Consider the following 121,423-nt stretch of genomic DNA (forward strand, 5'->3'; position numbering starts at 1 on the left):
ATTCACCTTTCTGGAGATGGGGAGGGAGTAGCCTACCTTGAACACATGAGTGAGCAAAGAGTGAACTCACATCTTTAAAAAGTTGGGACCAAACTAGCTTCTTATCTTGCAGAAACAAATAAGAAGTCATTCCATAATTCAAACTTTCTTTCAAGTTTTCTCTTTGATAACCGTCATATCTTAGCATGCAATACTAGGTGTTTATGATCAACTTCCATAATAATTATCATAATAAAGAAAATAATTTCTCATAACATTTACGTAATTCATGATTTTTGCTACATCAATGTATTAGAGTTTTCCAGAGAAATAGCAAATAGGATATGTGTGTGTGCGTGTGTGTAGACAGAAGGAGAGAGAGACCGAGAGAGGAAAAAAAAGAAATAGAGACAGAGAGGGATGTATTTATTTATCATTTAAGACACAGTCTCACTCTGTCACCCAGACTGGAGTGCAATAGCATGTTCTCAGCTCTCTGCAACCTCCACCTCACAGGTTCAAACAATTCTCCTGTCTCAGCCTCCTGAGTAGCTGGAATTACAGTTGCGCACTACCACACCTGGCTAATTTTTGTATTTTTAGTAGAGACGGGGTTTCACCATGTTGGCCAGGCTGGTCTTGAACTCCTGACCTCAAGTGATCTGCCTGCCTTGGCCTCCCAAAGTGCTGCAATTACAGGCGTGAGCCACTGCGCCCAGCCAGAGAGGGATTTCTCATGTCATTATGGAGGCTGACAAGTCCCAAGATGTGCAGCCAACCTGGAGGCACAGATGACTGAAGATGTCCTTCCAGTTCAAAGCCATGCAGGCTCAAAACAGGAAGAGCCACTGTTTCAGTTCTAGTTCAAAGGCAGAAAATAAACTGCTATCCTAGCTCTAGACAGTCATGCAGGAGGAGCATTCCTCTTATTCACGGGAGGGTCAGCTTTTCTGTCCCATTCAGGCATTCAACTGATTGGATGGGGCCTTGCCATATTAGGGAGGGGAATCTGCTTGATACATCTGCCAGTTTAAATGTTCATTTTGGCCAGTTGCAGTAGCTCACGCCTGTAATCTCAGCACTTTGGGAGGCTGAAGCGGGTGGATCACCTGAGGTCAGGAGTTCGAGATCAGCCTGGTCAACATGGTGAAACCCCATCTCTACTAATAATGCAAAAATTAGCTGGCTGTGGTGGTGGGTACCTATACTCCCAGCTGCTCAGGTGGCTGAGGCAGGAGAATCACTTGAACCCAGGAGGCAGAGGTTGCAGTGAGCCGAGATTGCACCACTGCACTCCAGCCTGGGTGACAGAGTGAAACTGAGTCTCAAAAAATAAATTAAATAAATAAATGTTCATTTCATCCAGAAACACCCGCACAGACACACCAAGAATACTGCTTGACCAACTGTCTGGGAACCCTGTGGCTCAGTCAAGTTGACAAGTAAACTTAACCATGGCAACTTGGCACCCAGACACATCTCCTTAAACCATACTTAATAACCAAATAAAGACAATAACACGGTCATAATTCCACCTACCATGATACCACTATCCTGCATACAAACAAAAACACACTAACCCCTTTCCCAGAAGAGAAGGTAAAGTCCTTGGGTCATGTTTTCTCTTTGATATGCCATAACTTTTTTTTACTTGTATAAATTTGAGGGGTACAGCCGGGCGCGGTGGCTCATGCCTGTAGTCCCAGCACTTTGGGGAGGCTGAGGTGGGCAGATGACAAGGTCAGGAGATCGAGACCATCCTGGCTAACACGGTGAAACCCCGTCTCTACTAAAAATACAAGAAATTAGCCAGGTGTGGTGGCGGGCACCTGTAGTCCCAGCTACTCAGGAGGCTAAGGCAGGAGAATGGCGTGAACCCCGGAGGCGGAGCTTGCAGTGAGCCGAGATCGCGCCACTGCACTCCATCCTGGGCGACAGAGCAAGACTCCGTCTCAAAAAAAAAAGTAAGGGGTACAAATACAGTTTTGTCACATGGATATTTTGCATAGCGGGGAAGTCTGGGCTTTTGGGTAAGCATCACCCAAACAGTGTACATTGCACCTATTAGGCAATCTTTCATCCCTCATTGCCCTCCCACCCTCCCACCCATTCAAGTTTCAATGCCTGTTCTTTCACACTCTACACACTCCATGTCCATGTGGACACATTATTTAGATCCCATTTATAGATAAGAACACATGGCATTTGACTTTCTGGGTTGTTTCACTTAAGATAATAGCCTTCGGTTCCATCCATGTTGCTGCAAAAGACATGATTTCATTTTTTTTATGGCTGAATAGTATTCTAATACACACACACACACACACACACACACACACACACACACATTTTCTTTCTTCTTTTTTTTTTTGAGACGGAGTCTTGCTCCATCACCAGGCTGCAGTGCAGTGGTGTGATCTCGGCTCGCTGCAATCTCCGCCTCTCAGTTTCAAGTGGTTCCTCTGCCTCAGCCTCCCCAATAGCCAGGACTACAAGTGTGCACCACCATGCCCGGCTAATTTTTTGTATTTTAGTAGAGACGGGGTTTCACCATGTTGGCCAGGATTGCCTCGATCTCCTGACCTTGTGATCCGTCCACCTCGGCCTCCCAAAGTGTTGGGATTACAGGCATGAGCCACCGCGCGTAGCCTACCACATTTTCTTTATCCAGTCACCCACTGATGGATACTTAGGTTGATTCCATATCCTTGTTTTCGTGTATAGTGCGGTGATAAACATAACGAGTGTAAGTATCTTTTCGATGTAATGCTTTGTTTTTCTTTTGGGAAACCTCATAACTTTTTAAAAAATTCTTAAATACTACAATATCAAGTCAATACATCTTAGGTTATATGATACAGGAAAAAGAGAGGGAAGAAAACAAAGATAATTTATACACACACACACACACAATCATGGCAATTACAGTCCTCATTTCTATAACTGGTCACATGGCTCTTTACCTAGTGGAATGACGTCCTTGATGGTGGCACTAATCTCTGCAGTCCCTCCAGGGATGTGGTATCGCTTTTCGTTTTCTATTTTTCTAGGTAGAGGCAGTTCTTGTGGCTTCCACTTGGCCTTTGCCACCATAGTAGCCCTCACTCCACAGGCCAGGGAAGCACTGGAGATTCTGCCAGCTGCTGAGCATGTCTATTCTGATTACGCATTCCTGAGCTGCAGAAATAACCACAGGATGGGTTCAGGGATCCACTGAGCCCACTATGAGATGGATCAATGCTAAAACTGCATGGATTGGCCGGGTGCGGTGGCTCACGCCTGTAATCCCAGCACTTTGGGAGGCCGAGGCAGATGGATTACCTGAGGTCGGGAGTTTGAGACCAGCCTGGCCAATATGGTGAAACCCTGTCTCCACTAAAAATACAAAAATTAGCTGGGTGTGGTGGCACATACCACTTGGTCCCTGCCACCCTCAGATTCAACTATTGCCACTGCATTTAGGTTTTCCAATTCAGTGATAGCAGTTCCCTCTCTAATTTCTGACCTACTAAGAACGACAACCACTGAACACTTCAGGAATGCTGGGGCTCCCTTCACAAATTTATTTCTCACAGTCATGGTGAAGGGTATGTCCTCTGGGTACTCCTGGGGTGGGTGAGCAAATCTTACATGACAAATCCGCTCTTTCAGTTAGAACAAATATATGGGATACATGTGAAATTTTGTTAAATGTATATAATGCGTACTGATCCACTCAGGATATTTAGGGCGTCCATCAATTGAGAACAATACATTTTTGTTATACTATAGTCGCCCTACTCTGCTGTCAAACATTGAATTTATTCCTTCTATCTAAATGCATGTTTGTATTCTTTAACCCATCTCTCTTTATCCTTCCCCCTCCTCCACCCTCACCCTTCCCAGTCTCTGTTTTCTCTGTCCACTCTCTACCTCCATGTGATCAAATTTTTTAGCTCTCTTATATAAGTGGGAACATATGGTACTTGTCTTTTTGTCCTTGGTTTATTTTACTTACAATAATGAACACCAGTTACATCTATGTTGTTGCAAATGACAGAATTTCATTCTTTTTTATGGTTGCATAGTATTCCATTGTATGTATATGCCACATTTTCTTTATCCATTCATCTGTTGAAGGACACTTAGGTAGAGTCCATCTTTTTGCTGTTGAGAATAATACTCCTTAAGGCTTTAGATCTTTTTCTCTAGAGTATACCAAGGCAATACTGGCATTTTTTTTTTTTTTTCTGAGACAGAGTCTTGCTCTGTCACCAGGCTGGAGTGTAGTGGTATGATCTCAGCTCACTGCAACCTCTGCCCACTGGGTTCAAGCGATTCCCCTGCCTCAGCCTCCTGAGTAGCTGGGCCTACAGATGCACACCACCAAGCCCAGCTAATATTTTCTATTTTAGTAGAGACAGGGTTTCACCATGTTGGCCAGGATGGGCTTGATCTCCTGACCTCATGATCCACCCGCGTCGGCATCCCAAGTACCTGGGATTATAGGTGCATGCCACCATGCCCAGCTAATTTTTGTATTTTTAGTAGAGACAGGGTTTTGCCATGTTGACCAGGCTGGTCTTGAACTCCTGACCTCAGGTGATCCCCCCAGCCTCGGCCTCCCAAACTGCTGGGATTATAGGTATGAGCCACCATACCTGGCCTTCTTCCATGTTTTAGCCAAACAAACTAACTTTTAGAGCCCTTTCTAACCTCCTAAGCTGTAACATTAAATTGGTGGATCACTTGAGGTCAGGAGTTCGAGATCAGACTGGGCAACACAGTGAAACCCCTTCTCTACTAAAAATACAAAAATTAGTTGGGCATGGTGGCAGGCACCTGTAATCCCAGCTACTGGGGAGGCTGAGGCAGGAGAATTCCTTGAACCTTGGAGCTATAGGTTGCAGTGAGCCAAGACTGCACCACTGCACTCTAACCTGGGTAACAGAGCAAGATTCTATCTCAAACAAAAAACAAACCATTAAACTGACAGTCTCTGTTTAGTGGGCTCATGTCAGTAAATTTGGCTTGATCCAACTTTATTTTTCTGTCACCATTATCCCATGGTCTTAATATCCATTCCCACACATTTCGCCCTGGATTTCTGCATGTGTAAATTGGAAAAACTATGTACTCCTTTTGGAATGCAGCTTACTTACCTCTTCAAGGGTCATGTTTTGTACTTCACCTTTTGTGGCCAGTGGGGACTTGAGTCTAGTCATAGGTTTAGAAGCAAAGAGAGGTGATGAGGGTGTGTCCTGAATAGACTCAGCAGAGTCTTGCAAGTTAACTAACTCAGGAGAGGACATTATAATATCCTCAGGCAAAGCAGGATTCATCTCTTCAGATGGGATGGAATAGCTGCTTCTACTGGCAGAAGACTCAGCAGAATTTACGGGTTCAGTGTCCACACCCTCATCAGGATCTTCCCATATATCCCCATTCCAATTTTCAGTATCTCATTCTTTTCTTTCCCAATCAATGCCCTCACTTTGACAGCAGATGCCCTGAGAGGTTGGGAATTTGATTTGCATTGTAATTCAGCCACTTGCTGGATAAGACTCTGGGTGTGCTTTTCAGCAATCTCAGCTCTGAAGCTACAAGGATTTTAAATGTTGCCTTAATCATATCCTATATTACAATTATATATTTCTGGACTCTATTCTGATCAACCAGTGTGATTTTAGCCATATATTGCGGACTTTCTTGAAGAGGGATACACATATACGATGGTGATACATTTTTATTTCCAATGGATGACCACAAGATGGCGTTAGGTGACTAAAATGATCTGCTTACCAAACATTAAAGCCGAAAATTAAGCATATAGATTAAGCAATTGCCATATACACAAGAAGGAATACCTTTTAATGTAATATCTTAAAATTAATACATTTTAAAGCCTGATATATTTTTAAAAGAAATTTGGCACATAAAAAAACAAAGTGCTTGATTAAAATGTACACTCAGCTGGGCGCAGTGGCTCACGCCTGTAATCCCAGCACTTTGGGAGGCCAAGGCGGGCAGATCACCTGAGGTCAGGAGTCTGAGACCAGCCTGGCCAACATGGTGAAACCCTGTCTCTACTAAAAATACAAAAAATTAGCCAGGTGCAGTGGTGCATGCCTGTAATTCCAGCTACTCAGGAGGCTGAGTCAGGAGAGTTGCTTGAACCTGGGAGGCAGAGGTTGCAGTGAGCCAAGATCGCACCATTGCATTCCAGCCTGGGTGACACAGCAAGACTCTGTCTCAAAAATAAAAATAAAAAATAAAAAATAAAGAACAAAATGTGCACTCAAACAAAGAGTCTCCCATCTTGTTATCGAGGGACAATTCAGAATCAATGCCAAATATTGTTTTAATGTGAAATATCCCTGCTTTAAATTAAGGGTGGTGATTTTGTGCTCCTGCCCTAGGCAATGAGACCTACCATGTTGTATTAGCTATGCCTTTTGTTTTCTGTATTCCGATGCTTTGACATTTGGGAGCCTTGCTAATCCTGGAGGGTTGCCTGTCCCAGTGCCAGTGCTAGCAAATTTCTAGAGACAGTAAATAACTAGGGGAGTATGCCCTTTATATGCCAACCAATCCAGGGCCTACAACCTCAACCACCTTCTTTATTGGGCCCATACTATCCATCCGCCTGCCCTAATCACTCCAGGGCCAGCCCTTATCCCCCAGAGCCCACAGAAAATTATTCAAATAAACCAGTGCTAAACTTGCTTATCCAGCCTTGCCTCTTTCTTTCTATGGAAACCATAGTAAATTATCTTGCCCACATTTTCCTTCCACTCTCTTTGCCTCCTGACCAACCCCTGTGCTTCCTGGGTGTCTCTCCCCATCCCCCCTGGGGTGATGTACCCCTTCATAGGATCTGTGAGCATAACAACTATATTTTCTTTCCTTTCTTTTTTGAGATAGGGTCTGCCTCTTCACCTAGGCTAGGGTGTAGTAGTACGATCCTGGCTTACTGCAGCCTCCACATCCTGGCCTCAAGGAATCCTCCCACCTCAGCCTTCGGAGTAGCTGGGACTACAGGTACTCACCACTACAACTGGATAAGTTTTTTATTTTTGGGGGAGAGACACGATCTCACCATGTTGCCCAGGCTGGTCTTGAACTCCTGGACCCAAGTGATCCTCCAACCTCAGCCTCCCAAAGTGCTGAGATTACAGGTGTGAGCCCCCGTGCCCAGCCACGACTATATTTTCAATGGCAGTTGTCTCCTCATCTAATGACCTTGCCATACTAAATAATAATAAAACCTATATTTTTAAAACAAGTGTCAGACATTGCTGGTTACCTTCTCAACCATTCCCCTACTTTCTTGCTGAAGGCTTTGTTCAGGGTAGTAGTGGATTCAGCTTAAATGCTTACCTTGCCAGGTTCCTTGCAGTTAGATTGTCTGTGTGACAGACACATGGTTTCCACATAAGCAGAAATCTCCTGGCAATTTTTGGATAAGTTTTTGTTTCCTGATTTAGATACCACTTCTTTCTCCTTTTTCACCCTTTCTGGAACACAGACATGAGACTAGAGATAAAGCAGCTATTTTACAATCATGAAGTGACAAACTCAAGCATGAAAGCTACCTGGTAAGGATAGTGAAGTGGAAAGATAAAGGAAGCTTGGGGCCAGGTGCAGTGGTTCATGCCTGTAATCTCAGCACATTGGAAGGCTGAGGTGGGAGGATTTCTTGAGCCCAGGAGTTGGAGACCAACCTGGGCAAAATAGCGACACCCTGTCTCTAGAAAAAAATACAAAAATTAGCTGAGCATGGTGGTTCATGCCTGTAGCCCCAGTTATTCAGGAGGCTTCAGTGGGAGGATTGCTTGAGCCCAGGAGGTCGAGGCTGCAGTGAGCCATGATCACACCACGGCACTCCAGCCTGTGCAAAACAGATTGAGGCCCTGTCTCTAAAAGAAAATAATAATACACTAATATTTAATATTAATACTAACAGCTTTTTGAGGGGTTTATCATTGAATCCTCCCAAAATGGTATGAGGTAGGTAAAAATGTTCTGACTTTACAGATGGAGAAGCTGAGGCATAGAAGTGTTATATAACTTTTCCAAGGACATACAACTCTAAGTGGAGGAGTCAAGATCCAAACCCACTTCTGCCTGTCTGTAAAGCCTGAGCTAACAACTATAAAATATTGCAATTAATTGAAAGGCAAACTCTTTGGAGATTCATGTTGTTTGTATCTCCACAGTGCCTATTGTACTGCTAGATACCAGTGTTATTTAATCAAGATAAATAGGCCGGGCGTGGTGGCTCACACCTGTAATTCCAGCAATTTGGGAGGCCAAGGCGGGCAGATCATGAGGTCAGGAGATCAAGACCATCTTGGCTAACACGGTGAAACCCCGTCTCTACTAAAAATACAAAAAATTAGCCAGGGGTGGTGGCAGGTGCCTGTAGCCCCAGCTACTCGGGAGGCTGAGGCAGGAGAATGGCATGAACCCGGGAGGCGGAGCTTGCAGTGAGCCAAGATTGCGCCACTGCACTCCAGCCTGGGTGACAGAGTGAGACTCTGTCTCAAAAAAAAAAACAACAAAAAAAAACAAGATAAATAAGATTAATCAAAAGAAAAGAATAACATTTTTGGCCATACCACCATAAAGTAAACAGAACAAAAAACTTTGTTTCAGTATATTTAAATAGACTTAATCTTCATTATTTGTGGATTCCATATTTGCCAATTTGCCTACCCATTAAAATTTATTTGTAAGCCCGAAATCAATACTTGCAGCACCTTCATAGTTGCTTGCAGACATGTGCAGAGTGGGAAAAAATTTGAGTTGCCCAAAATGCACGTAGAACAAGGCAACTGTCGGCCTTTCTATTTTAAGTCTCATACTGTAAACTAAGGTCCTTTTCCAAGTTTATTTAGCACTGCATTTTTCCCATTTTTGTGCCTTTTGTTGATTTCATTGTTTTTTGTAGGTTTTTTTTTTTTTTTTTTTTTTGAGACAGAGTCTCACTTTGTGGCCCAGGCTGGAGTGCAGTGGCACAATCTTGGCTCACTGCAACCTCTGACTCCCAGGTTCAAGCAATTCTTCTGCCTCAGCCTCCTAAGTAGCTGGGACTACAGGTGCACACCACCACTCCCGGCTAATTTTTGTATTTTTAGTAGAGACTGGGTTTCACCATATTGGTCAGGCTAGTCTCTAACTCCTGACTTCATGATCTGCCCGTCTCAGCCTCTCAAAGTGCTGGGATTACAGGTGTGAGCCACCACGCCTGGCCAATTTCACTGTTTAAAATAGCCCTACATGGTGGCTCAAGCCTGTAATTCCAGCACTTTGGGAGGATGAGGCGGGTGGATCCCTTGAGCCCAGGAGTTTGAGACCAGCCTGGGCAACATAGAGAGACCCCATCTCTACAAAAAATATTAAAAATTAGCCAGGTATGGTGGCAGGTGCCTGTGGTCCCAGCTACTGGGAAGGCTGAAGCTGAAGGATCACTTTAGCACAAGAAGCAGAGGTTGCAGTGAACCAAGACTGCACTACTGCACACCAGCCTGGATGACAAAGTGAGACCCCGTCTCAAAAAAGAAAAAAAAGACATTTTCTCATCACAAAAGAATGACAACTATGTGAGATAATGCCTATGTTAATGAGCTTGATTTAGCCATTCCACTATATATATACATTTTATTAATTTATTGTTATTATTTTTTGAGAGGGAGTCTTAATCTGTCGCCCAGGCTGGAGTGCAATGGCGCAATCTCAGCTCACTGAAACCTCTGCCTCCCGGGCTCAAGCTATTCTCCTGCCTCGGTCTCCCAAGTGGCTGGGATTATAGACATGCGCCACCATGCCCAGCTAATTTTTGTATTTTTAATAGAGATGGGGTTTCGCCATGTTGGCCAGGCTGGTCTTGAACTCCTGACCTCTGGTGATCCACCCGCCTTGGCCTCCCAAAGCACTGAAATTACAGGCGTGAGTCACCGTGCCTGGTCTTTATTTATTTATTTTTTGGAGACAGAGTCTTGCTGTCGTCCAGGCTGGAATGAAGTGGCACAATCTTGGCTCACTGCAACCTCTGCTCCTGAGTTCAAGTGATTCTCCTGTCTCAGCCTCCCAAGTAGCTGAGATTACAGGTGCATGCCACCACACCCAGCTAATTTTTGTATTTTTAGTAGAGACAGGGTTTCACCATGTTGGCCAGGCTGGTCTCGAACTCCTGGCCTCAGGCCATCTGCCGCTATAAAGATACTACCTGAGACTGGGTAATTTTTATACAGAAAAGAGCTCTAGGCTGGGTGCGGTGGCTCACACCTGTAATCCCAGCACTTTGGGAGGCCGAGGCAGGCAGATCACAAAGTCAGGAGTTGGAGACCAACCCGACCAACATGGTGAAACTGCGTCTCTACTAAAAATACAAAAACTAGTCGTGCATGGTGGTGAGGGCCTGTAATCCCAGCTACTCAGGAGGCTGAGGCAGGAGAATTGCTTGAACCCGGGAGACGGAGGTTGCAGTGAGCCGAGATCGTGCCACTGCACTCCAGCCTGGGCCACAGAGCAAGACTCCAATTCAAAAAAAAAAAAAAAAAAAGGAAAGAGATTTAATTGACTCACAGTTCCACGTAGCTGGGGAGGCCTCAGGAAACTTAGAATCATGGCAGAAGGGGAAGTGGACACTTTATCACCAGGTGGCAGGAGAGAGAGAGAGAGAGGAGGAAAAACTACCATTTACAAAATCATCAGATCTTGTGAGAACTTACTATCACGAGAACCGCATAGGGGAACCACCCCCAGAATCCAATCACTTCCCTCCCTCCACAGGTGATTACAGGTCTCTTCCTCCACACGTGGGAATTACAATTCAAGATGAGATTTGGGTGAGAACACAGAGCCAAACCATATCAGCCGCGTGATCTTTTTTTTTTTTTTTTTTTTCCAAAGACGGTCTTACTCTGCCGCCAAGGCTGGAGTTCAGTGGCATGATCTTGGCTCTCCGCAGCCTGGAACTCCTGGATTCAAGCGATCCTCCCGCCTCAGCCTCTTGAGTAGCTGGGACTACAGGCATGTGCCACCACATGCGGCTGGCTGGGGTAATTGATAATGACTACCAAGGTGAAATTGGACTGCTAGTCCACCATGGAGCTAAAGAAGACAACCTAGAGATCCTGTAGGAGATCCGCTAGGTTGTCGCTTAGCATTCTTCTGCCATTACTAAAGTCCATGGAAAACTACAACAGCCCAATTCAGGCAGCACCACTAATGCACAGACTCTTTTGGGAGCAAAGATTTGGGTCACCCCACCAGGTAAAGAACCACGACCGGTCGGGTGCGGTGGCTCACGCCTGTAATCCCAGCACTTCGGGAGGCCAAGGTGGGTGGATCACCTGAGGTCGGGAGTTCGAGACTAGCCTGACCAACATGGAGAAACCCCGTCTCTACTAAAAATACGAAATTACCCGGGCATGGTGGCGCATGCCTATAATCCCAGCTACTCGGAAGGTTGAGGAAGGAGAATCGCTTGAACCTGGAAGGCGGAGGTTGCACTGAACCAAGATCGCACCATTGCACTCCAGCCTGGGCAACAAGAGCGAAACTCCGTCTCAAAAAAAAAAAAAAAAAAAAAAAGAACCACAACCAACTAAGGCACTTGCTGAAGGCAAAGGGAAAGTGGAATTGGTAGTGGAGAAAGGTGTTGTGGATACCAGCCACGACCATGTGTCCAGTTACAGAAACTAGGACTATAACTGTTACATTTCCTTACTTTGTTATGAATGCTTGTTCACAGACATGCACACACACACACACGCACGCATATGTATCAGATGTTTTTTCCCTTATGCATCTACTATGTGACATAAGATGTATTAATTTTATGTTATATAGTATTTAAGTGTTATTAACTTTACATCACAGAATTTGAATTATGGGATATCAAAGAGAAGAGCAAACATCAACCAGGGACTTTGCATCCTCTTCTGGGGAAAGGGTTTGTGTTGTGGTTGTATACAAGGTAGTTGTATTCTGTTAGGTGAAAGTATGACCTTGTTATTTCTCACTCAGATATTAAGTATGGTTTAAAATGTGTATAGGGGCTATGCTCAGTGGCTCACCTGTGCCTATAATCCCAGCACTTTGGGAGGCCAAGAGGGGAGGGACTGCTTGAGCCCAGGAGTCGAGGTCAGTCTGGGCAACATAGCAAGACCCCATCTCTCTAAAAAAAAAATGTAGCTAGGCAGGCCTGGTGGTGTACACCTGTAGTCCCAGCTACTTGGGAGGCTGAGGTGGGAGAATCGCTTGAATCCAGGAAGCCAAGGCTTTAATGAGCCGTGATCCACCACTGCACTCTAGCCTGGATGACAGAGTAAGATGCTGTCTCAAAAAAAAAAAAAAAAGAAAAGAAAATTATATATATATATATATATATATACACACACACACACACACACACACACACATACACACACACGGATGTCTCTTAGTATTCCTATGCCATTATTAAAGGCATAGGAATATATATATATTATATATATTATATATTATATATATTATATATAAATATATATTTATATATAATATATAATATATATATTTATATATAATAATATATTTATATATATAATATATATTTATATATAATATATATTTATATATATTGTATATATTATATATAATATATATTTATATATATTATATATATTTATATATAATATATATTTATATATATTATATATATTTATATATAATATATATTTATATATATTATATATATTTGTGTATATATATAATGTATATAGGTGCCAAGGTGACTGGGGCAAACTTGGAACAGTTGGTTGCAATGGTATCAACTTGGTGGGTGTTTTTGCATGAGATATTAATCTCACAATACATTGGTGAACTTTGGGTAAAGCAGATTGTCCTCCATAATGTGTGTGTGTGTGTGTGTACGTGTGGGATGCTTAACCGGTAAGTTGAAGGCCTGAACAAAACAAAAAGACCACTTCTCTAAGCAAGGGGGGACTCTCTCTCAACCTTCAGACTGTGTCCAAACCACCGTCTCTCCTGGTCTCCAGCCTGCTGGCCTCCACAGCACATTTTGGACTTCCCAAACTCCATAATAGCATGAGTGAATTCCTTATAATAACTCTTTTTCTGTATGCCCACATATCCTATTATTCTGAAGAATCCAAATATGCCTGCTTACTCATTTTTCAAAAAGGTAAAGGATTAAAATGTTGGCTTTTCTGATACTTTTTATCTTAGTGTCAAAAAATCATAGTAACACACTCTGCTGTCTTGCATCCAAAGTTGCTGCCTGACATCCCGGGAATGATACTGTGAAACACAACATCAGGAAGATAGAAATGAATAACCTAAGTGAAAAATGTCATACACAAAGTGAATATGTAGTGCAGACCTACAGTGTGACAAGATGTTATGGCAACACATAATGGAACACACAAAACTACTTAAGTCTTCACAAAGGTGATGTTTTTTTTAGTCTAGCCTTATAAAATGTGTAGGAGATTGCCAGGTACAATTAAAGATTAAAGACAGAAGCAGTTCTTTTTTTTTTTTTTTTTTGACGGAGTTTCACCCTGTTGCCCAGGATGGAGTACAGTGGCACAATCTTGGCTCACTGCAACCTGCAACCTCCACCTCCTGGTTTCAAGCAATTCTCTTGCCTCAGCCTCCTGAGTAGCTGGGAATACAGGCGGCTGCCACCATACCTGACTAATTTTGTGTATTTTTAGTAGAGACAGGGTTTCACCATGTCGGCCAGGTTGGTCTCAAACTCCTGACCTCAGGTGATCCGCCCGCCTCAGCCTCCTAAAGTGCTGGGATTACAGGTGTGAGCCACTGCGCCCAGCCAACAGTGGCAAATTCTTTACCATTCCTTCCCACCTAGAGGTGAAGTTCAATTCACTTCCTCCTGAATGTGAGCTAGCCTTAGTGACTTGCATAACCAATATTATGTAGCAGAAGTGATGTTCTAGAACTTCCAAGGTTAGGTCATAAGGCTTGTAGCATCTGCCCGGGATTCTTAGAACACTTTGACAGCCCAAAGCTTCCACTTAAGTCCACTGCTCTGAGACTGCCATGCTGAAGAGGCAACGCGTAGGCACAGCCTTCCCTCATCTCTGCCTATGTGTCAGATATATGAGTAATTCTCTTTTGGACTCTAGACCAGCCCATTTGCCAGTTGAATATCACCAAATGACCCCTGTCAACACCAACAGAAGAACAACCAGCTGAGCCTAACCCCAGTTACTGACCCAAAAATCATGAGATTTAAGATAGTCTCTATTTTAAGCTAGTTTGTTATACAGCAATTTTTTTTTTTTTTAGACAGAGTTTCACTCTTGTAGCCCAGGCTGGAGTGCAATGGGCCATCTCTGCTCACTGCAACCTCCACCTCCCAGATTCAAGTGATTCTCATGCCTTAGCCTCCCAAGTAGCTGGGATTACAGGCACGCACCACCATGCCTGGCTAATTTTTGTATTTTTAGTAGAGAAGGGATTTCACCATGTTGGTCAGGCTGGTCTTGAACTCCTGACATCAGGTGATCTGCCTGCTTCAGCCTCCCAAAGTGCTGGGATTACAGGTGTGAGCCACCACGTCCAGCCAGCAATACAATAATTTATCCAATCCTTCCTTCACTGTACTTTCTACCTTCTCTGGCCTTTTCCTCTACAGCCCCCACATTTCAAATCCTACCTAACCTCCTTTGTGAACCCTTCCTCACTTTTCCCAGCAACAGTGCACTTCTGGTCCTCTGAACCTGTATCCTTTTACCTAATAATGTGTAATGAGGATGGCAATCTCCTATTTGTTTAGGACAGTACTAATCTGTAACAATTGTGTAAATTGTCAAGGACACCCCTTTCACTCTTGAAAGTGTGCCATTTTAGTCAATAAATCATATGGTCATCCTGTGCTTAATTGCTTTATTTGTATAGAAATGTTCTCATTCTAGATTATAAGATTACTTGAAAGCAAGTAACATGTCTTTCCTTCAATAAACATCTACTGTGCAAGTACAATGTGGCCCATATTTTACAACGTGCTGCCTTGTATATCTTTTTTTTTTTTTTTTTGAGATGGAGTCTCTCTCTGTCGCCCAGGCTGGAGTGCAGTGGCATGATCTTGGCTCACTGCAAGCTCCGCCTCCCGGGTTCACACCATTCTCCTGCCTCAGCCTCCCAAGTAGCTGGGACTACAGGCGCCCACCACCATGCCCGGCTAATTTTTTTGTATTTTTAGTAGAGACAGGGTTTCACCGTGTTAGCCAGGATGGTCTCGATCTCATGACCTCGTGATCCGCCCACCTCAACCTCCCAAAGTGCTGGGATTGCAGGCGTGAGCCACCGCGCCCGGCATTTTTTTTTTTTTTTTTTTTTTTGAGATGGAGTCTCACACTATTGCCTGAGTGCAGTGGTGCCATCTTGGCTCACTGTAACCTGTGCCTCCTAGGTTCAAGCGATTCTCCTATCTCAGCCTCCTGAGTAGCTGGGATTACAGGTGCCAGCCACCACGCCTAGCTAATTTTTGTATTTTTAGTAGAGATGGGGTTTCATCATGTTGGCCAGGCTGGTCTCGAACCCCTGACCTCAGGTGATCCACCTGTCTTGGCCTCCCAAAGTGCTGGGATTATAGGTGTGAGCTACTATATCTTTATATTTCTTGGCACTTTCAGTAATAGAGGCTGTTAAGCCACAACACCTCAAGGGCTGGGCCAGTTCAAGGACCGATGAGAATGTAGACAGGAACTCAGATAAGGGTACTGTACTTTCTTGTTGGTTTACTATGGAACCAGCACACAGGCAGCAGAAAGGATAAATATGAGATTAAGAACACATGATGTTAAAATAGATGTGGCTACTAGGGCTTCCCATTTCCCTGACAGAGGCACACCTCAAGGCTGGGGCCTGTGCAGTGAGAAATCCACCAGCAGAATGAAGCCTAGAACCTTGGTCCACTGTCTTTTAGGCTAGGGGAAGAGGGGAGAAGTGGCTACATTAGTCCATGCCCAAGTTTGGGGATCCTATTTTCTTGTCCCACCACAAATACATATAACTTCCTTGCTAATACAATATTTTTCTTTCATTGACATTGGGCCTACTTAAGAAGTCAGTGCAGGCCGGATGTGGTGGCTCATGCCTGTAATCTCAGCACTTTGGGAGGCCGAGGTGGGCAGATTACTTCTAAGGTCAGGAGTTCAAGACCAGCCTGGCCAACATGGTGAAAACCCATCTCTACTAAAAGTACAAAAATTAGCCAGGTGTGGTGGTGTGCACCTGTAGTCTCAGCTACTCAGGAGGCTGAGGCAGGAGAATCGCTTGACCCCGGGAGGCAGAGGCTGCGGCAGGAGAATCGCTTGACCCCGGGAGGCAGAGGCCGCAGTGAGCCAAGATCGTGCCACTGTACTCCAGCCTAGGCAACAGAGCCAGGCTTGGTTTCAAAAAAAAAAAAAAAAAGTCAGTTCAGTAACTGGCCATCACTAACCAGAAAGACAGTCAGTAAAAGCTTAACAGAACACACAGTAAAGAATTCAGTGGGTCCAGTGCAGTGGCTCACGCCTGTAATCCCAGCACTTTGGGAGGCCAAGGCGGGCAGATCACGAGGTCAACAGATCAAGACCATCCTGGCCAACATGGTGAAACCCCATCTCTACTAAAAATACAAAAATTAGCTGGGTGTGGTGGCACATGCCTGTAATCCCAGCTACTCAGGAGGCTGATGCAGGAGAACTGCTTGAACCCGGGAGGCTGCAGTGACCTGAGATCGCACCACTGCACCCTAGCCTGGCGACAAAGCTAGACCCTGTCTCAAAAAAAAAAAAAAAAAAAAAAGTATTCAGTAACACTGGATGACTAATGAAAATCCTGGAAAAATGTAACTAGCTGGTAAAACCTAATAGAAATAAAGTGTTAAAGACCTAAGTGATTTCTAGGCTTTTCTTCCAACTCAATCATTAATCTGCTAAATGTTTCTTTTATACCTTCGATCTTTATTTTTATACGAGAACTCTCTTTTCACCCCCGTAAGCACAGGCAACTGATTCTCCAATGTGAAATATCCTTAGAAAATAAACCAATTTCCTGTGTACCAATTAAAGCTCACAGTAACAAATTTTATAAGAAGAAAAGGCTGTAATTTTATTTTCAAATTTTTGGAAGTTTTTCAGAAAAAAATAAAATGACAAGAACACATACAAATATTGAAATTATTCATTGAACTATAAACACTTAGCAGAGGAAGGGACTTTTGAAGTATTTGAATCCACCTCCTTCTGAAAGCAGGAATCACTTCTAAATGTCTCTCATATCTTTCTTCAAGGAGTGGTTTTCCAGGAGGTTCCCAGCCTCCTCAAATCTTTCCCAAGTTTGATGCACTTCACCTCATAAAAATAATATATATATATATATATATTTTTTGAGACAGGGTCTTGCTCTGTTGTCCAAGATTGAGTGCAGCAGCATGATCAGGACTCACTGCAGCCTCACCTCACCCAAGCTCAAGTGATCCTCTCACCTCAGCCTCCCAAGTAGCTGAGATTACAGATGCACATCACCACACTCGGGTAATTTTTTTTACTCTCTGTAGAGATGCAGTCTTGCTATGCTGTGCATGCTGGCCTCAAACTTGTAGGCTCAAGTAATCCTCCTGCCTCAGCCTCCCAAAGTGCTAGAATTACAGGCCTGAGCCACCGTGCCTTGCCACAAACTATTTTTAATCATTAAAAAAGAAAAAAGAAAATAAGGCAGGCTGGCTTCTCACATTACATGCTTTTAGAAAAAGGTCTCATCCTTGAAGCAGCTTTGTTATATGCAGAGCACAGTACTGGCTTCAAAAAATATATAAAGGTTCTGTGCACTGGCATTGTTTACATGTGAAGAATTGCCATCAACTTCTGTGAAAATCAGCAAGCCGGCACAGTGGCTCACGCCTGTAATCTCAGCACCTCAGGAGGCCGAGGTGGGCGGATCACCTGAAGTTGGGAGTTTGAGACCAGCCTGACCAACATGGAGAAACCCCATGTCTACTAAAAATACAAAATTAGTCAGGCGTGGTGGTGCGTGCCTGTAATTCCAGCTATTCGGGAGGCTAAGGCAGGAGAATCGCTTGAACCCAGGAGGCAGAGGTTGTGGTGAGCTGAAATAGCACCACCGCACTCCAGCCTGGGCAATGAGAGCAAAACTCTGTCTCAAAAAAAAAGTAGCAAGTTCTATTCATTCAAGTACATTAAGTTAATTGTACTTCACAAAGCTTTATATTTGGGATGAGGCTAAAACAGAAAAAAAAAACTAGCACAGAGCTGTTAATAAAAAAAAACTTGAAAATATTAATTACTGTGAGATGTGATCAAATGAAAATCAATCCTGGATAACACTACAAATTTCTAACTCCATAAATAAGTTCTATTATGTACTAAAAATTTCCACTATCAGAAGATCCTGATTAAAATAAAGAAATACATAAAACTCAAACAGTAAGTCAATGTGATTATTTGTTTCATTTCAGAAGATCTATGGGTCCCACTGCCCGCCACACGTGTCTCCTGGTTCTCAACGAAGTGTGACCAGCTCTTCTGAAGAGGTAGGGTGAATGGCGACTGTGTTGTCAAAGTCTGCCTTCGTTGCTCCCATCTTCACTGCAACGGCAAAACCCTGCAGCATTTCATCACACCCAAGTCCCTGCATATGGATCCCAACCACCTGGGAAAAGAAGAGAAACATTTTCTTTTCTTTCTTCTTTTTTTTTTTTTTTTGAGACGGAGTTTCACTCTTGTTGCCCAGGCTGGAGTGCAATGGCATGATCTCGGCTTGCTGCAACCTCCACCTCCCGGGTTCAAGTGATTCTCCTGCCTCAGCCTCCTGAGTAGCTGGGATTACAGGCGCGCACCACCACGCCTGGCTAATTTTGTATTTTTAGCAGAGATAGGGTTTCACCATGTTGGCCAGGCTGGTCTTGAACTCCTGGGCTCAAGTGATCCACCCACCTCAGCCTCCCAAAGTGCTGGGATTACAGGGGTGAGCCACGGTGTCTGACTGATATTGTGATCTTAATTGAACTTATAAAGAGCCTCTGGTGATGGCCAGCTCTTCATATTATTCCTCTCTATATAGCAGTTCTTAGTCTTGAGAAGAATGACAAATAATGTTTATCAACTGAATGAATGATAACTGGCATGAAGAAATAACTAAGTAGGAGCCTTCATGATTCAATATCCAGAAATCATAGGCTACTGAGGAATGTTCATGGTACCACCATGCCCGGCCAATTTTTGTATTTTTAGTAGAGATGGGGTTTCACCATGTTGCCCAAGCCACTCTCAAACTGCTGAGCTCAGGCAATCCGCCTACCTCGGCCTCCCAAAGTGTTAGGATTACAGGCGTGAGCCACAGCACCTGGCCCTGGCCTCTCCTGTTTTTTGTTTTTTGTTTTTTGTTTTACTTTGAGACGGAGTCTCGCTTTGTCGCCCAGGCTGGAGTGCAGTAGCATGATCTTGGCTCACTGCAACCTCCGCCTCCCAGGTTCAAGTGATTCTCCTGCCTCAGCCTCCCGAGTAGCTGGGATTACAGGCACGCACCACCATGCCTGGCTAATTTTTGTGTTTTTAGTAGAGACAGGGTTTCACCACGTTGGTCAGGCTAGTCTCAAACTCCTGACCTCAGGTGATCTGCCTGCCTCGGCCTCCCAGCGTGCTGGGATTACAGGTGTGAGCCACCACGCCTGGCATCGTCTTTATTTTTTAAAAGGAGTGGAACCTCCTTCTAGATGAAATATTATGAAGAACCCCAAAATGCACGTAAGACAGATCAAAGTGGGCCTGTCCAGTTGAATCAGAAGGCTCAACTGCTTGGTCTCCCTCCTTTCCACCCCTGCAAAATACTGCCATCCCTGTCCATTTTGCAAGGCACTATTTAGTTTGCTGGATTTTTCCTTACCTTTTCTTCCTTGTTAGCACAGACCATTTTCATCACACATTTTGTCTTCCTTTTGGTAACTGCGTGATACATCGGGGTAAAGCTCGTTGAATAGGTCTTCACATTTTCTATTCCGTATTTATGAATGGCTTCATCTACAATGCACATTAAAAAAAGCATCTATCAGAAAACTAAACAATTACACTGAACTATCAAAGAGGCAGATGACGAGAAATACATAACCTCAATCAAACCACGAGGAAATATCAAACCACGCCAAAATGAGAAGTATTCTACAAAATAAATGTCAGTGTCATATAAGACAAAAGAAGGGCTGAGGAATTCTGCCTCTAGATGAAAAGAAAGGCCAGGCACAGTGGCTCATGCCTGTAATCCCTGCACTTTGAGAGGCAGAGGCAGGCGGATCGCTTGAGCCCAGGAGATTGAGACCAGCCTGGGCAACACAGTGAAACCCCATCTCTACGAAAAATTAGCCAGGCATGGTGGTGGTGCAGGCCTGGTAGTCCCAGCTATTCGGGAGGCTGAGGCAGAAGAATTGCTTGAACCCAGAGGCGGAGGTTGCAGTGAGCAGAGATCGTGCCACTGCACTCCAGCCTGGGTGACAGTGGGAGAGCTTGTCTCAAAAAGAAAAAAAAAAAAGAAAATGATACTCGGTTTATGTAAGGGCCAGTTCTTAGGAAAGATAGACATGTGTGTGTGTAGAGTGAAAAAATAAAAAAGCAAAAATATTAAGGTTAGAGAGGAGTCCTTTGTACTATTTTTAGAGCTTTTCTTTAAATTTAAAATTAGTTCAAATAAAAAAGCTAAAAAAAAAAGATCAAAGAGATAGGGTGGTGTGAAGGAAAGATACTGTACACTCAAAGTAGCAGTAGGGGAGAAAACTGGAACTGTGACAAGAGAGTAACCAAAAAGCAATGTAATCTGGGGCTGAGATAGGTTTCATCAGCTGACAGAGACCTAATTTAAAGTTGGGGGCAGGGGAAAGAGGAAGGAAACCACAAATGACCTTCAGTTTTTAAATACCTACCTTCCGTGAGTCCCACTGTCCCAATAGGGGGGTGGCTGAAGACCACAGTTGGGATGTTGTTATAATCTAATTTGGAATCTTCCTTATATTCAAAAAGTCGATGGGCAAGTTTTCGGCCAGCAGCTATTGCAACTATGGAGATATTTTAAAATCAGTGTTTATCTTACTGTCTGTTTTAACATAGCTAAATTGTTCCACTAGCCATTTATCCATCTACCTTAATGCCCTAGTTCTGACAGTTTCACGCCATTGTTCATTACACTATCTAGATAGTTTAATACAGCGAAGATATGTCATGCCTCAGCGAACAACTCAAAATGATTGGCTTATGAGAATCCTATACATTCTATTACAGGTTGAGCATCCCTAATCCAGAAATTCAAAATCCAAAATCCAAAATGTTGGAGCACCATGATGCCACAAGTAGAAAATTCCACACCTGACCTCATGTGAAGGGTTGCAGTCAAAAACGCAGACAAAAGTATGCCTCATGCACACATTTAAAATATCGTATAAAATTACCTTCCAACTATGTGTATAAGGTGTATGTAAAACAAATGAATTCCGTGTTTCGACTTGGGTCGCATCTGTAAAATATCTCATTATATATATGCAAATATTCCAAAATCTGAAACTGAAAACACTTCTGGTCCCAAGCATTTCAGATAAGGGATGCTCAACCTGTCTGGCCCCACTCCCAAAAGACACATTCACAAGTTCTCACTTACCTGGCAGTTAGTTAATCTACTTAATGAAGATATTAGCTTTTTAATACAATATTTATGGAACAAGCTATATTAGTTTTCAGCATCTTTAGTTCTATTTTATAACCCTAAAGTGCTGGGATTACAGGCATGAGCCACTGCGCCTAGAATCTTTATTATTATTATATTATTATTATTTTTTTTTAGACAGAGTCTCACTCTTGTTGCCAGGCTGGAGAGCAGTGGCGCCATCTCAGCTCGCTGCAACCTCTGCCTCCCGGGTTGAAGCAATTCTCCTGCCTCAGCCTCCCAAGTAGCTGGGACTACAGGCGTGCGCCACCACGCCCAGCTAATTTTTGTATTTTTAGCAGAGATAGGGTTTCACCATGTTGGCCAGGAAGGTCTCGATCTCTGGACCTCATGATCTGCCCACCTCGGCCTCACAAAGTGCTGAGATTACAGGCGTGAGCCACCGCGCCCAGCTGAATCTTTATTTTTTTAATACAGACAACATCTCACTATGTTGCCCAGCCTAGTCTCAAACTATTAGACTCAAGCGATCCCCCCACTTCAGCCTCCGAAAGTGATGGGAGCCACCACACCTAGCCAAGAGCAAGAACTTTCTAAAGGAGCTAAAAGGGTTTGGGTGTGTGACTGGTGTAGGTTTTCATCCTGATATAAGGCCCTGGGACAAGCTGGAATCGCTGATGAGGTTCTAGGTACAGACTGAAAGTAGATCAAGTGATCATTAATGGATAGAGACGGGACAGAGCTTGCAATGGTGCTTAGGAAGCGGGCTGAGGTGTGGGATGCCGGAGAGAAGGAAATCAGTCTTGGTTGTATCAAGACCAGTCATACAAGAATGACAATCTAGGCCATGTGTGGTGGCTCATGCCTGTAATCCTAACATTCTGGGAGGCTGAGGCAGGCAGTCTGCTTAAGCACAGGGGTTCAAGACAACATGGTAAAACCCTGTCTCTACAAAAAATGCACCTGTGATCCCAGCTACTTGGGAGTCTGAGGTGGGAGGATCACCTGAGCCCAGGAAGGTTGAAACTGCAGTGAGCCCGTGATCATGCCACTGCACTCCAGCCTGGGTAACAGAGTGTCTCCAAAAAAAAAAAAAAAAAAGCCAATCTAAATTACTTCTTCCAAATGCCACTTCCTTCCACTGCCACCAAGCACAGGTCTGCTCCTAAGAGAGTTCCGCAAAGGGTGATCATACTGTCTACATGAAAACTTCAGTCTGTGCTAAGCATTTTAAGTCTTTTATTCAGATAATGTCAGGTATCCAACCAATATCTATTTCAACACATTGTACCATTTTGACAATATAAAGACTCATCCTTTTAACTTTGCTTAAGCAGACTGCAGATTTGACAGTGAAGAGCCAGATGGATCATGTAACACGCAGACCCTCCCTCACCAAGAAGGGAAGAGACCTTACCTGGAGTAAGAAGAGCTTTTCCACATACATCCCCAACTGCATAGATGCCTTTGACGTTGGTATTCTGGAATTCGTCTACAATGATATGACCCTTGTCATCGGTTTGAATCCCCTAAAATTACAAAGAGATATCATGTAACCACTTGGCCCACCTACTAAAAAAGGTAGATCAAACCTCTGGATCTCCCTCCCTCATTTCACATGGGAACTGCAGCCAGAATCTCCAAGAAACCATGAGACTCAGCTGCAACACGAAAGGCATTTACAGCTGGCAAGTTTCAAGTTGGGTACAGTGGGCCCACACCTGTAATCCCAGAACTTTGAGAAGCCGAAGAGGGAGGATCCCTTAAGCCCAGGAGTTTGAGATCAGCTTGGGCAACACAGTGAGACCCTGCCTCTGTTAGAAATTAGAAAAAAAAAAGTTGGCAAGTTTCATATCTTGCTTAACGTAAAAGGTAGTATTTTATCCACTTTTGAGGTGTTTTAACAGGATTTGACATTGCAATGTACAATTCAACTGGCCAGGCAGACATGAAGACTCAACTATCAGGTGTGCCACTTGGAATCCCTCTGGAGTCCAGCTTTTCAACTTGTCCCATGGAAGCACTGCTCCTGAGGAACACTGACTCAAGCAGTCACCAAAAGCATATCTATGTTTATTTAGTTTTTTTTTTAGAGACAGGGTCTCGCTCTGTTACCCAGGCTGGAGTGCAGTGGTGTGATCATGGCTCACTGCAATCGTGACCTCCTGGGCTTAAGCAATCCTCCTGCTTAGCCTCCCGAGTAGCTAGAACTAGAGGCATGTGCCATCACAACTGGATAATTTTTTAACATACATTTATTTATTTATTTATTTATTTATTGAGATGGAGTCTCGCCCTTGTCGCCCAGGCTGGAGTGTGATGGCGCGATCTAGGCTCTCTGCAAGCTCTGCCTCCCAGGTTCACGCCATTCTCCTGCCTCAGCCTCCCGAGTAGCTGGGACTACAGGTGCCCGCCGCCACACCCAGCTAATTTTTTTGTATTTTTAGTAGAGACGGGGTTTCACCATGTTAGCCAGGATGGTCTTGATCTCCTGACCTCGTGATCCACCTGCCTCGGCCTCCCAGAGTGTTGGGATTACAGGCGTGAACCACCACGCCTAGCCTTTTTAACATTTTTTTATAGAATAGGTCTTGCTGTTTCCCAGGCTGACCTCAAACTTCTGGCCTCAAGTGATCCTCACGCCTAGGTCTCCCAAAGCACTGGAGTTACAGATGTGAGCCACCATGCCTGGCCAAAAGCACATTTCTATGAAGCTTACCATTTTGTCTTTAAAAATCCAAGCAACTTTTGCACTCTACTCTAAAACATACTGATTTTTTTTCAGACTCCCAGAAGAAAAGTAAAAGCAAAACAAAACAAAAACACATATTGATGTTTCCCTTAACCAAAAATCTTTTCCTATATGTAGTCAAATTTTTGCTTTAAGAAGACATGTTATGCTTATCATGTGGCTTTGCAAATCCTAAGTATATATGAGAAGTAGAGATATGGCAGAAGTAGGAATTAAGTAGCCATAGAGCTTAAGAGTACAACTGGCCAGGCGCAGTGGTTCAGGCCTGTAAATCCTAGCACTTCGGGAGGCCAAGGCGGGCGGATCACCTGAGGTCAGGAGTTTGAGACCAGCCTGGCCAACATGGTAAAACCCTGTCTCTACTAAAAATACTAAAAATTCGCCAGGCATGGTGGTGCATGCCCACCTACTTGGCAAGTCCCAGCTACTTGGGAAGCTGAGGCAGGAGAATCACTTGAACCCAGGGGGCGGAGATTGCAGTAAGCTGAGATGGCACCACTGACTCCAGCCTGGGCAACAGAAAGAGACTCTGCCTCAAAAAAAAAAAAAAAAAAAAAAAAAAAAAGAGTACAACCTTTGGTACAGACAGACCAAAATTCAAATCCTAGCTCTGCAACTTACCAGTTATGAGACCTTGTATAACCACCTGTTTATCAACAAATATTTAAGCTTCTATTACAAATGAGACTTTGACTTCATCACTGAGAATACCATGGTAAGACAGACATTCTCCCTACACCATAGAGTTTACAGCCCAGTAAATTATCTAGTATCTCTGTGCTCCTGGCTTCCTTATACCTTGCCGGTTGTTGGCAAGATTAAATTAGATTAGTAACATGTTGACAAGACCTACCACATAGTAATCACTCAATTTGCATTATATAAATATATCTTAATGTCAAATGAGACTGAACCTTTTTTTTTTGCCTCATTCTTCAAAAATTTAGCAAATATAGGCTGGGTGCAATGGCTCATGCCTGTAATCCCAGCACTTTGGGAAGCTGAGGTGGAAGGATCGCTTGAGCCCAGTTCAAAATTAGCCTGGGTAATACAGCGAGACCTTGTGTCTACAAAAATTTTTTTAAAAAATTAGCCAGGTGTGGTGGACCACACCTGTAGTTCCTACTACTTGGGAGACTAAGGTAGAAGGATGGCTTGAGCCCAGGAGTTTGATGCTGCAAGGATGCAGTGAGCCATGATGGCACCACTGTACTCCAGCCTAGGTGACAGAGCAAGACCCTGTCCAACCCCCCCCAAAAAAGTTAGCAAATTTAGTTGAAAACTGGACCTATCAGTGCTTACATCTGTACAATGGCAAAATATCTCTTGAAAGGTGAAAAGCTGAATGACCAGTTTTTTGTTGTTGTTTTCTTTTGGGTTTTTTTTTTTTTTTTTTTTTTTTTTTGAGACGGAGTTTTGCTTTTGTTGCCAGGGCTGGAGTGCAATGGCGTGATCTCGGCTCACTGCAACCTCAGCCTCCTGGGTTCAGGAGATTCTCCTGCCTCAGCCTCCCAAGTAGCTGGGATTACAGGCATGCGTCACCATGCCCGGCTAATTTTTGTATTATTAGTAGAGACGGCATTTCACCACGTTGCCCAGGCTGGTCTTGAACTCCTCACCTCAGGTGATCCACCCGCCTCAGCCTCCCAAAGAGCTGGGATTACAGGTGTGAGCCACGGCGCCTGGCTGACTAGTTTTGTTAATATGAAAATAGGCAATTAATTTTACTAAATGTCATTGAACAAGATTACAAACAATCAAAACATCTCCCTGAATAATTTATAAGTTAACATGCAGAAAAATGACCTTTTACAGAAACAAAAAAGGAATCCACATTACAACAGAAACTTAGTATTAGAACATAAGTCAAAAGGTATACACTGCTCAAGTAGCTCTATCAAATATATACACCTCAGGCTGGGCGTAGTGGCTTACGCCTGTAATCCCAGCACTTTGAGAGGCCACGGTGGGTGGATCACCTGAGGTCAGGAGTTCGAGACCAGCCTGGCCAACACGGTGAAATCCTGTCTCTAGTAAAAAAATACAAAAATTCGACGGGCGTGGTGGTGCACGCCTGGAATCCCAGCTACTCGGGAGGCTGAGGTAGGCGAATCGCTAGAACCCAGGAGGCAGAGGTTGCAGTGAGCTAGATCACAACACTGTACTCCAGCCTGGGCAACACGGCAAGACTCTGTCTCAAAAAAAAAAAAACAAAAACAAACAAACAAACAAAAAAACCCAGAACAAAATAAATATATGCACCTCAAACATAAAATATTCTATTATTACTAATAGAGTAGTATAGCATATCAGAAAAATCATCATCATTATCAATAGCAGGTGAACATTCATTGTGTTCATAATGTAAGCTAGGGTCTCACAGTTATAAATTACTTTGCATGCACTTTTTCATTTACTCTTCTGTATAACCCAATGAGGCAAGAACTTTTTTCATTTCCATTGTGAATATGAACCACTTGAAGCAGAGAAATTAAGCTGCTTGCTCAAAGCCATGCAACTGTTATGTTGTAAGAACTAAGGTTCAAATTTGGGTCAAACTCTGGGAACCACACCCCAAGCTCCCATTCTAGATTTTACTTCAACATTTAAAAGAACAAGTAAGAATGCCAACTGTCCACAAATACAGACAGCACGGGTAGAGCCAAGAGAGACAGCTTCACATCTGTTCCCATCCCTGTGTACAATGTACAAGACAGTTACCCACCCAGCAATCTGGATTACCTACTACAGATGCTAAAAGATCAGCATAGGACTTGAAAGAGACATTCACATAGCAAAAACGAAGTCTGTAAGAGGGAGGCCAATAGGAAACTAGGTTAGAGGTGGCAGGCCGGCTGGGCATGGAGGCTCATGTTTATAATCCGAGCACTTTGGGAGGCCGAGGTGGAAGGATCACTTGAGGCCAGGAGTTCAAGAGCAGCCTGGGCAACATAGTAAGACTCCATCTCTACAGAAAACTTAAAAATTAGCCAGGTGTGGTGGCACATTCCTGTAGCTCCAGCTACTTGGGATGCTGAGGCAGAAGGATCAGTTGACCCCAGGAATTCAAGACTGCAGTGAGCTATGATCATGCCACTGTACACTAGCCTGGGTGACAAAGCAAGACCCTGTCTCAAAAAAAAAAAAAAAAAAAAGGAAAGAAAACAAAAAAGAAAAAGGCCAGATGTGGCGGCCTTTTTCTGGGACATGCTGGGACATGCCTATAGTCCCAGCACTCTGGGAGGCTGAGATGGGCGAATCGCTTGAGCCGAGGAGACCAGCCTGGGCAACATGGTGAAACCTCATCTCTAAAAAAAATAAAAATAAAAAAATTAGCTGGGCATTGTGGCACACACGTAGTTCCATCTACTCCAGAAGCTGAGGTGGGTGGATCACTTGAGCCTAGGAGGTTAAGACTGCGGTGAGCTATGATCACACCACTGAACTCCAGCCTGGGTGACAGAGCAAGACCTTTCTCAAAAACAAAAAGAAAAAAACAAAACCAGAAAAGAAAGGAAAAGGAAAGAAGAGAAGAGAAAACTTTTTTTTTTTTAATTTCAAAGGAAGAAGCAATGAAATTTGATCACAAACTGAATACATGGGAAAAAGAGAAAAGAATCCAATGGAATCCACCCAAGTTTTGGGTGTCTGGGGGGAAAATAAAACCATAAGACTCCTAGTAGATTCACGAATGTTTCGGGCAGACCAAGCCAGCTTACCAGTTTGTTTAAACTCAGGTCCTTGGTATTCGGGACCCGCCCAATGGCCCAGAGCAGGCAGTCAACATCTGGAATCATGGTCATGACGGGTAGCCTACCGGGAACTGCAGTAACCATGCTGACTTCCAAGCCCGACAAAGTCTTTTTAACCTCCTTGACCTATTGGCAAATAAAATGTGTTACACATGTGTGGAGGCTCAGGGAGGACAGGGGAAGAAGGAAAGCAAATACAGAGGAAACTAGAATTTTTAACATTAAAGAAAATCCCTACTGAATCCCACATACAAACATAGACATAAACTTTTACCCAAAGGCCACCAACACTTGAACTCCCTTAAACCAAGCCTGTTCCCTGGGTTGACCCAAATCTTCCAGTCAGTGGCTGGGAATGTCAGCTCATGACACCATTGTAATGCCTCACTTTAAAAACAAAGTATTTTAAAGTGTACTTCCGGAAAAATGTAATAACATTTTAAGTGGTAAACCTAAGCATAGTGCTTTGAAAGTGGGCCACGGCAGCATCACTAGGAAACTTTTCAAAACTGCACAATTAGCGCCTCTCCCTGGGTATATACGTGTGTGTGTATATATATATATATATAAAATAAATATACGTATATTTATAAATAAATATATTTTTATATATATAATAAATATATGCATATTATATATAAATATATTTATATATAAATATATGTATATTATATATAAATTATATTTTTATTAAATATATGTATTTAATGTTTTTATTAAATATATGTATTTAATGTTTTTATTAAATATATGTATATTTTTATTTATTATATAAATATATATAAATTTATATATGTATATTTATATACATATATTATATAATACATATATTTATATATGTATATTATATATAAATATACATATAAATAAAATATACATATATAAAATATAAATATATAAATAAAATATACATATCTAAATCTATTTATATAAATATACATATATAAATCTATTTATATAAATATACATTTACATATAAATAAAATAATATATTTATTTATTTATTTATTTTTCTTTAAGAGACAGGGTCTTGCTCTGTTGCCCAGGCTGGAGCGCAATGGCAAGATCAGCCTCCTGGACTCAAGCTCTCCTCCCACTTCAGCCTCCTGGGTAGCTAGGACAACAGGCACGTGCTACCTCATCTGGCTAATTTTTAAATTTTTCATAGAGATGGCATCTTGTTATGTTGCCCAGGCTGGTCTCTAACTCATGGCCTCAACTGATTCTCCTCCTGCCTTGGCCTTGCAAGTGCTGGGATTACAGGTGTGAGCCACTGTGCCTGGGATCTCTGTATATTCTTAATTGGAATGAAGGAAAGTAAGACTTGGGTTGGGAGAGTGGAGAAAATAAATAGTTTACTGAAGGTCCTAAGGTGGTTATGATGGTAGCCTCCTCCACCAGCCGAGCATTTTTACATTCACAATTTTATTTGATGTGGTCTATGCTGAAAAGGTGAGGCTGTGTGGGGGAAGGGAAGATCATTTTTAAAAGGCTAATTCTCTAGGAAAATACTGCCTGAAATTCAAGTGATTGCTTGAGGAATAAAGCACTTTGTAATTCTTTCTAACTACAAAATTCAAAGGGTATGATTTAAAATTAGATTCTCGGCTGGGCATGGTGGCTCACACCTGTAATCCGAACACTTTGGGAGGCCGAGGCTAGAGGATCACTTGAGCTCATGAGTTTGAGAACAGCCTGGGCAACATAGTGAGACTCCATGTCTACAAAATTTTTTTTTTAAATTAGCCAGGCATGGTGGCATGCACCTGTAGAAGCTAGGTGGGAGGATTGCTTGAGCCCAGGAGTTGGAGACTACAGTGAGCAATGATCATGGAACTGCACTACAGCCTGGGCAACACAGCAAGACCTTGTGTCAAGAAAAATAATTTTAAAAATGAAAGATAGAGGCCAGGCATGGTGGCTCATGCCTGTAATCCCAGCACTTTGGGAGGCTGAGGTGGGCAGATCGCTTGAGACCAGGAGTTCAAGACCAGCCTGCCAACATGGTGAAACCCATCTCTACTAAAACAAAATACAAAAATTAGTTGGGCTTGGTGGCAGGTGCCTATATTCCCAGCTGAGGCAGGAGAATCACTTGAACCTGGGAGGTGGAGGTTGCAGTGAGCTGTGACTGTGCCACTGCACTCCAGCCTGGGCGACAGAGCAAGACCCTGTCTCAAAAACAAAACAAAACAAACAAACCAAAAAACCCAAGAAAGAGAGGCTGGGCGCAGTAGCTCACTCCTGTAATCCCAGCACCCTGGGAGGCTGAGGTGAGCGGATCACTTGAGGTCAGGAGTTGGAGACCAGCCTGGCCAAAATGGTGAAACCCCGTCTCTATTGAAAATACAGCCTCTCCCTCTCCCTCTCCCTCTCCCTCTCCCCTCTTTCCATGGTCTCCCTCTGATGCCGAGCTGAAGCTGGACGGTACTGCTGCCATCTCAGCTCACTGCAACCTCCCTGCCGGATTCTCCTGCCTCAGCCTGCCGAGTGCCTGCGATTGCAGGTGCGCGCCGCCACGCCTGACTGGTTTTCGTATTTTTTTGGTGGAGACGGGGTTTCGATGTGTCGGCCGGGCTGGTCTCCAGCTCCTAACCGCGAGTGATCTGCCAGCCTCGGCCTCCCGAGGTGCCGGGATTGCAGACGGAGTCTCGTTAACTCAGTGCTCAATGGCGCCCAGGCTGGAGTGCAGTGGCGTGATCTCGGCTCGCTACAACCACCTCCCAGCCGCCTGCCTTGGCCTCCCTAAGTGCCGAGATTGCAGCCTCTGCCTGGCAGCCACCCCATCTGGGAAGTGAGGAGCGTCTCCGCCTGACCGCCCATCGTCTGGGATGTGAGGAGCCCCTCTGCCTGGCTGCCCAGTCTGGAAAGTGAGGAGCGTCTCTGCCCAGCCGCCATCCCATCTAGGAAGTGAGGAGCGCCTCTTCCCGGCCGCCATCACATCTGGGAAGTGAGGAGCGTCTCTGCCCGGCCGCCCATCGTCTGAGATGTGGGGAGCACCTCTGCCCTGCCGCCCCGTCCGGGATGTGAGGAGTGTCTCTGCCCGGCCGCCCTGTCTGAGAAGTGAGGAGACCCTCTGCCTGGCAACCGCCCCGTCTGAGAAGTGAGGAGCCCCTCCGCCCGGCAGCCACCCCGTCTGAGAAGTGAGGAGGGTCCTCCCTCCTCGTCCGGGAGGGAGGTGGGGGGGTCAGCCCCCCGCCCGGCCAGCCGCCCTGTCCGGGAGGTGAGGGGCGCCTCTGCCCGGCCGCCCCTACTGGGAAGTGAGGAGCCCCTCTGCCCGGCCAGCCGCTCCGTCCGGGAGGGAGGTGGGGGGGTCAGCCCCCCGCCCGGCCAGCCGCCCCGTCCGGGAGGTGAGGGGCGCCTCTGCCCGGCCGCCCCTACTGGGAAGTGAGGAGCCCCTCTGCCCGGCCAGCCGCCCCGTCCGGGAGGGAGGTGGGGGGGTCAGCCCCCCGCCTGGCCAGCCGCCCCGTCCGGGAGGTGAGGGGTGCCTCTGCCTGGCCGCCCCTACTGGGAAGTGAGGAGCCCCTCTGCCCGGCCAGCCGCCCCATCCGGGAGGGAGGTGGGGGGGTCAGCCCCCCGCCCGGCCAGCCGCCCCGTCAGGGAGGGAGGTGGGGGGGTCAGCCCCCCGCCCGGCCAGCCGCCCCGTCCAGGAGGGAGGTGGGGGGATCAGCCCCCCGCCTGGCCAGCCGCCCCGTCCGGGAGGGAGGTGGGGGGATCAGCCCCCCGCCCGGCCAGCCGCCCTGTCCAGGAGGTGGGGGGCGCCTCTGCCCAGCCGCCCCTACTGGGAAGTGAGGAGCCCCTCTGCCCGGCCAGCCGCTCTGTCTGGGAGGGAGGTGGGGGGGTCAGCCCCCCGCCTGGCCAGCCGCCCCGTCCGGGAGGGAGGTGGGGGGGTTAGCCCCCCGCCTGGCCAGCCACCCCATCCGGGAGGTGAGGGGCGCCTCTGCCCGGCCGCCCCTACTGGGAAGTGAGGAGCCCCTCTGCCCGGCCAGCCGCCCCGTCCGGGAGGTAGGTGGGGGGTCAGCCCCCCGCCCAGCCAGCCGCCCCGTCCGGGAGGGAGGTGGGGGGGGTCAGCCCCCCGCCTGGCCAGCTGCCCCGTCCGGGAGGTGAGGGGCGCTTCTGCCCGGCCGCCCCTACTGGGAAGTGAGGAGCTCCTCTGCCCGGCCACCACCCCATCTGGGAGGTGTACCCAACAGCTCATTGAGAACGGGCCATGAAGACAATGGCGGTTTTGTGACATAGAAAGGGGGGAAAGGTGGGGAAAAGATTGAGAAATTGGATGGTTGCCGTGTCTGTGTAGAAAGAGGTAGACATGGGAGACTTTTCATTTTGTTCTGTACTAAGAAAAATTCTTCTGCCTTGGGATCCTGTTGATCTGTGACCTTACCCCCAACCCTGTGCTCTCTGAAACATGTGCTGTATCCACTCAGGGTTGAATGGATTAAGGGCGGTGCAAGATGTGCTTTGTTAAACAGATGCTTGAAGGCAAAAAAAAAAAAAAAAAAAAAAGAAAATACAAAAATTAGCCAGGCATGGTGGTGCGTGACTGTAATCCCAGCTACTCAGTAGGCTGAGGCAAGAGAATCCCTTGAATCTAGGAGGCAGAGGTTGCAGTGAGCCGAGATGGCACCACTGCACTCCAGCCTGAGCAACAGAGCAAAATTCTATCTCAAAAAAAAAAAGATAAAAATTAGATTCCATAATATTTCCTAAAAAATAAATATAAATCTAAAAATATTAAGGATGTGTAATAAGACACCTGAGCACAAAAATCAAAGTTTTAAAATCCAAATTTAAAAAATCAGGGGCCGGGTGTGGTGGGTCACGCCTGTAATCCTTACACTTTGGGAGGCCAAGGTGGGCAGATAGCCTCAGCTCAGGAGTTCAAGACCAGCCTGGCCAACATGGCTCAACCCTATCTTTACAAAAAATACAAAAAAATTAGCCAGGCGTGGTGGCATGTGCCTGTAGTCCCAGCTACTTGGTGGGGGCAGAGGTGGAAGGATTGCTTGAGCCCAGGAGGTTGAGGCTGCAGTGAGCTGAGATTGCACCAATGCACTCCAGCCTGGGTGACAAAGTGAGACACTGTCTCAAAAAGAAAAAAAAAAAAATCAAAGTTCATCTAAATTCAACTGCCAGATTTCTAATATTTTACCCTTGACTTCAAGGCTGTAATGTAAAATACAGCTTTTTTTTTTTTTTTTTTTTTTTTTGAGATGGACTCTCGCTCTTGTTGCCCAGGCTGGAATGCAATGGCACGATCTCAGCTCACCACAACCTCCACCTCCTGAGTTCAAGTGATGCTCCTGCCCCGAGTAGCTGGAATTACAGGCATGCGCCACCACGCCCAGCTAATTTTGTATTTTTAGTAGAGATGGAGTTTCTCCATGTTGGTCAGGCTGGTCTCGAACCCCCAACCTCAGGTGATCCGCCTGCCTCGACCTCCCAAAGTGCTGGGATAAGAGGTGTGAGCCACCACACCCAGACTTTTTTTTTTTTTTTTTTTTTTTTGAGACGGAGTCTCGCTCTTGTCGCCCAGGCTGGAGTGCAGTGGCACAATCTCGGCTCACTGCAACCTCCGCCTTCTGGGTTCAAGCAATTCTCCTGCCTCAACCTCCAGAGTAGCTGGGATTACAGGTGCACACCACCACGCCCAGCTAATTTTTGTATTTTTAGTAGAGACAGGGTTTCACCATGTTGGCCAGGCTGTTCTCGAAGTCCTAACTTCAAGTGTTCCACCCACCTCAGCCTCCCAAAGTGCTGGGATTACAAGGGTGAGCCACCGCACCTGGCCAAAATACAGCTTCTTAGGAGGAAGGAAATAATCGGGAGTACCCTAGAGGTGGAATATATGGACCAGGGTAGACATAGTGTTTGTGTTTTTAAACTAACTGGGCGAAGCCACAAGCAGAAAGTGTGATTGACTGGGGGCCGCGTGCATGCCTGGGCTTGGCACCGTACCTGGGAGAACTTCAGCACCTCCACGCCAGCGTTCTCCAGCTCCTCCGTGCAGTTGGTGCTGATCACTGAATCAAAACTTCTAAGTACCTGCATATCAACATAGGGATGGGTAATGCGAGAGGAAGAAAACTTGAGCAAAGACACACTACAAACTTGGGAGGGAAACTTCAGCATTATCTCTCCCCTAATTATTTCCTCCTTACTTATGGCCATATTGGGAGTGGAGTATTAATAAATTCCCTATTTTCCTACATCACCGCCACCATCTGCAATACATATGACTTCACCAACTCCTGTCCTACAGTTAAATGGACAGCCATTGTCCACTGTCTTCTCCTCGCAAAGCTTGCTTCTCTTTTCCTTAAGTCCAGGGAACAGAAATTCTCTTTCCACTTTTCGTATCTCAAGGTCTGCTTTCCCTCTGATATGATTGAAGGGAAGGTTCGCTAGCAAAATCTTGTCTAGCCATAAATCTCAACAGTATGGCCTTGGAGATATATCTGTGACCATCCACATGTGAAGTTCAGGTGGGAGGTCATGAGTTATTCACAGAGTAGTTCTTTTTTTTTTTTTTTTTTTTTTTTGAGAGGGAGTCTTGCTCTACCACCCAGGCTGGAGTGCGGTGGTACCATCTCAGCCCACTGCAACCTCCGCCTCCCGGATTCAAGCAATTCTCCCACCTCATCCTCCCGAGGAGCTGGGATTACAGGCGCCCGCCACCATGCCTGGCTAATTTTTCTATTTTTAGTAGAGACGGGGTTTCGCCATGTTGGCCAGGCTGGCCTCGAACTCCTGACCTCAGGTGATCCGCCCACCTAGGCCTCCCAAAGTGCTGGGATTATAGGTGTGAGCCACCATGCCCACCCACAGAGTAGCTCTAAAATGGAGTTAACACTGGGAAAAAAAGGGAGAATGAACTTGGTGCATTTGGGATGGGAGAGGGCAGGAAGCCCAAGTAGATGTGGCTCTCTGCAAAGTAGCCAATTTTACAGATGCAAGAATTACCCCCTTTATTGACGGACTGCTGCAGTTTATTTACTTATCTATATATAAATTCAAGCTAGGAACTCCTCTACCTTTCCCCATCCTTCTAATCTGCTGGATATATTCTAGCAAAATAATACTTACCTATGAAAAAATATTATTCAGGACCTCAATCTCCTGGAGCTAACTATATAACCAGTTTCAAAGCTACAGAGAAAGTTCCTTAAAGTAGATACTGCCTAGGATTCTCAGAATCCCTGTCTCCCTCCATCTGCTCACATAAGAATTAGAATCATAGCATCTTGGTAGTCAGGGATCTGATAAATTCTGTCCCTGCAGAACTAGGCCCCAAAGGCATTATGTGGCTTGCCTAAGTCACAGGTTTGTTAGGGACAGTCAGCTGCCCAGGCTAGAGCGCAGTGGCACAATCTTTGCTCACTGCAGCCTTGACCTCCTGGATTCAAGTGATTCTCCTACCTCAGCCTCCCAAGTAGCTGCAACTACAGGCGTATACCACTACACCTTGCTTATTTTTTAATTTTTTGTAGTAGAGATGGGGGTCTCACTATGTTGCCCAGGTTGGTCTTGAACTCCTCCCTGCTACTTGGGAGGCTGAGGCAGGAGGATAGCTTGAGGCCAGGAGTTCGAGACCAGCCTGGGCAACGTAGTAAGACCTCATCTCTAAAAATATCTAAAAAGTAGTCAGGTGGCGCATGCCTGTAATCCCAAGCACTTTGGGAGGCCGAGGTGGGCGGATCACTTGAGCTCAGGAGTTTGAGACCAGCCTGGGCAACACGGTGAAACCTCACTGGGTGTGGTGGCATGTTCCTGTAGTCCTGGCTATTTGGGAGGCTGGGGTGGGAAGATCGCTTGAGCCCAGAAGGTTGAGGATGCAATGAGCCATGATGCGCCACTGCACTCTAGCCTGGACAACACAGTGAGACCCTGTCTCAAAAAAAAAAAAAAAAAAAATTAGTCAGGGCATGGTGGCCCACACCTGTGGCCTCAGCTACTTGGAAGGCTGAGGCAGGAAAATCCTATGAGCTCAGAAGGCTGCAGTGAGCTATGATCATGCCACTGTACTGCAGACTGGGTAACATAGCAAGACTCTGTCTCTTAAAAAAAAAAAAATTTCAAGTGTATGATCTACAAGATTCCCTTTAATGTAAGCTCGTTCGACCTGCAGCCTGCAGGCCGTGTGCGGACCAGGATGACTTTGAATGTGGCCCAACACAAATTTGTACACTTTCTTAAAATGCTATGAGATTTTTTTGCAGTTTTTTTGTTTTGTTTTGTTTTTTGTTTTGAGACAGAGTCTTGCTCTGTTGCCCAGGCTGGAGTGCGGTGGTGCAATCTTGGCTCTCTGCAACCTCTGCCTCTTGGGTTCAGGCGATTCTTATGCCTCAGCCTCCCGTGTAGCTGTGATTAGTTGCCTGCCACCATGCCTGGATAATTTTTGGATTTTTAGTAGAGATGGGGTTTCACCATGTTGGCCAGGATGGTCTCCAACTCCTGACCTCAAGTGATTCGCCCGCCTCAGCCTCCCAAAGTGCTGGGAATTAGAGGCGTGAGCCACTGTGCCCAGTTTGCAATTTATTTTTTTATTAGCTCATCAGCTATTGTTTGTGTTAGTGTATTTTATATGTAGTCCAAGACAATTCTACTCCTTCCAGTGTGGCTCAGGGAAGCCAAAAGATTGGACACCCCTGCTTTAATGCAAAGAATTTAGTAAATTGTTTGGAATGAGTGGTAACAATCTAACATTACTTGATCATATAAAATTGATTTCCAGAAATTAATAAATTAACCTGGCGGGGCTCGGTGGCTCACACCTGCAATCCCAGCACTTTGGGAGGTCGAGGTGGGTGGATCACCTGAGGTAGGGAGTTCGAGACCAGCCTGGCCAACATGGTGAAACTCCATCTCTACTAAAAATACAAAAATTAGTTGGGCATGGTGGTGGACGCCTGTAATCCCAGCTACTCGGGAGGCTGAGGCAGGAGACTCGCTTGAGCCCAGGAGGCAGAGGTTGCAGTGAGCCGAGATGGTGCCACTGCACTCCAGCCTGGACAAAAGAGTGAGACTCTGTCTCAAAAAATAAAAATAAAAAAATAAATTAACCTAACAGTCTGTTTAATTTAGCTAATAGTTATGTTTAGGCCCCACGTCTCCCTATGAGGGCATCTCATGACTATCTACCACTTAGTGATGAAATTACCAGCCAATTTGACCAACTCAAAATTATCATCATCAACCAGCAACTGGGAGGGATATAGGCCAAATTCAGGTAACTTGGATACAGCACCATATGAAACCAACCAAATGACCCCCACACCTGCTTTGCACCCTAGTATTTAACGACAACATAAGAAAAAATTCTTCATTTTTTAAATTAACATCAAGAAAAGAGAAAAGAAAAAGGTGGAATTTACCTTATCATGCCGTATCATCAGTGATGTCTTAGAACCCAGGGCGGAGAGGATCCCTGCCATCTCCACAGCAATGTAACCTGCACCAACAATGACGCTGCGGCTGAGATGCGAGCAGAGGGTTAGTATTTTTAAATAAACTAATTTTGGAATAATTTCACGTTTACAGAAAAGTTGCAGAGATAGTACAGAGATTTCCCTTATTATACCCCTTGATCAGTTTTCCCTAAAGTTAATATTTTACTTAATTAGGATACCTTTGTCAAAATAAGAAATTGACATTGGTACATTACTAATGACTAAACCCTAGACTGCAGATTTTCACTTTTTCCCTTTTTTTTGAGACAGGGTCTCTGTCACCCAGGCTGGAGTGTAGTGGTGTGAACACGGCTCACTGCAGCCTCAACCTCCAGGACTCAAGCGATCCTCCAGCCTCAGCCTCCTGAGTAGCTGGGACTACAGACATTCATCGCCACACCCAGCTAAGTTTTATATTTTCTTTTGTAGAGACAGAGTCTCACCATGTTAGCCCAGGCTAGTCTTAGCTCCTGGGCTCAAGCAATGCTCTTACCTTGGCCTCCCAAAGTGCCAGCATTACAGGTGAAAGCTACCTTGCCTAGCCCAGTTTTTCTATTAATCTTTTTTTTTTCTGTTCCAAGATCCAATCCTGGATACCACTGCAACTTTAAGTAGAAAATATTCCTTTGAGCCTGGGCAATATAGTGAGACCCCATCTCTACAAAAACATAAAAGTAAGGCCAGGCACGGTGGCTCATGCCCATAATCCTAGCACTTTGGGAGGCTGAGGTGGGTGGATCACCTGGGTCAGGAGTTCAAGACCAGCCTGGCCAACATGGTGAACCCCGTCTCTACAAAAAATACAAAAAGTTAGCCAGGTGCAGTGGTGTGTGCCTGTAATCCCAGCTATTCGGGAGGCTGAGGCAGGAGAATCGCTTGCCCTTAGGAGGCAGAGGATGCAGTAAGCCAAGATTGCACCAATGCACTCCAGCCTGGGAAACAGAGCGAGACTCTGTCTCAAAAAAAAAAAAAAAAAAAAACTAAAAGTAAAAATAAAAATTATCCAAGTATGATGGTCCATGTCTGTGGTCCCAGTTACTTGAGAGGCTGAGGCAGGAGGATAACTTGTGTCTGGGAGGTGGAGGCTGCAGTGAGCTATGACTATACCACTGCAGTCCAGCCTGGGTGACAGAGCAAAAGACCCTATCTCAAAAGAAAAGAAAAATCCCTAATATCCCGTCACAGAAGGGAAATATATTTTTCATTGTTTTTAAAGCTCTTTAGCCTCATTTCTTCAGAAAGGAAAAAACTCTGTGCAGAGACAATATCTCCCTATGTTGCCCAGGCTGGTCTCGAACTCCTAGGCTCAAGCGATCCTCCGGCCTGAGCCTCCCAAGTAGCCGAGACTACCAGCATGTGCCAACACACCCAGCTAATTTTTGTATTTTTTTTGCAGAGATCGGGTTGTGCTGTGTTGCCCAGGCTGGTTTCAAACTCCTGGGCTCAAGAAATTCGCTCGCCTCAGGCCTCCCAAAGTGCTGAGATTACAGGCATAAGCCACTGCGCCTGGCTTCTGGAACTGATCTTTCAGGCGGCTGAATCCCTAAAAGATTTCTCTTTACCTTGTTACAGCCCCAGGACTACTCATGCACAGTATTCCACAAGGTTCATGCTCCATCCAAACAGAAGCCCCCTCAGTGCAAAAACTAAATCACGCTATCTTCCCTACATTATTTATGTACTTGCCCAATTATTACTTATTCACCAACACCGTAAAAAAGATAAAGTAGACTTGAAGAATCACATATCAATTGTAAATTCATTTTCTTGTGTTTCAGAGCCTTTTGTTGATGACATGCATAAATGTAAATATTTAAAATTGCTAATGAACAGCTATCTATAATGAAACTTCTTTGAGGGTGAGTCCGGAATGAAATTACATTATCCAAACATAATGAGTCATGACTGTATGTCTCACTACATCCTCACATATGTCATGTCACTCAACCCTAAAATCAAACAATGCAGGGTGGATCACAGGGAAGGAAGGCTGTTCTCTTAACACATTTCTGTGACCTGATAGCAAACCAAAAAAGACTGTATGCTTTTCTTAGAACTCCTCCAAGTCAGAAGCCTGCCTGGTCTGAGGTATCTTCAAGGGACATTTTCACCATCCTATGGAACTGCAAAGCAGCTCCCTGGTCCTTTCTGAACTGCCTCGTGCTGTCTGAACTGTCCATGACTCTGGGTGAATCAAAGTGAAGACAGGCTCATGGACTATGAGTCACTCTCCCTAAAAGCCCTTCTAAAAGCATAGGATTAGGACCTCAAACTGGATTAGCACAGCCCCTGAGGGAACAGAAGAGTTGAGCAATGCAAACTCCACAGTGAGTGCCACTCAGAAGATGAATGAAGGCCAGTCCCTGCGCCAACACATTGGGTCCCTCCACCTGTTTCCAGGCATCACCTCTTCTCACAAGTGACAGGAGCATCCCTCTAAACTAGAAAGCCTGCAATGTACAGCACCTTCAAATCAGAGAAACAAACTTCCTCATGATCTTTTTGCCTCTCTATGAATCTAAATCCATTCAGCACGGTGGCCCATGCTTGTATTCCTACTGCTTTGAGAGGCCAAGGTGGGAGGATTGCTTGAGGCCAGGAATTCTAGACCAGCCTGGACAACAGAACGAGACCCCATCTCTACAAAAATTTAAATTAAAAAGTGAACCAGGTATGGTGGTGCACGTTTGTAGTCCCAGCTACTCGGGAGGCTGAGGTGAAAGGATTGCTTGAGCCCAAGAGCTCAAGGCTACCACAAGCCATGATGGCGCCACTGCACTCCTGCCTGGGCGATGGAAGAAGACCCTGTCTCTAAAAAAAAAAATGTTTTTTCATTAAAAGAAAATCTAGCCAGGTGTGGTGGCTCACACCTGTAATTCCAGCACTTTGGGAGGCCGAGGCAGGCGGACCACCTGAGGTCAGGAGTTTGAGACCAGCCTGACCAACATGGAGAAAACCCATCTCTACTAAAAATACAAAATTAGCGGGGCGTGGTGGCACTCTCTCTCTCTTTCTTTCTTTCTTGGTGTGATCTTGTCTCACTGCAACTGCGCCTTGAGAATTCAAGTGATTCTCCTGCCTCAGCTTCCCGAGTAGCTGAGACTACAGGCCCGCACCACCACACCCAGCTAATTTCCATAGTTTTAGTAGAGACAGGGTTTCACCATGTTGGCCAGGCTGGTCTCGAGCTCCTGACCTCAGGTGATCTGCCCGCTTCAGCCTCCCAAAGTGCTAGGATTACAGCCATGAGCCACCACATCTGGCCAAAACCAGCTATTCTATTCTAAAATACAAGCTACTTTAGACACATTCTTAATTGATGCTGTATTAAGTTGAAGAAAGAAGACAGTTTTAGGACTTTGCTATGCAGTCTTCAAATTACCCTGCATTTGACTTTGGCCTCTGATTGAAAGCATGAAAGATTTGAGGGATCTACTGAGGAGTTCTAGGAATGAGATATACAAGGTCATGAAAAGAGAAGCTGTAAGAGGAGGGAATTCAGGAAAGGTCTACATTAAATGCTTGGGAGGAGAAGACAAAGAAAAGTTACCAGAAGACAGTAAGGAAGAATGAGTCACTGAGGTCAGGTCAGGTTGGCTTACCTGGGCAATTCTTCCAGCTGAAAAAATCCATCGCTGGTTATTCCTAACCTGGCACCTATGTAGAAAAAGGCAACATAGATCACACAAGACTGCTCTTTCTCTTGCAAAGTAATCACAACATTTTATGCCAAAAACCAAACACTTTCACAGCCAACATAGTCTCCGTTTTGACAAGTTTTGTTAAAGTCTCCGCTTGGAAAGCTGCCAACCAAATCCTCCCTGAGTCAACATTTTTATTTTCTCTCTAGAAACAGAAGCCATGATGGCTAAATAACTTTTACATTTCTCTGAAGAATGAAGATCTCAGTGGTCATGAACAGACTCTGCTGGATCTGTTCACCCTCCCACCCCAAGGGCAGGTAGGAACCCTGGGGCTCAGCTCATTACAGGTGTGAGACACCATTCCTGCCTGAAAAGACAAATTTCTATGTAGTTCAAAATCTATGTGGCCTGGCCAACGTGGTGAAACCCTGTCTCTACTAAAAACACAAAAATTAGCTGGACGTGGTGGCACGCACCTATAGTCCCAGCTACTTGGGAGGCTGAGGCAGGAGAATCACTTGAACCTGGGAGGCGGAGGTTGCAGTGAGCCGAGATCGTGCCACTGCACTCCAGCCTGGGAACAGAGCAAGATTTCGTCTCAAAAAAAAAAAAAAAAAAAAAAATCGATGTGGCCCTTTCCTCTCTGCTTATTCTTTCAAAGGTTTCAACCTATATGGTGTATACATTGAATTACAAGAGGTACAACCTATATAGTGAAATATACATGTAGTGAAAAGGAGATTGAAACCTTTGGATATAGGATAGCAGGTCCTATCTTGCAGGACTTCCAAATGCATTCTTCCAGGTTTGACCTTCTCCCCAGGTTGCAGTTCCATGTTTCTAACTATCTCGCCACACAATTTTACGTTGGCTTCAAACTTAGTCTATTTAGAACTGAACCTTAATTTTATCTTCCAACCCATATCTCTCTCAAGTTTACCACTTCAGTTACCACCTGCTCCCAATAATGCAGACAAAGCCTTCAGTTGTCAACTGCTGATTCCTTCTCTCAGGAGCCCCCCTACCCTCATTTCTCATCAGTTATTAAATATATTAGGCCAGGTGCAGTGGCTCACACCTATAATCCCAGCACTTTGGGAGACTAAGACAGGCAGATCGCCTGAGGTCAAATGTTCGAGACTAGCCTGGCCAACATGGTGAAACCCCGTCTCTACTAAAAATACAAAAATTAGCTGAGTGTGGTGGCGCATGCCTGTACTCCCTGCTACTCAGGAGGCTGGGGCAGGAGAATCGCTTGAACACAGGAGGCAGAGGTTGCAGTGAGCCAAGATCTTCCCATTGCACTCCAGCCTGGGCGACAAAAGCAAAACTCTGTCTCTGAACAAACAAACAAACAAAAAAATATATATGTTGCATTTTGGCTGTGTGCAGTGGCTCACACCTGTAATCCCAGCACTTTGGGAGGCCAAGGTGGGCAGATCAACTGAGGTCAGGAGTTTGAGACTGGCCTGGACAACGTGGCAAAACCCCACCTCCACTAAAAATACAAAAAAAAATTAGCTGGACATGGTGGTGCGTGCCTGTAGTACCAGCTACTAAGGAGGCTGAGGCAGGAGAATTGCTTAAACCCGGGAGGCAGAGGTTCCAGTGAGTGGAGATTGCACCACTGCACTCCAGCCTGGGTGGCAGAGCAAGAATCTGTCTCAAAAAAAAAAAAAAAAAAAAAAAAAATTCACCTTGATAATGGATCTTATGAAGCTAATCCATGGAAAATTCAAAAGATGTATAAACTATGTTCACCATCCACAAAGTCCTTATAATCTAGCTGGGAAAAAAGAAAGATATCGCTTGAGCCATCTCCCATCTAAATGTCCTGGTCAAGGCCTTAGTGAGCTGTGATCACACCACTGCACTCCAGCCTGGACAACAGAGCAAGACCCTGTCTCAAAAAAATAAAATAATATAAAATAAAATAATAGGCCGGGCACAGTGGCTCACGCCTGTAATCCCAGCACTTTGGGAGGCCGAGGTGGGCCCATGTGACCAACATGGTGAAACTCTGTCTCTACTAAAGTACATAATTAGCTGGGCGTGGTGGCGGACACCTGTAATCCCAGCTACTCGGGAGTCTGAGGCAGGAAAATCGCTTGAACCCAGGAGATGGAGGTTGCAGTGAGCTGAGGTTGCGCCACTGCACTCCAGCCTGGGTGACAGAGCCAGACTCTGTCTCAAAATAAATAAATAAATAATAAAATAAAATGCAAAAGCAGTTATGACCATCTCTGAGATTCCTTACAGCTTTAATCTTCTATAAGTCTCTACTTAAAAGAGAAAAATATGCATATAAAAGCTTACTTAGCTACTCAAGCTACATCCTTACAGGATTTCTCTCTCTTGAACAAAACAATAACTTATCACGTGTCTTGTAAATAACAACCCGTCTGACAAACTGAGGCTGGAAACAATGTATGCTAAGCTAAGAAGGAAAGAATGAGGCTTTCATTGATTTCTCTCCCTCTGTTACCTGCAATATGTCTGAGCCTGGGGCCAAATGAAATCTCTTGGCTGGGCACGGTGGCCTGCAATCCCAGCACTTTGGGAGGCCAAGGTGGGTGGATCACCTGAGGTCAAGAGTTCAAGACCAGCCTGGACAATATGATGAAACCCCGTCTCTACTAAAAATACCAAAACTAGCCAAGTGTGGTGGTGGCATGCCTGTAGTCCCAGCTACTTGGGAGGCTGAGGCAGGAGAATCACTTGAACCCAGGAGGCGGAGGTAGCAGTGAGCCAAGATCGTGCCACTGCACTCCAGCCTGGGCGACTGCATCACTAGCTACCACTAAGCCAACTGGAGTTAGGTTCTGCAGAGACCTTCTCCCATGGCCTGGCTCCAAAGAGAGAACTGGTTTAGGCAGATCCCCTGGCATGGCTTTTCAGGTTGAAAGCAACAGTAAACTCCTGACTGCTGTTAATGAGTACCTGTCGTATGACTCACCGGGGATCTGGCTCTCATGAGGGGTGGAGGGCATACCACCTGTGGCGATCAGGATGTGAGGGGCGGTGTACTTTTTCCCACTGACCTCTATTGTGGGCTTGGGATCACTCGTGAAGGCTGCATGGCCACGGATGATTTCTATATGGGACTAGAGAAGGAACCATGACATTAGCCTGTTCTTAGAATAAAAACAAAGACACCTGCTGCAACTTATCAGAACTTTCATTTCTCTACTGAACATTTTGATTCTTGGTTTGCTGATGCCAACACAATTCTCCATTTTTCAAGTTTCTGTAGAACTTCTAACTGGCAACCTATACTTAGGAAAGGGGTTGCCATTAGTTGCCGGAAGTATACAGTAAGATGAAATAGGCTGGGCACAGTGGCTTACACCTGTAATCCTAGCACTTTGGGAGGCAGAGGTGGGTGGATAGCTTGAGCTCAGGAGTTCGAGACCAGCCTGGGAAACATGTCAAAACCCAGTCTCTACTAAAAATACAAAAATTAGCCACGCATGGTGCTGCACACCTGTAGTCCCAGCTCTTTGAGGGGCTGAGGCAGGAGGATTGCTTGAATCTGGGAGGTTGAGGCTGCAGTGAGCTGAGATGGCACCACTGCACTCCAGCCTGGATGACAAAGTGAGGGGGAGGAGGAGAAGAAGGAAGAACAAGAAGGAAGGAGGGAAGGGGAGGAGGGGAAGGAAGAAGGAGGAGGGGGAGGAGAGGGGGGAGGAGGAGGAAGAAAGAAAGAAGTTAGAAGAAGGAAGGAAAGAAGAAAGAAGGAAGAAGGAGGAAAAAGAAGAAGAAGAAATAAAAGTGCTACCTTGGGCCAAAACCCAGAGACAAAAAAGTACATGCAAGGCACCCCCGTAAGAAAGATGACATCTTTGCCCCCAAGAATTGAGGGCGAAAGTTCCTTATGTGCAATGTAATCACATTACAGAATGGTGTGTCTGGCCTGGGCATGGTGGCTCACATCTGTAATTCCAGCACTTTGGAAGGCCGAGGCAGGCAGATCACCTGAGGTCGGGAGTTCGAGACCAGCCTGACCAACATGGAGAAACCCCATCTCTACTAAAAATATAAAAATTAGCCAGAAGTGGTGGCGGGCACCTGTAATCCCAGCTGCTCAGGAGGCTGAGGCACGAGAATCCCTTGAACCTGGGAGGCAGAGGTTGCAGTGAGCCGAGATTACGCCACTGCACTCCATCCTGGGCGACAGAGACAAGACTCTCTCTCAAAAAGACTGGTGTGTCTGGAGGAGAGGCAGAAGGCTAAGAAAGACAACAGGATAAAGGTGAAATGAACAGAGGCAAGAGCAAGAGAGGAATTCTGGCCAAGGGAGGGAAACGCAATGCTTGTGCTTTCGTAAAATGGGAAGAATACCACAAAAGTACATGACACTGAAGTTCTACGCTGGAGACGGTGAGAACTCAGACTCTTACTTTTGGATTTGCTCTTACTGGAATCCTCTGTACCGAGGCCTTCACTTAGGGGCTGCTGGCACACTTTTGCCAGCCATGATACATGCAGGGGCATGCAAATGTGGTCAACTTACAAGAATAATGGAACCATGTAAGCATGATTACAAAGTGGAATGCTTTAACATATTGGAACGTGCTTGATTCTGAATTGAGTTATCTTCTTCTTTCCCTGCACCCTCCAGGCCTGTTCCTGCAGGTGCCAGGCTTAATCAAGCTGAATCAAGGTCAAAGACAAAATCCACAGGCCTCCAGAACACCATTCCCTCAGGTCTTAATGACTTCATCTGCAATGCTAGACAAAAAGGAGTATGGCTCGTGTGGCGATAGGACAGACACTAGCTCAGAGGAGGAAGCAGTGAGATTTTTACTTTCATTTTCCAGGATATTAGAAAGTTTCCTTTGCAATATAGAATTTCTGGGTCAACTATAGGTAATTCCTTCCCCATAAGATCACCATAAGCTACAGTACACACCAAGATTTCTAAGTATTACAAAATGCTGGTTCCTGAATAATTTTCCTACCTCTTTTGCAAAAGTATTTCAGTCAGCTCCATTAAAAAAAAAAAGGCCAGATGCAGTGGTTTATGCCTATAATTCCCATATTTTGGGAGGACAAGGCAGAAGGGTTGCTTGAGGCCAGGAGTTCAAGATCAGCGTGGGCAACATAGCAAGACCTCATCTCTACAAAAAAAAATTTTTTTTTTGAGACAGAGTCTTGCATTTTTGCCCAGGCTGGAGTGCAGTGGCGTGATCTCAGCTCACTGCAAGCTCCGCCTCCAGGGTTCACGCCATTCTCCTGCCTCAGCCTTCCAAATAGCTGGGAATACAGGCGCCCGCCACCACACCTGGTCAATTTTTGTATTTTTAGTAGAGCTGGGGTTTCACCGTGTTAGCCAGGATGGTCTCAATCTCCTGACCTCATGATCCGCTCGCTTCGGCCTCCCAAAGTACTGGGATTACAGGTGTGAGCCACCGCGCCCGGCCTCTACAAAAGTTTTTTAAAAGTAGTAGGGTGTGGTGGGACAGTGCTTATAGCCCAAGCTACTCAGGGGGCTGAGGTGGGAGGATTGCTTGAGCCTGGGAGGTTAAGGCTGCAGTGAGCTGTGATCACGACAGTGCCCTCCAGTCTGCTCAAGAGAGTGAGATCCTGACTTCAAAAAAATAAAAAATAAAAATAAAAAACTTGGTGTGTTTTAGTGCTGCCAGTGTTACTCTATACTCAGCCTTAAAATCTCCTGTGCTTAAGGACTGCAGGCCTTTAAATATTTTTCCCCCTGGATTGAGGATTAAAGTTGGAAAATTCACCCTCCAAAAAATAAACCCAATGAATAAGAATATAAAACTGTATACAGTTAGCTACATATGAAGTAACTCGTCCTAAAAATTGGTTTATAAATATGCTGCTACTGAGATCACAGTGGCCTAATTATCATCAAGAATCTACTGATCTAAGCCAGGTGTAGTGGCTGATGCCTGTAATCCCAGCATGTTGGAAGGACAAGGCAGGAGGATCACTTGAGCCTGGGAGGTCGAGGCTGAGATCATGCCACTGCACTTCAGCCTGGGTGACAGAGTAAGACCCTTCTCAAAAAAAAAAAAAGAAGTTACTGATCTAAATATAACCGAAGAGGGCCAGGAGTGGTTGTTCACCCCTGTAATCCCAGCACTTTGGGAGGCTGAGGCAGGCAGATCACTTCAGGCTAGGAGTTCGAGACCAGCCTGGCCAACATGGTGAAACCCTATCTCTACTAAAAATACAAAAAAAAGTAGGCAGGTGTAGGGGCACGCGCCTGTAGTCCCAGCTACTCGGGAGGCTGAGGCACAAGAATTGCTTGAACCTGGGAGGCAGAGGTCGCAGTGAGCTGAGATCACATCACTGCATTCCAGCCTGGGCGACAGAGCAAGATTCTGTTTCACAAATAAATAAATAAACAAACAAACAAACAACCGTAAGAAATCTTAGAAACAGCAAAGTGAGACCACAAAGACAAATGAAGGGTGGCGGGAAGATATTGTCAAGGAAAAGGAGAGTTAAGTGATGCACAGGTTGTGAATGTCACCTACATGGTCCTGGTGGGAAAGGTGTGACATCCCAGCACTATGGGGGAAAAGCATCAGGATAGTGAAGGATGACATACAGTTGCTGGAGGCAAACACACCTCTGCCCAGTTTTCTTGATCAGATGTCATTCATAAAAACAACCTTCTGAATCCTAATTTGGTCTCTTAAGGAGGTCTTACTCTAGGCAAATAAACAATGGTAGGTTTGGCCAGGTGCGGTAGCTCACGCCTATAATCTCAGCACTTTGGGAGGCCGAGGTGGGCAAATCACTTGAGGTCAGGAGTTCGAGACCCCTGGTCAACATGGTGAAATCCCGTTTCTAGTAAAAATACAAAAATTACCCAGGCGTGGTGGTGCACACCTCTAATCCCAGCTGCTTGGGAGGCTGAGGCAGGAGAATTGCTTGAACCTGGTGGGAGGCAGAGGTTGCACTGAGCTGAGATTGTGCATTCCAGCCTGGGTGAATAGAGAAACTCTGCCTCAAAAAACAAACAAACACACAATGGCAGGTTTTCAGCTAGATAGCACTCCTCATTTTAATTAATAAACTGGTATACTGGTGCACAAAGTCTCTCGTATGTGACTTCTGAATCTAATTGCCAGGCCAGACCTACTCAAGGTGCAGCCATTAGGTGAGGCCTGGTCTGCCAGCTCTGGCACACGCCACCCTCTCTCTGCAGAAGAGACTGGCCATCTAGGTCAGAGGCTTCTGCTCTGACAGGTCAATTTCAATAATAGAAAAAGTAAGAGGCCAGGCACAGTGGCTCATCTCTATAATCCCAACACTTTGGGAGGCTAAGGCAGGAGTTTAAAGACCAGCCTAGGCAACACAGTGAGAAATCTCTACAAAATATTTTAAAAATTAGCCAGGTGTGGTGGTGCGTGCCTACAGTCCTAGTTACTACGGAGACTGAGGTGGGAGGACTGCTTGAGCCCAGGACTTGGAGGCTACAGTGAGCTATCATTGCACCACCGTACTCCAGCCTGGCAACAGATAGAGACCTGGTCGTTAAAAATAAAATAGAGCCGGGCGCAGTGGCTCATGCCTGTAATCTCAGCACTTTGAGAGGACAAGGTGGGCAGATCACCTGAGGTCAGGAGTTCGAGACCAGCCTGGTCAACATGGTGAAACCCTGTTTCTACTAAAAAAATACAAAAATTCGATGGGTGTGGTGGCACACGCCTGTAGTCCCAGCTACTCAGGAGGCTGAGGCAGGAGAATTGCTTGAACTCAGGAGGCGGAGGTTGCAGTGAGCCGAGATTGCGCCCCTGCACTCCAGCCTGGGCGACAGAGCGAGACCCTGTCTCCAAAAAAATAATAATAAAAATAAATAAATAAATAGGGCTACAGTCTGGCAAGACTTAGCTGAGTACTCAAGAAGGGAACAGCTCTTTCTCAAAGTTAAAAACCCAGCATACACACCTTGGTGAGATTGTTTTGATAGATGGCATTCAGGCGGCTCACATAGGCATCCCGCTTTTCCTTAATAACACTGCAATGAAACCCAAGTCAGTATTCAGAAACAGGATCTTCCCCTTCTAGTTAGTAACTAAGGCATCTGTCCCTGAACACCCCGAGCAGAGAATCACTGACTGTCAACAGGAACCGCAGTGAGTGAATGTCTCCGAAGACAGTCATCCCCTCCCTGTGTCATTCTGCTGCCCCATGTGTTAAAAGCCTCTGTGCCACTCAGTGGAGAACACACTCAGTTGGCATCGTCTTTCTGCACAGAAGACAAGGAGAAATGTTTTGGCAAAGTGCCTAGAACATGATGTGCATAGGACGTGGTGGGCACTTAATAAACACTTGCTAAATAAATAAATTTGCTAAATTTCTTCAAAACTGTTAATGGCTTCAAAGGATTTACAGCAGTTCCTTAAATAGTTAAACACAAGACTACCATATGATCCGGCAATTTCACTTCTAAGTACAGACCCAAAAGAAACTGGAAGCAGAGACCGGAACAGATACCCATATACGAATGTTCATAGCAGCATTGTTCACAGTAACCAAAAGGTAAAAACAGGCCGGGCGCGGTGGCTCACGCCTGTAATCCCAGCACTTTGGGAGGCTGAGGTGGGCGGGCGGATCACGAGGTCAGAAGATCGAGATCATTCTGGCTAACACAGTGAAATCCCGTCTCTACTAAAAAAAATACAAAAAATTACCCAGGCATGCTGGTGGGCGCCTGTAGTCCCAGCTACTCAGGAGGCTGAGGCAGGAGAATGGCGTGAACCCGGTAGGCGGAGCGTGCAGTGAGCCGAGATCGCGCCACTGCACTCCAGCCTGGGTGACACAGTGAGACTCCGTCTCAAAAAAAAAAAAAAAGGTAAAAACAACCCAAAAATTCACTAACAAATGAATGGATAAACAAAATGTGGTTTTATCCATATGAAGAAATCTTATTCTGCCTTTAAAAGGAATGAAGGCTGGGCACAGTGGCTCACACTTGTAATCCCAGCACATTGGGAGGCTGAGGCGGGCGGATCACTTCAGCTCAGGAGTTCAGGACTAGCCTGGGCACCACAGTGAGATCTCATCTCTACTAAAAACAAAAATTAAAAAAAAATAGGCAGGCATGGTGGCACGTGCCTGTAGTCCCAGCTACTCAGGAGGCTGAAGTGGGAGGATAGCTTGAGCCCAGCTCAAGATAGCAGTGAGCTATGATTGCACCACTGCACTCCAGCGTGGACAACAGAGCAAGACCCTGTCTTAACAAACAAACAAAAAGGAATGAAGTTCTGACACATACTACAACATGGACAAACTGTGAAAACAAAATACACTAGACATAAAGGAACAAATATTGTATGATTCCACTTATATGAGTTCCCTAGAATTGGCAAATTCATAGAGACAGAAAGCAGAATAGAGGTTCCCAGGGGCCAGGGGGAGAAGAGAATGAGGGGTTGTTGTTTAATGGAATAGTTTCTGTTTGGGATAGCAGAAAAGTTCTGGAAGTGGTAATAGTGGTGACGACTGTATAACAATGTGAATGCGCTTAATGGCACTCAATTGTATACTTAAAAATGGCTAAACTGTAAATCTCGTATTGTGAATATTTACCACAATTCCTCCTCCATCCCTAAAAAAGTTTATGGCTCAGTTATAAAAGAAAAATATCTACACTTGGAAACTGAACCCTCTGAGTGTTGACACTTACCGCCAATTGAATTTACCCTCACAACTTGGAAAGCCATAATCAGCATGATCATGCATGAATTCAGAGTGGACAGCTGTGTTCCACATTACCTGTTAAAAAAAAAAAAAAAAAAAGGATCCAAAACAGCAGTAAATCAGTCCTGAGGGGAAAAAAGGAATCATGAATGAATGGTAACTAGGTAACAGCAGATAAAAATACTGCCCTTTAAATTAAAAACAAACTTAGCTGGGCACGGCAGCTCACGTCTGTAATCCCAGCACTTTGGGAGCCCGAGGCAGGTGGATCACTTGAGGTCAAGAGTTCGGGACCAGCCTGGCCAACATGGCAAAACCCCATCTCTATTAAAAATACAGCTACTTGGGAAGCTGAGGCAGGAGAATTGCTTGAACCCTGAGGGCAGAGGTTGTAGTGAGCCAAGATCACACTGCTGCACTCCAGCCTGAGTGACAGAGTCTCTGTCTCAAAAGATAAAATAATAATAATAATAAATAAAATCTACTATACCTTGCTAACTTAAAACATTTTTTTTTTTAAAAGAGATAAGGGGAAAGCTATTAAAAACAGACTAAAAAGAAACAAAAACAAGGCCGGGCACAGTGGCTTATGACTATAATCCCAGCACTTTGGAAGGCCGAGGGAGGTGGATCACTTGAGGTCAGGAGTTCGAGACCATCTTGGCCAACATGGTGAAATCTCATTTCTAATAAAAATACAAAAAAATTAGCCAGGCATGGTGATGCACGCCTGTAGTCCCAGCTACTTGTGCTGAGGCAGGAGAATCACTTGAACCTGGGAGGTGGAGATTGCAGTGAGCTGAAATCACACCACTGCATTCCAACCTGGGCAAGAGTGAGACTCTGTCTCAAAAAAAAAAAAAAAAAAAGAAAAGAAAAAAAAATATATAAATGAACATACATAAATGTCTACCACATGTGATCAGAAGGAATAAGTAAATATCAGAATAAAACATTACAAAATCAGTTTACTGTGCAGTATTAGCCCAGTGGTATATTTAAAAAAATATAAACTTGTACCAATCAACACGAAATTTACCACCATAACTGGTTTAAACTACATAAAACCACCTTATAATTAATTTATATAATTCATACAGTCATAATTGCATGGCTCCAAGTAGAACAGATTACAAAAAGTATGACTAATAGGAAAGGAAATAGTTGAGGGAAAATGTCCCAGAGAAAAAAAGTCTTCCTAAGACAGAAAGAAAAACACCTACCTATACCAGGGAAAAGATTTCAAAAAGACTTTTTGGAATTAAACTCAGGTATGCATCACTGATGAGATTAGGAGATTTGCTTATATAATACCAAAAAGATGACAAGTTAAAATGGAATGTCATTAATAAAGGTGGTAAGCTTGAGATTACAACATATGTTGAAAGTACATTCAAATGAGTGGTAAAATTCTTTGCAAGTATAAGCAAGAGGCAGCTTTACAAATAAGAGCTGCTGTTTTTTCCTCTTTGTCAAGGGTAAAAAAATGAATTCATTCAATGTGACCTGCACCACAGATATTAATACCGAAAAAATCACTAATGTGATACAGAAAATCCATGAACCCACAGAACTTAAGAAGATTCCATTCAACAGTTTGGTTTGCTGGCTGGGTCTTTTTGCTGAGAAAAAACTATCCTGTGGTGTAGATGACCAGGCCTTGGCTGGGGTCTGTGGCTCATGCCTATAATCCCAGCATTTTGGGAGGCTGAGGTGGGCAGATCACCTGAGGTCAGGAGTTCGAGACCAGCCTGGCCAACACGGTGAAACCCCATCTCTACTAAAAATACAAAAATCAGCCAAGTGCAGTGGCGCGCGCCTGTCATCCCAGCTACTTGGGAGGCTGAGGCAAGAGAATCACTTGAATCCAGGAGGCAGAGGTTGTGGTGAGCCAAGATCGTGCCACTGTACTCTGGGCCTGGGCGACAAGAACGAAACTCCGTCTCAAAAAAATAATAATAAAAATAAAAAGTAATTAAAAATAAATAAAAAAATTTAAAAAACACAAATCAAACAAAAACAATCCTATTGCTTAAGCTACTTTTAGTAGGGTCTAGGGGTTTTTTTTGCAGAAAGAATTTTAACTGATCTATTTGGAAACATTCTGATTTTGATTATGATTTACCAAATAGAAAAAGGATTGTAAAGGGAAAGAGAAATAAAAATTCTACCTTTTTGGGTACACATCCAACATTCACCTGGAAAAAAAAAAAAGAGACAGACTTTAAGAATACTGAATTCAAACCATCAAACGGAATCTGCAAGAAATGCATGCTAAGCATCAAGCGAGGAGTCTTCCTTGGGTTCTAAGTCACAGTGTACTAAATTCTATTTACTTTCTTTGTTAAAAAAAGATAAGAACATTATTTTCCTTCTGTAATGAGGGAGAGAAGTTCATTCATCAGCATTTTTCTTGGACGGAGAAAGAACAATCAGCCCATTTGAGCAGCTGTCTAAGAGGACTTCTCGGGAAAGTACTGCAGAATACGTGGATAAACACCCAAGATGGGCCAGGGCTTGGTAGTTCACACCTGTAATTCCAGCACTTTGGGAGCTGAGGCAGTTGGATTGCTTAAGCCCATGAATTCGAGACCAGCCTGGGCAACAAGCGAGACCACGTCTCTACAAAAAAAAGTAGCTGGGTGTGGTGGTATGCGCCTGTGGTCCCAGCTACTCAGGAGGCTGAGGTGGGGGGACCCTTTGAGCCTGGGAGGACAAGGCTGCAGTAAGCCATGATCATGATCATCCCACTGCACTCCAGCCTGGGTGACATTGCAAGACTCTGCCTCAAAAAAGAAACACACACAAAGAAAGGCTGAACATTGAGATACTGGTGAATACTCACCAAAAGCACAAAAATTTAAAGTACATGGCATGGAACTTAGGATATTGATTAACCATTAGTACAGAAACTTGAGAAAACCTAAATAAATATTAGAGCTCATAAAATGACTTTGATTTCTAACTACTAGGCATTTGGCCTAAAGAAGTAACCAAAGATGTAGAAAAGCGAAATGCACAAATGCACAGATTATCATGTTATGTACAAATACATATTTGGTTATAGTCATTTCCATTTCACTCTTAGTTAATATATAGAAATATACTTATGGAATAAAAGTAGAAAAAGCAAGACTCAGAAAACTACTTTTTTTTTTTTTTGAGACGGAGTCTCGCTTTGTTGCCCAGGCTGGAGTGCAATGGTGCGATCACAGCTCACTGCAAACTCCACCTCCCAGATTCAAGCGATTCTCCTGCCTCAGCCTCCTTAATAGTTGGGACTGTAGGTGCGCACCACCATGCCCGGCTAATTTTTGAATTTTCAGTAGAGATGGGGTTTTGCCATGTTGGCCATGCTGGTCTCGAACTACTGACCTCAGGTGATCCACCTGCCTCAGCCTCCCAAAGTGCTGGGATTACAGGCATGAGCCACTGCGCCCAGCCAGAAAACTACATTATTTTGTTTGTTTGGTTTTTTTTTTTTGAGACTGAGTCTCACTATATCGTGCAGGCTGCAGTATAGTGGCGAGATCTCAGCTCACTGCAACCTCTGCCTCCCAGGCTCAAGCGATTCTCATGCCTCAGCCTCTCGAGTAGCTGAGATTACAGGCGCCTGCCATCCTGCCTGGCTAATTTTTGTATTTTTAGTAGAGATGGGGTTTCACCTTGTTGGCCAGGCTGGTCTTGAACTCATGACCTCAAGTGATCCACACACCTTGGCCTCCCAAAGTGCTGGAATTACAGGCATGAGCCACCACGCCCAGCCGAAATCTACATTTTTTAAAAGTAAAGATAAAAGATAATTTAAATAATGAAATATTTTTCATCTGTCAGATTGGCAAAAATTTTAAAGGTTGACTATAACTAGTGTTAGCAAACATATCCTGATTGGCCCAGCAATTCTACTTTTACAGTAACCTAGAAAAGTAGTCACATATTATGCTCCCGTGTCCAAAGATGCATTTATGGGGCTATTCCTTGAAGCTTGGTGATAACGGGTAACTACAGACAGGTTAAATATCCATCGGCAGGGAAGTATTAAATAAATAGTTATACATTGAGTCTGTGGAATATTCTGCAGCCATTTAAAAGGGCAAGGTAGATTTCTATGCGCTATATGGAAAGAGTTCTAACATACACTGTTATGCATCAAACAGAAAGTTGCAGAATAGTAGTTATGCCACGACCCAATTCGTATTTATATGCAGTATGTGTGTATGTATATATGGCTGTAAACACAGTTTGGCTATACTCCAAGCGGTCAACAGTGTTTCTCTGGAGAGGGAGAAAACTTTCACATTTTGTTCTATATGCTTTTTTTTTTTTTTTTTTTTGAGACAGAGTCTTGCTCTGTCACTCAGGCTGGAGTGCCATGGTGCAATCTCAGCTCACTGCAACCTCCGCTCCCCGGGATCAAACAATTCTCCCTCCTCAGCCCCCGAGTAGCTGGGACCACAGGCGTTCACCGCCATGCCGGGTATTTTTAGTAGAGACAGAGTCGCACCATGTTGCCCAGGCTGGTCTTAAACTCCTGAGCTCAAGGGATCCACCCGCCTTGGCATCCCAAAGTGCTAGGATTACAGGCGTGAGCCACCACGCTTGGATATACTTTTCTAAAAAAAATAAAAAATATTTTTCTAAAAATATAGAGACAGGGTCTCACTATGTTGCCCAGGCTGGTCTCAAACTCCTGGGCTCAAGCAGTCCTCCTAACTCGGCCTTCCAAAGTGTTGAGATTACAGGTGTGAGCTACCATACGTGGCCTGTATATGCTTTTTCTTTTATTTTTTAAATAAAAATTAAAAATACTTTATAAAAATAGAGACAAGGTCTCAGTATATTGCCCAGGCTGGTCTTGAACTCCTGAGATCAAGTGATTCTCCTGCCTCAGCCTCCCAAAGTGCTGAGATTATAGGCATGAGCCACCAGGCTTGGCCTGTATATGCTTTTGGAAAACAGTTTAATGATCACTCACCAAAATCCACAGGAGAATCTTAAATGTTTACAAGCAGCAATTATTCCACTATTCCTGCCAGCACTGCATCCTTCATGGCAGAGTATCACAAGTACTTCATACTAAAAATTAGAATAATTTATGGGCTGGGTGTGGTGGCTCACGCCTGTAATCCCCACGCTTTGGAAGGCCGAAAAGAAAGATGATTGCTTGAGCCCAGGAGTTAGGGACCAGCCTGGGCAACACAGTGAGACCCTGAGACCCCATCTCTGTAAAAAAATAAAAAATAAAAAATTAGTTGGGTTTGGTGGTGCATGCCCGTAGTTCCAGCTATTCAGGAGGCTGAGGCGGAAGGATCTCTTGAGCCCAGGAGTTGAAGGCTACAATAAGCTCTGATCATACCACTGCACTCCAGCCTAGGTAACAGAGCCAGACCGTACCTCTAAAAATAAATAATAATAATTATAAACGTATGGCTTTCTATCTAGAGTGCCCTTTCATCTGGCCAAGCTGAGGATATGCTACTTCTCTACCCCCAAGTACCTGACAACATTACTGGGATAAATAGAATAAGCCATTTCTAAGAAAGGAGGACAGACGGCAGGGGTTTCTTAATGGTAAGAGCAGAGAAAGGAGGTCGAAACTCTGTGGGAAGAATAATGCTAGCCCCATAATGGGAATGATTTTCTCATCCAACCTGCCTTTTCCAGTTACTTGGCAAGCAACGTGCTTCCCCGTGCCTTCCACCCACACCTTTATACCCTGCAGTTCACCATTTAAGTTCACTAAGTGGCTTCAACTAGGACAGACTCCAAAAGCAATTTTCCCAAAGGTAGAGATGATTTGTCTGCTACATAAATACTGCTGGTCTTCCAGTCACCATTTCTGGCTTCCCAACAATCATCAAAAGCAATCCAAGGGTGTCATAAAGCACTCAATGTTCTAAACTACTCTCACATACCATCAGTTTGTTCCTCATGTATATTTGAAGCTACTTTAAAGTTATTTAAGGCTTCTTTTTCTAAGTTTTTTAAAAATATGTTTTTAAAAAAAGTTTTAAAAAAATGTTTAATTTTAAAACATATTCTTTTTTTGGAATATGTTTCTTCTAAGCGCCAAGGTGGGCTTTCACTGGTGCCTGGTGTCTATAACTCTGGTTTGTTTTTTAGAAGTTTCTGCCTTTTTTGCTTCTACGTCGTCTTAGCTTGCAGGCATTCATTCAGAGGTACTGAGTAAGCACTCACTTGTGCCAGGCATTATGCAAGGTAAGGCACTAAACAGATACAGTCCCTGCTCTTGGGGACTATATCAGTATCTTGGCCTACAGTGCCAGCCAGAGAGAGGCTCTGAGCCTATCCAAGATACTGACTCAAGGGGCAGCAGCAGAATCTCCACATTCCCTAAAATTGAAGAGCACTGGGCCAGAAACCAGAGGAAGAGGATGGTGGAAAATTGTGGCCTTGTTGGGCCAGAGAAGCTGCGCCCCAGCACAACACACTTTGGGGCCTGGGGCACTGGTTGAAAGGAAGCCTATGACCCTGAAATACCACTGTCCTATTTGCCAGCTCTTGTGAACAGGCCTCCAGGGATTTCCACTGCTTTTAGAGGCCTATTTACATGCCAGCAACATGACATGACTTCAGCGCCTCTGACTTGGAAGGAACGAAAAGCACATTTAGGCTGGGAGTGGCGGCTCATGCCTATAATCCCAGCACTTTGGGAGGCCAAGGCAGGTGGATCGCTTGAGGCCAGGAGTTCAAGATGAGCCTGGGCAACATGGTGAAACACTGTCTCTAGAAAAAATACAAAAATTAGCCAGGTGTGATAGTGAAGCCTGTAGTCCCAGCTACTGGGGAGGCTGAGGCAGGAGAATCACTTGAGCTTGGGAGGTCAAGGCTATAGTGAGCTGAGATAGCACCACTGCACTCCAGCTTGGGCAACAGAATGAGACCCTATCTCAAAAAATACACATACACTTAGTTCCAGTGAGAGCTGGGGAGGCCAGAGGTGAAAAGCTGGCATGCTCTCGCTCACCCATCCCCTCTGCTGCTCCCTTCTCTTTCCCCCCCAATTTTTTTTTTTTCAATTTCTTACAAATTAGAGACGGAGGCTGGGCATGGTGGCTTATGCCTGTAATCCCAGCACTTCGGGAGGCCGAGGCAGGCAGATCACCTGAGGTCGGTAGTTCAAGACCAGCCTGACCAACATGGAGAAACCCTGTTTCTACTAAAAATGCAAAATTAGCTGGGCATGGTAGCACATGCCTGTAATCCCAGCTACTTGGGAGGCTGAGGCAGGAGAATCGCTTGAACCCAGGAGGTGGAGGTTGCCGTGAGCGGAGATCGTGCCATTGCACTCCAGCCTGGGCAACAAGAGCGAAACTCCATCTCAAAAGAAAAAGGAAACAAACAAACAAACAAACACATTAGAGACAGGGTCTTACTATGTTGCGCAGGCTGGTCTCAAAATGCTGGGCTGAAGCAGTCCTCTCACGTTAGCCTCCCAAAAGTTGGAATTACAAGCATGAGCCACCGCACTCAGCCTTCTTTCCCCTTTCTCTAGCTCAGGGCTCCCTGACCCCCAGGTGCCTATTAGGAACCAGGCTGCAGCAGGAGGTGAGTGGTGGGCAAGTGAGCGAAGCTTCATATGTATTTATAGCTGCTCCCCGTCGCTAGCATTATTGCCTGAGCTCCACCCACCTCCTTTCAGATCAGTGGCGGCATTAGATTCTCATAGGAGCGTGAACCCTATTGTGAACTGTGCATGCAAGGGATGTAGGTTGCACACTCCTTATGAGAATCTAATTGCTGATGATCTGTCACTGTCTCCCATCAGCCCCAGATGGGACCAACTAGTTGCAGGAAAACAAGCTCAGGGCTCCGTCGGAGTCTAGATTATGGTGAGTTGCATCATTATTTCATTATATATTACAACATAATAACAATAGAAATAAAGTGCACAATAAATGTGATGCAGGCTGGGCGTGGTGCCGCAAGCCTGTAATTGCAGCACTTTGGGAGGCCAAGGCGGGCAATTACCTGAGGTCAGGAGTTCAAGACCAGCCTGGCCAACATGGTGAAACCTCCATCTCTAATAAAAATACAAAAATTAGCCAGGTGTGGTGGTGGGTGCCTGTAATCCCAGCTACTTGGAAGGCTGAGGCAGGAGAATCGCTTGAACCCAGGAGGCAGAGGCTGCAGTGAGCCGAGATCATGCCATTGCACTCCAGCCTGGGCAACAAGAGTGAAATTCTGTCTCAAAAAAATATAAATAAATAAATAAATAAATGTGATTCACTTGAATCTTGAAGCATCCTGAAACCATACCCCACTGCTGGTCCGTGGAAAAATTGTCTTCCACAAAACTGGTTCCTGGTGCCAAAAAGGCTGGGGACTGCTGCTCTAGCTGACCTGTGCATCAGGTTGTCAGAGGGAGCACAGGCCTCAAGTCAGACAGATAGGAGTTTGACTCTCAGCTCTCCCATTTAGTGGCTAGAGGTGGGTGAGTTTCCAAATTTCTCCTAGCTCAGTTAAGGGAAGAATGCTTCCATTATGGAGATTTTGAGCAGGTCAGAGATAAGGTATATAAAGCATCTATTTCTAATCTATGATAGATGTGATGGTGACTCTGACACCTCTGAATTATTTCTGCATCTGCTGGCTCCCTACACGCACACAAGGCATACGGAAAGGCGGAGATAAATTCCCCAGGGGCCTTCCTACCTAAAACACATCAGCTGATCACAAAGGAAGTTTGCCTCCCAGACTGGAGCATTATCAGATGAGTTCTCAGGGCTCTGGTTGCCCAGAGTTGCACATTGCTAAGGCCCTCAGCATACAACACTGGCAGATTCCCCGGTTCTCCAGGTGGGCATTAATGAGGGATAAGAAACAAGTTTCTTTTTTTCTTTTTGAGACAGAGTCTCACTCTGTCACCCAGACTGGAGTGTGCAGTGACACAATCTCAGCTCACTGCAACTTCTGCCTCCCAGGTTCCAGTGATTCTTAGCTTCCCGAGTAGCTGAGATTATAGGCACGCACCACTATGCCCTGCTAAGGTGTTTTGTTTTTTTTTTTTTGCTTTGTTTTGTTTTGAGATGGAGTCTCACTCTTGTTGCCCAGCTGGAGTCCAGTGGTGCCATCTCGGTTCATCACAACCTCTGCCTCCTGAGTTCAAGCAATTCTCCAGCTTCAGCCTCCCGAGTACCTGGGATTACAGGTGCCCGCCACCATGCCCAGCTAATTTTTAAATTTTTTTTTTTTTTTTTTTTTTTGAGACGAGGTCTCACTCTGTCATCAGGCTGAAGTGCAGTGGTGCGATCTCGGCTCACTGCAACCTCTGCCTCCTGGGTTCAAGCAATTCTCCTGCCTCAGCCTCCCGAGTAGCTGGGACAACAGGTGTGTACTACCACACCTGGATAAATTTTTTTTTTTATGTATTTTTAGTAGAGACGGAGTTTCACCGTGTTAGCCAGGATGGTGTCGATCTACTGACCTCATGATCCGCCCACCTCGGCCTCCCAAAGTGCTGGGATTACTGGCCTGAGCCACCGCGCCTGGCCAATTTTTGAATTTTTAGGAGAGATGGGGTTTCACCATGTTGACCAGGCTGGTCTCAAACTCCTGGCCTCAAGTGATCCACCCACTTCAGCCTCCCAAAGTGCTGGGATAACAGGCGTGAGCCACCACACCCAGCTAAGAAACAAAATTTCACAGGCCGTTCAGTAAATACATCATCAAGGAGACTCCTGTAACTCAGCCTCTCTTTCCAAACCGATGATCCATTCCTGAGAGCTTCCTTTTCCAACCAATCTAGTGTTCAGAACCCCGATCAGTGGTCCTGCTGGCATCAATCTAGTGTTCAGAATCCCGATCAGTGGGCCACCTGTTATCTGGTGATAACAGGTGGCAAAATTCAGAAGCTTCACCATTTTTCCTAGGGCCTGCCTCGTTACCTTCAATCCTGCCTAGTCAGGTAGAAACTTCACATTGCCCATGTTGGCAGTAAAACAAGAACTTGGTTAATCTGCAATTGCGCCTGCCAAGAACATCAACTGTGTTCAATAGTGAATTTCCGGCTGGGTGTGGTGGCTCACACTGTAATCCCAAAACTTTGGGAGGTGAGGTGGGAGGACTGCTTGAGCCCACGAGTTAGAGACCGGCCTGAGAAACATAGTAAGGCCTCGTCTCCACAAATAAAAAATTTAAAAATTAGCCGGGTGTGGTGTTGCACGCCTGTAGTCCCAGCTACATGGGAGGCTGAGGTGGGAGGATCGTTTGAGCACAGGAGTTTGAGGCTGCCATGAGCTATATTGCACCACTGCACTCCAGCATGGGTGACAGAGCAAGACCCTGTCTCAAAAAAAAATTGTTAACTTCCTTCCTCTGGTTCCCCACAACCCCCCACCACAGAATTGCCTACAGTTTCCTCCCTCTGTCGTCCTTCTTTGCTGCCTAAAATCTAATTCAAGACCAGAATGAGAACTACTCAGAAAATAGACGAGTCATAATTTCCAAGGCAAAACACTATCGATTCATCAACTCAATTATTTCAGCAACTATATACTGAGTACTTGCTATGTGCAAAACACTGTTTTAGGGGCTTGGACTACACTGATGACTTAAACAGATAAAGATCCCTGTCTCTGTTGCATTTCATCAGCTTTACACCAACAATGACTAAATATAATGCTGTCTGGACATGGCCCTGTCCCTGGCACATATTCACTATTCAATATCCATGTCTCCACCTTCAAAGTCTTTTTTTTCATTTCAGATGAAGGTTAGTTCAGGGAGGCATCAAGCTTGAGAAAGAGAGAAAAAAAAAGCAGTCTGTGTAAAGCAGAATCTAAAGCAAGAAAATCAATGGATACATCTGCAAGAGATATTAACAAAGGCTGTTTTTGTTCAATTCTTAGCTAAGCAGAACATTAACCTGAACCTTCCAGTCTCAGGAAATCACCAGATTTTTAAAAAGTGTGACTGGGTGCCGTGGCTCACACCTGTAATCCTAGCACTTTTGACGGGTCAAGACTGGAGGATCCTTTGAGCCCAGGAGTTTGAGAGGAGCCTGGACAACACAGCGAGACCCCATCACCACAAATAATAGCCTGTAGTCTCAGCCAGTTGGGAAGCTGAGGCAGGAGGATCACCTGAACCCAGGATATTGAGGCTGCAGTGAGCCACGATCGTGCCACTGCACTCCAGCCTGGGCGACAGAGTGAGACCCTGTCTCAAAAAACAACAAAATTTAAAAAATAAAAATAATTATTACTCTGGGGCATCCGGGGAGAAGAAGAAAGAGTTTTGTGAGACAACTCTTCTGGATGTCAGTCCCCACTATTACCTGATACCCACCATCTCCCGTCCCCCAAAAAGAAAAGGACCTAGGACCTCCACATCCTATTAGGCTGGTGCAAAAGTAACTGCAGTAATATTTAATGTTGCAACACCTAGTGAATAGAAGGTAATGAATTCTCACTGACTGGAAGCCACTTACAAATGCCAAAGTGGTCCGGGCATGGTGGTTCAGGCCTATAATCCCAGCACTTTGGGAGGCCAAGGCTGGCGGATCACTTGAAGTCAGGAGTTTGAGACCAGATGGCCAACATGGCAAAACTCAGTCTCTACTAAAAATATAAAAATTAGCCAGGTGTGGTGGCGGGCACCTGTAATCCCAGCTACTCAGGAGGCTGAGGTAGGAGAATCACTTGAACTTGGGAGGTGGAGGTTGCAGTGAGCCAAGATCGTGCCACTGCACTCCAGCCAGGGTGACAGAGTGAGACTTCGTGTCAAGAAAAAAAAAAAAAAAAGCTAAAGGGTATCAGTATTTCCATATCATTCCTTTAGCTTCCCTTTATAAAAAAAGTTCTTGGATTCTTGGACAGACACGGTGGCTCATTTCTATAATCCCAGCACTTTGGAAGGCCGAGGTGGGTGGATCGGTTGAGGTCAGGAGTTCGAGACCAGCCTGGCCAACGTGGTGAAACCTCATCTCTACAAAAAAGAAATTAGCTGGGTGTAGTGGCACACGCCTGTAGTCCCAGCTACTCAGGAGGCTGGGCAGGAGAATCGCTTGAACCCGGGAGGCAGAGGTTACAGTGAGCCAAGATGGCACCACTACACTCCAGCCTGGGCGACAGCCAGACTCTGTCTCAAAAAAAAAAAAAAGCACTCTCTGTGGTTACTTTTCAAAGTATGTTTTACAAAGAAATAGACATCCTGAAGGATTCAGAGGCAGTCTATCTTTTCCTAGCCCTGCAGATTTAGTGGGTTTTGAGGCAGATGGCAAAGCAACAGTATATGAAGACTAGTACAAAAAAAGGAAGCAGTCAACAAGGTAAGTTAAACGCCAAATTTCAACAATAGCATTTGCTTGCTTTAACTAGCCCCACACTTTATGGCCACTCCTTTATTTGTCACTTATGAATATGGGTGGGCCCCATTCTATGAAATTCTAAACCCAGGAGACACATTAGGGTAACCTTCTATTTCGGAGGGCTATCTGTCAATATTGCAGGAACTGATGACAGAGTTCCTTTAAACTGACCTCCTTTTAGTAAATTGCATTTAATAATGCATGTTCAGGCCGGGCACGGTGGCTCATGCCTGTAATCCCAGCACTTTGAGAGGCTAAGGTGGGAGGACTGCTTGAGCTCAGGAGTTCGAGACCAGCCTGGGCAACAAAGCAAGACCTTGTCTCTACTAAAAATTTAAAAAATCAGCCAGGGCATGGTGGTGGCCATGTGCCTGTGGTCCTGACTACTGGGGAGGCTGAGGTGGGAGGGTCACTTGAGCTTGGGAGTTCAAGGTTGCAGTGAGCTATGATCATGCCCCTGCACTCCAGCCTGGGTGACACAATGAGACCCTGTCTCAAAAAAAAAAAAAGCAAAAAAAAAAAAAAGCATGTCCAGTGATCAGCTTTATCAGGGTATAGACATCATAATATCAAAGTACACAGTATCACTTCCAAATGAGGTTATGATTTACATGTTGCTGGGTAATTGTTTTCAGCCTAGATGAACAATGATTCACTGAGCAGCCTGCTGTTCACTGATCTTTCAAAGCCCCTACCTCTCTCTCCCCTAGGCCTCTCCAACTGCTGCTGTGCAGCATAGTTCACTGTGACTTGGCGATCATGAACTTTTGTCACATGATCAACCCTTACTACCCAACTCTCATTGGTAAGTACTACTCGCCAAAACCACAGGAACCTGGTTATTCTTATCATAGAATCAGTACACTCAGCAGGAACCCAGGACCGCAAGTTCCCCAGGCCCTGGGGCAAAGGGAGCAGCAATTTAGAAACAACTTTTCCTTAAGCTGACTCTCCCATCACGTGTGTAGGCAGAGAAGTGAACCACAGAGGCAAAGCTCCCAGAAGGCTCTAATTCACCTTGACTTTGGGTGATCTTTGCATTTCTCTCCAGTCTACACGAGATCATGAGATAAGCAATATACTTAACCTTTTGGAGACTTGAAATGCTGAATTCAAGCAAGGCTCAGTGGTATCTACCTGCAGAACCAGCTAGTCGGGAGGTTGAGGTGGGAGGATCGCTTGAGCCCAGGAGTTTGAGGCTACAGTGAGCTGAGATCACACCACTGCACTCCAGCCTGGGAAACAGAGGGAGACCCTGTCTCTTAAAAATGAAACAACATGCCAGACGCGGTGGCTCATACTTGTAATCCCAGCACTTTGGGAGGCCGAGGCGGGTGGATCACTTTAGGTCAGGAGTTCGGGATCAGCCTGGCCAACATGGTGAAACCTCATCTCTACTAAAAATACAAAAAATTTGCCAGGCGTGGTGGCCTGCGCCTGTAGTCCCAGCTACTTACGAGGCTGAGGCACATGAATTCCTTGAACCCAAGAGACGGAGGTTGCAGTGAGCCGAGATCAGCCCACTGCACTCCAGCCTGGGCGACAGAGCAACAAACAAACACACACACACACACACACACACACACACACCCAGGTCTGCTGGGACCTAGTACAGGAGACTGGTCCAAAACAATGGCCTCCCATAAACTTTAACGGTTGAACAATTAAATGAAGGAACACTGATAAAACAATGAAAAACCAACCAATCTCACTACCTGTAAATGACCACTGCTAGACACACGTTCTAATTTGAACCTTCCGTGTGAGTTCATTCACCACAACTTTAAAACTTCCCCAAGCGTTAGAAATTAATGGATTTTATTTAGGAAAGAACTCATGGGAGAACCAATCTTAAACTTCTGCCGTGCACAGTGGCTCACGCCTGTAATCCTAACACTTTTGGAGACCAAAGCAGGAGGATTGCTTGAGTCCAGGAGTTCAATACCAGCCTAGGCAATGTAGTGAGACCCTATCTCTATAAACTGAAAGAAAAAGAAAAAGACAGAAAGACAAACTTCTATTGGGCATCGCCAAGGGTGAGATCTCAATCCTATGGCTTACCACAAAACTACTTTCACTGAGTCACTGGTTTGCTCAAACCCGCCCCTGCCCCCATAGTTCACTGTGTGTCCAGAAACTCCACATTTTTCAAACCACAACCTACCCATCAGCTTCTCATCTCTTATTTCTATTAAAGAGACACTCTGTGCTCCAAATTTGATTACACAACATATCCCATTTCGATGCCTAGGCCTGGGACCCATCTTTTGAGGTTCCGAATGTCAAAGAATACTACCCAAACCCCCACCTTTTTTTTTTTTTTTTTTGAGACAGAGTCTCACTCTGTTGCCCACACTGGAGTGCAGAGGCATGATCTTGGCTCACTGCAACCTCTGCCTCCTGGGCTCAAGTGATTCTCATGCCTCAGCCTCCCAAGTAGCATGTGCCACCACACCCGGCTAATTTTTGTATTTTTAGTAGAGACGGAGTTTCACCGTGTTGGCCAGGCTGGTCTCGAACTCCTGACCTCAGGTGATCTGCCCACCTCGGCCTCCCAAAGTGCTGGCATGAGCCATCACGCCCAGCCTAGATGGTTACATTCTTGTGAGGTTCTTATGAGCCTCAGTAAATCTACATTTTACATAAGATAAAGTAAAAGTGAAAAGCAGGAGTAGAGGAAATAAGGCTATGACATGGGATTGTGAAATTACAGCTGTCTGTTTGGGAACAAAAGGAAAAGCAGTATTTGTGTGATTCAGTTCCCAAGCTGAACTTTCCTTCTGGCATACTTTGGGGTTCCAATATTTTTTTCTTTCACAACCACAAAATTCCTTAAGGGAAGGGACATGTCTCACAAATGTTTATATCTATCGTTTTCTCCCTACCCACCCCCAATCCCAGCACTTAAAATACAAAAAATGGGACAGGAGTGGTGGCTGATGCCTGTAATCCCAGCATTTTGGGAGGCCAAGGCAGGCCGACTGCTTAAGCACAGGCATAAGAGACCAGTTTGGGCAACAAGGCAAAACCCTGTTTCAAAAAAACAATAAATAAATAAAAACAGGCCAGGCGTGGTGGCTCACGCCTGTAATCCCAGCACTTTGGGAGGCTGAGGTGAGCGGATCACAAGGTCAGGAGTTCAAGACCAGCCTGGCTCTACTAAAAATACAAAAATTAGCTGGGTGTAGTGGCACCTGTAATCTCAGCTATTTGGGAGGCCGAGGCAGGAGAGTTGCTTGAACCCAGGAGGCGGAGGTTGCAGTGAGCCGAGATTGCACCACTGCACTCCAGCCTGGGTGACAGACCAAGACTCCATATCGAAAAAAAAAATAGATAAATTTTAAAAATAAAAAATTAGCTGGGTGTGGTGGCTCATGCTTGTAATCCAAGCACTTCGGGAGGCCAAGGTGGGTGGATTACCAGAGGTCAGGAGTTTGAGACCAGCCTGGCCAACATGGCAAAACCCCATCTCTATTAAAAGTACAAAAACTAGCCGGGCATGGTGGCATGCACCTACATTCCCAGCTACTTGAGAGGCTGAGACGGGAGAATTGCTTGAACCCGGGAGGCAGAGGTCGCAGTGAGCCCAGATTGCACCACTGTACTCCAGCCTGGGTGACAGAGTGAGACTCCCTCTCAAAAAAAAAAAAAAAAAAAAAAAGAATTCGTAACAGGAAGGTAAAGTGGGTGAACCTCTGAAGCACATTATAACATAAATAGAGAAAGAGGAAGACAGAGAAAATGTGGAGAGCAGAACAGAAGTGAGAAGTGATCAAGTACTCTCATGAGGTGTGGGAGGGGGGCACTTAGTGGCACCCCACAATCTGCCTTCTGGAGAGACAGATTTCTAACCTTCTGTCTGGACTATGGTGTCAAAGTGCAAGTTGATAATTAACAGGGATTTTTCCTTTCTCTTCATCTCCATGTTCATTTTTTCAAAAGGGCACTGAACAATGAAGTCAGCCTTTTCATAACTGTCCATTTTTAGTTTCATTCATTGCACAAGTGCTTATTGAGCAAGGGATTTTAAGGTGATAAGAGACACACAAACACAGAAGCCCATCCCTGTCCTTAAAGAGCTCCCAATTTGACATAATTTAAATATTCATCTCCAAAGGAATTTAGAGAACCTATCCCAAATCCCAGGTTCCTCTTGGATACAGCATTTTAATCGTCAACACCCAAATCTTGTGATAGAAAAGGGCGGGCACACCAATAACTTGGAAACAACATTTATTTTTAGGATGAGTGCAGTGGCTCAGTCTTGTAATCCCAGCACTTTGGGAGGCTGAGGCGGGAAGATCGGTTGAGTCCAAGAGTTTGAAATCAGCAAGGGCAACATAGCGAGACCCCCATCTCTACAAAAAATAATAATAATTAACTAGGCGTGGTGATTCGCCCCCTGTAGTTCCAGCTACTCAGGAGGCCAAGGTGAGAGGATCCCTTGAGCCCGGGAGTTCGAGGCTGCAGTGAGCTATGATGGCCACTGCACTCTAGCCTAGGTGACAGGGCAAGACCCTGTCTCAAAAAACAAACACAAACAAAAACCCTTATTTTCAAAAATTATGAATTTTGTAAATCTCAGGATTTACATCCCTCTGTTTTTAGTTTTGCAATCCACATAAAACCAAGACAAAACAAAAGCTCTGAGAACTCACCTACTCAAGGTCGCCTTGGCTGCAATTCAGATCACCTGAAAATCCCAAAGCCCAGGCTGCACTTCAGACCAATTAAGTCGGGAAACATCCCAAAGCCCAAGTGCACCTCAGACCAATTAAGTCGGGAATCCAGGCACCCTCAGGTGATTCGAATGTGTAGCCAAGGTTGACAACAACCGCTATAAATCATTCTGCCCTTGAAACGGGAGAACCAGGATCTACATTCTTCAAGAACCAGGATCTACGGCACTGTCACCCTCGTCCCTACACACAGGCCACCAGCAATGTTCCCAGATGCAGTTTTGTGTTTCACGCGGTCAAGAATAGAATCCAATCCTCTCCCACTTGGACAAGTGAGGATGGAGGAAGGTTAATCTAACCCGCCCCGGCCCTGGTCAATATCGCATCCGTGCGGAAGCAGACGCTGGCTCGGCTTTGCGGGCCGCAGAGAAGCCCCTGGACGCCTCTCTCTTCTCCACCTGCTGGGTTCCTGGCTTCGGAATGGGGAGTTGCGGGGGTGGAAAAGAGGAAAGCGCAGCGCCGGGGGACAGGATCGCCATAGGAACGAGCACAGGCTGTCCCCCGAAAGACCGAGACAAAGCGGCGCCCCCCGCCCGAACAAACCGGCGGTACTCACGCAAGTGCCACCCAGCTTGTGGCTCTCCACCACGGCGGCCCTGGCGCCCAGCTCGGCCGCCCTGCGCGCGCTGGCCAGCCCGCCCGAGCCGCCCCCGATCACCAGGTAGTCATAGGAGGCCACGGCGCCAGCGGCAGGCGGCGGGCCCTGCGGCTGCGGCTCCTGCCTGCAGGCCATGGCACGGGAGAGGGCGCGCGTGAGGGCCGCGGGCTCGGGCAGAAGCAGCGGGAAGCCACGGAAGGCGCGCGTCGCCCGCCGCCAGCTCGGTCCCGCGCCGGCGCTCAGGGCTCGGGGCAGCAGGGCCATGCACGCGGAAGTGGCGCGCCAAGTGGGGCGGGCGGCCCGGGGGCGGTCCCCGGGGTAGGGGGGCGCGGGCCCCGGGCAAGCGCAGCCTCACGGTGACTAAGCATGCGCCCGCCGCTAGGCAAGACCCAGGAGGATGCCCAGAGGCGGGGCCGCCTTCCTGTTCCCCGCCCCGGTGGCGGAGCCTAAGGGGTTTCTCCGCCTCCGTTCTCACCCCGGCCCCTGGATCCCGAGCGGCGCCTGCCGCGTGTAGCCTTCTGAAGTCCGGTGGAGCGAGGTGAGGAACGGTGAACGTCCTCTCGTTTCAGCTGGCTTTTCCCGAGCTGGCCCCCTGGGGAGTTGCCAGTGGCACCGGCTTCTCCAGGAAGAGAAATTTGCCTCTATTCGGAGGGTTGTTTGTCCAGGTTTGTTCCAGAGACCACTTTTGTTTGTTCTTGCTTTTTCTTTGAGACTGGGTCTCACTCTCCCCCAGGCAGGGGTGCAGTGATGCGATCTCTGCTCACTGCAGCCTCTACCTACTGTGCTCAAGCAGCGATCCTCACTCCTCAGCCTTCCCGGTAGCTGGGAACTACAGGTGCCCGCCACAGCGCCCAGCTTATTTATTTATTTATTTATTTATTTATTTTTTGTAGAAATAGGGTCTCACTATGTTACCAGGACTGGTAGGGAACTCTTGGCCTCAAGCGATTCTCTCACCTCGGCCTCCCAAAATGCTAGGATTATGGTATGAGGTCACCACGTCTCCTGTTGTCCTTCTCAGTTTCTCCCCAACCTCCCCATTTCCCTAGTTTATAAGACAGGAGAAAAGGGAGAAAGCAAAAAGTTGGAAAGAAACAGAAGTAAGATAAATAGCTAGACGACCTTGGCGCCACCACCTGGCCCTGGTGGCTAAAATAATAATAATATTATTAACCCCTGACCAAAACTATTGGTGTTATCTGTAAATTCCAGACATTGTATGAGAAAGTACTGTAAAACTTTTTGTTCTGTTAGCTGATGTATATAGCCCCCAGTCACGTTTCCCACGCTTACTTGATCTATTATGACTTTTTCACGTAGACCCCTTAGAGTTGTAAGCCCTTAAAAGGGCTAGGAATTTCTTTTTCGGAGAGCTCGGCTCTTAAGACGTGAGTCTGCCGACGCTTCCAGCCGAATAAAAAACCTCTTCCTTCTTTAATCTGCTGTCTGAGGAGTTTTGTCTGCGACTCATCCTGCTACATTTCTTGGTTCCCTGACCGGGAAGCGACGTAATTGACGGACAGTCGAGGCAGCCCCTTAGGCGGCTTAGGCCTGCCCTGTGGAGCATCCCTGCGGGGGACTCCGGCCAGCTGGCCAGCTCGAGCGACGCGGATCCTGCGAGCGCTCCCGGGTAGGCAATTGCCCCGGTGGAACGCCTCGTCAGAGCAGTGCGTGGCAGGCCCCCGTGGAGGATCAACGCAGTGGCTGAACACCAGGAAGGAACAGGCACTTGGAGTCCGGACATTTGAAACTTGGTAAGACTGGTCTTCGGAACTTGCCCACTCCATTTGAGTGGAAGCGTGGCCTGATCACCCACGGCGTGCCTGTACTGGCACTTTGGTTTTTGTTTTTGACTTGACTTGAATTGCTTGACACTTTGGTTTTGGTTTGACCTGGCTTGGATTTCTGGATACTCTGATTTTGGTTTTGATTCTGGTTTGGTGAAAACTGAAAAAGTGTGTGTGTGCCCTTTTTACCCATTCTTTGTTTTGTGGTGTGCGTTTGGTGTGAGCTTGGTGTTTTGTCTTGAGGAAACACGGGTCAGACACAAAATAAGCCTACTCCTCTAGGAACTATGTTGAAAAATTTTAAGAAGGGATTTAATGGCGACTATGGGGTTACTATGACACCAGGGAAACTTAGAACTTTGTGTGAAATAGATTGGCCAACATTAGAAGTGGGTTGGCCATCAGAAGGAAGCCTGGACAGGTCCCTTGTTTCTAAGGTATGGCACAAGGTAACTGGTAAGTCAGGACACTCAGACCAGTTTCCATACATAGACACTTGGTTACAGCTGGTGCTAGACCCCCCACAGTGGGTAAGAGGGCAGGCAGCAGCCGTGCTAGTAGCAAAGGGACAGATAGTCAAGGAAGGATCCCGCTCCACCCACCGAGGGAAATCAACTCCTGAAGTTCTGTTCAACCCAACATCAGAAGATCCATTGCAGGAGATGGCAAAAGTCATCCCAGTGGTGCCCTCCCCTCACCAGGGAGAGAGGCTCCCCACTTTTGAGTCCACAGTGCTTGTGCCTCTGCAAGACAAACATATCCCTAGGCCACCCAGAGTAGACAAGAGAGGAGGTGAAGCCTCAGGAGAAACCCCTCCCTTGGCAGCTCGTTTAAGACCCAAAACGGGGATACAAATGCCCTTGAGAGAGGAGCGGTATACTGGAATAGATGAGGATGGGCACATGGCGGAGAGGCGTGTTTTTGTGTGCCAGCCCTTCACCTCTGCCCACCTTCTCAACTGGAAAAACAATACCCCGTCCTGTACTGAAAAGCCACAAGCTCTAATTGATTTGCTCCAAACTATTATCCAGACCCATAACCCCACTTTGGCTGATTGCCACCAGTTGCTCATGTTCCTCTTTAACGCAGATGAAAGGCAGAGAGTGCTCCAAGCAGCAACTAAGTGGCTAGAGGAACATGCACTGGCTGATTACCAAAATCCCCAAGAGTATGTAAGGACCCAGTTACCGGGAACCAGCCCCCAGTGGGACCCAAATGAAAGAGAGGATATGCAAAGGCTAAACCGATACAGGGAAGCTCTCTTAGAAGGATTAGAGGGGAGCCCAGAAGGCCACAAACGTTAATAAGGTCTCTGAGGTCATTCAGGGAAAAGAAGAAAGTCCAGCACAATTCTACGAGAGACTGTGTGAGGGCTATCACATGTATACTCCCTTTGATCCCGATAGCCCTGAAAATCAACGCATGATTAACATGGCTTTAGTTAGTCAAAGCGCAGAAGACATTAGAAGAAAACTGCAGAAACAGGCTGGGTTTGCAGGGATGAACACATCACAATTATTAGAAATAGCTAACCAGGTGTTTGTAAACAGGGATGCAGTAAGCCATAAGGAAAACAGCAGAGAGAATGAACGTCAGGCCCGGCGAAACACCGAGCTGTTAGCTGCAGCAATTAGAGGGATCTCCCACAAAAAGGCAAGGGAAGGGGGGCCCCGGGAAAGAAACTCAGCCTGGCTGTCAGAGCTTGTAGCGTAATCAGTGTGCTTATTGTAAAGAAATAGGACATTGGAAGAACAAATGCCCTCAGCTAAAAGGAAAACAAGGTGACTCGGAGCAGGAGGCTCCAGACAAGGAGGAAGGGGCCCTGCTCAACCTGGCAGAAGGGTTATTGGACTGAGGGGGACCGGGCTCAAGGACCCCCAAAAAGCCTATGGTCAGGATGACAGTTGGGGGTAAAGACATTGATTTTCTTATAGATACCGGTGCTGAACATTCGGTAGTAACCGCCCCAGTCGCCCCCTTATCCAAAAAGACTATTGACATCATCGGAGCCATGGGAGTTTCAGCAAAACAAGCTTTCTGCTTGCCCCGGACTTGTACTATAGGAAGACATAAAGTGATTCATCAGTTTTTGTACATGCCTGATTGTCCCTTGCCCTTGTTGGGAAGGGACTTGCTTAGCAAACTGAGAGCCACTATCTCTTTTACAGAGCACGGCTCTTTGCTGCTAAAGTTACCCGGAACGGGAGTCATTATGACCCTTACGGTCCCCCGAGAGGAGGAATGGAGACTTTTCTTAACTGAGCCGGGCCAAGAGATAAGACCAGCTCTGGCTAAGCGGTAGCCAAGAGTGTGGGCGGAAGACAACCCTCCAGGGTTGGCAGTCAACCAAGCCCCCGTACTTATAGAAGTTAAGCCTGGGGCCCAGCCGGTTAGGCAAAAACAGTACCTGGTCCCCAGAGAAGCTCTTGAAGGTATCCAGGTCCATCTCAAGCGCCTAAGAACCTTTGGAATTATAGTTCCTTGTCAGTCTCCATGGAACACTCCCCTCCTGCCTGTTCCCAAGCCTGGGACCAAGGACTACAGGCTGGTACAGGATTTGCGCTTGGTTAATCAGGCTACAGTGACTTTACATCCAACAGTACCTAACCCGTACATATTGCTGGGGTTGCTGCCAGCTGAGGACAGCTGGTTCACCTGCTTGTACCTGAAAGATGCTCTCTTTAGCATCAGATTAGCCCCTGAGAGGCAGATGCTGTTTGCCTTTCAGTGGGAAGATCCGGAGTCAGGTGTCACTATTCAGTACACTTGGACCTGGCTTCCCCAAGGGTTCAAGAACTCCCCCACCATCTTCAGGGAGGCATTGGCTTGAGACCTCCAGAAGTTTCCCACCAGATACCTAGGCTGCGTGTTGCTCCAGTACGTTGATGACCTTTTGCTGGGACACCCCACGGCAGTCGGGTGTGCCAAGAGAACAGATGCTCTACTCCGGCACCTGGAGGACTGTGGTATAAGGTGTCCAAGAAAAAAGCTCAGATCTGCCAACAGCAGGTACGTTACTTGGGATTTACTATCCGACAGGGGGAGTGCAGCCTGGGATCAGAAAGAAAGCAGGTCATTTGTAATCTACCGGAGCCTAAGACCAGAAGGCAGGTGAGAGAATTCTTAGGGGCTGTGGGGTTTTGCAGACTGTGGATCCCAAACTTTGCAGTATTAGCTAAGCCTTTGTATGAGGTCACAAAGCGGGAGGGGACCGGGAACCTTTTGAATGGGGATCCCAGCAACAGCAAGCCTTTCATGAGTTAAAGGAAAGACTTATGTCAGCCCCAGCCCTGGGGCTACCCGATCTGACAAAGCCTTTTACATTGTATGTGTCAGAGAGAGAAAAGATGGCAGTTGGAGTTTTAACCCAAACTGTGGGGCCCTGACTGAGGCCGGTGGCCTACCTCTCTAAACAACTAGACGGGGTTTTTAAAGGATAGCCCCCATGTTTGAGGGCCTTGGCAGCAACTGCCCTGCTAGTACAAGAAGCAGATAAGCTGACTCTTGGGCAAAACTGGAACATAAAGGCCCCCCATGCTGTGGTGACTTTAATGAATACTAAAGGACATCATTGGCTAACGAATGCTAGACTCACTAAGTACCAAAGTTTGCTTTGTGAAAATCCCTGTATAACCATTGAAGTTTGTAACACCCTGAACCCCGCTACCTTGTTCCCAGTATCAGAGAGCCCTGTCGAGCATGACTGTGTAGAAGTGTTGGACTCAGTTTACTCTAGCAGACCTGACCTCCGGGATCAGCCTTGGGCATCAGTAGACTGGGAACTATACGTGGATGGGAGCAGCTTTATCAACCCACAAGGAGAGAGATGTGCAGGGTATGCGGTGGTAACTCTGGACACTGTTGTTGAAGCCGGATCGTTGCCCCAGGGCACTTCAGCTCAGAAAGCTGAACTCATTGCTTTAATTCGGGCCTTAGAACTCAGTGAAGGTAAGACTGTAAACATTTACACTGACTCTTGATATGCCTTTTTAACCCTTCAAGTGCATGGAGCATTATATAAAGAAAAGGGGCTATTGAACTCTGGGGGAAAAGACATAAAATATCAACAAGAAATCTTGCAATTATTAGAAGCAGTATGGAAACCCCACAAGGTGGCAGTTATACATTGCAGAGGACACCAGCGAGCTTCCACCTTGGTGGGTTTGGGGAATTCCCACGCTGACTTAGAGGCTCGAAAAGCAGCATCTGCCCCCTTCCAGGCATCAGTGACAGCCCCCCTGCTCCCTCAAGCACCTGATCTTGTACCTACTTATTCTAAAGAAGAAAAGGACTTTCTCCAGGCAGAGAGAGGACAGGTGCCAGCCACTGTGCCCAGCCTTATTTTTCTTTTAAAGTCAGGGGTCTCAAACTCCTTTCCTAGGCTCAAGAGATCCTCTGGCCTCAGCCTCCCGAGTAGCTGGGATTACAGGTGTGCATGTGCCCAGCTAGGAACTACATTTTGACCAACACTGTCTCTTGCCTTCAGGTGACTCTTAAATTTGAGAAACATTGGAATAGTGGATTAATTCAGAGTAGCGGTTTTTGTGATCCACAGATGAAGCACAGAGAAAAGGATAGAGATGGAGACACAAAAACATTGATCTCCCAAGCTGTAGAGACTGGTGTCTCCTTTGGGAATATCTACAACTACCAACTGCACAACAAAGTAGTAAGTGCAGCTTCGAATTTGTCTTGTGGTAGGCCACGATCCTGTGCCCACAAGGACAGTGCACAGGTCATCCGAGCACACGGCTGAGCCCGGTAGGCAAAGGAAGGAAGGTCCAGGTCACAGGGCAGCGAGGCCCAGCACAATGAAGGAGAATGGAAACACACCACACCTCAATTAGAATGGGATCCAATTCTTTTACAAAAATTTTTTTCTGATTACAAAATTTAAGGGAAAAAGGGAAAGTTCTTCCTTCCTACAGACTGACATGTAATAAATGGAGATGGAACACACAAAAATCACCATTTTGGGCTGGGTCCAGTAGCTCACACTTGTAATCCCAGCACTTTGGGAGGCTGAGGCGGGAAGACCCCTTAAGCCCACGAGTTCGAGACCAACCTGAGCAACATAGGGGAGTTCCTCATATCCACAAAAAAATTAAAAATTACCTGGGTGTGGTGGCATGCACCTGTAGTCCTGGCTACTCTGGAGGGTGAGGTGAAAGGATCACTTGAGCCCAGGAATTCAAGGTTACAGTGAGCTATGATTGCACCACTGCACTCCAGCTTGGGTGACAGAATGAGACACTATCTCTTAAAAAAAAAAATTTCTTTCAAACACTAGAGGATGCCAGGCACAGTGGCTCATGCCTGTAATCACAGCACTCTGGGAAGGGAAGCCACAGGAGGAGGATCACTGTATTCCAGGAGTTCGAGACCAGCGTACGCAACATAGTAAGACCTGGTCTCTACAAAAAAATTAAAAATTAGTCAGGTGTGGTGGTGCACACCTGTAGCCCCAGCTACTCAGGAGGCTGAGGTAGCAGATCACTTGAGCCCGGGGCGTTGAGGCTGCGGTGAAATGTGATCGCACCACTGTATTCCAGCCTGAGCAACAGAGTGAGACCCTGTCTCAAAAAAAACCCCACTGGACAAACGTAGGTGATTTCTATGAAGACATTATGAAATATTTCTCAAAATAATAAGCCCATAATTAATATGTATTGAGCTAAGCACTGTGCTAAGACCTTTATATGTTATCTTCCCTCAACCCAAGAAATAAATACTGTACTGTTATTGTCTCCATTTTATAGATGTGGACACTGAGGTTCAAAGAGGTTAAATAACTTCCACAAGATTAAACAGCTGGTGACTTGTGGATGTTTTGCTAGGATCGTCAAATAAAAATTCTGTAACGATAAAAAAATTTAAAAATTAAACAGCTGGTGAATGGCAGAGCAGGAATTCAAATTCTGAAGGCCTAACTCAGAAGCCTATTAACCATTATTAGAAAGAAACCATCACTGAGTATGTCTTACAGTGAAAATAAAAGACCAGCTTGGGCAACACAGGAAAACCCTGTCTCTACTAAAAATACAAAAATTAGCCAGAGTGGTGGTGTGTACCTGTAGTCCCACCCACTCAGGAGGCTGAGACATGAGTCTTGAACCCTGGAGGCCATGGTTGCAGTGAGCTGAGATAGCACTACTGCACTCCAATCTGGGCAACAGAGTGTGTCTCAAAAAAACAACGCCGAGCTCAGTGGCTCACGCCTATAATCCCAGCACTTTGGGAGGCCAAGGTGGTTGGATCACTTGAAGTCAGGAATTCAAAACCAGCCTGGCCAACATGGTGAAACCCTGTCTCTACTAAAAATACAAAAATTAGCCAGGCATGGTGGCATGTGCCTGTAATCCCAGCTACTCAGGAGGCTGAGGCAGGAGAATCAATTGATCCTGGGAGGCAGAAGTTGCAGTGAGCTGAGATCACGCCACCGCACCCCAGCCTGGGGGACAGAGTGAGACTCCGTTTCAAAACAAATAAAAAAGTCCTTTCCCACTAATAGTGACTAATTCATATTACAACTCTGTGTTGAGGTTGTAGGTCAAGAGATACTGTGTCACCCGAAAGGTGGTGATGGTACTTCTATAAACAATTTGAGAAATTTATGCAGGAAATAGTGATACAGAAATAACTTTGCAAATACAGGTTGCTCAATAAAATTTTTCATGTTCCACGTATGAAGATAATTGCAGTCACTTAGGATAAAAATAACACAAGGAAAGGAATAATTGAACATTACTCAGTTACCCAATATCAGTGTTTAATATTGAGATGAAAGATAAACACTGAAGAGGCAGAGAACAATAACTATAACTAAACATGGAATTAACAAAAAGCAAGTTATACAGTAAAGGGAAAGAAATTTTCAGAGGGACATAGCAAGTCTGCCTTGTTGAGAAAACTGGATACATCCTCAGAAGATAACATCTAAAGGGAAATCACACATGCACTGAGGATCTCTTTCACGCTTTTGATCTCGTTTCAGTAACATATCTTGAAAGATCATGGGGGAGATCATAAAAAGTTTTGGAAATAACACTACTACTCCTATTCTGAATATAAATATGTGGTATTGTTTCTGTAACTGTTTATTTTTATTTTTACTTTTTATTTTTTTGAGACGGAGTTTCGCTCTTATCTCCTAGGCTGGAGCGCAATGGCACAATCTCGGCTCACTTCAACCTTGCCTCCTGGGTTCAAGCGATTCCCCTGCCTCAGCCTCCTGAGTAGCTGGGATATCAGGCACCCACCACCACGCCCAGATACTTTTTGTATTTTTAGTAGAGACAGGGTTTTACCATGTTGGCCAGGCTAGTCTCAAACTCCTGACCTCAGGTGATCCACTCGCCTTGGCCTCTCAAAGTGTTGGGATTACAAGCATGAGCCACTGCACCCAGCCCTCTTGTGTATTTTTAAATTGTATTTTGCAATATTTAAGATAAACAAAGTACCTGTATAAAGAATAATATAATGGCACATCCACACCTCTTAGCTTAAGAAATGTAGTACTACCACACTGTCTAGTTCTACATAGCTATCCCAGTTGCACCCTTCTCCCTCCCCCAAGAGGTAATCAATGTCTTAAATGTGGTGTTTATCATTTCCTTCATTTATCTGTTCTTGGGAATAATGTTCATCATCAAAAAATAAATATTCATATAAGGGATTAATGTTCTTTTTGTTTAATTTTCATATATTTAGAAAAATAAGAAAAAAATCATAATTTCACCAGTCTAGCATAACCATTTTTCCTTGTTGACATATTTAAAGTTTTATCTGTGGATTCCATCAACTCTGTCATTTCTGGGTCTGTTTCTGTTGATTGATTTTTTTTTTCTCCTGCTTGTGTTACCTTCTGCTTTTTGGCATGATGGTGCAGTTCCAGTCCAAAGGCAGTCTGTTGGGAAATCACTCTTACTCAGGGGAGCTGGTCTTTTCTTTCTATTCAGGCCTTTAGCTGACTGGATGAGGCCCACACTCATAATGGAGGGCAATCTGCTTACTCAGAGTTCAGTGATTTAAATGTTAATTTCATCCAAAAACACCCTCCCAGCTGACATATAAAACTAGTCATCACACACTAGTGTACAGACTCCATGGTGTGCAAGAATCTTGTCTTATTTGTGGCTATATCTCCAGCATCTGTAACAGCACCTGGGGTGTGGTAGGTGCATCATATTTATTGTTCATTGGATGAATCAAGTCTATGTGATTTTGGTGCCTAGTCTGAGCCCAGAAGGTCAAGGCTGCAGTAAGCCGTGATCTCACCACTGCACTCCAGCCTAAGCAACAGAGCGAGACCCTGTCTCAAACAAACAAAAAAATTAGGTATGGTAGTGCACACCTGTGGTCCCAGCTACTCAGGCGGCTGAGGTGGGAGGATCACGTGGGCCTGGGAGGTGGAGGCTGCAGTGAGCCGTGATTGTACAACTACACTGCAGCCTGGGCAACACTATTGGACCCTGTTAAAACAACAACAACCAACACACACACGTAGCCATCTTATTTTTTAGGGGGGAAAAAGAGACTACTAAAAGAGCAATTTCATAAGCCTAAATGTAAAAGCTAAAATACAAAGCTTTTAGAAGAAAATATAGAGGCCGGGCACGGTGGCTCATGCCTGTTATCTCAGCACTTTGGGACGCCAAGGTGGGCAGATTGCTTAAGCTCAGGAGTTGAAGACCAGCCTGAGCAATATGGTGAAACCCTGTGTCTATTTAAAAAAAAAAAAAATAGAATCTCTCGACTTCAAGAAAAGCAAAGGTTTCTTAGGACACAGCAATAATCATAAAATAAAACTTAGATAAATTGTCATCAAAATTAAAAACTTCTCATCAAAAAGTCAGTAACAGCTGGGTGCAATGACACATTCCTGTAGTGCCAGCTACTCAGGAGGCTGAGGCAGGATTGCTTGAGCCCAGGAGTTTGAGACCAGCCTGGGCAACAGAGCAATCAAGACTCTGTCTTTTAAAAAAAAAAAAAAAAAAAAAAAGGCCGTGTGCGGTGGCTCACGCCTGTAATCCCAGCACTCGGGAGGCCGAGGCGGGCGGATCACAAGGTTAGGAGCTCGAGACCATCCTGGCTAACATGGTGAAACCCCTGTCTCTACTAAAAATACAAAAAAAAATTAGCCGGCATGGTGGCAGGCGCCTGTAGTCCCAGCTACTCGGGAGGCTAAGGCAGGAGAATGGCCTGAATCTGGGAGGCGGAGCTTGCAGTGAGCCGAGATCGTGCCACTGCACTCCAGCCTGGGCGACAGCCTCCGTCTCAAAAAAAAAAAAAAAAAAAAGGCACGGTGGCTCACACCTGTACTCCCAGCACTTTGGGAGGCTCAGGTGGGTGGATCACCTGAGGTCAGGATTTGAAACCAGCCTGACCAACATGGTGAAACCTCGTATCTACTAAAAATACAAAAAATTAGCCGGGCGTGGTGGCGGGCGCCTGTAATCCCAGCTACACGGGAGGCTGAGGCAGGAGAATCGCTTGAACCTGGGAGACAGGGGTTACAGTGAGCTGAGATTGTGCCATTGCACTCCAGCCTGGGCAACAAGAGTGAAACTCCATCTCAAAAAAGGCTTTTTTGTTGTTGTTGCTGCTGTATGATTCATGTATATAATATTCTTGAAATGACAGAATTAAAGAGATGGATTTTAACTCAATTATACCTCACTTAAGATGGAGGGGGGAAAAAGGAGATGGAGACCAGACGAGTGGTTTCATGGGGGTTGATGGTGGTGAGGGTAGAAAGTGAGGTGGTTTGGCTGTAGAAGGGTAGCATGAGGAATTCCTGTGATGGAACTACTCTATATCTTGACTGTAGTGCTCAGAGGAATTGACACAGGTGATAATATTGCATAGAACTAAATCACACATGGCTGGGTACGGTGGCTCACGCCTGTAATCCCAGCACTTTGGGAGGCCAAGGCGGGCGGATCACGATGTCAGGAGATCAAGACCATCCTGGCTAACACGGTGAAACCCCATCTCTACTAAAAATACAAAAAATTAGCCGGGCGTGGTGGCGGGCGCCTGTAGTCCCAGCTACTCGGGAGGCTGAGGAAGGAGAACGGCGTGAACCTGGGAGGTGGAGTTTGCAGTAAGCTGAGATTGTGCCACTGCACTCCAGCCTGGGTGATAGAGCGAGACCCTGTCTCAAAAAATAAAAATAAAATAAAATAAAAAAACTAAATCACACACACAAATGAGTATCTGTAACTGGTAAAATCTGAATGAAGTCACTGGATTGTGTCAATATATATTTCCTGTTTATGGTATTATACTGTCCTTATGCACAATTTTAACATCGGGGGAAATGGTAAAGGATTTATGCAATCGCCATGACCTCTTATAACAACATGTGAATTTATAATTATCTCATAAAATGTTTAAAAAAGCATACAGTGTGAACAAAGCCTTATCCAAAGAGTACATTTTGTATAATTTACAGAAGTCCTAGAAGAGGCAAAATTAACCTATGGTGGAAAAAAATCAGAGCAATGCTTGCTCTCTGTGCAATGCTTTTTGTTTTTTTGTTTTGAGACATGGTCTCTCTCTGTCGCCCAGGCTGGAGTGCAGTGTCACAAACACAGCTTACTGCAGCCTCCACCTCCTGGGCTCAAGTGATCCTCCTGCCTCAGCCTCTGGAGTAGCTGTGACCACAGGTGCATGCCACCACACCCAGCTAATTTAAAAATGTGTTTTTTTGTAGAGATGGGGTCTCACCATGTTGTCCAGGCTGGTCTCAAACTCCTAGGCACCTCAGCCTCCCAAAGTGCTGGGATTACAGGCATGAGCCGCCACGGTCAGTCAATGCTTTGTATCTTGCTTGGGATTTAGGTTGCACTGGGTATGCATACATTGGAACTCAAGGAATGGTATGCTCATGATGTGTCCATTTCATTGTGTTTAATGATATGCATGATGAAGTATGTATATCATATGAAGTATGTGAAGGAAACCAGAAGGTGCCACCCCAAAATATGCCTCTTTGAGATAAAAATTATTTTTTGGCCAAAGGCAATTAAGGAGCAGAAAACAGGCCAGGCGCAGTGGCTCACACCTGTAATCCCGGCACTTTGGGAGGCCGAGGCGGGTGGATCATGAGGTCAAGAGATTGAGACCATCCTGGCCAACATGGTGAAACCCTCTACTAAAAATACAAAAATTAGCTGGGCGTGGTGGCATGTGCCTGTAATCCCAGCTACTTGGGAGGCTGAGGCAGGAGAATTGCTTGAACCCGAGAGGCAGAGGCTGCAGTGAGCCGAGATGGTGCCACTGCACTCCAGTCTGGCCACACAGCGAGACTCCGTCTCAAAAAAAAAAAAAAAAAAAAAAAAAAAGCAGAAAACAGAGAAAAAGCTCTCCCTATCCTCTCACTTTTCTGCCTAAAGACAGGACATACATTCTCCTTTACTGGAGGCAGCTCAAGACTCTTAACAGCCCAAAGTGGCACCAGAGGAATCTACAGACAAAACTTATCCCATTAGTTTCCTTGCATATACAGTAGTTGCCTTCCCACAGCCTCCCACCTTCTGAAGCCTAAAACAACCTTCCTTTGCCGTCATTTCCCCCCAAATTCACTGTTCTTTGTTAAACTCTGATAAGACAGAATTCTAAGCCATTGCTTTCAGTTACTTTTCACTGAGATTTCTCCTGTCTAATGCACACAGTATGCATTAATAAACTTGTTTTCTTCTTGTTAATCTGTCTTTTATTATATGAGTCCCAGCTAAGACCTAAGATGGGGAGAGGTGATCTTTAGCCTCTTCTATGTATATACTTGTGACATAGTTAATGATATACATGTTGAAGTATTTCAGGGAAAGTCTGCTAATGTTTGCAACTTTGAAAGGCATCAAAAACTAAGATTGATGAAAGGATGGAGGGATTGATAGGTATGTTATCAAATAAAGAGAATAAAATGTGAGTAAAAATAGTTTCCACTGTTGGTCTGAAAATTTTTATAATAAAATACTGAAAAAAATAATTGATTTTTTTTTTTTTTGAGACGGAGTCTCGCTCTGTTGCCCAGGCTGGAGTGCAGTGGCGCGATCTTGGCTCACTGCAAGCTCCACCTCCTGGGTTCATGCCATTCTCCTGCCTCAGCCTCCCAAGTAGCTGGGACTACAGGCGCCCGCCACCTTGCCTGGCTAATTTTTTGTGTTTTTAGTAGAGACAGGGTTTCACTGTGTTAGCCAGGATGGTCTCGATCTCCTGACCTCGTGATCCACCCCCATCGGCCTCCCAAAGTGCTGGGATTACAGGAGTGAGCCACTGCACCCGGCCAATAATTGATTTTTTAAATGCAAAAATTATATAATAGTTGGGTGTGGTGATGCACACGTGTACTCCCAGCTACTCTGGAGGCTAAGGTGGGAGGATTGCTTGAGCCCAGGAGTTTAAGGCCAGCCTGGGGAACATGGTAAGACCTTCACCTCTCTAAAAAAAACTAAAAATTGTGATCTGAGAGACTAAAATAGACAACTATTTACCCCTTTATCAACTAAGATGGACCCTAAGGTTAAGGAGACAAAAAGTCAGCTACTTTTTGAGGGTTTAGGGCACAGCTGGCATGGCAATTTTCTAAATTCCTACAAGGAAAAAAACACATATGGTCAGGTGCTGTGGTTCATGCCTGTAATTCCAACACTTTGGGAGGCCAACGCTAGAGAATCACTTGAGACCAGGAGTTCAAGATCAGCCTGAACAATATAGTAAGACCCCATCTCCTGGAAAAAAAAAAAAGAAAGAAAAGAAAAAAAAAAAATTAACCAGTCATGGTGGCATGTGTTTGTAGTCCCAGCTACTCAGGAGGATGAGGTGAGATGATCGCTTGAGCCCAGGGGTTCCAGGCTGCAGTGAGCTACGCTTGTGCCACTGCACTCCAGCCTGGGTGACAAGAGTGAGACCCTTTTGGTGAGAATGGAGACACCAGTAACTTACAGCTTAACAATCACCAGTGAGAACTAAGAGCTCTAAATCAACCTGATTTTACTGTTCCAGGAATTCTTACTCACGAAGATAGGCTATAGATCAATCCATACCTTCATTCTGAGCTTTAGGAACTTCCCATTTTTCTGGTCTCTAAGTTGCTCATCGGGCTGCAAAGCTTCCTTCTCAGGCACTGAGAAGCTGAGCTGATCATTGAATTGGGCAAATCACCTTCCTTGTCAAAAAAGAGGTAAAATCTAACTTCAATTTCTTCACCTTGTTGGGTGTACCGTCTCAAACTATTCTACCATGAACTATGTCCAATCCCAGTGAAATCCCCATATTGAAAAGACCACCTTAAACCACTCTAACTAGACTATAGAACCCTATAAAAATCACCCTCTGTAAGGCCGAGGCTGGCAGATTGCTCGAGCCCAGGAGTTCAAGACCAGCCTGAGCAACATGGTGAAACCCTGTCTATAGAAAAAATAAAAAAGTTAGCCAGGCATGGTGACATGTGCCTGCAGTCCCAGCTACTCTGGAGGCTGAGGCAGGAGGACTGCTTGACCCTGAGAGGTCAAGGCTACAGTGGGCTGTGATTGTGCCACTGAACTCCAGCCTGTGTGACAGAGTGAGACCCTGTCTTATAAATAAATAAAAATCACCCTTGACGTCCCCTCTGAGACACGACTAAGATTATGTCAAAGCAATGTTCTTTTTTTTTTTTTGAAACTGAGTCTCTATTGCCCAGGCTGGAGTACAGTGGCATGATCTCACTGCAACCTCTACCTCCTGGGTTCAAGCGATTCTGGTACCTCAGCCTCCCGAGGAGCTGTTACTACAGGTGTGAGCCACCATGCCAGGCTAATTTTTGTATTTTTCGTAGAGACAGGGTTTCACCATGTTGGCCAGGATGGTCACAAACTTGACCTCCGGTGATCCACCCACCTCGGCTTCCCAAAGTGCTGGGATTACAGGCGTGAGTCACCGCGTCCGGCCACAATGTTCTTTTCTAATGCTGTAAGAAACTCAAATTTACTTAGTGACAGGTTATTCTGGTGGTCTTTGGTGGGGAGAGCTAGCAGTTGCAGTGAAGAGAGTTCACAAACAACAAAGTTTGGGAAATGCTGGCTTCCCATATGTTAAGACAAGGTAAATTTGGAATGGTTAGGAACTGCCTTTTGTAGTCCAGAGAGAGATTCAATGGCGCCATCAACAGATTAAATTAGGTAATATGGAAGACCAGAGAGGAAGAAAAAAATACAGGAGGTAGGTGGTTAAGAACTGTAGAACTTCCTTTCCTGTCTTCCTCCTTATGCATGATGAACACGAGATACAGACTGTAGAACTTTCTTTCCTGTCTTCCTCCTTATGCATGATGAACACAAGATACAGACAACTATGGGAACATCTGAACTAGTCAATATAATTAATTATTTTATGGTATGTCATGCTGTAATTTATATTACCTCACCCTTACTGATCTTCAGATTGTGCCCTAATATTTTGCACCTTTGCTTGGAGGATAAAGTTCTTAGCCTATATACAAAGGAAAGCCTCTGCGGCCCTAGCAACAATCTACCTCTAAAAGCCTTCATTCAGCTTTATTTTATTTTTAGAGACAGGGTCTCACTATATCGTCCAGGCTGGAGTGCACTGGCATGATCTCAGCTCACTGCAGACTTGACCTCCTGGGCTCAAGTGATTCTCCCACCTCAGCCTCTTGAGTAGCTGGGACCACAGTCTACGCCATCACGTGCAGCTAATTTTTTTTTTAGACAGGTTTAGCTATGTTGCCCAGAGGAGTCTCGAACTCCTGAGCTGAAGCAATCTGCCTCCCTCGGCCTCCCAAAGTGCTGAGAATACAGGAGTAAGCTACTGCGCCCGGCCTCAAGCTCTAAACTGCAGCAATAATCACTGGTAGTTCCTTTGCACTCAGGTTCCTAAACTTGAAATCCCACCCTTCCCGGGCATCCTTGCCGATTCCTAATCTTTGAACACAACGCAGGCGTGACTTCCTTTTGGAAAGCCTTCTGCAAGCCTTCCGGGTATGGTTCTGCAACACCCTATGTTGCAGATATCTCTATCATAGCACTCAGGCACTGCATTGTGTTTATTTGCTTACAGGCTATCTTTCCCAGTTTTTTTTTTTTTTTCTTCTCCATAGAACCACAAAGTCGGATAAACTGAGTTTCTTGAGGACAAATTCAGTAACTTGTAAATATTTGAATCTCCAAGAGTTGTAGAGTACCAAACTGTGGAGCTCAATAAATTTCAGATGAACTAAACTGAATAGTCAGGTGGGATGCTAGATGGATGGGTCAGGAAAAAGAATTTTCTTTTTTCTCGCAAAGTGTTGGGATTACAGGCGTGAGCCACCGCGCTTAGCCAGGAAATATAATTTCTTTCTTTTTTTTTTTGAGACGGGGTCTCATTCTGTCGCCCAGGCTGGAGTGCAGTGGTGCAAACTCGGCTCAACCTCCGCATGCGGGTTCAAGCAATTCTCCTGCCTCAGCCTCCCGAATAGCTGGAATTACAGGCGACTGCCACCACACCCGGCTAATTTTTGTATTTTTAGTAGAGACGGGGTTTCACCATATTTGCCAGGCTGGTCTCGAACTCCTGACCTTGTGATCCGCCCGCCTCGGCCTCCCGAAGTGCTGAGATTACAGGCGTGAGCCACCGCGCCTGGCCAGGAAAGATAATTTCCAAGTACGAAATGTTGTAGATTGGGAGGACCTCAGTAGCTTGGGAGAAGTGCACAGTGGTGAGTTATAGGATGGCAATGAGGTCATGGAACTATGAAATCAAGGTTAATAACGCGTGCAGGCAAAACTGAAAAGGGGCGGAACAAGGGGTGGCGGGTCTCCAGGACCTGGCATTAGGACGTGCGTGTTAGGGGGCAGGTATTTGGAGCCAGGCCCCACTTTCGAGTTCTTTCCGCAGGAACCAGAGACTGCGGACGGGGCCAGGAACCAGGAACCGTTAGGGAGATAAGGAAGGTGTTATAGCCCACATTCATCCTGTACGGCCACAAGGCCGGGGGGCCCAGGCTGCCTCCTCACAGCATCAGCTTTTTCTTCGGCTTCATTTCCCTCTGGAAAACGCTTTCTCACAGACGCTGCAAAGACCGAAGGGGCAGCCCCTGCCCTGCTACCCTCCAGGGAGCCACCGCTCTAGAGCCCAGGCTCCTCTGGACATCATGTGACTTGGGGGACGACTTGCCTTTCTTCTGAAACACGGCTACAGACTATAACTTAAAAACACGGGGCTTAGCTCCCCCTCAATAACGACACGGCCGTCAGTATTTACCACGTTATTGACCCTCTCCCAGCCGGCCCGCGGCAAGAAGAGTTCCACTTCCTTCCCGGAAAACGCGGCCGGAAGGGGCGGGCTTTCCGCCTGCACCAGGCGCTTCCGCCACCATGGCTTCACGTGGGGTTGTTGGCATTTTCTTCCTCTCTGCTGTCCCCCTTGTGTGTCTGGAGCTCCGACGTGGGATCCCGGATATAGGTAAGTGTTGACTTTTTCCCTTCGACAGTCACAGCTGGGTAATTTTCACAGGAATGTTGCATAGAACGACCGCCTCTTCGGCTGCGTCGCTTCGGAGCAGCTTTGACTACAACTCCCAGACTGCATCGCCCCTGCCCCCCCCCACTTCCGGAGCTGACTTCACTTCGAGGAACCTTTTCCCTCCAGGTGTGATGGTTTTACGTGTAAGAGGGTAGAGGCAAAGAGCACAGGGGCAATCATAGACAGTGCTTTCGCATCCTGGCGAACACTCAAAAGGAAATAAACAGGTTGATAAGATGAAGGCCTTGTGAGAATTTAGGCTGAGAAGTTTTTTGTTTTGTTTTTAGAGACAGGGTCTCACTATGTTGCCCAGGCTGGTCTCGAACTCCTGGGTTCAAGAGATCCTCCTGCCTCGGCCTCTCAAAGTGCTGGGATTACAGGCCTGCGCCACTGCGCCCGGCCTTAGGTTTAAATAAGGGGCCACGCCCGTGAAAAGCCAGTGGGGGCAGGGAAGGGATGGGGAAGGGGAGGAATATTTTAGGCAAAAAGATTGTGACATGTTGGAGGAAAAGGTGAAGGCCATTGTGGCTGAATCAAGGAGAGTTGGGAGGAGGAGGAGGAGGAATTGGCTCAGTATAATGACGTTTATTGAACACCTAGTATAAGCCAAACACCAGGTGCTGGTTATTATCTCATTTAATCTGCACTGCAATCAGAGGAGGGTAGGCACTATTATAATCCCCATTTTACAGTTGAGGGAACTAAAATTTAGGGAGGTTAAGTGACTTCCGTAAGTTTTAAAAAGGTCACTCGATTCTGTATGGAGAATGCTTTGGACAGAAGCTATGGTGGAAGCAGTGAGGCACATCAGGCTTTGGAAGTTGACAAGTGGTAATGATGGCCTGGACTAGAACAATAACAGGAGATGAAATGTAGACAGATTTGGGATATTGACGGAGTAGGATCAACCAACAGGCTTTGTTTATGGGTTGATGTTTGGGGCAAGGGAAAGGAAGGATTCAAGGACGACTGCCTCATGGGGGACTGAGCAAACCTAGGTATTTGGTAGTGCTACTGGTAAAGGGAAAATGGAAAGAAAAACTGTGGAGATGCTGAGAATCATGCGTTGATTTTTGGACATTTCAGTGATCAGTTTACATGTCTGTCTCCCTTTTTAAGGTCAATTCTAAAGTTAGAGACCATAATGAAACTTGGCTTTGTGTACTCCCTCTCTTTCTCCACGTTTTCTCCCTGCTCACAAGGAGTCAGATGCCTAGAAATGTTGCGTGCAATAAGAAATGAAAATAAAATGCTTTAAAAAAATGTACAAAGACTGTCCTGAAGCTTCTCACTCACTCAAGCTGTGTTGGAATATAGCAAGACCTTTATCCAAAGGATCAGAAATGTTGAATTCACACTCACCATTTCCGCAATTCACCTGTTCCCTTGTCTTTTCAACATCCACCCCTACTCTGCTCATTTATTATTTTTTGAGACAAGGTCTTGCTCAGTCACCCAGGCTGCAGTGCAGTGGCACGGTCATGGCTTACTGTAGCCTGGACTTCCCGGCTCAAGTGATCCTCCCACCTCAGCCTTCTGAGTATCTAGGAATACAGGGGCCACACCACCATGCCGTGCTAATTTTTTGTATTTTTTTGCAGAGATGTGGTTTTGCCATGTTGCCCAGGCTGGTCTGGAACTCCTAGGCTCAAGCAATCCGCCCACTTCGGCCACCCAGAGTGCTGGGATTATAGGTGTGAGCCACTGTGCCCAGCCAGAAATATGCTTCTTGAAGGCAGAGACCAAATGGAATTTGTTTTTGTATTCCCAGCACTTACCAGTGTCTAGTTTAATAGAACTAGGGACAAGGGTTCTATAAATTGCACCTGGGCTCCTGGCAGCATCTTTATCTAGTTCTTGAAATTTTCATGGAATTAGCTTCTTTCTCAGAATTCTGAACGAATGATTGTTTCCTTTGGATTGTTTCCCCTTTTCAGTTTTCTTTTTTTAATATATATTTTTTCCTTTTTTTTTCCTGCTACCTTTGGATTCTTGATAGTGAGCTTCCAATAATGATTTCTTAACAGTATTTAAGTCTGTTTTATACATCATACTTTATACCAGCAGCAGGGCTGGTTATGCCTATACTAATATTCAGACATATATTGAAAAACTAGCCTTGTCTTTTTCTACTGTGTAAAAACCTTTATTGTCAATACATTTTACTTGTACTTAAGCTAGATTTTTTTTTCTTTTTTTTTTTTTGAGACGGAGTCTCACTCTGTCACCCAGGCTGGAGTGCAGTGGTGCAGTCTCAGCTCACTGCAACTTCCGCCTTCTGGGTTCCAGCGATTCTCCTGCCTTAGCCTCCTGAGTAGCTGGGACTACAGGCATGCGCCACCAAGCCTGACTAATTTTTTTGTATTTTTAGTAGAGGCGGGGTTTCGGTATGTTGTGCCAGGTTGGTCTCCAACTCCTGACCTTGTGATCCACCCGCCTCGGCCTCCCAAAGTGCTGGGATTACAGGCGTGAGCCACCGCGCCCTGACTAAGCTAAATATTTTAAGGCCAGTTCCTCACGTTGAAGTACACTGCTTATGGGGTCTATAGTTTAAGTACACAAAAAAATCCCAGCACTCTGGGAGGCCGAGGCAGGCGAGTCATGAGGTCAAGAAATCGAGACCATCCTGGCCAACATGGTGAAACGCTGTCTCTACTAAAAATACGAAAATTAGCGGAGCATGGTGGCGCACGCCTGTAGTCCCAGCTGCTTGGGAGGCTGAGGCAGGAGAATCGCTGGAACCCAGGAGGCGGAGGTTGCAGTGAGCCGAGATCACACCACTGCACTCCAGCCTGGCAACAGAGTGAGATTCCATCTCAAAACAAAAACAAAAACGAAAAAACCTTAAAATTTTTTTTCTTTAAAAGTATACACACAAATGTAGTTCTTTCATATTCTCATGTGATGTTTGCAAATTGCTTGTTAGAACGAACAGCAGTAGTATGGAACATAAATCCCACACCTCAGTGGTGTTTTTTTTTTTTTTTTTTTTTTTTGAGACAGAGTCTTACTCTGTTGCCCACGCAGGAGTGCAGTGGCACAATCTCTGCTCACTGCAACCTCCGCCTCCCAGGTCCAAGCCATTATCCTGCCTCAGCCTCCCAACTAGCTGGGATTACTGGTGTGCACCACTGTGCCTGGCTAATGTTTGTATTTTTAGTAGAGACGGGGTTTCACCATGTTGCCCAGGCTGGTTACAAACTCCTGAGTTCAAGTGATCCACCCACCTCAGCCTCTCTAAAGTGCTGGGATTATAGACGTGAGCCACTGCGCCTGGCCTCAATGGTTTCTTTACATACCAATACTCTAGATATTAAACTACTTTTGTATTGGCCAGAGATAAAATAGATTAAATTATGTGTTGTATTGAATAACACCTGAATCAACAGTTAATACTGGCAAGTTGGAGGAGCCGTGATTTTTTTTTTTAAAGTCATACTTCTTCTCTAAGCAACTTTAAATTGCTAGGGTTTTTAAAGAATATTGGGCCAAGCAAGGTGGCTCATGCCTGTAATCCCAGCACTTTGGGAGGCCAAGTTTTCTTTTTTTAATATATATTTTTTCCTTTTTTTTTTTTTTTTGCTACCTTTGGATTCTTGATAGTGAGCTTCCAATAATTATTTCTTAACAGCATTTAAGTCTGATTTACACATCATACTTTCTACCAGCAGCAGGGCTGGTTATGCCTGTACTAATATTCAGACATATATTGAAAAACTAGCCTTGTCTTTTTCTACTGTGTAAAAACCTTTATTGTCAATACATTTTACTTGTACTTAAGTTAAATTTTTTTTCTTTTTTTTTTTTGAGACGGAGTCTCACTCTGTCACCCAGGCTGGAGCGCAGTGGTGCAGTCTCAGCTCACTGCAACTTCCGCCTTCTGGGTTCAAGTGATTCTCCTGCCTCAGCCTCCTGAGTAGCTGGGACTACAGGCATGAACCACCATGCCCAAGAAAGGAGGATCATTTGGAAAAAAATATATATATTATCTGATGGCCCACATCTGTGGTCCCAGCTACTTGGGAGGCTGACATGGAACGACTGCTTGAGCCCTGGAGGTCGTGGCTGCAGTGAGCTGTTATCAAGTGCTGCACTCCAGCCTGGGCAAGAGAGTGAGAGGCCATCTGAAAGAAAAAAAAAAAAAGGCAAGAATATACATCTATCTGTTTTCAGTTTAAAATAAAACATTTAAGTCTATATATGTTTTTTTCTTTTTTTTTTGAGACAGAGTTTCACTCTGTCGCCCAGGCTAGAGTGCAATGGCATGATCTCTGCTCACTGCATCCTCTACCTCCTGGGTTCAAGTGATTCTCCTGCCTCAGCCTCCCAAGTGTCTGGTATTACAGGCACCCACCATCATGCCTGGCTAATTTTTGTATTTTGGTAGAGATGGAGGTTTCACCATGTTGGCCAGGTTGGTCTTAAAGTTCTGACCTCAGGTGATCCACCTGCCTTGGCCTCCCAAAGTGCTGGGATTACAGGCATGAGCCATCTCGCCCGGCCTATATATATGTTTTTCTGATTCCTTCTTTAAGTTTTAGTTAATTGACTAATTACCAGCCTTGATCACGTTGGATTCCTCTGTATCTCTGCCATTTATCTTTTGAAAATTAAAAACACAAAACAAGAGTAAAAATTCCAAGAGGATGGAAATCATTTTTAACCCAGCTTTGTTTCCTGTCCCTCAACATTTGCCAAATTGTATTATGCAAAGTAGGTAGTTAGATTTCTGCTCAAATAATTTTCACTTTGGTTCTTAATATAACACCAAATACTGGCTGGGTGCGGTGGCTCATGCCTGTAATCCCAGCACTTTGGGAGGCTGAGGCCAGCGGATCACCTGAGGTCAGGAGTTCGAGACCAGCCTGTCCAACGTGGTGAAACCCCATCTCTACTGAAAATACAAAACTAGCCAGGCATGGTGGTGCATGCCTGTAGTCCCAGCTACCCAGGAGGCTGAGGCAGGAGAATAGCTGGAACCCAGGAGGCAGAGGTTGCAGTGAGCCAAGATTGCGCCACTGCACTCCAGCCTGAGCAACAGAGTGAGGCTCCGTCTAAAAAAAAAATAAAAAATACAATAAAATAAATAAATAAATAGACCAAATACTATATTTTTACTTTTTCCTCCGCAAGTATGTAAATCGTAATTTTACTTACAAGTGACTAAATGTCAAGAAATAAAGAAGCACACAGTTGCACAATTTGTGAGAAATAAGAATTTGGTGTTTCAGTGAGATTATCATAGAACTAGAATTTGACACGATATTTTCTTTTTTTCTTTTTTTTTTTTTTTTGAGACAGAGTCTCTCTCTGTCGCCCAGGCTGGAGTGCCATGGCACGATCTTGGCTCACTGCAAGCTCTGCCTCACAGGTTCATGACATTTTCCTGCCTCAGCCTCCCAAGTAGCTGGGACTACAGGTACCCGCCACCGCGCCCAGCTAATTTTTTGTATTTTTATTAGAGACAGGGTTTCACCGTGATAGCCAGGATGGTCTGGATCTCCTGACCTCTGATCTGCCTGCCTCGGCCTCCCAAAGTGCTGGGATTACAGGTGTGAGCCACCACACCTGACCAACATGATGATATTTTCAGTTTTATTTCTAGTTATGTAATTTTCTCTATATGGGAAACTACAACTTATACATTACTGATATTCATAATATAGTGTAGCTGATCGCTCTAATTGTAACTGTATTCCCAAGATAGTGTTTATTCTAGAATTATGCTCTGTACATTTGTTCTGGAAATGACAACCGTCATGAGTTTTTTAATGCCCAAAGGAGAATACAGTAAACCCTCTGTATCCCTGAGTTCCACATTGAGCATTTAAGCACCTGTGGATTGAGACTATTCAGAAAGAGCTGGGTGCGGTGGCTCACACCTACAATCCCAGGACCTTGGGAGGCCGAGGCGAGCAAATTGCCTGTGTTCAGGAGCTCAAGACCAGCCTGGACAACATGGCGAGACCCCATCTCTACAAAAAATACAGAAATTAGCCGGGTGTGGTGGTACGTGCCTGTAGTCCCAGCTACTTGGGGGCACTAAGGCAGGAGGCTCGCTTGAGCCCCAGGAGGTTGAGGCTGCAGTGAGCCGTGGTCACCATTGCACTCCAGCAGCCTGGGTGGCAGAGCAAGACCAAGAAGAGCAACACCCTGTCGGCCGGGCGCGGTGGCTCACACCTGTAATCCCAGAACTTTGGCAGGCTGAGGCGGGCGGATCATGAGGTCAGGAGATCGGGACCATCCTGGCTAACATGGTGAAACCCCGTCTCTACTAAAAAATACAAAAAATTAGCCAGGCGTGGTGGCAGGCACCTGTAGTCCCAGCTACTCGGGAGGCTGAAGCAGGAGAATGGCATGAACCTGGGAGGCAGAGCTTGCAGTGAGCCGAGATCATGCCACTGCACTCCAGCCTGGGCAACAGAGCGAGACTCTGTCTCAAAAAAAAAAAAAAAAAGAAGAGCAACACCCTGTCTCTTAAAAAAAGAAGGAAAAAAAAAAAAGAAAATATTCAGAAAAAAAATGGATAAATGGATGTTTGTCTGTCTGTCCCGAACATCTACAGGCTTTTTTCCCCGTCGTTAGTCCATAAACAATAAAGTATAGCAACTATTTATAGAGCCTTTACATTGTATTGGGTAGTATATGAGTCATCTATAGATGATTTAAAGTATGTGGGAGCATAGACTGTATGCAAACACTGTGCCATTTTATATCAGGGACTTGAGCATCCGTGGATTTTGGTATACTCAGGAGTCCTGGAACCAATACCCCATGAATACTGAGGGATGACTATATATGAACAAAATCATAAGACAGTTGTATAACTTCTACTATACTTTTCCAGTACAAATAATCTTCTAATGTGTTATAATTTATTAGGAGTATCAAGAAAAATGTTTTGGGTTGGGCATGTTGGCTCATGCCTATAATCCTAGCACTTTGGGAGGCCAAGGCAGGAGGATCACGTGAGCTCAGGAGTTCGAGACCAGCCTAGTCAACATAGTGAGACCTCATCTCTTAAAAAAAAAGTTTTGAATTTTAATTTTAGTTTTTTTCCTTTATCAGGAATCAAGGATTTTCTTTTGCTTTGTGGCCGGATTTTGCTACTGCTTGCTCTTCTTACTTTAATTATTTCTGTGACTACCTCATGGCTTAACTCATTTAAATCTCCCCAAGTTTATCTGAAGGGTAAGTTTATTATTTATTCTACCCTTTTATACCATTCTACTCAAATTTATTTATTCTAGAACTTTGCACAGTAAGAGCCATTTTACTATTAATTTGTGATGTGTAGTTTCAGGGAGAGTAATCAGTACAACTTTAGTCATGATTTTTTGTGTTTGTTTTTAAACATTAGTGATGATTGTTTTGCATGGACTATATCCCAACATTTTTATGAGAAATTGTACATTTTTCTTATATATGTGTTTTAAAGCTATATCATTTCTAAGTTGTTATATGGTAAATTCCCTAATTTTAAATTGTGTGTTTGTGCTGCTTAACTGCCATTTGATGCCTACAGTTTATGAGCTGTTCTACAGAGTCAATGTATCTACCATTAAACTTTTTTTTTTTTTTTTTGAGATGGAGTCTCACTCTGTCACCAGCTGGAGTGCAGTGGCGTGATCTTGGCTCACTGCAACCTCCACCTCCTGGGTTCAAGTGATTCTCCTGCCTCAGCCTCCCGATTATTTGGGACTACAGGCATGCACCACCATGCCAGCTAATTTTTGTATTTTTTGTAGAGACAGGGTTTCACCATGTTTACCAGGATGGTCTCGATCTCTTGACCTCGTGATCCGCCCACCTCGGCCTCCCGATGTGTTGGGATCACAGGCGTGAGACACCACACCCGGCCAATCTACCATTAATCTTGAAAGGCTTTTCATCCTAATGTTTTATTCCATTCTAGCAGTTTTTACTTAGGCACCTTTGTCTTTTATATGTAAATGTTTTTAATTTTAGGAAATCATGCTTGTTTTTAGTTTTTTAATTTGAGACAGAGTCCCGCTCTGTCACCCAGGCTGGAATGCAGTGGCGTGCTTGGCTCACTGCAACCTCCTCCTCCCAGGCTCAAGTGATCCTCTCGCCTCAGCTTCCCGAGTAGTTGGGACTACAGGTGTGTACCACTGCACCTGGCTAATTTTTGTAGTTTTTGTAGAGGTGGGATTTCGCCATGTTGCCCAGGCTGGTCTCTAGCTCCTGAGCTCAAGTCCTGCCTCAGTCGCCCAAAATGCTGGGATTACAGGCTTGACCCACTTCACCCAGCCTGTTTGATTTTTGATAAGCAAAAGTTTGTGAGTCCTAGAAGCCTTTTAAAATAATATTGTACTTAGCCTCAGAATAGGTGAATCTTAAAACCAAAAACTACATATTTTCTATGCTACTAGGAAGAAGCTTGTCATTAGTGAATTTGGTACATTGTGTTTTGTTTCACTGTTTATTAAAATGTAAGTAAATAAAAGGAAAGTGACCAGTATTTAATGTATAGCCCTTTCAAATTAACTGTGAACAAAACCATAATCCTAAAAGGTTATACTATTCAACCCAAACATAAATGACAATGTGATGTGTTAGGGTCTCCCCACCATAGACTTTAGATTTTTTTCTTTCTTTTGATACATTATTTGATTGGTTGTACTTCAAATAAGATACTTGGGAAGTAAAAAGCACTTTTATGTTTTGATGTCTTAGAAGAAGAAGAAAAGAACGAGAAAAGACAAAAACTTGTGAGGAAAAAACAACAAGAAGCACAAGGAGAGAAGGTAAGGCAGAATTTTTAGAGACTTTATGCGTAGAGAAATACAAAAATCTCTGAGGCAATTAAAATTAAGGGCTGTTGCTTCTGTCTTTGTGCTAAGATTTAAAAAAAATATAATGAGGTCAAATTCACGTGACATAAATTGACCATTTTATTTTACTTATTTATTTTTGAAATGGAGTCTCGCTCTGTCACCTAGGCTGGAATGCAGTGGCGAAATCTCGGCTCACTGCAATCTCCACCTCCCTGCAATCTCCGCCTCCCAGGTTCAAGTGATTCTCCTGCCTCTGCCTCCCGAGTAGCTGGGATTACAGGCGTGCACCAGCACACCCAGCTAATTTTTGTATTTTTAGTAGAGATGTTGTTTTGCTATGTTGACCAGGCTGGTCTTAAACTCCTGACCTCAGGTGATCCACCTGCCTCGGCCTCCCAAAATGCTGGGATTACAGGCATGAGCCACCATGCCCAGCCAAAACTGACCACGCTGTTCAGTGACATTTAGTACATTCACAAGGCTGTACAACTACCACCTCTGTTCCATCTTCTGTAAAGAAAACCATATACTCTTTAAACAGTCACTCCCCACTCTGCCCTCATCCCATCCTCTGAAAACCACCAATCTGCTTTCTGTTGGTATGGATTTACCTATTGTGGATGAATAATATTCCATTGAATAGATATACCACTTTTTTTTTTTTTTTTTTTTTTGAGACTGGGCCTCTCTCTGTTGCCCAGGCTGGGGTGGAGTGGTACAACCATACCTCACTGTCACCTCAAATTCCTGGGTTCATGGGATCTTCCTGCCTCAGCTTCCTGGGTAGCTGGAACTACAGGCACACACACACCACCATGCTCAGCTAATTTTTAAAAAATTTTGGGCCAGGCGTGGTGGCGCACGCCTGTAATCCCAGCACTTTGAGAGGCTGAGACGGGTGGATCATGAGGTCAAGAGATCAAGACTATCCTGGCCAACAAGGTGAAACCCCGTCTCTACTAAAAATACAAAAATTAGCTGGGCGTGGTGGCAGGCACCTGTAGTCCCAGCTACTTGGGAGACTGAGGCAGGACAATCACTTGAACCCAGGAGCCAGAGATGGCAGTGAGTGGAGACTGCACCACTGCACTCCATCCTGGGTGACAGAGTGAGACTCCATCTCAAAACAAAAACAAAAACAAAGGATGTTGGCTTCCCTCTCCAGATTTAAGATCTGAAATTCTAAAGATGGCACTTGGTTTCCCATTTGTGACAAATCCTTGGAGTTGCCATACCGGCATTCAATTTGAATCAGGATAGGAAAAGTAGATCCTCCCATTCTCTCAGGAAATGGGATTGTTCCCAGCATGAAAACCACAACCTGGTTGATACTGTCATAATCAGGCAGGTCAAAAACAAATGCCTGTCCAGCTTGCTGTCCAGCTGTCGGCACGAGCCTCCCCACAACCAAGCAGCCAAACAGGGTGGCAGTGGCTCTGTTCAGCCAGCAGGGTTCTTACTTGGTTCTTATTTACAACTTTATAGACAGTGTACATTTTTAGGAACATTAATGGATAGTAACAACACCTAATTTGTTGTTTTCAACAGGCCAGCAGATACATAGAGAATGTTTTAAAACCTCACCAGGAAATGAAATTGAGAAAACTGGAGGAGCGCTTTTATCAAATGACGGGTGAAGCCTGGAAATTAAGCAGTGGTCACAAACTTGGGGTTGGAAAATATTCTCATTTTATATTTTGAATCCTCTTACTATGTTTCCTATTACATGATTGATTTTTAATTGAAAATGATGTTAGACTGCTTTTAGGAGTTTTTATTGATAATGATTGTATATCAGTTTTTGTTCAGCATACTTGTTTATTACATGGTTAAGGGGTTGGTCCTTTTTTTTTTTTTTTTTGAGATGGAGTCTTGCTCTGTTCCCCTAGGCTGGAGTTCAGTGGCACAATCTCGACTCACTGCAAGCTCCGCCTCCCAGGTTCATGCCATTCTCCTGCCTCAGCCTCCCGAGTAGCTGGGACTACAGGTGCCCGCCACCATGCCCAGCTAATTTTTTGTATTTTTAGTAGAGATGGGGTCTCACCGTGTTAGCCAGGATGGTCTCAATCTCCTGACCTCATGATCCGCCCGCCTCAGCCTCCCAAAGTGCTGGGATTACAGGCATGAGCCACTGAGCCCAGCTGGTCTTTGTTTTTAAAAGACAGTCTCTCTCTGTTGCCCTGGCTGGGGTGCAGTGGCACGATCATAGCTCACTGCAGCCTCAAACTCCAGGGCTCAAGGGATCCTCCTGCCTCAGCTTCTTAAGTAGCCGGGACTATAGGTGCACCCTACCATGGACTGCACCTGGCTGGTTAAGTGGTTTTTGGTGCCTAAAGAGCATATAACTTGGTTCCTTAAAAAGCTGTTGTGGTGGCTAACGCCTGTAGTCCCAGCAATTTGGGAGGATGAGGCAGGCAGATTGCCTGAGACAAGGAGTTTGAGACCAGCCTGGGCAACATAGGAAGACCCTGTCTCTACAAAAAAAAATTAAAAATTAGCCAGACGTGGTAGTGTGTGGCTGTAGTCTCAGCTACTTGGGAGGTTGAGGCAGGAGGATCACTTGAGCCCAGGAGGTCAAGAGGCTGCAGTGAGCTATGACTGTACCACTGCACTCTAGGCTGGGAGACAGAGCAAGACCCTTTCTCCAGAAAAAAAAAAAAAAAAAAAGACTGACTGTGACATAAGATAGTCTTTAAAACTGTCAAATAAATTGTTATTGTCTTATATGAGGACAAGAACATTCTGATCTTTCCTCAAGTCAAGATCTCCAAGGTATTAAGCTCAGGTTATATATGTTATTATATATTATATATTCTGATTTTTAAGTCAAATTAAACTTTGGTTATGTTTTCCTTCAGCATTGAATATGAATTTTGTCAGTTTCTATAGAAGTTTACAATTTTAAATTTTCTTTTTTTTTTTTTTTTTTTGAGGCTGAGTCTCACTCTGTCACCCAAGCTGGAGTGCAGTGGCACCATCTCAGCTCAATGCAACCTCTGCCTCTCAGGTTCAAGCAATTCTTCTGCCTCAGCTAATTTTTGTTTTTGAGACAGAGTCTCTCTCCATCGCCCAGGCTGGAGTGCAGTGGTGTGATCTCAGCTTACTGCAACCTCCGCCTCCTAGGCTCAAGCGATTTTCCTGCCTCAGTCTCCCACGTAGCTGGGATTACAGGTACCTGCCACCGCGCCCAGCTAATTTTTGTATGTTTTTTTAGTAGAGATGGGGTTTCACCATGTTGGCTAGGCTGGTCTCTAACTCCTGACCTCCAGTGATCTGCCCACCTCGGCGTTCCGAAATGCTGGGATTACAGGCGTGAGCCACCATACCCGGCGAATTTTTGCATTTTTTTAGTAGAGATTGGGTTTCACTGTGTTAGCCAGGCTGGTCTTGAACTCCTGACTTCAGGTGATCTGCCCTTCTCAGTCTCCCAAAGTGCTGGGATTACAGGTGTGAGCCACAGCACCCGGCTCAAGCCTCGTGTTTTCTTGTCCACAGAGATAATGCTTTAATTTTTTGGGTCTCATAATGGCTTGCTAATATTTTTCTACTGATATGCCATCAGGGTAAAAAAAAGGAAAAAGGAAAAACAATTGTGAATAGAATAAAGTTGATAGAAAACATCTCTTTAGAAATTGTCTGTTGTGTTTGACCAGGGTGATGAAGGTACAAGTCAGACATCTTTTGAAACATCAAACAGAGAAGCAGCAAAGAGCCAGAACTTGCCTAAACCTTTAACCGAATTTCCATCTCCTGCTGAACAGCCCACATGCAAGGAGGTAAAGTACTTCATGCCTCTCATTGAATTGTGTCTGTGTGCAGTAGGAGTATTGAACTCTGGGTGAGGTGGTATACTGGGTGAAGATGAGGACTGGCCTTTCATCCAGATGGTGTCTTCCCACTGCCTTACAAAGCAATCACCCCAGAATAGGCCGGGCATGGTGGCTGACACCTCTAATCCCAACACTTTGGGAGGCCGAGGCCGATGGAGGTTGAGGCCAGGAGTTTGAGACCAGCCTGGCCAACATGGTGAAACCCTATCTCTATTTAAAAAAAAAAAAAAGAATAATTTTCCCTGTTCAATATTAATAATGTTCTGAATCCAACTTGGAAGCAATAAAGACAAATGATAATAGGTTTAGAAAATACTCAATTCTTAGCCAGGCACGGTGGCTCACGCCTGTAATCCCAGCACTTTGGGACACGAAGGCAGGCAGATCACCTGAGGTCAGGAGTTCAAGACCAGCCTGGCCAACATGGTGAAACCCCATCTCTACTAAAAATACAAAAAAATTAGCTGGGCGTGGTGGCAGGCACCTGTAATCCCAGCTACTGAGGAGGCTGAGACAGGAGAATCGCTTGAACCTGGGAGGTGGAGGTTGCAGTGAGCCAAGATTGCACCATTGCACTCCAGCCTGGACAACAGTAGTGAAACTCCATCTCAAAAAAAAACACAAAAAACAAAAAGGGCTGGGTGTGGTGGCTCATGCCTGTAATCCCAGTAGTTTGGGAGGCCGAGGTGGGTGGATCACGAGGTCATGAGTTCAAGACCAGCCTGGCTAAGATGGTAAAACCCCATCTCTACTAAAAATACAAAAATTAGCCAGGTGCAGTGGCAGGCGCCTGTAATCCCAGCTACTCAGGAGGCTGAAGCAGGAGAATCTCTTGAACCCAGCGGGGTGGAGGTTGCAGTGAGCCTAGATTGCGCCACTGCACTCCAGCCTGCGCGACAGAGTGAGACTCCGTCTCAAAAAAAAAAAAAAAAAGAATTGATATTTTTTCTTTGTTTTTTTGAGACAGAGTCTCACTCTGTCGCCCAGACTGGAGTACAGTGGTGAAATCTCAGCTCACTGCAGGCTCTGCCTCCTGGGTTCACACCATTCTCACCATTCTCCTGCCTCAGCCTCCCGAGTAGCTGGGACTACAGGCGCCCACCACCACACCCGGCTAATTTTTTTTGTATTTTTAGTAGAGACGGGGTTTCACCATGTTAGCCAGGATGGTCTCAATCTGCTGACCACGTGATCCGCCCGCCTCGGCCTCCCAAAGTGCTGGGATTACAGGCGTGAGCCACTGCGCCCAGCCGAAAATACTCAATTCTTTTTAAGGAATTTGATTATGTAAAAATGAAAAATATAATGCTTACGAAGGGAAGCATTCCTATTAACTTAAGAACATTATCAAGCCCTATCTTGTGAGTGGCTAATAGCTGTTATTAACATGAGTGTATAATTTTCCTTACTGGCCCTTCTAGGGAATAGATTAGCAATCAGTCATTTTGGATTAGTGCCCAGGTTTATTATACATGTTGTTCATTCAAATCTTCAATCCTTAACTTAATTCCAATTGGAGCTGGAAAAGATTAGAAATAAGAAATCTGTTTTTACCGGCCCTTAGGGAAAGCTGGGAGGCTGTCTATTCCCTGAAAATAGTTTCTAAGATATTGCTTCTCAATCTGAGATTTCCTGGTCCCATAGTGGAGATTGAGCAGGGGAATCAGATTATTGAACTATCACTGACCTTTGAAAAAGATCGATATGAACTAAACGGACTGATTAAAAATTTATGTTTGTGTTTTGTTAATGACACTGTCTTATGCTGATGGCAGATTTTACTTGACAGTCACATATGCTTTTGATACCAAAGGAAAACAAATGAGTTATTTAGCAAATGCAGGTAAGGTTAGATTAAATGTTATAAAATATACTCTATGGTATTAATAAAGAGTTCCTGGAGATGAAGTCATTGGTAACAAATTTTTTTTTTTTTTTTTTTTTTTTGAGACGGAGTCTTGCTTTGTCACCCAGGCTGGAGTGCAGTGGCATGATCTCGGCTCACTGCAAGCTCCTCCTCCCGGGTTCACGCCATTCTCCTGCCTCAGCCTCCTGGGTAGCTGGGACTACAGGTGCCTGCCACCACGCCCGGCTAATATTTTGTATTTTTAGTAGAGACGGGGTTCCATTGTGTTGGCCAGGATGGTCTCAATCTCCTGACCTCATGATCTGCCCGCCTCGGCCTCCCAAAGTGCTGGGATTACAGGCGTGAGCCACCACGCCCGGCCACAAATGTCTTAATGAAAGAAAATGGTCTAAATATCTGGATTATTTTATTTTTATTTTTTTGAGACAGAGCCTCACTCTGTCACCCAGGCTGGAGTGCAGTGGCACAGTCATGGCTCACTGCAATCTCTGCCTCCTGGGTTCAAGAGATTCTCATGCCTCAACCTCCTGAGTAGCAGGATTACAGGTGTGCGCCACCACACCTAGCTCATTTTTGTATTTTTAGTAGAGATGGGGTATCACCATGTTGGCCAGGCTGGTCTCAAACTCCTGACCTCAGGTGATCTGCCTGCCTCAGCCCCCGAAAGTTCTGGGATTACAGGCGTGAGCCACTGCACCCAGCCCAATATCTGGATTCTTAATAGATTAATGGAAATAGAGAAACATGAGTAAATGACAAAAGCAACCAAAGTGAATGGTTTCTGGCAGTCACCTGGGAGTGTGAGTGACAAAAAGTTCATATTCATGTTAAAATATGTATATGGGCCAGGTGCGGTGGCTCACGCCTGTAATCCCAGCACTTTGGGAGGCTGAGGCAGGCGGATCACAAGGTCAGGAGGTCGAGACCATCCTGGCTAACACGGGGAAACCCCATCTCTACTAAAAAATACAAAAAATTAGCCGGGCATGGTGGCAGGCGCCTGTAGTCCTAGCTACTCGGGAGGCTGAGGCAGGAGAATGGCGTGAACCCAGGAGGCAGAGCTTGCAGTAAGCCGAGATTGCGCCACTGCACTCCAGCCTGGGCGACAGAGTGAGACTCTGTCTCAGAAAAATAAATAAATAAATAAATAAAATAAAATAAAATATGTATATGTTTGAAGCAAAATAATTTTGGGGTCTTATTGAATTTTTTTTTTTTTTTTTAAGATGGAGGCTTGCTCTGTCACCCAGGCCAGAATGCAGTGGCACAACCTCAGCTCACTGCAACGTCTGCTTCATGGGTTCCAAGCGATTTTCCTGCCTCAGCCTCCCGAGTAGCTGGGATTATGGGCACCCACCATCATGCCTGGATAATTTTTGTATTTTTGTAGAGACAGGGTTTCACCATGTTAGCCACGCTGATCATGAACTCTTGACCTCAAGTGATCCACCTGCCTCGGCCTCCCAGTGTGTCGGGATTACAGGCATGAGCCACTGCACCCAGCTGATACATGTTAATATTTATCCTGTTTTTATATGTATGTATGTGTATATGCATACACAATCATATATATGTTTTTTTTTTTTTAAAGTGACAGGGTCTTGCTTTGTTGCAATGGTTGGCCTTGAACTTCTGAGCTCAAGTGATCCTCCTGCCTCAGCCTCCTGAGTTGCTGGGATTACGGACATGAGCCACTGCATCTGGCTTGCTTTTTTACATAGTACATTTTTATATATTAGTAATATTTTGGAACATAATAGAAGCAAAATCCTTTAAGTATGTATAGATTGGGAGCTATTATCTCAAATCCTATTTTTATGATTAATTTTTAGCACACTTGCCCAAAAATGTTTATTAATTGAACTATTTTCATTATAAACTCTTTATAGATGTATAAAGAAAAGATATAAGTAAGCTTAGATGTGTGTCTAAACTCTGTATGGAGAGGAACTCTTCTCATTGACACTTTTGCTTGTTGAACATGTTTACATTCCTCTTACCAATACTTTTCTTTAGATTCCTGATTTACCTGAAGAACCTTCTCAAACAGCAGAAGTAAGTCTATTTTTCTCTTCGAAAATTAAACTTATTTTCTATTTTCTTTGCTTAACATCCATTAAATATGTCTTATCTAAACTTGGGTTTAGAAAGAAGTGATAGCATAAGTGTTCATGTGATTATACTGTAACTAGGTCTTTTTTAGAACATAGAGACAGGGTCTCACTATGTTGCCTAGGCTGGCCTTGAACTCCTGGGCTCAAGTGATCCACCCGCCTCAGCCTCCTGGGTAGCTGGGTCTTACTTGGAATGTAGTGTAGTATCAAATTCCTCAACATGAGTCCTCTTTTGCAAGCCTGCTGTCTGCTGAGTTGTCTTTTTTTTTTTTTTTTGAGATGAAGTCTTGCTCTTGTCACCCAGGCTAGAGTGCAATGGCACAATCTCAGCTCACTGCAGCCTCCGCCTCCTGAGTTCAAGTGATTCTCCTGCCTCAGCCTCCCAAGTAGCTGGGATTACAGGCATCTGCCACCACATCGGGCTAGTTTTTGTATTTTTAGTAGAGACGGGGTTTTACCATGTTGGCCAGACTGGCCTGGAACTCCTGACCTCAAGTGATCTGCCTGTCTTGACCTCCCAAAGTGCTGGGATTACACCCACCCACTGCCTCAGGCATAGGACACGTGGGCTTTTCCAGAACTTTAGGTCAGAAAATGCATTGCTTACTAAAACAGAATCAAAATAGGCATATGTCCCAGCACTTTGGGGGGCCAAGAGGGGAGGATTACTTCAGCTTAGGAATTCAAGACCAGCCTGGGCAACATAGTGAGATGCTGTCGCTACAAAAAGGAAAAAGAAAGGAAAAAAAACTAGGCAAATGACTTCAAATTGCAGTTCTCCTTTTCAAAGGAGAAAATGAAGAGGGCAACTACTTTGTAGATGTTTTAATTTAGGGGTGGTTTGCTATTGGGGGCTGGGCTGGGACTGATCCCCAACTGTGTCAAGCTGCCTTCTTCCCAGTTGCTGGGTCATAGTCCGTGATGCCTTCCTGTCACTGGCCACCCTACTTATAGACACTTCCTAATGTATGGGGAGCACACACGTGTCTTGAAAGCCATTAAGTCATTTGGGCAATAAATCCAGAAGGAGAACCTACTTCTTGGGGCTCGGCAACAGTTATACTCCTTGGAAACTGTTTTTTTTTTTTTTTTTTTAAAGAGACAGGCTTTTGCTCTGTCTCATAGGCTGGAGTGTCTTGGCACGATCATAGCTGACTGCATCTTCAACCTCTCAGGCTCAAGTGATCCTCCTACCTTAGCGTCCCAAGTAACTAGGACTGCAGGCATGTGCCACCAGCCCTGACTAATTTTTAAATTAAAAAAAAAATTTTTTTTGGTAAAGATTGGGTCTCAATGTTTTGCTCAGGCTGGTCCGACTCCTGGTCTCAAGTGATCCTCTCACCTTGGCCTCCCCAAGTGGTGGGATTATAGGTGTGAGTCACTGTGCCTGATGGGAAAGTTTTTTGTTTTTGTTTTTGTTTTTGTTTTTGAGACTGAGTCTCACCGCATTGCTCAAGCTGGAGTGCAATGGCACAATCTCGGCTCTCTGAAACCTCTGCTTCCGGGTTCAAGCCATTCTCCTGCCTCAGCCTCCTGAGTAGCTAAGACCACAAGTGTGTGCCACAACGCCTGGCTAATATTTGTATTTTTAGTAGAGATGGGGTTTCACCATGTTGGCCAGGCTGGTCACGAACTCCTGACCTCAAGTGATCCGCCCACCTCGGCCCCGCAAAGTGCTGGGATTACAGGCCTGAGCCACCACACCTGGCCTGATTGGAAATATTTTCTAACATAGCTTTCCTGAGAGGGAGGGGTGCTGCTCTAAAACCACCACTTATGCCTAATATGATACCCACATAACTCCCAGCACAGTTAATGATCATGTTAGTCATAAAGGGTTTCTTGACAGGTGAAAAATAAACACTAATGTGTTATCTTCTCATTTTATAATGTCTTTTTTTTTTTAAACAGAGTCTTGCTGTGTCATCCAGGTTGGGTGCAGTGGCGTGATCACAGCTTACTGTTGCCTCAGATTCCCTGGGCTCAGGCTATTCTCCCACTTCAGCCTCCCAAGTAGCTGGGACTAGAGGCGTGCACCCACATCTAGCTAATTTTTCTATTTTTTGTGGCGGGGGGTGTCTTGCCTCAAACTCCTGGCCTCAAGTGGTCTGCCTGTCTCAGCCTCCCAAAGTCCTGGGATTACAGGCGTGAGCCACCACCATGCCCTACCTATGTCTTTTAATAATTAGCAAAGCAGTATCTAAGTCCTTTTTAGCTGCTTAGCTGTTTTATGGAATGAAAGGAATTGCAAAGAGCAATGGATCGGAGTTCTTATGTGAATCTTTCTTCCTTAGGTAGTTACTGTTGCTCTCCGATGTCCCAGTGGGAATGTCCTGAGGAGAAGGTTTTTGAAGTCCTACAGCTCACAGGTAAGTGAAGGAATTCACATTTTGAGAAATATCTTTGTTGAATACGGCAGTAGTTTATTCACATGCCATGGGGGAAGGTGTGATCACACTGTCATCTGCACCTCCCATCAGGTATGGATAAAGGACATTTCCAGGTACTCCACGTTGCAGAAATTTGGCTAACTAGGCATGCCTGCCGGATGTCTCTGAATTGTGATCTCTGCATTCACATTTTACTCATTCTTTCCCTTTGGTATATTTTTCCTTTGTTGTTTGCTTTCATTACATTTTCATAATTTGATGGGCAAGATGCTTTTAAATCCTTAGGAAGTAGCCACTATTAACTTTAGACTTTTTTTTTTCTTTTAAAAACAATACTGTGGGCTGGGTGCAGTGGCTCATGTCTGTAATCCCAACACTTTGGGAGGCCAAGGTGGGCAGATCACTTGAGGTCAGGAGTTCGAGGCCAGCCTGGCCAACATGGTTAAACCCCATCTCTACTAAAAATAAGAAAATTAGCCGGGCATGGTGGCGGATGCCTGTAATCCCACCTACTCGGGAGGCTGAGGTGGGAGAATCACTTGAACCTGGGAGGCAGAGGTTGCAATGAGCCGAGATCATGCCACTGCACTCCAGCCTGGGTGACAGAGCAAGATCCTGTCTCAAAAATACTAAATAATAAAAACAATACTGTAGTTGTTAGTGATAATTTGGAAAACATGGAAAAGTAGAGCGAGAAAAAAATTTGATCTGTAGTCTCATGCCAAAACCAGTTACTAACATTTTGGTATATTTCCGTCTCTAAGTACATTTAAACATATAATTATGTGTGCATTAAAAATATATGTAAATAATTTTCTGTCCTGTTTGTTGTATTTAACCTTCAATGACAAGAATGCTATAAACCGTAATGGAAAATAACTGGATTTCACTACATAAAAATTCCGGCCAGGTGCGGTGGCTCATGCCTGTGAGTAGCTGGGACCAGGCACACACCACCGTTCCTGGCTAATTTTTAATTTTTAGTAGAAATGGGGTTTTGCCATGTTGGCCAGGCTGGTCTCAAACTCCTGGGCTCAAGTGATCCACCCACCTTGGCCTACCCAAGTGTTGGGATTACAGGCGTGACCCACCACGACCAGCCCATTTTACTATTTATGTATGATAGTTATTTTTTATAAGGAACTTAAATCAAGGAAGAGATAAACATCTCAGTAGACTGGCAGGGAAAGAAACACATGAATATCATGATTTCCCGAAGAAGACTCAGTGATAGATAAATATATGAAAAAAATGTTTGGCCTCACATAGAATCAATGAAGTACAAATAAAATGAAACAGTATTTTCTACTTAACTAGACTGTCAAAGATTAAAAAGAAATAGTACCCAGATTTGGCAAATGTGTTGGGAAAACAGGGATTCTTAAAACTTTAATAGTTTTTTGGCTGGGTACCATGGCTCACGCCTGTAATCCCAGCACTTTGGGAGGCTGAGGCAAGCGGATCATGAGGTCAAGAGATCAAGACCATCCTGGCCAACATGGTGAAACCTTGTCTCTACTAAAAATACAAAAATTAGCCGGACGTGGTGGTGCGTGCCTGTAGTCCCAGCTACTCAGGAGGCTGAGGCAGGAGAATCGCTTGAACCCAGGAGGCAGAGGTTGCAGTGAGCCAAGATCGTGCCACTGCACTCCAGTCTGGGAGACAGCAAGACTCCATCACAAAAAACAAAACAAAACAAAACCTTTAATATTTTTTATTTTTTAAAAAATAGAATAGGTCTCACTATGCTGACCAGGCCAATCTTGAACTCCTGGGCTCAAATGATTCTCCTGCCTCATCCTTCCAAAGTGCTGGGATTACAGGTGTGAGCCACTGTGCCTGGCCATCATAACTTGTTAATGTGAATGTAAATAGGATCAGTGTTCCTGACAGATAATTTACCATTATTTTTATTTATTTTTGTGAGATTGGTTCTCACTCTGTCACCAAGGCTGAAGCACAGTGGTGCAATCACAGCTCACTGAAACCTCAACCTCCCCGGACTCAGGTGATCCTTGCACCTCACCTCCTGAGTATCTGGGATTACAGGCATGCACCACCAGGCCTGGCTAATTTTTGTATTTTTTGTAGAGACTGGGTTTCGCCATCTTACCCAGGCTGGTCTCAAATTTCTGTGCCATTATATGTTTCGGGAAAAAAAAATTTATATATATATATATATGTGTGTGTGTATATGTACAGTTTTGAGACCGAGTCTTGCTCTGTCACCCAGGCTGGAGTGCAGTGGTGGGATCTCGGCTCACTGCAACCTCCGCCTCCTGGGTTCAAATCATTCTCCCTCCTCAGCCTCCTGAGGGCCTGGGATTACAGGTGCCCGCCACCACGCCTGGCTAATTTTTGGCTGGGCGCAGTGGCTCACGGCCATAATCCCAGCACTTCGGGAGGCCCAGGCAGGCAGATCACTTGAGGTCAGAAGTTCAAGACCAGCCTGGCCAACATGGTGGAACCCCGTCTCTACTAAAAATACAAAAATTAGCTGGGCATGGTAGTGGGCGCCTGTATAATCCAAGCTACTCTGGAGGCTGAGGCAGGAGAATCGCTTAAACCCAGGTGGTGGAGGTTTCAGTGAGCCGAGATCATGCCATCGCACTCCAGCCTGGGTGACAGAGCGAGACTCCCATCTCAAAAAAAAAAAAAAGAATATTCCTATCTCTGAACTCATGGCAAGCTATTTTCCTTTAAGTTCTAGAAAGTTTCTTTGAAAGGTATGAAACTTCTGTCTCATTACTCCTAGGGATATGATTTTACATTGACAAAATTATAAAATGTTATGGTGGTCTAAAGGGACACGGTGTGTAAAGTATTTGATAATGACTAAGCCAAGCTTTTCATCTTCTAGGTCTTATTTGACTGGATGACGAGAATTGGGTACCACATATCTCTATACAGCCTTTCTACTTCCTTTCCCAGACGGCCTCTGGCAGTGGAGGGAGGCCAGTCGCTGGAGGACATAGGAATAACTGTGGACACTGTACTCATCCTGGAGGAGAAGGAGCAGACCAACTAGGAAAGAAGGGAGAGCTCCCTGTTTGCATGAAGTCAGTTATGCTATGACCTTCTGGCACAATAAAGGCTTCACTTTCAAATCACACCATACCTTGATTGAGCTCATGGCAGTAAACTTTGAACATTGATATCCATGGGAATAGGATTAGAAAAGGATTGCTTTCTGTATGTAATAATCTGTGGACTGTGCCATTTTACAGTGTACCAAATGAGAATGAGGTTGAAATGTATGCAGTAAGGTACTCAGTAATTGGTATTTTTTCCCAGCTGACATGATTTCTCAGTGTTAGAAAACAAACCCATAGAACTTTCCTTTCTGCCTCTTCAATCCATCTTACCACACAATATTTCATGATTCAAATTCTTCAAAGTCTTATATGCAGGATGTTTATTCTGCTGTATTTCTGTGAAATTAAAAACTTGGAAGAAGCTTCAAAGCTCTTAGAGGCTTTAAAGTTCTTTCTGTTGGGTATGCATTACAGTTTACTTAACTGATGTTTGTGATTTATATAATTTTGCCTTGTATTAGATGTTACAAAGTTCCAAATGAATCAGTATTTTAAAAAATAAAACTATGAAAGCATTAAAATATAGGTGAATTTTTAAAACTGTATCTCATTTCCCTCTCTTGCTTATAAGCCTATAATGATAAAGTCATGCACTGTAACACCAAGTTCAGACTCCAAGTGTGGTTATAAAAGGCTTTTAACTTTGTTCTACTCACTCCTTTTTTTCCCTCATGCTCTGTTTTAAAAGTCTGCTCAGGCGGGGTGTGGTGGCTCACGCCTGTAATCCCAGCACTTTGAGAGGCTGAGGCGGGCAGATCATGAGGTGAAGAGATTGAGACCAGGCAGGGCACAGTGGCTCACGCCCATTATCCCAGCACTTTGGGAGGCCAAGGCGAGTGGGCCATGAGGTCAGGAGTTCAACACCAGCCTGGCCAAGATGGTGAAATCCCATCTCTACTAAAAATACAAAAATTAGCCAGGTTGAGTAGCAGGCGCCTGTAATTCCCAACTACTTGGGAGACTGAGGCAGGAGAATCGCTTGAACTCGGCCAGCAGAGGTTTCAGTGAGCTTAGATCATGCCACTGCACTCCAGACGGCGACAGAGTAAGACTGTGTCTCAAAAAAAAAAAAAAAAAAAAAAGAGTTCAAGACCACGCTGACCAACATGGTGAAACCCCATCTCTACTAAAAATACAAAAATTGGCTGGGCACAGTGGCTCATGCCGGTAATCCCAGCACTTTGGGAGGCCAAGGTGGGCAGATCACGAGGTCAGGAAATTGAGACCATCCTGGCTAACACAGTGAAACCCCGTCTCTACTAAAAATACAAAAAATTAGCCGGGCATGGTGGCGGGCGCCTGTAGTCCCAGCTACTCATGAGGCTGAGGCAGGAGAATGGCGTGAACCCGGGAGGCGGAGCTTGCAGTGAGCCGAGATCATTCCACTGCACTCCAGCCTGGGCGACAGAGCGAGACTCTGTCTCGGAAAAAAAAAGAAAATACAAAAATTAGCTTGGAGTGGCAGCGTGCGCCTGTAATCCCAGCTACTCGGGACGCTGAGGCAGGAGAATCGCTTAAACCCAGGAGGCGGAGATTGCACTGAGCCTAGATCGCGCCACTGCACTCCAGCCTGGCGACAGAGCGAGACTCGTCTCAAAAAAAAAAAAAAAAAGGTCTGCTCATCTGGCTCTCCTGGTCATTCCCTTTATACCCTTCTGTAGAATTTATCACACTGTATTATAGCTATGTCTTGTTTTCTCAATAGGCAATTCCTCAAAGGCAGGGACTGTCTTTTTTTGCCCCCAGAAGTACCTACTGTATGTATGTTAGATACTTAATACTTCTTTGAAAATAAACAGTAAGTTGTCTCAACCTTAAATTAGGAGTGGGAGGGCAGGTTGGTTCTAGAATATCTCACACCAAAAAAAATGAGGCCAAGCGTGGTGGCTTATGCCTGTAACCCCAGCACTTTGGGAGGGCAAGATGGGCAGATTGCTTGAGCCTAGGAGTTCAAGACCAGCCTGGGCAACATGGTGAAAACCTGTCTCTACAAAGAATACAAAATACAAAAATTATAGAATACAAAAATTAGCCAGGCATGGTGGCACATGCCTGTAGTCCCAGCTACTAGGGAGGCTAAGGTGGGAGGATCACTTGAGTCTCAAAAAAAAAAAAAGGTGGTAGTACATCACTTCTGAGATTCGGTTATAATAGACCATGGCTGTCCTGGTGGTCTCTCTTGGGTCCCTCGCTCTAGGGGAAGAAGTCCTGTTAGTGGCCCCATGGAGAGGCCCACACAGCAAGGAACTGAAGCTTCCTGCCCACAGCAACGAGAGAAAGCTTAGAGGTAGCCCTCAGGTCCCAGCCAAGTCTTCAGAGCCGGCCACTCTGGCCAACAGCTTGAGTACAACTGCACGCAAGCCTCAAGCCGGAACCACTGGGCTAGGATACTCCCAGATTCTGAGCTCTGAGGATTTGTGAGGTAATTTGTGAGGCAGCTAAGTTTTGAGTTCATTTGCAATGGAGCAATATATAACAGATTTGTGTATCTGTTAGCAAGGTGCTGCCATAACAAAACCCTCCAATGCAGGAGTGGCTTTGGAATCAGGCAGTGGGCTTTGAGGAGAGTGCTGCTGAAAGCCCACAGTGCTTTGAAACTGTGGATAAAAGCCTCACAAGTTGGAAGCGGGCATGGTGGTCCACATCTGTAGTCCCAGCTACTCAGGAGGCTAACGCAGGAGGATTGCTTGGTCCGGGAATTTGAGGACAGACTGGGCAACATAGCAACACCCCTATCTCTAAAAAATATTTTTTTTGTTTAGGCATGGTGGCTCATGCCTGTAATCTCAGCACTTCAGAAGGCCAATGCGGACAGATCACCTGAGGCCAGGAGTTCGAGACCACTCTGGCCAACATGGCAAAACCCCATCTCTACTAAAAATACAAAAATTAGCTGGGTGTGGTGGCAGGTTCCTGTAGTCCTAGCTACTTTGGAGGCTGAGGCATGAGAATTACTTGAACCTGGGAGTATTCCCGGGAGCTGGAGAAAGGGAAGTCCTGGTGAGAGGCAGTAAGTTCAGCAACGCTGTCACCCGCAGTTGTGTGGAAAGTGGAAAATACAGCTAGCTAATGAATGAGTGATCTAGCTAAATCTGTTTCCAACTAGAGTGAAAATGCCATTGGTTTCTTCTTGCCACTTTAATAAAATAAGACAGGAATGAAATAAGCTAAAGAAAGAACTGTTATAAAAGAAACCAGGGCTCACTGGTTTAGAAGATGCACAGCTTCTCCAGGTGGCAAATGATTACACTAACATTTAGAAGTGACTTCAGAGCAAAGATTAAATTCAGAACACTCAGGAAAATATGGTTTAAAGATTAAAGTGAGGGTGTAACTATAAAATCCTTTGTTAAAACTGGAGAAGACAAAGGTGGGCCAGGCACAGTGGCTCACACCTGTAATCCTAACACTTAGTGAGGCCGAAGTGGGAGGATTGCTTGAGTGCAGGAGTTCGAGACCAGCATGGGCAAGATGGTAAGACCCCATTTCTGCAAAAAATAATTAGCCCGGCACAATGGCATGTGCCTGTAGTCCCAGCTGCTTGGGAAGCTAAGGTGGGAGTTTTGCTGGGGCCCAGAGATTGAAGCTGCAGTGAGCCAAGACCATGCCACTGCACTCCAGCCTGGGCAACAGAACAAGACCTTGTCTCTAAAAGAAAAAAGAAAAATCAAAGATGATGCCTCAATACGACTCATAGAAGACAAAGTTTAAAAAATAATTACCTCGGGCCAGGCACGGTGGCTCACGCCTGTAATCCCAGCACTTTGGGAGGTCGAGGCGGGCGGATCACGAGGTGAGGAGATCGAGACCATCCTGGCTAACACGGTGAAACCCTGTCTCTACTAAAAATACAAAAAATTAGCCGGGCGAGGTGGCGGGCACCTGTAGTCCCAGCTACTCAGGAGGCTGAGGCAGGAGAATGGCATGAACCCCGGGGGGCGGAGCCTGCAGTGAGCCGAGATCACGCCACTGCACTCCAGCCTGGGCGACAGCAAGACTCCGTCTCAAAAAATAAAATAAAATAAAATAAAATAATTACATCAGCAGTAACCTGGTCAACTTGAACTGAAAGAGACAAAGTAAAAAAAAAAACAGGCCTTGAGATTTCTAAGATTCTACAGGCAGGAAACAAGGTGAGAAAAATGGTTTGCTGTAAATCCACACCACCTTTCATGTAAAAGTATGACTCCTAAGATGAAATCAAGTCCTCCCAGGGCAGAGTCAAACAGTCTGGAAAGTCATTTCCTGGCAGGAGTATCACTGGGTTCCAGTGCTTACCCAGCTGAATTTCAGAACTGCTTATGGACCAGCAGTGTGTGTGCCTTTCATTTGCAGCCTTTCTGAACAGGAGCATCTGAGCATCATGTAACTGTCCCACCATTGCATGCTGGGTGTTTGGAGGGTGATAACTTGTCTAGTTCTCAGCCTTGCAGATCAGGAAGAACTGTCTTAGAGCTGTACCTGAGAACCCTAGGGTCGTCATCTGCCCCTGGACCTAACATAGATAAGATGAACTCTCAGCTGATGCTGTGAGCTGATGGGACTGTCTTGTTCCTTGGGAGGGGGTGAATGTACTTACATGTGGGAGGACTGTGGATTTTCGGGGGATAGAGAGCAGAGTGGGAGCCAGCCTCCAAGACAGACCTCAACGATCTCTCTCTCCTGATATTCAGACCTTGTGCCATCATCCGTTCCCACAGTGTGCCATGGTTGATCTATAAGACCAATAGAATTGGCCAGGCACGGTGGTTCACGCCTGTAATCCCAGCACTTTGGGAGGCCAAGGCAGGCGGATCATGAGGTCAAGAGATCAAGACCATCCTGGCCAACAAGGTGAAACCCCATCTCTACTAAAAACACAAAAATTAGCTGGGCATGGTGGTGCGCACCTGTGGTCTCAGCTACTTGGGAGGCTGAGGCAGAATTACTTGAACCTAGGAGTCAGAGGTTGCAGTGAGCCAAGATCGCGCCACTGCACTCCAGCCTGGCTACAGAGCAAGACTCCGTCTCAAAAAAAAAAACCAAACCAAACCAAAACAAAACAAAAAACTCCAACAGAATTAACCAGAAGTCATGGTATGTCTCTTCCTAGGTTAGATGATAAAGGGCTGCACTTCTTTTGGTTCTCTATCCCTGTCTTCTGTCTTGCTCTAGCTGAAACCATGTTAGTGCACCAGGGAGGACCACGTGCCAAGGAACTGGAGCCTCATTGCCAGTAGCTCCACGAGCCAGCTGGGAGTGAATCCTGCAGCCTCATGACAGACCTCAAGCCAGAACCATTCAGCTGAGCTGCTCCTGGAGCCCAGACCCACAGAAACTAGGGGAGATAATGAATGCTGTTTTGTAATTGCCCAGTGGCTTTCTCCTGCTGTCAGCACAAACAAAAATCAATTCACTGAGGCCATAGCTTTGCAGCAAAGGGAGTGTAACTGATGTGAGGCTGACCACGCAGAAGAGGGAGTTAGTACTCAAGGATAGTTTGGTGGGCAGAGGCCTAGGAAATAGGGAATGTTGATCGGTTGGGGATGGACTCATAGGGGTGTGGAAAACGGTCCTGGTGGCTGAGTCCCCCTCTGGGTGGGGCCACAGGGCCTGTTGAGTCACAAGTTGCAAGCCCAGGTGTGGTCAGTCAGTTGCCTGAATGCAAAAGTCTGCTAAAACGTCTCAAAAGACCAATCTTAGGTTCTACAATAGTGATGTTAATTACAGGGGCAACTGTGGAGGTTGCAAATCTTGTGACCTCAGAACAATGGCTGGTTACCATTTAATAACTCCATATTAGCAGAATTCAGGCCACTCTCATAATCCTAACCTCGTGGCCTTTCATTAGTTTTATGAAGGCAGTTTAGTTTTGGGAAGGGCTAGTATCACCCTTGCTTAAATAAACTAAACTCCTCCCAAGATTAACTTGGCCTATGCCAGGAATGACCAAGGACAGCTTGGAGGTTACAAGCAAGATGAAGTAAACTATGTCAGATTTCTCTTACTGTCTTAATTTTGCAAAGGCAGTTTCTCTTTAAGCTGTTATGTTTTGGGAACATGTGTTATGTGGCAATAGATAACTCTTTATAGGAAGTATTCAGGGCATTTTCCCCAACAATATGAAAAGGCCCTTAGGAACGACATTTACTTTTCTGGGTAGATGGTTTCGTTTCTCTAGCTGTTGATATCTCTTAATATCTCTCTCCCTTTTTTTTTGTTTTGAGACAGGGTCTCGCTCTGTCACCTTGGCTGAAGTGCAGTGGTACAATCACGGCTCACCACGCCCTTAGCCTCCTGGGCTCAAACGAACCTCCTGCCTTAGCCTCCTGAGTAGCTGGGACTGCAAGCACATGCCACCTTGCCCAGCTAAGTTTTTAATTTTTTTTGTGGAGACAAGGTTTCGCCATCTTGCCCAGGCTGCTATCAAACTGCCTGTCTTGACCCTCTCAAAGTGCTGGGATCACAGGTGTGAGCCACTGCACCTGGCCCACAGACTTCCATAGGCTCTATTTTTTTTTTCCTTATAGATGTATTTGTCTCTCTCTCTCTCCATATATATATATATTTATTTATTTCAATGGTTTGTGGTGTTTGATTACATGAATAAGTTTGTTTGTTTTGAGACAGAGTTTCGCTCTTGTTGCCCAGGCTGGAGTGCAATGGCGCGATCTCAGCTCACTGCTACCTCTGCTGCCTGGGTTCAAGTGGTTTTCCTGCCTCAGCCTCCTGAGTAGCTGGGATTACTGGCATACGCCACCATGCCTGGCTAATTTTTGTATTTTTGTAGAGGCAGGGTTTCTCCATGTTGATCAGGCTGGTCTCGAACTCCTGACCCTAGGTGATCTGCCCACCTTGGCCTCCCAAAGTGCTGGGATTACAGGCATGAGCCACCATGCCTGGCCTCAGGTTTTTTTTTTTTTTTTTTTTTGAGATGGAGTCTTGCTCTGTCGCCAGGCTAGAGTGCAGTGGCACGATCTTAGCTCACTGCAACCTCCGTTTCCTGGGTTCAAGCAATTCTGTCTTAGCCTCCCAAGTAGCTGGGATTACAGGTGCTCACCACCATGCCTGGCTAATTTTTGTATTTTTAGTAGAGATGGGGTTTCACCATATTGGTCAGGCTGGTCTTGAACTCCTGACCTCAGGTGATCCGCTTGCCTTGGCCTCCTAAAGTGCTGGGATTACAGGTGTGAGCCACCATGCCCGGCCAAATAAGTTCTTCAGTGGTGATTTCTGAGATTTTGGTGTACGCATCACCTGAGCAGCGTACACTCTACCCAATGTGTAGTCTTTTGTGCCTCAACCCCCTCCCACCTTTTCCCTGGAGACCCCAAAGTCCATTGTATCATTCGTATGATAGGCTCTATTTTCCATTGTCCCTCCACATCCGTTTTCAAGGATTTTGAGTACAGAAAATGATTATCACCTAAAAAGTGGTCTTTTATACAGCAAAAATTTCAGTAAATAATTCATAACATTTGTGGAATGGTTCTCCTCTGCCCCTTCTCCCCAGTTCTTAACATAAAAATCATTAGAGCCATTTCTTGGCATGGTAATGCAGATATTTTTCTTCAACAGAAAGGACAAACATCAGTTGCATGTATAACTAAAGGGCTAAAAATTGAGATGCTTAATTGTTTCCTTAGTTAGAAAAGCAGCATTCTTCCTCTGGATTTAGGGAAAGGAAGTACTGATGCTTTAAGTCTTTAGGTTCTTGGTTAATTACACTTTTTTTGTGTGTGTGTTTGCTGTAGCCCTCTTGCAATGAGATGGAAAAATTAGAAACATATGATTAAGGCCAGACATGGTGGCTCACACCTGTGATCCCAACACTTTGGGAGGCTGAGGCAGAAGGATCACTTGAGCCCAGAAGATTGAGACCAGTCTGGGCTACTGTATTAGTCCATTTTCATAATGCTATAAAGATACTACCCGAGGCTGGGTAATTTATAAAAAGGTTTAATTGACTCACAGTTCTGCAGGGCTGGGGAGGCCTCAGGAAACTTACAATCATGGTGGAAGGGGCAGCAAACATGTTCTTCACAGGTGGCAGGAGACAGAAAATTGAGGAGAGAAGGGGAAAGGGCCCCTTATAGAAACATCAGATCGTGTGAGAATTCACTATCACAAGAACAGCATGGGGAAACCGCCCCCATAATCCAATCACCTACCTTCCTCCACATATGGGGATTACAGGTCCCTCCCTCCACACACAGGGATTACAATTCAAGATGAGATTCGGGTGGGAACACAACCAAACCATATTAGCAACCAGGAGAGACCCCATCTCTACAATTTTTTTTTTTTAATTAGCCAGGCGTGGTTGCCTGCACCTGTAGTCTCAGCTACTCTGGAGACTGAGGTGGGAGGATCACTGGAGCCCCACAGGTTGAAGTTGCAGTGAGCCATGATCTCACCTCTGTGCTCCAGCCTGGGTGACAGAGTGAGATCATGTCTCAATCATCATCATCATCGTCTGGGGCAGCACATGCAGATACGGATGAGTAAATATTAAAGCTAAGGGATTACCTGGGCGTGGTAGCTCACATCTGTATTCCCAACACTTTGGGAGGCCGAGGCGGGCAGATCACCTGAGGTCAGGAGTTCGAGACCAGCCTGGCCAACATGGTAAAACCCATCTCTACTAAAAACACAAAAATTAGCTGGGTGTGGTGGTGGGCACATGTAATCCCAGCTATTTGGGAGGCTGAGGCAGGAGAATCGGTTGAACTTGGGAGGTGGAGGTTGCAGTGAGCCGAGATCACACCATTGCACTCCAGCCTGGAAGACAAGAGTAAGACTCCATCTCAAAAGATCTAAGGGACAGGTACATGAGGATATTTTATACTTTTCTACTTCTGTATAATATTTAATGATTAAATGTTAAAAAGTATCAGCAGGCTGAAGATTAGAAAGGCTGGCTTGTAAATTTGTCAAGTGCTCTATGAGAAAGCTCTGACTTTAAAAAGCTTTAGTTTTTGTTGTTTTTTTTTTTTTTTGAGACAGTGCCTGTCACCTGGGCTGAAGTGCAGTGGCACAATCACAGCTCACTGCAGCTTCAACCTCCCCAGGCTCAAGCCATCCTCCCACCTCAGCCTCCCGAGTAGCTGGGACTTTTACCTGATAGAGTTGTTAAGGTTCTTGGCGTGTTGAACAGAGAATTGAACAAAACGCACGAAGTAACAAAAGAACGAAACAAGGGAAGACAAAACAACAGAAGAACAGAGTAGGGAAAACAGACTTATTGAAGACAATTCACAGAGTGAGACTGAGCTCGAACAAGCAGCTCAAGAGCCTCCTTAATTAGGATTTTAATCAAGCCCAAGGAACCTGGCAACACCCCACGGTGCCCTAGAGAGGCCTCCAATTGGCTACACCCCATGAAGGATTGGCCTGCAACCCAGCAGAGGCTGAAGTGCCTTGTTATGATGGGAGGGAGGATGTGGCCTATATGCTGCACCTGCCGCTCTCCTGCTTATAGGAGCTGGCTGCACCTGCTGTTCTTTTGCTTATGAGAACTGGCTGCACCTGCCGAACCCCCGTTATCCTAATTCTCTATTCTCCTGTCACAGGACCACAGGTGTGTGCCATCATGCCTGGCTATTTATTTATTTATTTATTTTCAGATAGCGTCTCACCCTGTGGCCCAGGCTGTAGTGCAATGGCACAATCTTGGCTCACTGCACCCTCCGCCTCCTGGGTTCAAGTGATTCTCCTGCCTCAGCCTCCACAACCTAGTTGATTTCTCTCATGTAAAAGCTTACAGGAGCTGGGTGGTGACTCATGCCTGTAATCCCAGCACTTTGGGAGGCCGAGGTGGACAGATCACTCGAGGTCGGGAGTTCGAGACCAGGCTGGTTAACATGGCGAAACCCCATCTCTGCTAAAAAAAAAAAAAAAAACCACGAACACAAACAGCCGGACATGGTGGCTTGCGCCTGTAATCCCAGCTACTTGGGAGGTGGAGATACCAGAATCGCTTGAACTTGGGAGATGGAGGTTGCAGTGAGCTGACATCGTGCCACTGCACTCCAGCCTGGGTGACAAAGTGAGACTGCATCTCAAAACAAACAAACAAAAAATAAAAATCTGATAAGGACATTGTCTCCGTTCATGGCTTTCATCTTCAAGGTCACCTGGTATTCAAAACTGGATGCTAGGATTCCAGCTATCCTGTCCACACTCCAAGCAGAGAAGAGGAGGCCTCTTTAGAGAGCTCTGGGAGCTTCCACTCACATCTTGTTGCCAAGCTTAGTCCTGTGGCCAGCTGTCATCTTTGAAGGGGGCATATTGCTATTCCTTGCAAAATAGGCCTTGTACCTTGATCTTAGTTAACTGGCCTCAGTTCAGACCTTGTTTCCAACACGATAAAACCTGATGGCCCAGGAGAGGTGGAGGAGGCTGAGACCAGGAGGAGAAGGGCCTTGGGACTATGCTCCCAATGACGTTACCGGCAACCCCAGTGCCCCCGCGAGGTGCGGCCCTCAGGAGTGACCCCACACTGGTGCAGGCTGCACCACCCAGGACCCTCCACTGCTGCTGATCTGCCTCCCATGCCTGGATAATTTTTATTTTATTTATTTTTCATTTTTTATCTTTAGCTTTTCTTTTTCATTACAAAACCTCAAAGTACCAGTGCCCGACTAATTTTTAAATATTTTTGTAGAGACAGGGTCTCACTATGTTGCCCAGGCTGGAATACAGTGGCCCGATCTCAGCTCATTGGAGCCTCGACCTCCTGGGCTCAATTGATCCTCCTGCTTCAGCCTCCTGAGTAGCTGAGGACTGACCACAGGTGCGTGCTACCATGCCCAGCTAATTATTTTTTATTTTTGTAGAGATTGGGTCTCACTATGTTGCCCAGGCTGGTCTCTAACTCCTGGACTCAGGTGATCCTACCGCCTCGGCCTCCAAAAGTGCTGAGATAACAGGCGTGAGATACCACACTTGGTCCTACATGGTCTTATTTAGAGAATTTGCCCTCATTTTATTACTCTTCATCTCTGTATTTCACTTTGTAAACACTCTTCCTCACTATCATGGATTGATATGGGAGCTCTGCTCATTTGAGCTTAATGATACAGTAGCTATTATCAAAAGACAATATAAAATCATTCTAGGTTGTTCTACTGTGACAGTGACACTAAGGGGTTTTGTTGTTGTGGGGATAAAAGAAAATAAAGTGACATTTTTCTGAAGGAAATATTTAAATTAAAAAGTGTGAAATTTCCCTTTAAAGGGAGGGAAAAAGCTTTAGTCAGGTAATTGCTCTGCTAGCTGAAATTGAGATTCTAAAAATAACAAGCTCTAAATCATATGGCTTATTTAGACTTCCACTTAGGACACAGAGATCTGTAAAGAATGCTGCTCTCACCCTAGCAACAAGAAACAGCTGGATCTAGCTGGGTGCATGGTGCCTGCACGCCTGTGGTCCCAGCTACTTGGGAGGCTGAGGTGGGGGGATCACTGAGCCTAGGAGTTCAAGACTAGCCTCGGCAATATACTGAGACCTTGTCTCAAGAAAAAAAAAGAAAAGGAAAAGAAACAGCTGGATGATACACAAAATCATAACATTTTTGAGCCCACAGTGAGCTGAGGCTGCAAAGCAATGATGTAAACTGAATTCCAAAAAGAGATAACCCTCTCCAAGGAGAGACGGGACACAGAAACTGTCTTCCCTTTGGCAAAACACGGGAGAAAAGGCAGCTGCTATACAAGCTAAGATTTTGATGTTTGTAAAGGTCACGCATGGGCTACTGCATCAGTTTGGAACCAGACGGGCTATTTAATTTGTGGGCCTTAGTGCAAAATGAAAATGTGGGAACCCTTACTCAAAAGTGAAGAAGTTCAAGATGGCGATAGGCGACAGCAATGCAGTAAACCAAACATGAAGCCCTTCTAAGTGTGGGGCCCTGCACAGGTACCATGCCATGAAGCCAGTCCTGGCTGGGGGCTTCAGACACAAAGGGAGTGCCCATTCTCTAGAAAGTTCTTCCTCCTCACCCTTCACTAGGTGTTCAGGAGGACTGAGACAGGGCAGGAGACCAGAGAAAGCCAACCTCAGAGCAAACAATGAGTGACTGGCGGCTGTAGGGGAACAAGCGCAAAGCTCCACTGGCTTCCCCAGACCCTTCTCTCCTACCAAGCCAAGGTCTTAACCTGCTGGGGAAAGTACAGCAAGTACTATGGCCTGCCAGGAACTGGCAGATCTATTGTCTCTGGAGAAGGAACAGAGGCAGACAAAACAAAACAAAACCAAAACAAAACCCATCTGCTTCTCCCAGGACTCAGGCAAAGATTATTGCTGCTGGCAGAAGGTCGAGGCAAAAATTCTCTACCTTGGAGGGAAGGGTGGATACAGATATCAAACAGATGTCTAGTCTTGCTAGGAATGGAGCCGAAAACTCCCACCCTACGCCAACCATGGACACAAGGAGAAGTTTGGCGGCCACAGGTAGAAGGA

At 45.3% G+C, this 121,423-nt stretch overlaps 2 protein-coding genes across 10 annotated transcripts; one reads left to right on the forward strand and one right to left on the reverse strand.

Annotated features, from left to right (window-relative positions):
- Nucleotides 1-17,065: 17,065 nt before the first annotated feature.
- Nucleotides 17,066-73,524, reverse strand: GSR (glutathione-disulfide reductase). Of its 2 annotated transcripts, none has more exons than XM_016959311.3 (13): nt 72,783-73,524; nt 53,092-53,118; nt 50,907-50,995; nt 49,166-49,235; nt 44,199-44,346; nt 41,201-41,255; nt 37,524-37,623; nt 34,108-34,194; nt 28,117-28,275; nt 23,063-23,174; nt 20,912-21,043; nt 19,885-20,018; nt 17,066-18,651 (listed from the first exon to the last, which is right to left on the reverse strand). In XM_016959311.3, the coding sequence occupies exons 1-13, from the start codon at nt 72,819-72,821 to the stop codon at nt 18,502-18,504; spliced, it is 1,302 nt and encodes a 433-aa protein (XP_016814800.1). In that variant the 5' UTR covers nt 72,822-73,524; the 3' UTR covers nt 17,066-18,501. The 2 variants fall into 2 exon arrangements, with proteins under 2 accessions (XP_016814800.1, XP_519696.2); XM_519696.8 differs by lacking the exon at nt 72,783-73,524 and adding an exon at nt 68,547-69,010.
- Nucleotides 70,570-109,521, forward strand: UBXN8 (UBX domain protein 8). 8 transcript variants are annotated; one of them, XM_063816994.1, is made up of 10 exons: nt 73,295-73,384; nt 74,054-74,323; nt 86,261-87,013; nt 93,956-94,078; nt 95,585-95,655; nt 97,234-97,356; nt 99,339-99,461; nt 103,399-103,437; nt 105,791-105,865; nt 108,747-109,521. In XM_063816994.1, the coding sequence occupies exons 3-10, from the start codon at nt 86,881-86,883 to the stop codon at nt 108,912-108,914; spliced, it is 855 nt and encodes a 284-aa protein (XP_063673064.1). In that variant the 5' UTR covers nt 73,295-73,384; nt 74,054-74,323; nt 86,261-86,880; the 3' UTR covers nt 108,915-109,521. The 8 variants fall into 8 exon arrangements, 7 of the variants coding, with proteins under 7 accessions (XP_063673064.1, XP_016814801.3, XP_054512601.2 ...); XM_016959312.4 differs by having other exon boundaries at nt 86,261-86,827; XM_054656626.2 differs by having other exon boundaries at nt 86,879-87,013.
- The last annotated feature ends 11,902 nt before the right edge of the window (nt 109,522-121,423 follow it).

This window comes from Pan troglodytes, chromosome 7, assembly GCF_028858775.2.
Source record: "Pan troglodytes isolate AG18354 chromosome 7, NHGRI_mPanTro3-v2.0_pri, whole genome shotgun sequence".
NCBI classification, from domain to species: Eukaryota; Metazoa; Chordata; class Mammalia; order Primates; family Hominidae; genus Pan; species Pan troglodytes.

What these genes read in the sequence shown, in the direction of transcription:
- UBXN8 (XM_009455151.3), top strand. Translation starts at nt 73,927, where the DNA reads ATGAATACTAAAGGACATCATTGGCTAACGAATGCTAGACTCACTAAG. An exon ending in GAGGAACCTTTTCCCTCCAG is followed by an intron (nt 87,014 to 93,955) that starts GTGTGATGGTTT and finishes TTCCTTTATCAG; the next exon opens with GAATCAAGGATTTTCTTTTG. An exon ending in GCAGTGGTCACAAACTTGGG is followed by an intron (nt 97,357 to 99,338) that starts GTTGGAAAATAT and finishes GTGTTTGACCAG; the next exon opens with GGTGATGAAGGTACAAGTCA.
- GSR (XM_519696.8), bottom strand. Translation starts at nt 68,852, where the DNA reads ATGGCCCTGCTGCCCCGAGCCCTGAGCGCCGGCGCGGGACCGAGCTGG. An exon ending in TCATGAGAGCCAGATCCCCG is followed by an intron (nt 41,256 to 44,198) that starts GTGAGTCATACG and finishes TTTTCTACATAG; the next exon opens with GTGCCAGGTTAGGAATAACC. An exon ending in GACAGTGGGACTCACGGAAG is followed by an intron (nt 20,019 to 20,911) that starts GTAGGTATTTAA and finishes TGTGCATTGTAG; the next exon opens with ATGAAGCCATTCATAAATAC.